Source organism: Populus nigra, chromosome 1 (genome assembly GCF_951802175.1).
Source record: "Populus nigra chromosome 1, ddPopNigr1.1, whole genome shotgun sequence".
Classification (NCBI taxonomy): Eukaryota; Viridiplantae; Streptophyta; class Magnoliopsida; order Malpighiales; family Salicaceae; genus Populus; species Populus nigra.
In genome coordinates, this window is record NC_084852.1 from 47871851 (window position 1) to 47993746 (window position 121896).

The window sequence follows — 121896 nt, forward strand, 5'->3', positions numbered from 1 at the left end:
AACACACTACCTAAGAGGTAAGGGCTCTAAGGCGCACTAAAAGGAGGTATGGTTAGAAAACACGCTACCTAAGGTGTGGTGGCTCGAAGACACATTAAAGAAGAGGCAGGGTTGGAAAACACACTACCTAAGAGGTAAGGGCTCTAAGGCGCACTAAAAGGAGGTATGGTTGGGAAACACTCTACCTAAGATGTGAGGGCTCGAAATCCCACTAAAAAGGAGGTAAGGTTGGAAAACACACTACCTAAGGTGTGAGGGCTCGAAGGCCCACTAAAAAGAGGCAGGGTTGGAAAACACACTACCTAAGGTGTTTGAAGGCTCTAAGGCGCACTCAAAAGGAACTAGGGCTCGAAAGCCCACTCGAAAGAGGAGGTAGGGTTAGAGGACACACTACCTAAGAGGTGAGGGCTCGAAAGCCCATTAAAAAGGGAGGTAGGGTTAACGAACACACTACCTAAAAAGTGAGGGCTCGAAAGCCCACTCAAAAAGCGGTGATTGTGAGACACTAATCTATCAAGATGAAGGTTATGCATCATGATCAATATGCATGTATACTTACCTGAGAAATGTAGGTCCCCTTTTCTTCATGGTGTCCTCCTTTCTTCATGGAGTTCTGATTTTCTCAAAAGTTTGAGTCTCTGATAGTAAGCTTCGATGGCTCTTTTCGCTCTTGCTTACTCGAGTCATATCTTGTGATTTTGACCTCTAGGAAGGACTGAATACCATCACACTTCTTTGTCCTCCACCCCTTTACCTCAAGGGTTGCCAATTTTGCCCGACATTTTTCCTAGGAAGGGAGTCATGGAGCCAACTCTGCCAGCTGTTTTTGATTGCCCCTAGTTTGATCATGCCCCCAAGTATTCAAATCAGGTTTGGGGATGAGGCTATGTGAAAGAAGGTTTGGCTATTTACAAAGAGTTGTTTTCATGCAGAATTTTTGGAATTTCAAAGTTATTCCAGACACAGAAATCATTTTGATGTTTGTTCAAAGCAAACTTATTCTGAAGAAATTCAAGTGATTCCTATGGAGAGGTTTTCAGAAGTGATGAAAACTTTTGGTTTTTGTTTTGATGAAAAATATGAAGTGACATTTGGTTTGTCACAAAAGGTTGAAATTTCAATTTGGGGGTTATTGAGAACCGTCTTTCGACGAAAATGTGAAGAACACAGGGTGACATCTGGTTGGTCATAAAAGGTTGAAATTTCAATTTAAGGGTTATTGAGAACCGTCTTTAAAGCATTCATTTTATTTGCATGAATAATGATTTTGCTTCGCATGAGAAAGCACTGCCTACCGATCCAGATTGCTTGCCTTTGATCAGAAAGGGCTTGATTAGGCACGTAACGTAGGCTTTGGCTCTTGGCTATGAAGAAAAGGATATTTGTAGGCTCAAAAGGTGTTTAAGGGATTTTAAGACTAAGGATCACAGGTGCTTATATCCCAAACTCTTTTGTTCATACATTTGTGGACCTTGGATTTGATTTGTAAAATGATCCACGGTGCCCCCCAGTGTTGGGCTTGGGCTCTTTCTCTTTGTTTTCTTCATTTGGTCTTGAGCATCATTGCATTTGCTTTTTTTTATGCTCAGAATTTTTTGATCCTTTGGATTTTTCTTAATGCCCCCCAGCTTTGTACGGGCACCTTTGATTGATTGAGAATTTGCTTTTATGCCCCCCAGTATTGTTCTGGCACTTTCAATCATTGAGGTTTTTCATGCCCCCAAGAGTTATTTGGGCATTTTCAATCATTATGGATTTTTTGGCACTTGCCTCCCAGTGTGGGGTGTGATCCTAGTCAAGGTTATTTCAAGAAAAATGTATAAGGCTCAAAAAGGGACTGCAAATGATATATTTCAGCCTTGTGAAAGGATTATCAAAGATGGCCTTTCTTCATCTCAAATGCATGCAATTAGGATCGGCAAGCCTTGCTTTCATGCGAGTATGTAGAGTGATTTCTCATTATTCATGCAACCAAAACTCAGCTTTAGAGTCACTTCGTGGTGTTTTTGTTTTTTTTGGGTTTTCTTGGTGTATGGTTACCTCTCTAAGGAATCACCCGAATTTCCAAAACTTGTTTGTTTGAACAAACACCAACATGATTTCTGTTTTTTGTACTAAACTTTGATTTCCCAAAAATTGTTGTGAAAACATGGGGTTATGCTTGTTGTTTTGGGAAAAAGGAGGAACACGCCCAAAGATTCTTGGCGCAATGGTTTCATGTTTAAATAGTATGTTCAAGGTGTTATTTGCACGAAACAACAAAAAATGAAGGCATGTCATGAACACAGGAAAAACACCTGATCTTATTAACAAGAAAGGCTCAGTGAACAGGGAAAGTCTTGTGGAATTTTGAGCCAAATTACCGACAAAAACTGGAATAGGTTAAAACAAAAATCAAGGAGTTTTTGTAGGCATGATCAAGCAGGAGTAGGTTTTTTTTTTGGGGAGAACAAAAACAGACTCCATTCTGCAATAGTGGTGCAATTCCCCTTCAAATTGTGTCAAGGCTTTTGATCAATTTTTTTAGGCAGAACAAGAACAGACTCCATTCTGCCACGGAGGTGCAATTCCCCTTCGGATTGTGTTTAGGCTCTTGATCATGTTTGCCCCCCAGTTTCTTTGGGCTGAGTTGTTGTTGGGGTTTGAACAAAGATGATAGGTCAGTTGGAAGGAACTTCCCTATGGTTATTTCTCAATATTTGCTCGAGTAAGCCAGAAGCGAGTCAAGCTTTTGTTCAGAGACTCCAACGTTTTTGAAAATGGGTGATGCGGCAAGCACACACTGTATCTCTAATGTTTTTTGCTCAAAATTGAGTGTTGCAGACTCATAGGGGACCCACCTTTTATTCTGATGCATGGATGAGAAAATGTATGAACATGCAATCTATATGATGAACTTGCCCTTCGAGGGGTGACATATGATCGTCACTTTTGTATGATGAAACAAGAATATTGATTCTTGCCCAAACTCTACAATGAAAATTTTCGGAGTGACGATCATTCCGTCACCCAAAAGTCTTGAATTCAAGATGTTTCAAGAAGGGTTCGCCCCAATGCAGATAAATGATAGCACATACAACTTAAGGACAGGTTCTATTGATTATGTGAACATGGGTAGGTTTTCTACCTGGTCTCAAAAGGGTCTATGAACCGCCTAGTGACCACCTCATGTGAAGGCAGTATAGGGGTTTACAAGGAATGGTCAGGGCACCCTGTGACCGCCATTACCAAGTAAACACTCGGCTCATAGTTGGATATTTCACAAATCTGAACCCCGACTGAAAGTCATGAGGCAGACTGCTACTCCCCACCTAACTTAGAGGTTGGTGTGTGCTTTCAAAATAAATACAGGTGATGCATGAAAGATTCTAAAAATGCATGGATAAAATAAAAAGGACATAAATGGCAAAATTTAAACACATCAAATACACAAAGCTTAGTCCGATGTTGTTAGAAACAGTACCTCCCCAGTGGAGTCGCCATTCTGTCGCACGTCGGAAAACACCCCGCGCGCGCGGCGTCGGCCCGTCCTGGCGATGGCGATTTTTTTTGCTCTCTGTTATTGGAATTGATTTTGTTTGGAGTCGCCACCTAGTATTTAATTGAGGGTTACTAGGAAACCCAAGTTGACTGGTCTTGTCAGAGATTCGTGGGTAAGGGACTGATTGTGGTTAGGGAAGGTATTAGCACCCCTAACGCACCCTACCTGAGGTAAGCTGCTTCGTGGCTTTGATGTGTTAAAGAAGTTTTAAAAATTTTGTCTTTTCATCGGATTTTAGAAATACAACTTCCGTACAAGTTTGTACTTCTACACCGTGATCCAATCAAAATATTAAATCCTTCTTTGTTCTTTTGCCGTCTCATCATGAAAGGATTCCTGAAATAAATACAAACATGCATTTTATATTTTTTTGTTTTTCTTTTTATAATTCAATAATATGATAAAAAAAAATACAAACACAAACACACATTTTTTATTATATTATATTTTTTCCTTTTTCTTTTTCTTTTTTCCTTTTTCTTCTTTTTTCTTTTTCTTCTTTTTTTTTTTACATCCACAATACAAATTACAATATTCAAAAATAAATAAAAATTACATCAAATAATTTCAAATTTACAAAATGGTCCTTAAAAACTCCAAAATTGCAAGGGAACCCTTCTGCACAGGAATTGGAGCGCATGAACAGCTGTGGCGCGTGTTCCAACGCGCCACCGCCACTGGCGGCGCGTGGTTTCACGCGCCGCCGCTGATGGAGACCAAAAATCAGTGGATCGGGAACGTCTTCTTCTTCCCTGTCTTCCTCCGCCGGCGGTGAGAGTCACCGTCACCTGCAACAGCAAGAAAAACACACACAAAGCAATCGGTTTTAGTTGTTCTTCATTTTCTGTTCTCGGGTTCTTCCCTTTTTTTTCAAATCTGTCCCGTTTCTCTGCCTCCTCTGCAGATCGATCGTCCTCTTCTTTTTTCGGTGGCAGATCCGTCGTGGAGGACCCGGCGTCGTGGATGAGGAGGCGGGTTGATTTGGCTTCGATGGAGGCCGGTCTGTGGGTTCTACTCCGTTGCTGTTGATGGTCGGTTGAAGGAAGAGCCTGGTGGCGAGGCTGGAGAGATCGGTTCGGTGAGGAGGAGCTGCTGCTGAAGAGAAGGCTTCGGTGCTGAAGGTTGAAGACGCCGGGGAAGACTGTTCAGAGGGAGAAGGAAGGAAAAATGGAGGTGGACGGCTGCGGGTCGACAGGAAAATGGAGAAATGGGGAATGGTTTGCAGCCGAGAGAAAAGATGAGAAGGAAAGGGAGAAGATGATGCTGCCGTGGCCGTCTAGGAGAAAAAATGGAGGCTTGTGCAGGGAAGGGAGTCCGGCTGGAAGAGAAGAAGGGAAAAATTCTGCAAAAACAAAGGAGGGAGGGGGGCGGCGGCTCCCCTTTGAAAAATGGGTTTGCAGGGTTAGGTTTTTTTTTAGGGTTTGTTCTCCCCTTTTTCTTTTTCAAAAATGCCCCCCCTTGTTCTGAGTTGTAGGCTGCTATTTATAGGCAGAGTATTTTTTCGGGCTTCAAAATTGGTCCCTCAAGTTTTGTGTTTGGCCCCTGATTTTAATCAATTACTTGGTAAAAATTAAATTGGGTCTTTGATTTTTCAATTTAGTCCAAATTAGGCTCCCAAACTTAATTTTCACCAATTAAGCCCTCCAATTAATTTTGACCCGCTTAAAGTATAATTAAGTCCTTGCACTTAATTAAGTCCTTGCACTTAATTAACTCCTTCAATTGGACCCGAATTAATTCTTGAACATAATTAAAATTCAATTTGGCCCATGATTAAATCAAATTGGCCCATTAAAAATTTAATTATGTCATTAGGCTTAATTTTTATGCAAATTCGTCCAATACTTATTTAATTTGACCTTTGAATTTGCATTTTTCTATTTTTGGGCATAACAGCGTACAATTGGGCCTTGAAATTCTTCCGAAAATTGCAGCTTGATTTTCGCCTATTTTTGCAGCCTTTATTTTATTTTTTTGATTTTGATTTTTTGATTTTTTTTTTTTTGATTTTTTTGGAAAAAAGAGAATTTTGAGGAATCACCCAAAATTGGGTGATGACATCAACGTTCATACATACAAATTTATACATATATAAATTTACAGAAATCACAACTTTGAAATAGAATTGATAACAATTAAAAAAGACCCGTTAAACAAGCTATTAATTATTTATTTCATCACAACACATTTAATTCGGTGTAATTCAAACAAAATTTCAACAATTTACAAACAAATATAATTTGACAAAATCTAAAACAAACTATAACAACTACAAAATTATACATTCATACTACAAGTTTCTTTGACAAATAACAATCAAACAAGTACATATGTTTACAAAATACATATACTAAAAAAACAATAAAATTCACATTTAAATATTAAAACAAAAAAGGATAGATTTATTTACAAAAAAAATGATAAAATCCACAAGAAATGAATATTGTGACCCCATACAAGGTATAAGAAACTTGAGTGCTTGTGTTGAGAATAGTGGAGAGTTGGGATGGGTGGTTGGCTACAGTTTGGGAGGGGAGAGGTGGGATGGGAAAGAAGAAGGAGGAGAAACAGAGGAAGAGAGTGTTGGCAAAGGGGGTGTATATAATGGTTTTTACCGATGGAATCCCCGACGGATAATTTCGTCGGTGATTCCATCGATGACAATGCCATGTCACTGTACGATATCTCAGTTTGAATCATTCGGTTATTTCGTCGGTAAAATCATCTAAAAAAACTCAACGTCACCACGTCGTTGCATCTCTCCAAACAAAATGTATAATCCGTCGGAGATACGGTCGGTATATACCGACGAAAATATTACGTCGGTATATACCGACCGTATCTCTGACGGAATTAGTCCGTCGGTATATACCGACAGATTTTGAGACTGAATTTTTTCCATTGGTTTTTGCTGGTTTTCTGGTAGTGATTACTGTAGAATTATTTTCACCTCTAAAAACTTAAGCAGTTATGTGGGATTTCAAAAATAGTTTTATGTTACTCTCTAATACATCATAAACATAGTTTTATGTTTTATGTCCACACTATTTTGTGCTTAATCTTTATTAAAAAAAAAAATAGAAGTGCTAAGATTTGAACTAGTGATTACATAGTTAATAAAATTTTGATACCTTATCAAAGAACGTTCATCTTAACTCAAAAAGTTAAGCTGTTAAGTGAGGTTCAAGAATGATTTTATATTATTCTCTAACACACCTCTCAAGTAAAAAGATCTTTGAGTTTAAAATTTGCACATGCCTATACTACATTGTGTTTAATTTTTATTAATTAGAATGGAGAAAATATAATTTAAACTTGTGATCACTTAATCAATAAAGCTTTAATATTTTATCAAATAATCATTTTAATTAAAAAATTTAAACTTTTAAATAAGATATTAGTATTAATTTTATATTACTCTTTAACCACTAGTAGTATTAATATGAACTTGCATTACAAAACATCGATTGCAATCATTAACTTTTGATCAAATTTCACATAAAATTAATAATCAATAACTTTAAATGTCCTTCTTTTTCCTAACCTTTTGGTCAAAGCTACCTTTCACCCTGTAAAGAAATCAAAAGGCTTGGACCCAGTTTAGTCCCTGACAAGGGTTGCAATTTATGTAAGAAAAATCTGCTTTCGAAGCTGTACTCAAGAAATTTATGGAAGTCTATTTTGTTCTGATGTGAAGATGAATATACTTTTAATTTGTCATAGCTAGATAGTTTGATTGGTTTTGCATGTTCAAAACCTTTTCTTTTTGCAATGAAAGGTACAGCAGCAATGTGCATTGATTGGTATTATGAGAGGAAGAGGGGTTTTGGAGGGTCGCTCAATTAGTCTTCCATGCCCACCCAGCTGAATGCTAACGATTAAAGAAGGAATTAAAGAGACAAGAGAAGAGTTTCTAAATTTATTTGAAATACATATCCAGTGTGTTTTAATAAACAATGGATCGATCATCATCAACAACCAAATCATGGCCATATATTCCACAATTGCCAGAGACACTTGTTCCCAGTGGCAACTTGATGGTGTCTGGTCCATGAAAGGAATTTCATTGCAAAGTTGACATGTCGACCATTTTTTATCATAATTCATTATATATCATCATAAAATTTTGTGCAAGAAGGCTTGGCATGATCGATCTATTTGCATATTTAGATAAGTTAATTTCAATCACAATTTGATTATATATATATATATATATATATATATATATATATATATATATATATATATATATATATGGTTTTCCTCTTCTTAATTGATATTTTTTTCAAAGTCTAAATTCATTAATGGAAAGTAGCCAAGCAGGATAGCCCATTATTTCATGCACCTTAAAATTAAAGAAATTATGGAGGGGAAAGTGGTCGTGTTTTTGGTACAACAAAGTGAGCCTAGTTACACTATATCAAACTAATTTAATGTACTCAATCTCAGTTGAAGAACCCTAAATTGTTTTTTCTTCGACTAAAGTTAGTGAAAGAGATGAACACTAGACTGGTCAATTGATCAACCAGGTTAATCATGGACCGAAGACATTCCCAAAATATATGGCAACACTTATCTAGAAACAAAACGAATCTAGTCATGTCCTCTGGTTCCTCGTTTCTTGTCCAATTTTTTTTTTCAAAATCTTCCAACACGTCCTACATGTTAATTGACTACCCTTTAATTGCTTTGCAATGAAAAGTATCCCTTCCCACTACATATTTATATATATATATATATATATTGATAACTCTTTACACTAGTTTTTTGTTCTTTGTGATTAGTCCTGCCCCATCTGTTAATTTTGTGAGAAAATATTCATTAGACTACAATTAATATGGGTTCAATCATGGCATCAAAATCTTTGTTTTTCTGGAGTCAAGCTTGCATTGCATGATGTGCAACAATGAGGGTTATTTATAAATAATTATATAGCTTAATTTGTTCTATGCGTGGAGGTCCTTCCACTAGCCAGTCCTATGGTCCATTCTCTCCACTAGTACGAAGATTAATTATTTAAGTACTAAACTCTGCTTTTCACTAGTGTTTGCTAGAACAAGCTTTCCAACCCAACCAAACCTCATTTATTATAATCCACTCATCTAATCCATAAATTTGTTGCCTTGCATAGATCCAAATTAATTAAAGTTTCTTTTAATCCCACCTAAAACTCTCTAATTATGTAGAGAAAAGGGAAGATGCACGGGAAAATGCCCTCGATGGGTGACATTAGTTAGTCCTTTAAGCAAAGCAAGCACACGTTTGTATTGGCTTTTGCAATTCTAATAGTACCGAAAAAGCCTATTTCCTTGACCAAAAAGCCTTCAATTATGGAACATGAACAGAGTCACTCGCACTCAAAAAGTTCAGTCAAAGATTCATTTCTTTGCTTCAACACACGCATGAATGAATCCCTAGCTATATGAGATCAACAGCACACTCTTTGCTATGCTTTACAGCTTTTCTTTGGGAGTTCCTGTCTTTAGATTTCAAAAAACCATGATACGAATAGAAAACGCATGAATGATGGGAAAAGAAAATGCACACACCTTTTCCAATCAAAATCATTGCTTGCTATTTGATATATAGTTCTCTTCCAGTGCTAATGCATTGTATAATATTGGAAAGTTTTTGATCTCGTAAGGAAATTGTTTAGTTAAGTTATACGCTTGTAGAGGGAAATTGAACCTTTAAAAACATAAAAGAAACAAATGGGCAAAAGGCAATTATGGCATTTTAATTAAGTTGGCCTCGATATTAAACAAATGGAAATCAAACCTTTAAAGGGAATTCCTCGATTTCATGCATGGCACCCGTTCAATAAATTCATTTCATCAAATTGTTTTTAATATATTCTATTTGATTAGATTTCTAAGATTTAGAGATCGAAAATAACTTATTTCATTAATTTTGATAATATTTTTTGAAAGAAAATTAAGGTAAACGTCTAATTCCAAAAAAGAATTGAAATCGTCACAAACCTCAAAAGACAAATTGAGTTTAAGTAGTTAACCCTTTTTTTTAAAATAATCCAAGACTTGTTAATTTAATAAAAAAAAACCCTAAAATCTTGCCACCTAGAAGCAAAACGTGTCGTATTATCTCATAATATTTATCCACGCCAATAATGCATGCAGGATGAATATTCTCCACTACGTAGTCTCCAATTAGAGAGAGTTTGCTAAAGTTTGCTATCAATTCCCAAGGTTCCGTATACCTATGATATTTTGTTGATGAAATATATGTTTTTATGCATCAAGGATAATAATTTCCCACTAATTTAATCCTTCTTCCATACAAAACCTATGCCTAATCCATGTGTGATAATCACACACATTAATCCAAACCAGAGTTTTTTAACTCAGCATAATGGTTGACTCGGTCCAAGACTTAAGTTATTGGTTTTGTCTGGAACACCTAGATCAATCCTAGTTTTTTTTATAAATCAAAATAATTTTTTTAAAAATAAATATTTAATAAGTTTCAATTCGATTTTTTACTAGGTAAACAAATCAATCTATCAATCATCTAGGTTTTCTACTTCTTTTATTTCTTTAAAACTCGATTCCATTCTAGCTCTAGGTTAACTAGATTCTAGATTGACCTACTGAATCGTTTTAAAACAACAATACAAACTCAGAAAAATTCAATTACCGAAAGATGTCACAGTCATTCTTTTAGGAGCATGATTTATCCAAGTAACCAATCGTCTTTAAGAAACAATTTAATGCTCAACCCAATTTAACCATCATTATCTTGCCCGTATCAAGCCAATAAAAGGCAGATAATTAGTGGCTTAATTGTTTGAGTAATATATATATATATATATATATATATATATATATATATATATATATATATATATATATATATATATATATAATGCTAGAGAAGAATGCACATAACTATCACCTCCTTCATTAACTTTTGGTTAGTGGCTTGAATGTTACCCCCATTAGTAGAAAGCTTCTTTTAAGGTAGAATTGGACATTTTTTACTATTGCATGAATGAGAGTGACATAGACAAGTAAATAGTAATAACTATATAATGAAGTAATTAAGTCAATTTAATTTATCTTATCTCGATATATATAAATTCATTTTAAAACAATTCTAAGAATATATTTATTTTATGTTCTTATTCTTTTCTCTTGAATTTGTAATGATAAATAGTATGTTGAAAATACAACCAACGTACTATATATTTTATAATCTATGGTCTTTGTTTTGAATTAATCAGCATGGCCAACTTTAACTTGGATGCAACTATGTGAGACAGCACCTTTACGAGAAGAAAACTTGGACAAAGACATGATCTGAAATTTTATTTATTGAAAAGTGTTTGTTGGATAATTGATTGATTGCCATATTCGACTCCTTGTGCAGGCAAATATTACTGTAATTAATCTTAATTACTAATTAGTGATGTACCAACGTGGATTAGTGACAGAGTACTGAGGTGATATTGCACCTGCTGGTGGAGGTGAAAAGACAATGCGACAGACTGAATCTCATCTGATCAAAACCCCCACTCATATTATAAGCTCAAAGAACTTGAAAGTGACTCTAACATGGCAAATAATTTAATGCTGAAGTCTTTTCAGAATTAATGGGCAAATAATGAACACCTACCCATTGAAAAAAAAAATTAAAATAATTTTAAAATATTAAAAAAAATATCTAAAACACAAAAATGAACAGGTAAACTTGGAATTTGATTCAAATTGGATTTCTAATGAAATGGAATACGACATAGATTCGGTGAAACATGATTAGCTCGATAGATTTTTTAATAATATAATTAACAGATTTAATTGTTTTAATAAAAGAAATAAATTTATGATCACCCGTAATTTAAATCGATGATCAAATAACCAAAGCCATATCCTCTTATGAGGCCTGATAACTATGTTCATGAGTGGCCATTCTATCTCTCCTTTGAAGAGATAGGCTACCCAGCTGTGTAACAAGCCCATTTCAGCACCAGATGAGGAACCCAGTTGCGAACAAGGCCTATTCAGTACCAGATCAGAGCCCAGTTTCGAACAAAGCCCATTTCGTACCAGATCAGAGCCCAGTTGTGGACAAAGCCCATTTTGTACCAGATCAGAAGCGGCGTGGTTTGTTTTCTAAATTGATGTTTTGACAAATGGAATCCCAGATAATTTATCGGATCGAAATCAGAGCATCAAATAAATTTTTCAGGCAGAATGTGCACATAGAAAAAAAAAATCTCTCTGTAAATAATCTCAGTTTTCTTAAGCATTTCTTAGTGTAATAACTCTGACAAAGAAAACTTTCGAACTCATAATCTCTCGAAAAGAAGAGATTAATATAAAATTGAGCTATAGTTTATTTACGGGTGAATTCTTATGTTAGGTACTCAAGTGGTGGTGGAATTAATATTATTTAATATTGTTTAAGCACATGATATATGGAGCCATTCATGTATATTAGATATTTTGTTTAAGCACATGAGATTTCTTATTTTTATATATATAAAAGATATTTTACAGGTATTAGTTATCTTAACTTATCAAGCATTAGATATAAGCTACGGGCGATTTTAACTAGAAAAAATAAATTAAATTATTTAAATCAAAAAATTAATTAATGGGCGATCTTAACTAGAAAAAATAAATTAAATTATTTAAATCAAAAAATTAATTAATGGGCGATCTTAACTAGAAAAAATAAATTAAATTATTTAAACCAAAAAATTAATTAATTATTCAATATATAAGCTTTATTCCTACACTACTTGGGTTTTTTGGGACCTCAGCGTAGGTTATTTCTGTTGCATTAATTTACAAGAATCAATCAAGGCAAAATGCATAACTTTTTCTTGATGGCTGCAGGCCGTAGCATTTGTATCTTTAAAGAATTCAGCTCTGTACAAGGACAGGAAAGCTTATGGATTTCAGTTTCTTGGATTGTTGTTTGGTATCCACAGCATTTGCACTCTAATTAATGTCTGTAAGTGCCCTGAAACTTGGAATATCCTATCGAGGGGGAATGTCAAAGAAAATTGATTCTGATGGAAGCAAATCTATTGGATTCATAATTGGCACCAGCTGAGTGTATATAAAGGGAAATCATCTGCATTTGTTAGCTAGTCACAGCTAATCAAGGCACCATATCAGCTCTTCATTTTTGCAACAGCTGAGTGGTTCCCAGAAATTGTCCAAGATGGCAAGGAAGTGCTCTACTACCATACATAGAAAGAAGAAATCGGTGTCGAAAGCTATTCGAAACACGGGTAGCTGTTGCTGCTACAGAAAATCAAAGAAATCTGATGACTTCGCGAAGGAGTTAGCTTCCATCGGTCTACAAATTCTCATTTGTCTCTCATCGTCTGGAAATCAATAGTCTGAACTTCTATGTTATTATACACTGACGCACATTTTCATATACTGGACCTTCAAGGTTCAGCTAAATAGATAGATTAATGGGCTCAGATGTTGAGGTTACCCGTCACTGTGCTCAATCTGCAAATAGACTGGCACTTTCTTGCTCTCAACTTCACGACGTTAGTGAAAAATTTCGTTAGTGATTTTAATTTATGCTTCAATGTTTTATACACGTGATATCATATCAAATAATTATTTTAATTTAAAAATTTGAAGTTATTAACTCAAATTTCGACAATGGTTTTATATTATGCAACTTTGTGATCAACTAGGCAGAATGAAAGGAACACTAAGTCATGCAGAATTAAAGGAACAAAAAAAACAGTACAAAAAAATTAAAAAAAAATCATGATAGGGCCACAAAACTAAGAGCCTGTTATGGATAAATAGTGTTTTTTTAAATTTTAATTTTTTTATTAAAAATTATTTATATATATACATTCAGATTATTTTAATGTGATAATATTAAAAATAATTTTTTTAAAATAAAAAAATATTTTTTTAATATATTTTTAAATAAAAAACACTTTAAACTATAATTACTACTATAATTCCAAACAAACCCTAAATCTTTGACTACAATCATTTTTTTTTTCTTTCTGATAAGCATCTCGTATACTTCAATCCAATTTTTTCGACAATTCCTTTTCGTAAAGATGTCTCAGTCGACATTGGCAAAGTTGTGGACGAAATTAAGAACTCATAACAATCCAAATTCGATCAGTCAATACATGTCTTAGCAACCACGAAATTGCCTGTTATATCATTGAAATTAGAGCCAGTTTTGTAACTACATGATCAGCTTAATTCTTTTATATATATATATATATATTCATAAATGTTTTTTTATGTATACGATTAGGATAGTACACTGTTAATTTCAACAAAATAATTTTGACACAACTTTTAGGCTGTACTTAAAAAACAATTAAAAATTTAATAAAAAAATAAAAATAAAACAGAACCCATTATCATTTATGCTAAAAAAAACTTATGTTTGGTACTTAAAGTTTTGATTTATGTGTTATTTAATTCCTCTTATTTTATAATTTTATATTTCAATTGCAATTTTTTTTTCCTTTCATGTTTTAGCCTCTGGACGTTGAGAATAGAGAGTGAGTTGTCAAAAAAAAATTCGAGAAGATAAAAATAATTGGATAATCACATTATTAAAAAAATGAATTTATTGGGCTGCTTAAAAATGAATTTATTGACGTTCACAAGTAGTTTTGAGATTTTTTAAAAAATAAAAATACATTAAAATGAGTTTTTTTAATATAAAAACTTGGACTCCAATTTTATTTATTCAGCGGATGACAAGTTGTCTAGCATACAAAGTGTCGCCCACTTATTAAAAAAAATTGAGTTGTTTCCTCTTTAAAAAAAAAACAGAAACCAAGCACACCTAAGTTTCAGTTTTATTTTTTAAATAGTAATAAATATTTTTATTGTTTTTGATAATTTTATTATGCTTCAAAAATATTATTATAATTTATCTTTAAATGTTTCCATCTACTATTAGAATTCATTTCTAGAATAAAGTAAATGAGAATGTATAAAAGAAAAATTACAACAGGGGTAAGTTATTTGCATGTATTTTATTTTTGGTTTTTACTTGGAAGATTAACTTTTCATTTTAGTATTTAATTAGTATTAACAACTCTCTCTTTTTATTTATCAATTAATATATATATTTTTATTTATTTCTTTTATGAAGCATAAATACATTTTTAAATTCCTCAATTAAAAGAATCTCATGACAGCACCTTAAAACACGTCAGTAATATCATCGTCTTGTAATTCTCTTGTGTTAGAAAATAACATGTACAGCAACAACATAAGTTGCCATCACTCTCGTCCCGGGCTGCAATAAGCTGTGCTGAGGTTATGTGGGCTGCTTTGTTTTTGTGGCCGAGAAATATAAAGTGAGGACTCCAAGTTAAGATAATTCTTAGGATAAATTAAAATCACATAAGTAATGTGAAATTATATAATTTAAATAATCAAAAACAAATCCGACAGAAAATACTATTTATGTTTAAAAATATATATGAAGTCGATATATGCAGCTACTATATATATATATATATATAGCAGGATATATAAAAGTATAAACATAGGGATAAAATTATTTGTCTCCTTCGACCCTCTCATGCATGTAGGATGTCTCAAGCTGGAAAAGCACTTCGGGAAACAAGGCTTCCATTTCATGTCTTTTTTTTCACTCGAGAATCATCATTATCATATATTTTATTCTTTTAACTCCTTGATGTGCGCTCGTTTCTTTATGTAGTGATGCTGTGTTCTAAATAATTGCGTTTAGCTTGGAAAAATATTTTTTAATATTTATTCAAGCCAAATATAATTTAAATAACGTAGATAAACGGATGTTAAATTTGGGACCTGTGAGTCTCATCAGCATGAATCACCATGGAAGAATAATATTCAAATTTAAGTTGACTTGAACACTTTAGAACTTTGAATTCCATGCATTTTGGTGGCTGCCTTGTCCAATAGCACATTGTCTTTATCTTCTGCATGTTTGGTAAGGTCTTGACCTGTATATATATCCTCTTTCTTAACAAATTCGGCCAAGTTTCCACACAGCTCAGAGAAGTGGAGTGTGGCTCCCATGTCTGCTTCTTGACCTTTGACTCTCCCTCTTTTCATCACCACCTCTAGTATTTCCCACAAATTAATTAAATTACAATGCACAAAATGAGAGCATTTACACTACAATTGCCAAGAAACTCCTTTGGCATTGAAGGCAAGGAGACATGATTTGGAAAGTTGGTATAAACGACACAAATTGTTACAAAAAAACGTTGAATTTTCCATGCTATTGTTGACAATTGTATTGTAAATAGATTTCTTTTGTTTATGGTTAGTTGATATATGAATTATAAAGGACACTATCATAAAATTATAAAATTGATAGATAAAAATATTGATAGTTTTTTATCGGTAAATTACAGTGAATTTTATTGATATAATAATTCCTTGTTTTATCCTTCAATAAACATCGATGAAAATATTTACTCGGTAAATACTAAGAAAATTAAAAATATATATATATATATACAATGACGTGTCATTTATATAAACAAAAATATTTACTCGGTATATACTAGCTTTGCAACCCCTTATTTTATCACAAATCAATCTTCCATCATAAATTCTGTCATCCCAACACTTAATTTATCAACATCTCTTTTCTTATTCAAATTTTATTGAGGATTCTCTATATCAAGTAAACAAAATTATTTATTTTTTGTTTGAACTCAATTTTTAAATGTTAATTTTTGCTGCATATTTTTTTAGTATATTTATTTTGTTTAAGCGTTTACTTGTTTTATAACTTTTTCCCATAGAAATTTGTTGTATGAATGTATTATTTATACATGTTAGGATTTGATTGAGATTTTGATAAATTATATTTATTTGTAAATTGATGAAATGTATTTTGAATTTATGATTTAGTTGTTTTGTAATGAAATAAATAATGGTTTATTTAACGAGTTTATTTTATATTTTACAATAATTTTTGTTTGACATGTTTTTTTGCCCTGTAAATACATCAATAATCTTATATTACCAACGACAGCCTCATCGACAGAACAAAAATGATCGAAGATAAGTTTCTCAATGAAATCTAATTAACCATTCATGAGCCTGTCGAACAGTAAAAGTCATGCCGATGGATATAATGTCTAACTACCAATAGAATATTATCTAAATACCAACAGAATATTCTTTAGTAAATTAAAAGATTATGGTAGTGGAAGTTTTCGCATACTAATAAATTCCTTTTCTCTGCGTGGAATATCAAAGAGTGCTGGTCAATATCTATATCTACACGAGATTAGAAATTTATGAAAAGTTTATTTCTCCTAACATAATTTAAGAAGTTTAATTATCATAATATATAATATAAATGGTTGTTAACAACCAAACCTACCTTCTCATCACTAGTTCTAAATGATTTTTTTTATATAAATAAAAAAAAACATGGATTAGGCAGGACGTAATGTTATTGGCTGTTAATTAATAATTGATGTATCATTTAATATAAGGTTTGACAAATGCGAAAGGGTGAGTAGCACTTAGAGGTCTCATGCAGCCGCCCGGTACCATTTTTGTGAGTGGAATTGATTTTGCTTCCGAGATCTATGATGGAATCATCATATTCATAGGGGTCTGCGTGCAAGTTATGGAGTTATGCTTTGGATACGAGGGATTTACATACTGATCACGATTTTTTGGGTTTATCGTGCCAACAAATTAAATTTTTTTCATCATCAACATAAATTTGATCCATGCTTGTAACAATTTCCCACAGTGTAGCAGGGGAGATTAATTTCTTCTATTATCAAAAAAAAAAGCAGGGGAGATTTCTTTATATTATGTACTGATACATGTGTGAGATAAATTCAAGTCCCACATGAAAATGGTTTGGTGGGTCACTCGTTGAAAAGTTTACTCAACTCTTCTTGGCCACTTCTTCGATAACAATATCTTTTCTACTTACTCTCTCTCAAAAACATATCAAAATTGCCTCGAACTTTCTCCATTCCCAACACCTCCCAAACCACTATATAAAGGATATAGCCAAGGGCGTCCAAAATGCTCACACACACACGCACTCAAGAAAAATACTTACACAGCTATAGTGGAAGTTGATTAATTAGCTTGTAACCATGGTCTATCAGAAGAAAATTGTGGAGGAGGTGTCTGGTTGGCTAAGAATCTTCGATGATGGCTGGGTGGACCGGACATGGACCGGACCACCTGAGGTCAAGTTCATGGCAGAGCCAGTGCCTCCCCATGAGGAATTCATAGAGGGTGTCGCCATACGTGATGTGACAATTGATGAAAACTCTGGCCTTAGTGTTAGGATTTATCTACCCCAACATGAACCTGATCACTATACAGATAATAGCGATAAGCTTCCTTTAATTGTCCATTTTCATGGGGGTGGTTTTTGCATTAGCCAAGCTGATTGGTACATGTATTATTACATATACTCTAGGCTTGCTAGGTCAGCTCCGGCAATTGTTGTCTCGGTCTACTTAAGGCTGGCCCCCGAGCATCGCCTCCCAGCTGCAATTGATGATGGGTTCTCTGCCCTAATGTGGCTACGTGCATTAGCACAAGGACAGGAGTCTTATGAGCCATGGCTTAATAATCATGGAGATTTCAACAGGGTTTTTCTAATTGGAGACAGCTCAGGGGGGAACTTGGTGCACCATGTGGCTGCACGTGCTGGTCAAGTGGATTTGAGTCCAATGAGACTTGCCGGAGGCATTCCGGTCCATCCGGGATTTGTCCGGTCAGAGAGGAGCAAGTCCGAGATGGAGCAACCAGAGTCACCTTTCTTAACCCTAGACATGGTGGACAGGTTCTTGAAGTTGGCATTGCCAAAAGGGTGCACCAAGGACCACCCTTTTACATGCCCCATGGGGCATGCAGCACCGCCACTGGACAGCCTTAATCTGCCACCGTTCTTGCTTTGCGTGGCGGAGGCCGACTTGATCAGGGACACCGAGATGGAGTACTATGAGGCCATGAAGAAAGCTAACAAGGATGTGGAGTTGCTAATTAATCCTGGAGTGGGTCACAGTTTTTATCTTAACAAGATTGCTGTTGACATGGATCCACATACTGCAGCTCAAACTACTGGCCTTTTGGAAGGGATAGTAGAGTTCATCAAGAAGCACTGAAATTAATATTATGTAGCTCATTTAGTTTATAATTATATGTTTAAATAAGTGATCATGCAGAGTTGGGATTCTACAGATCATTTTCTCCCATGTCCCTTGTTATTCAATGCTGTTTCTATTCGCTTCTTCTATGTAATGGACAATATTGATGTAAGTAACATATTGAATTATAAAGAGATCAGCTTCAATTTCAAAAATGAATTAAATTACATATAACCAGTCAGAGGCCCTTGCTTTGCTTGATTTCTCGAGAATTTTAACAACAATATCATTAGAGATAATTGCATCATATGGATTTGTAGTGTTTGTTGTCGATAATGTCTCTAATTTGACGTGATATTCTTTTTTTCTCCTTTGATTAAGTTTGCTATAACACCTACTATTATAACTGTTGTACAATATATATATATATATATATATATATATATATATATATATATAAGATTATTTTCAATATTCTCTAATGTAATGTTATGATGTTATTGAGAAAGTGTTTAATTAAAATCAATGCTAAATATTCCATGTGTTAATGCTTGTTTGATGACATTTATTACTTTGTGTTTTTAATCTTTCGTTCATTGTTAACTTATTATATAAAATTTATAAATTATTGACATGTGAAATAAAAAATAAATAAAAAAGACTCCATGTTTCATTATACAAAAACACATGTCATTATAGATTGCTATAATTAAATTATGATTTTTTTTCTTCTCACAAAAAACTATTACAATAGTTAATACGAGTAGAACAATCTTTTTACAAGAATCTTAATTGATTATTATTAGGTTCGTTAGGATATATAGGTCTCTTTTAATTTTTTTAGCACAAAAAAATTACTAAATCAATCTTAAAAGCAAGATTTAATTAGCTGAAATACATAGATATTTTTGTATTTTTATTTTTAAAAAATATAATAAAATTAATAAAATACCCTCATAAACAAATTTCTTTAACTGGCATTCAGAGGCTAATTACTATTTTTTTTCATGATCTTTTATTAAGAGTGATGATTTGTTAATTTAAAAATATAAAAATTATTTAAGAAAATAATTAATACATGCCATGCACGCATAACTCACAAACACCGATTTGCAGGATAGCGTTGTTAATTTAAAAACCCATCTCACATTGTAATTTTCTTTACATATAACATAACATGATTAATTAATAATTAAATTCATTGTCTACTAGTTATATGATTTATATTAATTTTTAAGATACTCTTATTCAATCAAAAAAAAAAAATTAAAACTTATATAGATTCATACTATATTATATTTAATTTTTTTTATTAATTAAAATGAAGAAAGTAACATTCAAAACCTGTACATTATCACTTAACCAAAATAATTTTGATATTATATCAAAAAAATAATCTCAATAAAAAAACTTATATGATTATATAATTCCTTCATAATATAATTTATTCTTCAAATATAATTTATATTATTGCATTATAAAATGATATATAACTGACTCCAATTATTACAATGACATGTGAATTGACCCAAAAATCCAAACTGTACCTAGCAACTATGTGAGAGATGACACTAACTGGCAAGCTTTCGACTGCAAATTTTTTAGTAGCAGCTTGGCTGGATCGATCCAAGTGGAGTATGAAAGCAAAATAATTAAAAGGATGCGTAACGTGTGAAGCGTGGGTGTTGTTCTTTTCAGACCTCAACATGCATGTATAAACTACACAACTTTTCGATGGAGCAAGCAAATTTCACATGGAAATTGACTAGAAAACTCCAAGTCAAATGCAGACATTGAAGAAGAGTGTCGTGGCTCTTGCCATGAATCGTGTATTTTAGTCATGGTGAGAGGCAAAGACAGCCTTGGAGGGTATATATGTGAGTCAGGTTTTAATCGAGATGCGTGTAAACTGATTCGAACAACCATATTAAATTTAGGAAAAAAAATTACTTGTTTAGTTTGTTCTTCCGCTCCATTTGATCTTGAAGTGATAAACGGGCCTCTTTCGCAGTGATGGCGTGAGTACTTGTGTTCTTGGCGAGATCTTCAGTCGTTCTTCTATCAACAGATCATTAATTGAGCTTAAGAATAGGGATATAACCCAGCTCATTTCATGACAGACTGATCAACACTCGAGTTACGGACTAGGGGCGTTAATTTCTAAATCTATCTAGTTTTTCTTACAATTCTTATCTAAATAACATCTTTATAGATAAATTAATCATATATATATATATAAAAGAAAATATGGTATTGTTTAATTTTATCCATGCCAACGTGATTATAACAAATCTGAGAAAGTTAAAAAAAAGTAAAATAATAGCAGATAGGAGGCTCTATAATTATATTCAACAATCTGTATGAATATGAAAGCTATGAGCGCGTTTGTTTTTAAGGTATTTTTTATGATTATAGTTTTAAAAAAATAAATTTAAAAAAGTGTAGTTATGTATGGTTAGTTGAATTTAGATACTTGTTTGGTAAAAATTATGGTTAGAATTTATGTGTAGCAAAAAACATATATAAAATGTTTGGTTATAGTTGCTTTTCAAAAGTGTTTTTTACTTGGAAATGTATCAAAATATTTTTTTTATTTTTAAAAAATTATTCTTGATATTAGCGCATCAAAATAATCTGAAAATAAAAAAAAATAATTTGAATAAGGAAAAAAATAAAATAAAATTCAAATTTTGAAAAAATTGTTTTTGAAATGAAAAATTAAACAAACAGAGTTTTACGAAACTCAGTTAAAAAAACACGTAAAAACTGCTTCATAAAACTTGTGTTTCAAACTCAATTTTTGGATGGGCTCCATAATATAAAACACAGTGTGATACATTACCAAATACTAAATTGTATTTTTTGCATCGCAAACATAAAAATAAATGCAAAACGAACACAATATAATTCAAAGGCAGAGAAAAAAAAAAGTAAGGGGAGTCAAATTAAAAAAAATATTTTAAAAAGATTAAAATTTTAATTATTTTACAAAAAAAAAAAAAGAGGTTAGAAAAAATTTTCTTATAAGAACCCAAGCCCCTACCAACCTCCCCTGCCTCCGCCACTAATTGTGATTAATGGTTCAAATTAATTATATTAGTATGTACCAAAAATTAAGACAATACTGTAGTACGTGGCGCATAGATCGATAGATATTGGAGGGAAGCACAACAGAGCGATAAGGGGTATTATTAAAAATTACTAGCACTCCTAGAGCAGCTAGGCTCAACTATAAATATACATTATCTAACTCTAACTTGACAGACAATGAAATAAAAGCTTTTTGTTCTTGTAGATATATACAGTATATTTTTTAACCCTAACACGTGTTTTTTCTTGTTTTCTCTCTTATACAGTATTCATTATTATATATTGCTGCAAGTTTTGAGAGTTCATGTTTTAAACAGGGCTCCTTCTAATTAATTTTTTTTCAGTTAGAGTGTTTTTAGTTTAATTACTTCAGTTATGGATTTGAAAAATTAAAATACAGTCAATATATTTTTTAAAAAGTGGATATTATAATTCTTTTTAATGTTTTATTATTTTATTTTAATTTCATGATTTAAACTGTAAATTTATTGAGATATACTAGGTTGGCTCGACTTTGATTATCAAAGTTATAAGTTCATTATGCTAACTTTAGTTGACCAGGACTAATATTTCATGTTATTTTTTTTTATCTCATTTTGTTATTTTATATTTAATGTGCTGTGAATTAAAATTGTATTATTTATTTTTTTCAAAAAATATTTTCTATATATTATTCTGATCATTTTTAAAAAAAAAATTGATCTATTTATTCCTGTTTTTTTTCATGTAATTAAATGAAAATCAATTACGTCAGTCCTCCTTGCACCCATATGTGGTAGTTTTTAATTCTCTTTTTAATATATACAAGTCTTTATGGTTTTTAATTATTTGTGACTCTGAACTTTAAATCTATAACTTTAGGTATTTAAAATGTTCAAAACATTTCGATAAAGATGCTTTCATAAATATTAATCCAATCATTAAGATGACATTAGTTCAAATGAGGGTGAAACTAACAATCAACTTGATTAGATGATTAATTATAAGTTTATAGATATTGTAATAACACATATATAAATCTTAAAATAGTAGAAAATCTTAATGAGTAGACTTGAAAAACAAAAGGATTTAAACTAAAATAACCAATATCTCACACATTTAGATATTTTAATCGAGTCTAATAGATTTAATTAGTTTAATAAAAAAAATTGTTTCCCATATATATTATCTTCAATTGTAAAATTACATGGGATATTGAAAGAAAGTAATTTTATATCAATTTGGATATAGATCATTTATTTAATCTGATTTTTTTAAAAAAATAATAATAATCTTGATACTCAAAACCTGATAGAGGACATTTCTACAATTAAAAAAGAAATTAAGAAATATTTTAATTAACAAACAATTAGAGATTCACTATGGCTGTTATAATGTGATGTGCTGATGATGCTTAATTAACAATTAGTGCACAGTAATTTTAACATGTCGTAATTAAGAGTATGAAAATCAAGGACCACCTGGATTAGTAACGAGCACAAATTTTAGGAGCCGCTGTCCAGCAACAATCCCAGGAGCAAGATTAAAGACATTTGATTCAAGGTGAAAGAATCTCCACATAAGAAATGTGTTCTTAGCACCACGCAAATAAACCCAAAATCAAGAACTCCGGATCCCATTAAAAAATTATACAAGACGTAAACCTTGATGGGTGTGTTGATATTATAACACTAATCCTCAGCTCGGGCTAAAAAAAAAATTGAAGGCAGAAGCTAAAGCTAGGAATAATTAAGCTTGAAAAATTGAAGTGGAAGAACACCTTTTCATGGCAGCATCACCTGGCATGGAAGGCCAAGGGCACAACCTCAGCCAAAGGAGTAGTGACAGGCGTGGGACCCTTCGATGGAGCTGGAGAATTCCTACACAATGGACAAGTAGCACTCATCTTAAGCCATCCATCAATACAATCAGCATGGAAACAGTGATGACAATCTGGAATACACCGTATGGTATCCTTGGGCTGGTAATCGGACAAGCATATGGAGCACGGACCTTCATTGGGTTTGGGTAGTCGCCGGCTTTCGCCCAACACCATCTTCGTATACGAGTCTATAATGGGCTCAGCAAGACCCACCACCACCGTCATTGGCTCTATTGGATTGCCGGCAGTGAAGTGCCGGTCATGCCCATAGATGTTGCTGCTGTCACTACCACCGCCATTATTATTGCTGCCATTGCCATTACCATTACCTTTAATCCTTGTGCAAGCATAAGAAGTGAGCATTATAGTAGAAATGAGGACGAGAATGCCAATGGCAATGGCGATACCATAACCAAGGCCACTGCCCGCAGCGGCCGACGCTGACACTGGTGGAGCAACTGTGGACATGAGGGACTGAAAGAAAGAGATAGAACAAGAAGTGGAAAAAAGCGTTGGATTTGAAAAGAAGGGTGATAAGAAGGGCCACCGGGTCCGCGGGAAAACAATTAATAGAATGGGAACTTTGGAGTTAATGTTCAGCGACTACTGCATTAAAGAAAAGTTTAAAAAAGCAGGCCAACATTTATGATAGTCATTTGAATTCTTTTTTGATTCTTTTGTAATTGTTAATTGATCAAGACTCAAGATCGAATAAGTTATATTCTCGAGGTTCTTGTGCTTATTTTGGAGTCCCTTTTTTGTGACGATCCAAAGTTTGTGTCCTTTCGACTTTCTAGGTAACACATGAAACAAATATATATATATATATATATGTATATATAGCATGATTGAAGAAGATGGCCTTGAAAAATGAAGGCTAGATCTTGAGAAGTATTTGCATGTTATTGACAAGCTAAGCTATACATCTCGTGGTAGTGTTTTTAAATAAGTAAAAAAAAAAAGTATGAGATTTAGGCTATTAACTTGATTGGATTTAATAAAAGAGAGTAATCTAATAATATGATTAACAAAAAATAATGACACAGATGAATTGAACAAAACAGTATTTGACAATAATTAACTATATAAAAAAATTAGTTGCAGATATCATACCTAGAAAAAAAAAAGTTCATCAAAAACTTTCTGTCTTTCCTTCACAAACATTGATCCACTATCAAAAGAGCTTGTTAAGACATTTTAAATATCGTTAGGAAAGTTTACATGACGATACTAAAAAAAAATACAAGTGTTGCTAGAGCAACGATCCAGAAAGCAAACCAAATAAAACTTCAAAAAATAAACATTTCATGTCTATATTCAATTAATTAATTCTATTTAATTTAACAAATAAAAAAACAAAGATAATCCAATTAAACAAAAAAAAAAGATATAGATAGCATATAAAAATATAATGAAGCCTTTCTCCAATTACTCCAATTAAATGATCGTTTAAAGATGAAATTTAAAGAACATAAATTAAAAAAAAAATAAAAACACAATTAAATCAAACTTGGATAAATTTTTTATAATTAAGTTAATCTTTCAAGCCTATAACCAGTGAAATGCTAGACCCGAGCTGAATTAAACCCAGTTTTTACAAGAACAAGTAAATCAAAACAACTTAATTTTGGTGCAGTGGGTCCCCCTACGTATAGTAAAGGAGGAAGAAGTGATTGGTTTGGTCCTCTAACCTGGTCCATGTAAGAATTTCTGGTGCAGGAATGGTAGAACGGAACCAGAACTGGAACCCAGTAAACAGACCAAAGAGCAACCATGCAGAAGCTTTAAGGTTATCATAATATTAAATTAAAATATTCCATCAACTAATCCAAATCTTACAAAATAATGAACCCAATTCACACACACACACACACACACACACACACACACACTTACAAACACCAGTAAATATGAACATATCAGTTTGATGGTGAATACAGAAAATATAGGTAGCACATCTATTAACATATGATATGGATAGCATGATTTTATTTTTTGTTGCTGCAAAAAATACCGTAATGCTATTTGCTTGTTTATGTTCATGCTATACATATTGAGCATGCCTCGTTGTTAATAGCTTTTTCTTTGTTTTCTGAGTATATATGTCAGCAGCGTGGAAGAAAAAAAAATTGTGTTTCTCCAGTTCAAGAAACTGAACTAGTTTAATTAGCCAAAGAAACACTGCTCACACTTGTAGTGGAAGGCTCAGGTTCATACTGAGATTGAACCTGTATTGCAGAAACTTCTGGTGCGGATTGAATCTGTTTCTTGGAAAAATCTGGTGTGGAGCTTTCTGCATGTATGGATTCTGTTAGGCTTGGCACTGCAGCTTGGATAATTTCTGCTGGCTTAAATTTGTTGATGTAGTAACTGAGAGATGGCCATGGCCCATTATATTCGGCTGTTGTTATGTCAGATGGGCTCTTACCAACAAGAAGATGAAGAAATGAACTAATTGCACTTTCTGCTACATAAACTGCAGGCTGGAAATATTAGAAGTTATTAGATTAATACAACTCCACACCAGAAAGAAGCGTGGTGAGGAAAATCAAAATGAAATAGAGAGAGATGATGGGCAGAGACCATAACAACTTATTATGAAGAGAAACTGATAATAGTCTTCCTCATACGAAACAATGAGCAATCCAGAATCAAGAATCCTGCCCCTGGGACATTTACTGATGCATGCAAACAACAGCACGAATATCCTTCACTCGCCATCCGCCATATGGATGTAAATCCACCAAAAACAATGAAAAAGAAATACTGCAGTGCACTCTATTCTGTTCTTGGGAACATAGACACAGAAACTTTACTCTTCACTCCAGTTGCTACATCACACAGAAGGACAATTGAATGCAATGCAGTTTTACAATCACTCTCAATTCACTAAAATTAAGGCGAATTCCTTAATTGATAGCATATACAAACTACAGAAGTATCCTTGACAGCTACAAAGCACGGAAGATGTATTTCGAGCACATTATAGTATCAATGATGGCTTTGGGATTGGTTTTTGGCATGAACCAACCCCTATCTCCTGCCACATCTAGAGACAGTATGTTTCATTGAAAATCCATATTTAACTATTATGAAACATAAGGAGAACCTCCTTTGAGAGGAAGCGAGAGGTAACTAATATCAGGACTTCTGGACTATAGTACAAGCAACACAACTCAGAGGATGGGCAATCCTTGATTCCCAGCTAAACTTTTCCATGGATATTTATCAGCTCTCAAATATAACAAAATCACAACAGTGGATCGCTTCAAGGATGAAAACTGATTCATTTGAAACAACTGTTGATACATATTACATAGAGTTAATTCATCACCGCTGGAACATTACCATTTTCATAGCTAATTGAGGCACACTTATGGTTTCAACCTTTGGATTATTCAGGTTTCATTAGAATTGAGCCTTGACAATTACTATGGTTAACAGGCAATGCGTTTAATATGCTATGTCAAGAGCAGCAGCAGCTGCTCTGGGTGTTTCTTTTCTGTATACAGTAACAAACTTGAAAGAAGACAGATTATAGGAAAACATGAAGATAACTAGCCTCAACAGAATAGATATCTGTCTGCCCCGCAGTATCTTTCTCAACATACCCTGTCCAACCACGAGTCCGCTGTGGGACTGTCCCGACGACTTTGGTTTTCTCCCCAGCCAACCACTCCAAACTCACCATCCCAACCTACTTCACAACAAGCAAGACATCATTTCTCTTTCATATAGCAATGCTGTACGATTACAAGCCTTAATGCACAAATACATCTTAGGGCTATAAGCCTATAACTGTTAATCAGCCATTCCAAAAATATAAAAAATAAAATAAACCAGCTAGACTCTCTTTTCAACTAAATTATAAAATCAATAAATAAAGTAAATTATTTGAAGAAATTAACAAAACTATAATCTCCAAAGATAGGATTTTACAATCAAATAATGCGTGCACAACTTAAGCTTTGAATTTTTTTTCCATTACAAAGTCATTACAAGAAGAGAAAAGGAATCCTTTTATCTTGGCTTTAGTATCTTGCCACCGATTTTCAATCAACAAACCATAAAAAATTCCACATCCCAAGATCCTGAAGTCCGTCCAAGTGAGATTTTTCCCCTTTTCTTGCGTTATGAAATCATATAATTCAAGAAGAGCAAACAAACAAAAAGTCTCCAGACATGACAATATACACAATCTAACTTCTTGACATAGCCTATAGACTCTTGAGTTACCAAGACTGAGTTAGCATAAGAATATAAGATAAGATAACCAACAACAGTTATAATTCTCGTGAACTGACCTCTTTTTCTGGGGCACATTCTTCTGTATTACAGTCAGAGTCATCAGAGGAAGCTCTGATAGTGAAAAGCTTCAAGTTTCTCTTACTTCCACGTGTATTTCTTGAAAAGTCTTTTCGAAGTGAGTGTGCAAGTGTTTGCTGATAACATTGCCTGTGAGGCACAAGTTATTTCCTTTTTACCAAATTGAAGGATACCAGGGGTCAGCAGATATGACCTCAAAAAGAACAACAGTCGAGTTGGTACTCGGTGCTCAAGAACTTGTGGCTCTCGGGGTCTTGAAGGGGTTTCAGGGCTGGAGTTGAGTGAGAGAAATGAGAGATTTTAGTGGGGGTGTAAGAGATGTTCATGGGGATGGGTCTTTTGTGGTGGACTTTGATTGGTTACCTGGAACATGTTCTTTCGGGGGTTGGATTCTCTAAAGAAGCATACGCTAAGATTTGTTTTTTGGGCTATTGGTTAATGGCTTGAGTTGAAAAACAAAGGCATTCCTTTTGCTAAAATCCCATAAACCAGATACTCATACGTTAATAGATAGTTATTAAACCTGATTTAGAGGGTGATTCGCAGTGTGATAGTGATTGTTTTTCAATTAAATTTTTATGCTGAAATATATGTCAGTGATTTTTTTTATTTTTTAAAAATTATATTTGACATTAGCACATCAAAACGATCCAAAACAAATAAATCATATTAAATTTTAGTAAAAATAAATAAATAAATCTAGTTGGTCAATTTAATGACCGATTCTGAGTTTCAGTTGAAGCAATGATTAAATTTAATTTAACTTAATAAGTTAATCCAATAATTTATTTCGAGTTTCATTTCAAAACATTTTGAATATTAATTCAGCTAAATTTAAATGATTTAGGATTGACCATTGTTTTATTGATATAAACAATTTCAAGTGACACACGATGAGATCAATCATATCATGACAAATAGAAGGTTAAGATTTTGGAGACAATATCAGATTTTTTTTCTTAGTATATAATAATCCAAGTTTGGATGATTTACTTAACTGAGAAAAGATTTAGCATGTAAGAAATAGAATTTATCCTAAAATACTAAAATAATAATAATAATAATAATAAAGAAAATCGACACCTGCAATGCCACTGAGAGGACACTTCAGGGCAAGGCTCTGCATGCTAATGCTAAGCGACCTAAACGAAGACATGAAGATTTTCCATGCATTTTGTCATCCCTAAAGATTAATCAATGATGGAATTGCTTTATTTTACCCTATTCCATCCCTCCACTGCAACCTCCCTCTCCATGGCTGTCCATTTCCTTGAGCTGGTACAATCAGATGCTGTAGGAAGTAGCAAGAAAGACTATTTCCTTGTCAAACTGAACTGTTTCTTCAACTTCTTGAACAGACCAGATTGTTTCGAGGGTGTCGTGTTTAAATTTCCTGTGCCTGCCAAAAAAACTCTCGTAAATGCAGATACAAATGCCCGTGATGCCAGCCATGAGAGGCGTGAGCGTTAATCGTTGATGTAAGATGAGGAAATAAACGAACCTTTCCACTGATATTACCTTGCTACGCATAATCATTGCTTCTATTTTGCAGAAAAGGGACTTTTTGAGAGGATGAGGCAGAGCCACAATTTTCCTTGTCTTCAACTTTCTTGATCTCTTCTTGGGCCTTCCCCCAAATCACTGCATAAAATCCTATGGCTATTATAGCAGCTCCAATCACACTGTAATGGCACAAAAGATAGATGATTTTAAACTAAGCAACCCAGCTAATCATAAATATAATCCAAGATCAAAAGGGCCTCACATTCCAAGATCCAGAGCATCCCCAAAGCAGATGACACTTGCTGCAGCTGCGATGACAATCCCCAAGGGTGCAAATATAGCAACAAACACAGGACCTGTCTTGTGTAGACACCATGCTGTAACACCAATTTCGAATGCATTCAGCATTGCCCAAGATTCCCTGCTTGTTAAAAATGTTAACTCGCTGGTTGCATATTGTAACAATATTAAGCTAAGATTTGAAGTCTAAAGAAGCTGGAATCCAAGATGGGTTTTCTTTACATACCGAGAAGAGAACAGCAATCAATCTTATATTAGAGTTTAAGCTCCAAGCAGAGGGGTCCCTTTCCATGACCACAGAAACTATTGAAGACAATATGGTCGAAAAGAAGAAGTGAAAAAAGACCACAATCAACTTTGCTGAGTACTTTTTAAGGATCAATGCCTGGAACATGAAATATATATGAGAAATTAGAGTTTATTGATTTTTTTCTTGAACTTTTAACAGGCTTCTTTTATCTTCATTGGGGTTTGTTAACTTTCACCTGTACTATAAGCCATGAAGAAGCCGTGGCACAGTCAACTGCCATGAGCAATCCTCCAAGGACCCAATTTGACTGTTGCAAGAGAACCTGATGAGATGACCTTGCAACAGAGGGTAGTGCCTTCAGAAGTAGGGGACCCTTGTAGCAAGTAACAATAAATGCCCCTCCAATTGATACTATGGTTCCCATAGATTTAGCTAGGGTGCTGTAACTTTTCCAGTCAACATTTTCCATCCTGAAACAACCCAGCAAAAGCATTTTAGCCCTATCCTTTACAGTGCTTGACCCAGAGTATAGCGTGGTTAAAATTAGAGTTCTGAAGCACTAAAATTATACATGAGTTGTTGAAAAATTACGAGAAAACTCTAGTTATTTTATTAAAAGTCTAAATAATAATGTTCTTTTCAAAATAAACTTTATACTCCTATTCATTTATATTAATATTAAAATCCTATATAATAAATGATTCCTACTAAAACCCTTTATAAAAAGGGATTCCTAATTAATAGAATCTATTTAGTATTATAATTCATAAATAATAAAACATTAATCAACTTAAAATCCTAATCTAAATACAAAAAAAAAATCAAATACAACTAGGAAAATAAATGCAATCTTACACAATAACTTCCGAGCCTTATTTGAAATCCTTTCTTGATTTTTTATCATCATAAAATTTTAATCCAATAAAAAACAAGGTCTTCAAAATCTTTTTTCATAATTTTAACTCAATTCAACAGTTATATTAAAGTTATGTTTGATTTACCAAACTGTAGTTTGAACTCTTATTAAACTTTTCAAAACCTGAAAATTTTAATTATTAATGAAATAATGTGATAAATATATTTTTATGTCAATAATATGGAAAACATTTCCCCACGTCATTCCCCTCTACTTTCAAAAAACTCATCCTTAAATTATCTATCAAGAATTAAACTCTTCCATTTTAAATGAATAAATATTTCAAATATAGCATTGTATCCAACATTTTCACAAAGTAGCTTGTGTTGGTTAACTTTAAATTTTAATTTTCACAAAGTAGCTTGTATTGGTGAACTTCAAATTTTAATTTATGATATATGCATGCTAAAGAAAAATCCATATTTAATTTTATATCTTCTGATTCTATGAAATCCACTTGTAATTCCTTCATATATTTTCTTTTTTCCAACTTGATCGCATCATCATTTATAATTTCCAATACTTCAACCTTTGAATATAAAAACACATCAAAATAATCTTTGAAAATACTTTTAGGATAATTGTTAAAAATTATCATGTCTTTTGCGTCTTTGTTCGTAACATTTTTATCCATGACTAAAAATTATCATTTGCCATTAGCTTTTCCAACTTAACGTCAAAAGACTATGAAATTTTACTTTCACAAAACTCCTCCATGTTTTTCCTCCTTGCTTTTTGAGAAGATTGATCATAAAGTAAATAATAATAATTTATTTATTTATCTATCTAATATTAAATATTTTCATAATCATCTTATATAAACTCTAAAATTAATTATTGTCTCAAATCTTACTAAAATAAAATTAAAAATATATCAATATGAGCTCTAAAGTCTAGAGATTCAAACCACCATTTTCTAGCACCACAAGAAAGTTTGTATATAATAAGTCCTATTTTTTTGTGACAAGAAACCTTGTTAAAATAAAAGTTAGTTTTCAACTTTATCAACCACTTAATAATTTTTTTTTTCAAAAATCTCTCATTATAGAAAAGAATCTCATCAAATTCAGGAATAAATCTACGCTTTGACGTGCCTCAAGGTAAGTCTCCAAGCAAATTCTTCTCTTCTTCACAATTTTTATTTGTGTTACTCATTAGGCAAGCTAAATCTGTTATGTTTGCACCAAACAATCTAGTCTCTTCTCCACAGCATACCAATGGACGTGGCGAATAATGTGGTTAAAGCTAGGGCTCTAAAGCCCTAAAGTTATTAAAAATAGTATGTTCAGAATCTTCTATTAAAATCTTAGCTCGAGATTATACTATATCTTTAACTCTTATTGAACTTTTCATAACCTGGCAATCTTAATCATTAAATAATACAGTGAACATTTATTATGCATGGAAAAAATCTCCTCACGTCAGTACTGCTTATTTAATTCACAAATCTTTGAGAAAGATTTTGAGCTGAAAAACAGAAGGAAAACAATCAAGTAAACCAGCAAAGAAGTACATATAACCTGAAAATAATGGCAAGTATGAAGGTAAGACCAGGGACAAGGTTGAGCATAGCAGTGCCAAGTGTAGGAGAGCTGAGGTTAATGCCAGCATAACAAAAGTTCTGTCCCAAGCAACTGCGAAAAACTAGGGCAGATCAAACCCAGAAAAAGAAAACGCAAGAAAGCTACAGAGTCAGAGGTCAATTCTAAAGAGAAGTGCAAACCCAAAAAGACCAAGCAAGAAGAATCCAGAGACAATTGACAGGGTGAGTGGAGGCCTCTCTGGTGATCTGCCAAATAAAAGAGAAGAATAACAGAGTTATGTCAGATGTACATGATTCCTTCACGGCGTGGGTGCTGAGAGATGGGGAAGAGAACATGTGAAAGAGAAAAGAAGAAGGGAGGAGGATGAGGCAGGCAATGGCATTAGAGTAGAGGACAAAGACGAAACTACTCATGCCATTTGACATGGCTGCTTTGCCTAATATCATCCGCCCAGCTTGTGCACACTCTGCCATTACCATCCCCACAATTGGCAGGACTGCAACTTTCCTCGCCATCTTCACTCTCTTTGTTTCTTAATTATCTGTTCTGTTGCGAGATTCAAAGTTGAAAATTCAGACCCTGAAACTAGCACGAAACACTATTACGGGTATTATGTAGTTGGTTTTGGTTGGTGGGAGCGTTATTTACTTCTATTTGAATCTTTGGCTAGTTGCTTCTACCGTGACCATAGTTATTAGAGCCCGACGACAGGAGGCGACATGACAAGAATCGGGTCACTTCGGTTGAACCATTCTTTCTTATTTTTTTTTAAATATCTAAAATAATATTGCTTTTTTTAATAAAAAAAATATATTCTAGGTTTTGGTTGTTGGCAGCGTTATTTACTTCTATTAATTGAATCTCTGATAGTTGCTTCTACCGTGACCATAGTTATTAGATGCTCAACTAGGAGTTGACCGGACTTAGGCTATGGTCTCTTGGGTTGAACCAATTCTTTTTTAAAAAAATAATCTGAACAGATTTTTTTTAAAAATAAAATTTAGATTTTTCTAGTCATCTAAGCTCCCGCTTAACCCCAAATCAATATATTAACACATCGGGCTAATCAATGTATTATAGCTTATCAAATTCAATCTGGGGTTTGACTTGACTAAAAGGTTGGATTCTAGATCAACTCAGAAAAATATTTAAAAAACAATTAAGGTTTTAATATCTCACCTTAAAAAATTAAAAAATAATTTATGTAAAAGTATGTTATACATGTTATAAATAATAAAATTTAAAAGATTTTTTATCCAACGCTGAAAATATATTATCTTTTTCCGTTTAAAATGAAGTATTTAAACTAAAACGGTTTTTTATTCCACATTAAAAAAATATAATTTTTTTATGAACATAGAATATATATATTGATGGGCTTATAATTTTACATTAGAAAAATAAAAATTTCTTCTAATGTTTATATAATGAAATTTGATATGAGTTGGTAACCAATAAGAAAAGAATAGCAGGCTCGCACGTATAAGATAAATTAGTAATTTTGCATGTCAGACCCTAAAACCATAATAACCTCATAAAAAGTAAGTTAAAATAAATTATGAAACTCAATATCCAATAAATTCAATATTAAATTATGAAATTAAAAAAAAACATTTGAAAAAAAGGACAAAAAAATTACTTGTTAAATAATGAAATTGAAAAAAAAATCATTTAAAAAAGAAAAAAAATGACTCGAGTTGACTCAGGTTAACCTATTAAACCATAACCTGGATCATAAGATCAAGATAACCCAATAGAAAAAAAATTTAAACAAATTATGAAGTTAAATTCTCAATTAACTCAATGTTGAAAAAAATTTAAAAAAAAATCAATTAAAAAAAAAACATAACAAGCAACTCAAGTCAACATGGGTTGACTAGTCACATCCATGACTTGATTCATGAGTTATGAGACAGATATAATCTTATAGAAAGAAAACCAAAACAAATCATGAAGTCTAATTCTTAATCAATCCAATGTTAAAAGATGAATTTGAGAGAAAAAACTAAAAAAATATAAGAAAAAAAAAACTCAAGTCAATTAAGTCAACATATTAAGCCTAGATTCAGGTAATGAAATTAGAATATATCATAAAAGTAAATTGAAAAAAATTATAAAGTTTAATCTTCAATAAATTTAATGTTGAAAAATATAATTTAAATTAAAAAATATATTATTACAATAAATAGTATTTTAGGAGGAGAATCCCCTCCTCTTTTGATTTTTTTTAATTGTTAATTACTGCAGCAGTTGAACATTTTATTCACGGGATTAATTATGATATTCTTGAAAAAAATTCTCCTCGTGATTTTGAGATAACATTCCGAGGTAAGTAAACTATAATTTTGAATCATTTTCAGCATACTAATATTAAAAAAAAATATTTTTTTAAAAAAATATTTTTTAAATATATTTTAAAATAAAAAACAATCACAATTGCAAAGAACATGAATAAAACAAACCATTCTATAGTTATCATAAAAATGATTCAAAACAAAACTTCGGAATTGTGCTTTTTCTTATTTTATTATTACCCATGCGTGAACTAGAGGAAACCACGAATCAATTGTTCATTCACTGCAATAATGTTTATATAGAGGAAGTGATCTTCCTGCCATCCACTGCCGGGCTTCTGCTGGCTAGAAGATGGGTTTGTCTCGGATGAGGGCAGGAGAGGTGTATTTGAGACATCGCGCCTGTTTCTATAATATCACCTTGGCCATTCCTGGAAGTTTTCGTACACCGACGACTGCCTCTCATTTTTCTGAAACCACCTTAGTCCACAGCCATTTTACGTTTTCTTTTGTATCAAAGCAACTCCACTGCAAGTCTAGGAAATCAGGGTATTTCTGTTCGGACCAAAAGAAATTAAAGGCTAGGACATGGATCTCATTTTAGCATATCCAGCCATCCGGGAAAGAAACCAGAGCTCTCAAACCAAGACCCAAATCACACCTCCTTACTACCTTGAAGATAAAAAAAGGATGGTGCCGTGCAGCTGTCGGGGCAAAGTCTTGATTGATTGCAGGCAGTGTCAAGACATAATCAGTTTCCTGGTCCAGCAACTGGGGTGGAGTTAGGTGTTCAATTACACTCCTTCACTGACAGAAAGAATAAATACAACCATTCTCTCCTGATCCAACATACCATACCACCATATTTGACAACATAGTAGAAGTACCGATCAAAGATGAAAATATTCTTAAGATGACACACCAAAAGACTATAACACAATCTAGAGTTGTCAGTTCCTGTACACAACTAAATGTATGTGATACAATACAGAGCGAGTAGCAATTAGATACTATAATTACCATCAGTCAAAGCTACATCAGGGGTGGTTCCTGAAGAACCCAATAAAGCAGGCTTCCTTAAACAGTACTGTTCAAACCTCTGCCTTGCGTATTCCATGTAGTCAAAGTCAATTTCGTTGACATGTTCCTGTAAAATTAAAAACAGTTTCGGAGGATATCAGCGGTGAATATACAGAATGCATGTGTACAATTCCCAGAATTTCTGAATGGCATGCACTGTATGCAGCATAAGCAATGCGGTTAAAACTAAAATCTAATTCCTGTACATAGATCAGAAAGCATACCGATATTATCCCCCATAATCCCCAAAAAAGATGGCTCGCAAGCTTATACTTCTCAACATTTTCGAGCAGCTGCTCCAATTCAATGTCACTAGGTAGACCACCTACATCAAAAACCAATGGTTTGACAAACCAATGATAATAAAACAATTTTTAATTTGAGGTTTTCAGATGAGTTTCAGTTGACACGCAATGCTCAGTCATGACTGCTTGATTTTATACAAATGAATCAACTTTTGACCTCCACTAAGAGTGAGAAATTAAGAATTCAATAAATCATTAATGAAATATTCTTAGGAGATGTAGAGTTTCTTGATATACGACATGCAAATGCAATTTCAGTTCTCATTGATGAAGATTACCAAGCAATAACAGATTTATTTTCTGAACTTGTTTAGAACGACATTTTCAACAACTAATCTATTTGTATCTCACATGACATCCCTGAAGTTAAAAAAGCTAACAGTGGGAGAACAAAAAAAATTGGTAATCATGGTAAAAGATTAATACCTGAGGAACTCAGATATAAGTGAAGAAATCTTTGACGCTCCTCCAAACCTATTGTCAGGCTCAGAGATCAAGAAAATGCCTTGACAATAAAGGAAAATGAAAGCAAAGAAACATTAAGGACATTAGTGTAAGGTCACGCACCAGGGTATTTACTATAGTCCAAAATATGGGGTGTATCTGTATGATAGTCAGCAGTCATCTCACAGAAGTGGTTTGCTATATCAAAAGCAATAGGGTTGTAACTTGCATACTCATAGTCCTGGGAGGATAACATATATTATAATTTCTATATTATCTCAATCTATATATATATATAAAAAACTTTATTAATAGACTAGAAAAAATGTAAAAGGGATGATAACATCTTGAATCAGCTAATAATTACGTACAACCATTGATGTCCCAGTGCAACAAAGAACAAGTTAAGCCCAAGTCAACTTCCATCCATAAACAGTCTTAAATACATGATGACTTCACAATTCACAAACTTTTGATCTATCATCCAGAAGTTGGAGGAAGAAGGATAACCTAAGCATCTAGGTCATTTGAAATCTCTTTAAATTCATTTTACTACGCATTAAGAAGATTAAGTTTGCAATGCATTAAAAAAAGAAAGTCACACTTTAGCACATAGAAAGCACACAGAGAAAGCATCAAGAACAGCTACAGGATCAAAGGATAGGAATAATACACATCAAAACCAGAAATCTACAGCCAAAGGGAAAAGTAAGAATACCCAAAAGATCTTATTCTTTATATAGAATGCCATCAGGTAACATATTCATAAAATGCTTTATCTATCAAATAAAAAGAGAACTCACAATTATAGTTATTGATCTTGTCTCTTCATCAATCATTATGTTGCCATATTGTAAATCATTATGGCAAAACCCTATACTTTGATCTCCTGAGAGTTCCTTTTCAATTAAGGAAATTTCATCCTCAATGGAATCCAAGCGAAAGTCTTTAGCTTCTTCTGGAGTACACAAACTCTTAGCTGTTTTGAGCCAATATCTGAAGAAACAACAGAGAAAATAACTAATTGCAGCTATTAAAAGCAAAGAATATATAAAGAGGGTGACATATGCAACCTTCATTTTCCTTTATAACAAAAAAGGAGTTAGAAAAGAAAATAAAAGAAAACAACCGCAATCTGTGCCACAGAGAGATATCCTTTGGACCTGGCATCTCAAGACCATGAAACTCCTTCATTTTAGCTGCTATAAGAGCAGATATATCTGGATCATGCAGATCAGAGGCTGATAGTGTCTGAAATTCATATGGAAATGTAGGAAATGTTTGGTTAAGGAGGGGAAAAGTTATGATCGAACACATTAACTTCTGATTTATAGAAATTAGAAAGAAAAGGCAAACTATGGTTTATTAACCAGCACTTGTTCCTCCTGTTTTTCCTGGTAGAAGATACACGATTTCAATAATTAATTTAACATGTCTGTATTTGAGCAGTAGACACCAACACAATACTTTCCAAACATTAGAAATATTAGAAGTGCAAATTGAAGTTGAATAAACTATCAAAAAACACTAATAATAAAATTGAAGTTGTATTAGATTCCTTTAAGACCGATCATTTGATTAACTCAACTGCCAATCTCTTAAATCAAGACAATTTTATAAAACAACATGCATTCAAGATTCATGGTAGCAAAGATACAGAAAGAGGTGAACGTCAAAGTACCCGTGCATGGATGAACTCTTCAATCCGTCCATTTGAGAACCGCCCAAGTAAACGAGGTCCCTGCCCTTGCTTCGACATGAACTCAAACGTAAGAATCTCAGTGTCTCGATCAAAAAACACCTCCACTCCTTCACCATAGATCCTGACTACAACCTTACGCGACATATTCTGTGTCTTTGTAGGCCACTTTATTTGGAAAACCTCATTGGTCATTGCACCCTTTAAAGGGATCACCTGCAATGAATTTGCATCATCAATATCTTCCCACTTGGATGCCAACGATTTCAACATCTCCTTTGCCTCTCCTGGTATCCTATATTCTTTATTGTTTACAGGATTTTCTACAGGACCCATTGCCAAAAATCTCCACACAAAAGACCCTAACTAAATAAAAACCACTCCAGCAAACCAAATTTATTACGGGAAAACGTCTGATCTGAAAACACAAAGAAAGAAACAACCCAAATTACCAAGGGCAATTAACTTCCTTTTCAAGACCCATGCTCATGAAATCATCCCCACCAGACATATAATGTATAAAACATTATTAACATAAAAAAAAAAAAAAAAAAAAAAAACAACAGAAGAGGATAAACTTTTCAATCAGACTTCTCTTTACACATGCACGAGCCAACAGCACACGAATTCAAGAAAATTTGTGCAGGAATTCAAGAAACAAAAAAAAAAGATGGCAATAATTCATAACAAGCAAAATTGGAAGATCCTATCTTAAATTCAAGAATATTGATCCAAATTAAACTGTAAAAACCAAATTGAGAAGGCATAAAAAATGATGTTTTTTCAAGTCAAACGTTACTTTGAAGCGCGGCATGACCTCCTAGACAAACGCACTTACTCTCTGTTGATGCACAAGCTGCAGACTAGAAAAACAAATACAAAATTCCATGTTTAAGCCTATAAACAATTATAATTACCAGGCTTTCAACAGATTATATTCTCTTCTTTACAACCAGAAAATCAATGTTTCAATCAACCTGTCTTTAAAATCATTAATCAATCAATTAAACCCTCTTTTCATTAATCTAATCGCTGCTACACCATACTATAATTCGTGCAAAGATTGTTTAACAGATAATTAAAAAAATAGCAAATCAACTAAAACAGAATTCACCTTTTAATCGATTATTTTTCTTTCTATGGTAGGTTGTTGCATACGAACTGTAGACAATCGCAGTGGAGAGAACCGGAGAGGAAGAAAAATGATGTGTTTCGTGCTCTAATATTTCAGTTATAAATAAATCAGTAGAATTGAGCAGAATTGCGGAAGAATTACAGGGGAGGGAGGGATAATGGTTTATAAAATATAAAAAGAAAATGTTTAAGGGAAGATTGAATTTGAGCCATTGGATTATTTCGAGTCCCGAGAGTTCAACCAGGGGACCGTTTTGGATTCTACTTTTTTTTATATCAAGAATATTTTTTAAGGTTTTTTTTTATATATACATTATATAAATAATAATAATATATTATTTTAATATATATTTAATTAAAAAATATTTTTAAATTGTACAGTGCATTAACTAATATTTTTACATATTTATTATAAACGAGATGTTCTATATTAGCTTAGCTTTAATTAACATTTTTACATATTTATTGTAAACAGTTTTTTATATCTATTTTTTCTATATAAATATTATTTTTTGTTTTAAAAAATATCCAATCCGACAGCACAGGAGGCTAGAATACTCTAAAACATACATGTTTAGCTAAAGGCAACCGACGTTGAAATAATTAATATCACTAACATGCCATGACCCTAACTCAAACGGCATTCCTGTCACATGATTAGTCAATTTTTATTTTTATTTTTATTTATAGATTTTAATAAATAAAAATAATTTTATAAACAAAATAATTCTAGAAATATATTAGACCTAAAAGGTAATCAGCCAATCTTAAAATAGCATAAATCTAACAACTATATCAAATCTAAAAAATTTTAACTTAATAGTCAATCAAGTCTAAGATATTATTAATCTAGCAAACAAGTTAGGCTCAAAACATTTGAATTTAATCATTACCAAATTCTAAGACTATATGTTTGATTTTAGAGGATCTTTTAAATTAAAAGTATTAAAGGTATAATAAATTGTCATGTTTCTCATTCTAAAATAATTATGTGAATAATTCATATCTGATGTAATGATTTTTCTATATTCATAGGTGTATACAATATTTTTTTTAAGTGACATACTAATTATTTCATTAATGATATGTAAGGGATATTTGTTTCTCATTAATGTTATTGAAAGTAGAGGACTTTCTCTTGTTTTTTTTTTTTTATCAAAACGACAAGGTTCAAGGGCTATAAATAACCCTAGAACCATTAAGGTAAGAGTTCATAACTTTTTATTTTTTAAGATAAACTTATATAAATTTCAAATTATTCATTATTTTAAAACTCAAAATAAACATTTTTTTTTCTTAAATTTAAAGCTATTTTAGATTATTTATTATCTTTCTCGTAAATATACCAATTTTATACCCTTTTAAATCCTCTAATTAAAAATATTTTTGTAAATACTTAAACTTTTATTATGAACCTAGAATTTCTTAGTCTAAAAAGAAAAAATCCAGATATATAAATATATTAATTAACCACAGTACGTATATCTTAAACACTAAATAACAAATATCTGGGACATCAACACCACCTTACTGTATTCTGTACATTAACTCGGAAATTCTACAGCAACCTCTGGCACAACTTCATCAAGCAACACAGATAATAAGAGTCTAAAGATTATCTCACTATTTAATATAGTTCTTAAACTTTTGATCGTAGCTCAATTGAGAATTACTATCGACTAGGACGAGGTAATATACGTATCGATGTAATAAATCTAGTAGTGGGTCATGAATTGAACATCAATTCTTTATACATTGATTCAAATCAGAAAATTAAGATCATATGATCATCAGTTAGTCTAAAGTTGCTTTGAGACATGCCTGCCTGCATGCATGCCCCATTAATCCATAGTCTCTGCAAGAGTTAGCACAGTTTTAACACATACAGTTAATTTAATTGGAGTGCGATCGACTCTATGCTTTTCTTCCATTGTTCTTCACATTTACTCTCATGAAATGATGAACAGTTAATGTGTTACGTACAATCAAGTTTTACATGGTTGTTTCTGCCTTTTTTCAAAGGGCATGACAAGATCTCTACTGGGATTTCACGTCCCCTCGACCCTAAAATTAAGTCCCTAGCTAAAAGTATTAATTAATGTAACAAAAAGAAAAAAAGAAAAAATTCCCTGAAAATAATCACCCAAATTAAACAAAGTGATCAGCCCTTCCTCCCCCAGAAACCAGGACACCCTCCAATCCAATAGCAGAAGATTTTGTCTTGCCCTTAATTCTCTTGCTCTCGAACTTTTCCCATAACCTATAACTTACCAATTCATTTGCACCAAAAGATCAACTCTGTAAACCTTCAGCAGAAGGATCAGAAGCTATTAATCTCAATCGTTAGAATTAGTCCACAAACATTGCCTTACCTTTCTGATCAAATCCTGACGAAGAATAAGCTTAGTTCTGGTCCATTGTTTCCATCAGGATTCAACATATAATAGGTCTCTGAGTCTTTGGACCCTGCCACACGTTCAAAGAATGCTCGCATGTACGTTAATTCTCCATCTGCAGGCTGATCTGCTCCATCTCCTGTAGGTATTACACCAGCTCCCATTGAGACAACACGCAAGGTTTGCATTACATTTAAATCTTCATCGGTTGGCTCTCTCTTGACCGCATAACCACACTTTCTACCATTACAAAACAATGTCCATATCGGCTCGTCCTCAATCTTCGTCTTATCATTTGCCTTCTTCTCGCATTCCAAGGCAATCCTAACAAGCCCCACTCCCATATCTTGAAGGAGTTTTCCTGTGGGAATTGTGAGTTCAAGCAATAAAATAGGTAGGGACCCGGGGCTTTCTTGGATGGCAAGACTAACCCTAGCTTTCCGATGCCCAAACAGGGTTCCGGTCATGCGGGTCCCACCAACGTGCCCGTCATGGAGGCGGTTTCCGTGGAGCGAGACGGGGATCTTGCATGCTGGAGTGATGATAGGGAATGACCGGAAAACAGCCCGGACACGGCGGAATATCTTATTGTGCTTTGATGAACCTTTCTTGCCATTTGGTTGATGGAGGGACATAGCAGGCTGGATTGGAGACATTGGGTTCGTCATTCCAGAAGACGGGGAGGTTGGGGGAGATGGAAAGGTCGATGGCGACCGGGACCGAGTCTGTACCGGCGTGAGAGGATATGGTGGGGTTGATGGCGGGGTTGGCATGATGGAGGCTTGTAAGTCCTTGGTGGGCTTAATTTGGTGGGCTTAGTGGTGGTGGCGGTGGTGCATATATAAGAAGAATAGAGTTGAGGCATGCACGTTCAACTAATTAAGGTGGTTTGTTCTTGATTTTCTAAATATTTCTGTAAGGAAGAGTTGAGACTTTCTTCAGTTTTTGTTCTTATATTACAATTGATTTATGGTTAAGAATTTCTAGTTCTGTAATTACCCTAAAGATAGTTTGATAGTTGTAGTTCTTGGATCGACTGCTGGCAAAGATCTGATGCTCTCTTGAAGCCATTGAATAAATAGGCTAATTAATCTGGTATTTCTTTTAGCTGAACAACTTGAAAACTTTGCTACTTTTGCCAGCGAAATTATCAATATATTTGTTAATTTATTACATATTATAATTGAATGATGAATTGGTAAAACTTTTACTTGTTTGTTGATTTTACCAAATATATCTCTAATTCTACCCTAATTTAAAATAAATAAAAAAGAAGTTAATTACATCCATGTTAGAGGTTATATAGTTGCCAATTTCGAGGAAGAACTCGAAAAAAAATTAGGATTATAGTTTCTCGATAAATTTAGATAAATTATTTTTATTAAAAAAATATTATTTTATTTTTTCTAAAATAAATTATTATCATTAACATTGTCATGATCAAGTATAAATTCACATTTTTTCAAGCTACTAAATGTGACTAAATCAATTTTTTTATTCAATTTAAAATTTAATTTAATTTGGATTTCAAATCTTAAAATTTTTAAATCAAATATCGGAAGTCTTGAAGATTTAAATATTTACCAAAAAAAAAATGTTTTGAACTGGACAGTGTTATCTTGAAGATTTTGTTGCTTATGCATAAACACTTGGCATGCTTAATTTATTAAGGATTTTTAAACTTTTATCTATTAATCTTGCGCAGTCGCAGACATGTAGGGCATAAAAAAGCAGTGATTGGCATGAAAATATAGGGATCATTATATATCCACTATAAATGTTGTTAATATTCGGGAAATTTAACCATTTAGGTGGTGTGGTTTAGTGATAAAAACTTGAAATCAAGAGATTTATTTTTTCTATGATTTCAGGTTCGAACCTTGTGGTTGCTCATATGATGGTCACTAAAGGTTTATATGATCGTTAACTTTAGGATTCGTGGGATTAGTTGAAATGCGCACAAAACACCTACATTAAACTAAAAGAAATATTCAGGGAAATTTTGCATTGAAGCATTGGATAAATTAAAATAAATAAAGAAATAGAGTAAAAAAGAAATTCACCAAAAAAAAGAAGTCAATTCCGTGTTGCTTTCTATCATCTATACAGTTACCCTCAGGGTTCTTGTTTTTATTTTAATTATTTTTGGTTTAGCTGACCTTATGGATGACAATTGAATTAATAAATTCACCAAAAACAGAAGTCAAAATAAATTTAAAATGTAAAAAGAAAAAAGAAAGACAATTTCCTTGAGGGAAAAAGCTTTTGAAATGTCTATTCTTTTCGTATTGTTTTCCTGAGTCAAGGAAAACAAAAAGGAGGATTCCGGCCGTGAACAAATCAATGTCCTTTCTTTAAAAAATCTTGAATTCGATCTCATTGAAAGCCAATAAAGCTTTGATTTAAGTTGAAGACAAATGGATATTTACAGCATGCAGTGAAGAAGACGGGCAAGTCTCAAACACATGGATCAGTAATTTGCTGGACTGAGAGTAAACAAGAACAACAAATGCATTAGCTTGTATGTCACTGCTTACTGAATCCATCTGTATATGCACCTACCAAAACTGAGCTGAGTGGATGCAGCAAGTTATCCGACCTAGCACCTAACCATGCATACTAATTATACATAAATCCCTGGTATATACATATGAGATAAGCACTTCAAGAGGATCTTTCAATCTTTTTTTAGAGGAGTACAATACTTATTCAAGGATTGTTGGCTTCGTCCTACTTTTGAAAAACATTACTATAAACTTAGAAAATCTTCTCTCAGGATTTCTTCACATATGCTTGCCTGGATTTGCTCTTATCTGTCGATATCCATGACCAAGGATTGGGACCTCAGCATCACCTCGGAAACTTGGATAGGAAGGGAGATCGTGGACTTGAGGCTCATTCCAGCGGCAATTTAGGGGTTTTGTTTCTCTGGAAATTCCTTGCTTGGAATTTACTGGTGCTGAGACAGGAAAATCTCGCATGTTTAGGTCCATCTTACAGAACATGAGATTTGCAATGGCTCTGTCAATGGCGTTGGTCTCCATTTCGATTGTCGTCTTTCCACCAGACCTGAACATGAAGCTCACTTTCTTATCAAGATAGCTCGATTACCAATGCATTATACAAGGACATATGCAGTGAAGTCAATGGAACTCAACAGATGCTTGATCACCCAAATACCACTGATGTGATGCATTTGTTTTTGTTTGCAGAGATTTACATGGGAGTTGTCACTTTATGTAATTACTTCCAGATGCTATTAATGTTGAATCCTAATTGATATGAGAGCAACATGAAAGTAGTATATGTGAAGATAGATAATGTCAACCATTTACCAAAAAAGTTCAGGGTACGCTTACCGGTTAACAGATGATACATATATAACAAAATCTCAGGATCAGTTGGAGACTAACAGAGATAAGAGCTCTGGTCATCAACCCATTTCCAGATATACTTCTATTTTGACTGTCAGTACTTGACAGCAATCAGTTTAGGAGAACAACCTTAAAATATTAAGGCCTTAAATTATAATGAGATAAGCATTCTAATTAAAAAAAAAAAAAAGTGGGATAAGCATAGAAAGATTATAAGCATTAGGCAAATATTGTGCAAGTACCCCATTTTCTCATCTTCACCGGTACCCGGTGTTTCCATGGACACGTCTCCATTTTGGTCCTGTTTTATTGGATGTTGCTTTGAATTGCTGGCTAGCCGGTACAAGGCATCACGAAAGCAAATTCTAGTCTTATCATTTAACTGAAAAGAAAAAAAAAATCATTAGGATTTGGTTTTGCTTGTTAAAAAAAGGGGGCTCTTAGGATGTTGTGTTATACCTGGGCCATAACCATTTCTAGCTCCTGTAGCGCAGATTGTTGAAGAGATGTTTCCTCGTCAACAAGTCCAATCATACTATCATGCTCAGAAGGGACCAAGACATTAACCAGCGATGCCTTGAAAAAACATAACCATGATTAGTTGAACTTGCAAGTCTCACAAACTAAAAATCTTCATTGGAACCAATAGGCATCTGTCCTTGCATTTCTCTCTACTCTCTTGCTATTCGTCACAGGCAGTATGTGTATATAGATGAAAGCAGAATGCTAACTAAGATCTACTGTTGTGCAAAAAAGGGACAACCGACATATAAGGTTATTAATTTTCCAGACTACACCAGAAAAAGTTTTTAGAAATTCAACCCACTGTTCAATGGCATGGGTGTTTGGAGTCGATGTAGGCTAAGCATGTTTTGAGAAAAGAGTTTCTTGAAGGAAATATAAGCCAAGTGTATAAATATAGCTAGTACCATTATAGGAGCAAACAATACATGATGAAACAAATGTTGACTCATACAAAAAATTGATGAAATAAAATTTCCAAAAGAATATAGAAAGCATGCTATGGTCATAACCAATGAGTATTTATATCACAATTAGCTGAGATAATGGCAGGCCTAAGACACTGAGGCCTTGACTGCCCCATTCTCATCTAATGGGCATAATTTGCAGGTGATTGTGTCTAATTTTCATGTCTGGAGACACACTGGTGTGACAACAAACAACAAAATCTAGGTCAGGTCTAAACAAGGCTGGAGCCTAATTCCACGTGCATGTGGTTTCTTTGATGATGTTTCGACCAAATATGTCCATGATAGGTGCATGAAATTAGACTCCACCCTTGTGGATTTAAACGCACCCTATGTTCATAATACAACAAACAAATTTTCCACAGAATGTATCCCAGCAACAAGCAGAGCTGAATTCTCTGTGTTGCCAAAGACTAGAGTAAAAGAAGTCATTCTCCTTGAATGATTAAAATGGATATCTTCATAAGCAAGAAATGAACGAACCTAGTCAATATTATTGTTAAGATAGGCGAAGGAAACGGGAAAAAAAAAACCAATATTTTTTCTAAACCCAAATCAAGGAGCTCATACAGAACTATGGATTAAATTGTGCTAGGTCCACAGAGAATAAAAAAATGTGCATATGCATGTACACCTACAAAAATAAAACCCTCTCTTCATCCAAGAAACAAGTACAGGCAACAGGGCTAGGGTCTTTAAAGCTTATCAAAGATTTAGTATGAACCATGAATTTCATTATAGGAAATTTGTGAAAAAGATATGGTCAATCATTGAATTAAAGGTAATAAAGAGATGGAAAATCTCACCTTTACCGGTGCCAAATCCTTTTGGTCTGAGTTGCATGGATTGAAGTGTGAAGCAGCAACTTCACCTTCCTCCCAACTTAATGATGGAGAAAATGCATGTGTTTTGAGATACTTTGAGCTTCCCATGCCATGTGCATCATTCGAGATACTTTGCAAATCTGACATTGTGTCTGTGAAGCGATTGTCAGCAGATACCATGCCACATTCTGCTTCGGCAGAAAAGCAAAATGAGCTGTTAAGATTTTCATTCCTGGGTAGATCCTCGAGAAAGGAACTCCTGCAACAAATGGAAATGAGAAAAGATTAATAAGATTAACAAGGAAGCATCATATTTGATAGAAATAACAACCACATGTAGGGAGATGTTGGGCACCCCATGGATATTGAATGGCTCTATTATGTCACATGTAGCGCTGCAGGCACAAGAGATTGCCATATAATGAAGGTGGCACAAAGATAGGTGCCATCACCGCAAATACTGGTATAATCCATTTGTAGGAACCAAGAATTCTACCCATTTTGTCATGATGGATAGTAGTGTTTTAGCGCACACAACTAAGGGAGCATTCGATTTCCATGGGGTGTCCGAGCATGCTGCTAATCAATATGACAAGCTACAGCACATTTGATACTACATGATTTCTTAAAGGCATTAAATTAATCCCAGAAGTTACGCTTGTACAGGAAAAATTCATCCAGTTGTTCGATTTCTGAAAGATCATCAAGCTGGTAATCTGGCTGGTCACATGAAAGAGCAGTCTGGGGAAGTGACTCTTCAGATAATCTTCCACTGATGCTTGAACCACTAGACTGATCTTTACCATTGTAGAAACTTTCAACTTCTTTACTCAAAATTTCACCATTGAATTTGAGTTCCTCCCCAGTCAATTTTGAATCCATAAGAAAGCGTTTGTTAGAAAACTCATGACTTTCTGATGCATCTGCACACCATTTCGACCAACTCTCTGGTGATGGAAGCCTATCATATACTTCTCGATCCTCTGGAACCACAAAATCATCAATACCACTTCCAGAATACCACTCCATGAGATTTTATCTGCAGAAAAAGAAAAGAAAACAATCCCCATTTGTCAAAAAAGGTACCATAAAGATAAAAAAAAAATCTAATAAAAGTTGAAAAGCCAAGCAATACAAACAGTTCATATCTTATTCAATATCAAAGAGTACACCTAATTTTATTACTAAATCCAAGATTTTGAACAAAATCACAATTGCGAAGAACTTGTTTTATCATACAATACAAGCCTGAATCTTTAACTTCATCAGTTAAGTGGAGCTGCAGGTCCTACCTTAAAACTAGAAATAAGCAAGTGAACTGCAATTAATGATTTTGATTATTCGAGTTCCTTTCACTTCCCACCAACCAAAAACTTAAAAACCGATAGAATATCAACACATAGACAAAGTATCATAATTTATCAACCAAACAGAACAACCAAGACCACATAGCATAAAAATCAACCCAAAGACCTCAAAAAAAAAAATCATAACCCACCAACAAATTGAAGAGGCTGTAAGAAATGAAGAGGCTTAAAGTAATTATACTAAAGAATTCAAACTTCAAATCATGAGTAAGAATCATATAAATAAAATCAACAAAACAAAGAGAAAAATTATGAAAATCAAACAAAGTAATCACACACAAACACATATTCATCATAACATACATGCATATCTCACAAGCCAAAGACTAAAAATTTGACACTATAAACCGAACTAAATATACACAATAAGCATCAAAAGAAGAAGAAAAAAACCTTGAGATTGTTGGGTGGTGGGTTTCGATTAAGAGAATGACCAAGACCCAGTTGCTAATATAGAGAAATGAAGCAGCCCAGATGATAAGAACAGCAAAGAAACGATAAAAAATACAAACTTTGATGGAGGTTTTTGTTGCCTTGGAAAAAGATTAGTGCTTTTCGCTAGATGTAAAACAGAGGCGGCCCTGTTTTCCTTTGCAGCACCTTATAGTAATATAGTTTGCAGAGTAGGGAGAGAGAAAGTGAAGCTAACTTGTGTAGAGAGAGAAAGTGAGTAGTGGCTGAAAACTTAAGTTGAGATTTGTGGCTGAGAACCTCCATCAAAATCTTTACTCTCATTGGTCCACGTATCAGAATCTGGACCCACCAAATTAGAAATCATGGTCCTGGTGTTCTGCTTGTGATGCGTCCAAGTAAAGTAATCCCCTTTGAAGACTTTTCCTATCTCGAGCAAAAATAGTTAAATACCCTTCTTTTTTAATAAGAGGCCAAAGCTCTCTACCTGCAATGGTGGTCGTGGCTAGCTTGGTCTTTTGCGTGGATAGTTTCCAGGGACCCCACGTATCGCTTCCCTGATGGGTTTTTGGGGGGGCACGTGGCAACATGCAATGTCTTTGATCTTGACACGTTGCATAGAGCATGGATCTAGTACAGTGTTGTTGGTGTCAAGGATGGGTGAGTTGCCTTTAGTACAAGAAGACGAGAGCCACAGAGTTTCTGCAGTTTGTGTGGTACGGAGGTAAGACAAACTCCGGGGACTTGTATGATGATGATGATGCAGATTGTCCCAGGTTGTTGTAAGAAAATTGGGATTGGACCGAAACGGCACCGACTAATATTAATTTTGTGGTGTCCAGGTGAAATGTTCCTCCAAAACCTGATGTTCATTTTTATTGTGCTGCGTTTGAGCATTTAGCCTTGTCACTACCACTTTGTGATGCTATTCATTGCTGGATTCTTGAAATTTATTTCTCCAATATAGTAATTAGGGTTCGTGTTTTATTGCTCAATATTAGAGTAATTCTTTTCGTGACCATAAATTTAAAAATACTGTTTTTCTTTAAAAAATATTAGACTAGTGTTCATACAAGTTTTATTCTATAAATATACAAAATAAAAGTTTATGGCAAACATGATTTCAACACAGATATAATAATAAAATTTTAATATGCATACTAACTATATATTTAAATTTAAAATTGATATCATATCAAAAGTTATAGTATGCATACTAATAATATAAAATAAATATGTTTGAATTAAAACTAGAAATGATATTTTTTTATTGAAGCATTTTAAAATAATAAAAATTTTATTATTGTCAAAGATGAAACATTTGTTCTAAGGGTTCATTACTCCTCACTTTGTGCAAGTAGAATGTTTGTAATGATCTTCTTAATATTCTAACAACATCACCTTAATTTAGATGCACTTCTAAATAAGGTTTTTGAATTGAAGTAAATACTCCATGATCTTTCAATAAAGTGAACCTAAGTTCTGGATCTGGAAAGAAAACCTATGCGTAAAATGAGAACAAAAACACTAAAATTGAGGTGAGGAAAAATGTGTAAAATTTGAAAATATTATGTGAAACTCTTCTTCCACCCCCTATTTATAGTAGATTTTAAAATCGAAAAAGTTAAGAAATTAATTATGATAAGAACTAGAATAATTTCCACCATTATTAATTTTGATTAACCACCATAAATCTAGAACTAAACCTGAATTTTTTAGCTATAAATCTAAAGTTTCTTAGCTGAAAAAATTGTTCAAGTTTGTGAAAAATGCTTCTAGAATAGACCATTTAGGTTCTTACATTCATAGAAATCTTTTAACAAAGTGAATCTAAACTCTAGATTTTGAAGAGAAATCAAGGCTTAAAGTGAAAGAAAGACATTAAAACTAAGGTGAGGAAGAATGTGTAACATCTAAAAAAATATCCTTGCATAAAACTCTTCTTTCATCATCCTTTTTTATAGTGGATTTTAGATGTTATAAATTAAAGAATTAAATCTAGTAACAATTACAATTAATTCGTATTATTATCAACTTTGATTAACCATCATAAATTTAGGATTAAACCTGAATATTTTGACCATAAATCTGAATTTTCTTGAGAGATTAATACTGCTTAGGACCAATCACCCAATAAGCATAGGACCAACCGCCCAAATGCCCTGGGTGCTAGCATGCTCGACACACATGTTGAGCTCAAGGCCAACACCCTTTATGGGCTCGGGCATGTGCCTGAGCCTAACTACCATGTTGTCTGGGTCTATTTTTCACCCATAACATGCTCAGGCAACCGTATGAGCCCAACACTCTCTTGTGATATTTTTTACTAATTTAATATGTTATCTTATTAATATTTGTATAAGAGATATTTATCTCTCATTAATGCATGTGTAAATTGTACTATTAAGGTAAAATTACACTTCATCATCTTCTCTCCACAAAAGAACAAGGTTCGTTGACTATAAATATCTCATGAATCCTTCAAGATTAAAGTTTATAATTTCTTTATTCTCAATATTTTTTACATATATATTTTTAGTGTCTATCCCTTTAAAATATCATTATACTCTCTCTCTCTACAAAGATATTTAAGCATCTAAAAGTCTTTATATCTACCAAAGACAACCCTTTATAAGTTTCAACTTCTAACCTACCTCAGCTTACCATGTACCAATCACCTATTATCGTTACTTTAGCTTACTAAGCATCAGCTATCAACCACTTTAACTATAAAAAAATAAATTAAATTACTAAAACTAAGAAATTAATCGATTATACAACATATAAACCTTATCCCTGAAGTACCTAGATTCTTAAGGATATCATCAAGAATTATGCATGATATCAATCCAATCGTCTTCAGACCTCTCCAGTCCACATGAATATAAAGGCTTGAGATCGGTGACATTGCTAGACTTGTCTTTTTCCGGAAAAATGCAGCAAATTCCGAGTTTAATAAATTGTCCACAAACAAAACCATATCAAAGTCTAAAGAAAAACACATGGATAAACACTATATCCTCCTGCATTCCTTATAGTCCACTCAAAAATCAAAATCAAAACAACATGGGATGTTTAAGTTGATATTGCTTGCCTTTTGTCCTCGCCATGAAAATGCATGCGATTTTGAGCTAGACAATTAGTCGTCATAAATTGTTATCACGTCCAAAATTAAAGAAGAAAGACATCAATCTCACACAAAAAATCACCAGCATGATGTTGCTTTGAGTTTCGTATCTATAAATGGACTAGCTCTGAATCTTCTACCTCACTGAATTTGGTATTGGTCAAAGCATTTAGCTTAATTGATAGCCACATCTTTTCTCTATTGCAACATATATATAATTAAATTTTAATTCGAATCTCCCTTTTTCTATGATTATTACTTGATTTCATGCATACAGGTCCTTGTAAATTGGGATACCAATGGAAACATTCTGGGGATCAATAGTAAAGAAAAATCAGAGAGAGAGAGAGAGAGAGAGAGAGAGAGAGAGAGAACATTGCATGATTTCAAAGCATATAACAATGAACTATACTCAAAATTGTACTCTCCATAAAGGAAAGGAAGAGCGTTTTTGAGTTCAAATCCTTCACTTATTATTATTCAAAGAATCAACGAAGTTAATTTCAGAATCCTGCCTTAACATTTAGAACCCTTGAGCAATCTCCAAACAAAACATCTTTCATGGAAATAAAGCTTGGACTAAAAAAGATAGCTTCAAAGTAGGATAGATAATTTTCTTGATTTCTTGTAATTGGTCTACATGCTTGATGAGGTCCAATTAAAACCCCACAAGAATCATCTTTTTTCTATAGTTGATGAATAGATTGGAGGATGGGAAAACTGGATTTGAGCAGCACAAACATGTGCAAAGCAAGTTTTCTTATTAGACTCGGGAGCTTCTAAGTAGTAAAAGAGGAATGAAGTTTTAGATGTTGTATTTATGTTATTAGACTAACGTAAATCATTCCTGGAGCTTCCCCTAACAATTTAATTTTTTAAATTTAGATAATTATTTAATTAATAATCAAACAAACACAGTTTGAGTCTCATTATCTAGTTTCAAACCACAGACAGCGGGATCCCAGTTCATGTCCAGATACCCTATTTTTCGTGTTAAATCGCTTAAGAGAAGTTCCCCTAACAAATAATACCTCTACAGGCATTAAAAAATCAATTTTTATTTGATGAATTCACTCGGGAAAATCTAAGGACAGGACCAATAGCATTTTGGATGCCACATTAGAATTTCTAATTTGGCTATTTCCCTTTTCTTTTTGTAAAGGAAAGAAAGCTTTGTAAGAATAAAAGAGAATTGTTGCAGCTGAGCTAATCAGACTAAACAAAACTGATGGGGCAATAGGGGTCTGAACTACTGCTAAGTGTAATGATGATTCAACGTAAATACAAAGCCCACTGTATTTAGATCAGAGTCTATTGGTACTTTCTTCTGCAAAAGCAACTTAGACACCCAGTATTGCGGGAGTGAAAACCCGCTCCATGATCAGCCAACTGCTTCTAAATCTACCTCTGCATCTGTCTCTCCATCTATCATCCCTGCCTCTGCTTCAGCGTCTGCTTCTAACTGGCCTGCCTCTTGACCACCATCCGTGTCGGAGCCTTGCTTTTGATGTTCATCTGGTGTTGGAGTGCCGCTTTGTGAAATACTGCCATTTGTGGCTGTGACATCAGTGTCCATTGGTGCAGCAGAGGCTTCAAGATCAATTCTAATTCCTTCACCATCAATCTCGCTTGCAGGTGTTGATATCTAGCAAAAGACACTTGCTTAAAGACCAGAAAACAGTGTCCTAACACATTTGTAGAGATTACCAATACATAAAGCCCCTAGCATCCTCTAATGTACCACATCTCAAGAGTTGAGATTTACTGGCAGCCATCTTTTACATTCTGAACATCTCAGATTTCACTCGTGAATTTTTAAACTGCAAAATGCAGTAAAAATCGATGTTTGAGACTGCCTGTAATTCTCTGTATTATTTGAGCTTTCGACAGTCCTAGTTTGTTCCAAAAACCTCATCTCATGTCATCAAAGAGTAGGCCAAGTGCCAGAATCTGATTAATAAGATTCCCTTGCAACATGAGACACCCTATTGTGGCAGAAAGCAACGTGCTGAAATTTAGAACAGTCAACCCATTTCTGTCAATCATCACATGTTTGATGCCCATGCATAATTTATGAAATAATTTAGTTTTATCAGATGAAAAATATTGAGTGGGTCCAGTTTCCAAAAAGTTAGCCTATTGCAGGTTATAAATAGGAATCTATAATTTCATTAGGAAGCTGCAATTTTTTAGACAGACAGACACTCAAGCTTCAAGCAGTTAAAACAATCTATTTGCAACCCCAACAACTCAAATCAATTCTCTCAAATGATTGCAAGCCAAAAAAACCTTTTATTTCTATTAAGATAAACTAGTTCAAATAAATTGTTACAAATTCACATTTCCATATGGAACTAGAGAGCTTATGTTAAAGACAGATACCTGATTATCTTCCACTTGATGTAAAGCACCCTTTGGCTCATCCTTTTTGGCACGTTTAGACCTGTCATTAGGTTTAGCTTGGTATTTGGACCGGACATCTGGTGGCAAGAGTTCTAAAGGAACAACTCCTTCAATACCATGGTCAGTAAACTGCAACAAAATTCACATAGATTCTGTTAGCCAATAGATTTGATGAAAAAAAAAATACATTAGAAACATTGGTTGCAATCATACTCGAGAGAAACCATCCAAATCCTGCCGAGCAGAGAAACGAAGACCTTTCCAGCAATAAACCTGGGAAAACAGAAGTAATTAAAATTTTTGCGGCCAGTAATCCACACTACCCGTCACAACAATTCAACTTGCAGCAACACAGTTTACCTTTAAAAGGAGCTAAAATGAGCAGTGAAGTGTGTGCTTATTGCTAGCAGATCACACTAAGTTCCTACTTTGACATAAAATTCAACACATCACAACTTGGGCAAGTATAAGAATTTTGGGTCATCCATGACTTTATCCCATCATTCCCATCCATATCTCAAAAAATAGATATCATATGATTTATTAACATGACTAACCTTGGAGCCACATGCAACTCAATTGACCATAAAGCTCAGAGCAGATGTGGATGATCCAATGTTTATACAGATTCCATGCACATGTATTAACTTTTATTAAGCTGGATGATTGATACCAACAAAACAGCTCTTCACTAAATTATTGGAGCATTTATACTCGAGTCCATGTATTCACTTTTAAAGGGAAACTAAAAAGATGTGTTAGTCACAAGACCATGAGTGTCCTAATTGTCAGGCGCAACAGGCAAGACACCAATCATGATACCACTCCTTGGATCCTTTAGCAGCACAGGCAAATGTCCCTCCAAGATATGAATTAACTGACCATAATCAAATAAGGTTCAAGTCAAAATACCGCAAATCTTTTATCCCTCCCTCCCTCTTTTCATTTTTCAATCCATGATGGACCTCTCTAGCTACCCATTATTGTCTTCTAGTTTAGGTGGTCAGTATTCCTCAAAGAACATCCCTTTAACATCCTAATACCCTTATTTATATCCCATTATGCAATTTATATTTTGTCTTTCATGCTCCCCAGAATTTATAGAATAGTTTACTTTTCAATCGTTTCCATATCAGACTTCTACACCAATTCCCTTAATCTTCAAGAAAATTATTTTTTCAGCCCCAAGAGCAATATATTCCAAAATTAATTACCACGTTACAAGTGATATCAGATAGTAACATTTAATATTATTACTTGTAGCTAACCACAATAATAGAAAAAGTAAAACAACTCAGTACCACCATAAATATGGAATAAAAAGTTCTGTTTTATCCAAAGAAAAAAAAATGATGTTCTAACATCAATTCTATGAGCTAAAACATACCCGGTTATTCTTGTGGTGATATTCAGCATCTATTCCAGCTGATGGATCCATCTATAAACTCAGTAAAGAAACAAACTTATTCAGATAGCTGACATGTCAAAATCTGTATAAAAGAAAAGTAAAAATAAATATCAGGTTATTAATTTAACTTGGAAAGGCATATTAGGGTGCTTACATCTTCTGCCAATGGTTTCCAGTAATCTGTGATAGCAGGAGTTCGAACACGTTGAGGATCAGTCAATGCATTCTGGAGAAGTTAAAAAAAAAAACCTGTATTAAGTTGATGAGCTAGAAGTATTAAACAAGCACAATATCAAATAACATCACAAAAGAACAAGAGGAAAGAAAAACTATAAATTATTTGGGCAATCACACCATTATGAGCTTTTTGGCATTTTGACCACAAATATCCATATAATTTATCATGCCATAAATTAAAAAATTCAGTAATGCAATATACCGAGAACACAATGCAATGAGTTTTGCTGTTGAATGAAACATGACAGGACAAGGAGACGGTCATATGACAAATCATTTGCATATTGTAAACATCAACTCAAACAGTGAACAAAACCAACCGGATTCTGATCTGCCCACTTCCACAATTGAGAGAGTTCTTTATTTCCTAGCCTCCACCTTGGCCTACTGGGGGATTAAGAAGAGCACACATGTTTCAGAATAATAGATGAAAACTTTGAACAGAAATGTAAAACAACCATCAGGGGTGAAGAAGTATACAATGGGGAAAAAAATTACAGGAGTCCTAAATTTGATTTTCAAATAATGAGTTGGAGGGCCATCAATGTAATTGATGCCATTGCAGGGCTCCATGTGTTTCACTGTGCACACATTTCCCCTCATTTTCTTGGTCAAAAGACAAACTTCTGGTTGAGATTATGAGTAGGCAATTATAAAACTACATTTCCACTGTTTTTTCTTTAAAAAAAAAACATTGTAATCCGCAAAAGAAAGCTAGGTGTAAATAAGTAGGATTAGAGGTGTTTACAACTTTATCAACCATAAAAAATTTCAATGTAGACCACTGCAAAATGACTTTCATATTGAACCACATATCAGAGCTTGTGAATTCATATTAGCTGTTTAGTTTTCAAAGTTATAAGCTTTAGCTAATTATTTCATTAGTGATGCAGATGCGGCTTTATAACCAATTAAATGTATCCAATAAAAAATAGCCCATGCATAAACACTTGAATATTCTGAAGGGCAGCAGAATGCTAATCAAGTGGCTTGCTATCCTATTGTCTTCAGCTAGGGGTGAGCAAAAAAACCGAAAAACCAATTAAACCGAGAAAACTGGAAAAAAAACCGAAAAAACCAAACCGTGAAAAAAAACCGATTAAACCGATTAAAATTTTAAAAAAAAACCAACTGGTTTAGTTCTGGTTCGGTTTTATAAGCGTGAAACAGAAAAAACCGAACCGAACCCAAACCGGAAAAAAACCGAGTCAAACTAGTTTGAACCGGTTTTTGTCCTAAAAAAACAAACCGAAACCGGTTGGTTTGAACCGGTTTCGTTTCATTTTGGTTTGGTTTTTTATAAAAAAAAATTCGGTTTGGTTACTTTTTTTTGATAAAAACCGAACCGAACCGAAAATGATCGCCCCTATCTTCAGCATCCTTCTTAGAGCACATTCCTAAAAGTATATAGTGTCAAGCATGAAAGGAAAAATGAAGCAGCCAACTTGCATACCGTTTTTTACCTCCATCTTGGACTGTTTTATTCTCTATTGGCTGTTTTTCAAATGGAGGGCAACCATCACGTTTCCACCACAACTAAAAGAATGAAAACTGTTATTATTCTAAACAAAGGTCATCTCACAACATAAGCTACAGATATGCATATCTGATATCTATAAAGGGAGAGAGACATAATAAGCATATTCTTACCCAATTCTTTTCACGTTCTAGTATATGCTCAACCATGTGAAGAAAATCTTTCCCTTTAGGTGGAGTCATTTCAAGTAATTTTTTAACATGCTCCTCGCGAGATCTTATTTCTTCTTTCTGGAACAAGCAGAACGAAGACAGTCATAACAATCATGTCATTCTATCCATCCCATATATGCATTATTCACAAGTAAAAAATAATACATAATTCTAGTCAAGTAGACAAGAATACAAATGATATAACATTGTATAAGGAGGGTGGAGTTCTTGATGAAGCAGTTCCTTTTCTCTCAAAGGGAAAATAAAGAGCACAAGGAGAAGAGGGACAGAAAGCAGGATGATCTTATATACAGACTGCAGAACAATGCAGGTTCTTCGGAGCACATGGTGCAGTAGTGTTGTGCACCAATTATGTACGAGTAAAGAGCAGAAAGAATCAGCAAGAGGTTTGTGAGGAGAACCGGGCATTCTTAATGCAAGAGAATGCATGTGGCAGGAACATGCCTATATTGCAAGCACATAAAGTTGAAATCGAGCAGGTCTCTGCCTCAAAGCTTGTGTCACCAATCTGTTTCAATTGAAGGCATCAACCCAAGTTTTCTTAAGATGTGCCAAGCCATTCTCTTATTTCATATATTTTATTGCTACTATTACCTTAGGAGTTTTCTTCAAGCACAGCTTGTGCACTTTTATATAACAAATTTGGAGTCCCCTCTCTTCTTTCTCTCTTTCTTTAAATTATTAATCATAAATGAGAATGAGACACGCGCTCCTCTCTTTATATGCCATGCGAAGGTAATGTCACTCTCAATTTTGTTCTTACAAACATGAAGTGCATGGAAAAGTTTGCTTGCAAACCACCTGTTACCTCGCCATGGAAGCATTCTCGCTTTTATTGTGATTAGTAGAATGTAAATGCTCAGCTTGATTAGTTATGTTAATTATGCTATTTAACTATCACGGTAAGATTGTCATTTCACGTTCTCATTATCATCCTTGATGTGTAATCAAGAGTTACTCAGATTGTTGTTATGGTTGCACTAATCATGCTCTTTGTTTGGTTTTGAATTATCAAAGCAATGTGGATTTCAAAGTGCATATTGTCTGTAAAGAAATATACAAGCAGGAATTTAATGTTGGTAATATGTTTTTGTTTCCCTTAAAAAAGGTTCCTAAAAGGGAACAATGGATAGAGAAAAACATTCATATTTCACCTGAGTCTCCCTAATTACCCATTTTATCAAGTACATGCACAATGCAATGCCTTTGCACGTCTAGAATCTGCCACATGTAAGCTTTAATAACTTCACAAAAGCAAAGATAAAGAAAAAATGGATACTTTCCAGAATTTCATCCTTGCCAAACAGTTCAAACATATGCTATGAGAAGAGTAACACATGCATGAAGCCCTCAATGTTTCAACTTTTTTGGGACGTAGATGCTAGAAATCTCAAGAGAATTTGATGAAATGCAACAGCATCAAACTCATGCTTTCAGAATGTTCTGGAAACCTAATATTCAAACAAGTGCATATATCAGAACTTCAATGATGAAAATAAATAGTGGACAAAACACAAGCATGAATCAATCTTGCATGCGCGAGCACACAAACATCCAATTCACGTGCATGTGTGCAAATAATTTGCATATTGTTGTATAACTTCCAAAATCAATAATGAAACAGCACTAACCATGCTTTCAGATGTTAAATCTTTGTCATTCTTTCCAGGAGCCTGCAAAAAAAAAAAAAAGAGTTCATCAATTAGTGAAGAATACAAGTGTAGAAAAAGAAGACAACAGATTAAATAAAGAAATGAGAAGCACACAAAAGGCTTTAATTAGATAATCCAGCAGTAATTACCTTAAGGTAGTCAAACAGTATGAGACACTGCACAAGAACATGGCGGCGAAAACTTGGATCTTTTAACTGGAAAATTAAATAAAAAAAAGTGATAAGCTAAACATTAGATCAGGATGTTCTTTATAAATTGTTCAGCAGCGGTTTCCAACACCAGTCACCTCTAAACCCATCAGTTTACTGCTTGTGAGATACTTTATGTTAAATGCTGCTGCCTCTTCCTCCAAATTGTTAGCATCTCCTTCTTCCTCACTCAAAGGCTGAGCTTCGAAGGTATTCAAGACAACCTATTTATTTCAAAAATTAAAAAATCTTCATTGTAAAGGTAATAAATTTGGTAGAATAAAAGACAAAACATAAAACTCATTGAAAGATAAAAGTCACCATCAAACTCGATGAGAATTTTTGCCACTTGATAGGAGAAAGAGTAAGAGAAGGGTCACAGAAGTACTCCTGAAAATACAAGCAGACAAATTCATCAGAGTAATTAGATCAAGTAGCAGTGAAACAGAAGAAAACATCACTTAGAGAGAAAGGAAAACAGCTATCAAACTCCTAATGATAAAATAAAATAGGTCATCCCTTTAGGGGCACCAAAATCCTAATAGTTCTAAGCAAGAGAAAAAAAGGAAAGTCAAATAAGAAAAGCAGACCGAACATAGTAGAGAACTCTTGATTAATTTTCTAATTTCCTCAATAAACCACAAATCTTAAAAGTATTAAGATTCCTACATAAGAAAATTCTTAAATAGACAAGATTTATAAGAAAAAATAAGATATACAGAATAAAAGTTCAAATTAAAATAATTTAAAATTTTATGTTTTCCTTGCATATTTTATTTCTTTTCCCCATAAGAAGGAGCTAAATGCATGATTGTGTTTCCTCTTTGAATCAATTATCATGGATAAGTAGTTTCTCACATAAATACCCCCAGATTTTGTAATAGAGTTTTTGACAGAGTATGTTAAGCATGTGTTTTGGTAAAAGAGAATGCAATCCTTTTCTAAACTAACAACGATTGTAGAGGCAAGGTCTACCTGTAAACTCCACAAGGTTTTATAGAAGTTGAAGTCAAGAGAAATGGCTGCAAAAAAGGGACAAAGAGTAGCACATACAATCCCACAATAAAGTTAGAGGTAACGGACAGTACAAGTCAATACAAAGTTCACTGAAGTTTTCTGTAGCTAAGATGTACCAGCTGGTGGCTCTTTCTCATATTTAGTCTCATTTGATGTGTTGAAAACTCCTTTAATGTTTACAGCTGCAGCCATTAAGCAAACCAAAGTAACATATTAATCCAACGAAAGCAATCTCTATCAAAATACAAGAGCTGAAAATAAATACATACCTGAGCGCTCAGATAGTGGAAAAAAGTGTGCCAGAAACATAAGAATTCGTCCACAAAACACGACATCATTTGCCTGTAAAGTTAATATGTTAGAATCAAACATTAAGGAGACAGTAGGTAGTGGCCCCTATCAAATTTTCCTTTAACCGAAAAAAAAAAGAAAGAAAAAGGGAGAAGGGAAAACAATTAAAAGAAGAATTTATAATTGTATTATTTTAATTCAGACAAAGGCAAATCTGACTTTGTTGTTCAAATTGCTATGGATGAGCATTCTTCTGTTTGCTTCATTATGAAATTCCAACCTACAAAGATCATCTAAAATAACTTAACCCCACCAAGAATAAAGAACTGAATCAAGAGCTAAATCCACATTTAACGTTACCTGAAAATCACTGTTGGACACATTCTTTTAAGTGAAATAAAGAGAACAGTTGTAAATCTTCATCCAAGATTCATAATAAACAGCTTTTACTCTCTAACGTGATCAGGCCAAACCAATACAAATTCTTTTGTTGGTATAAGTTTGCATGCATGAATTATGCTTATGTATGCATTATATATATATTGATGGACCAAACTACCTTTGAAAGGCGACGGAGAAGTTGATTGCATGTTCTCAACATTACAAGTTTTCCACGAGCAAAAAGTTCTTGCTAAATGCAAAACGACCATCAAAACAAACACAACTGTTAGTCGCGATAGAATATGCGGGACTGGTGTTGGAGAGTCTAGTCAATATCATGGCATGGATAAGAAGATAAACAAAAATTTGGAACAATTTGAAAGCATATACCTTTCCAAGTATATCTTGCTTACTCTCTATGTAACCAAAAATATCCTTGCAATTTCTCATTGTAGACATTTCTGTCAAATCTTCCAACAACTGGAATATCATACCACCCTCAATATGTTCTCTCTCACATAGATATAGAACAACATCTGGCAGCACCAAAAAGAAGTTTGAACTTTGAAATGTAATAATGAGATAATAAGATATGTGCAAAAGATAAACAACTTGGTGCTGCCACAAGAATCAGAGACCCAATAAAAAGTAATGAAACATCTACATCATTGGTTCAAGCTCTATTCAAGTCCACCAAAAGAAGTCCTTCAGATTGATTAAAATATACAATTATAAATAAAAAGACTAAGCCATCACCAGGTAGGATACTTGGTCACTCGCTACAGAAATCATTTACAAATTCAGACAACTTCTAGGAGTCTCGTCCCGGAGAAAGAATAGTTTGCTAAAGTGGGAGTTTCTAAAACATTTGTACTTCAGGAGTCTATAGCTTGCATCAATCCTTTCACAATCCAAGCAATAGTTAGAGAACTGAATGAGACAAGTCAAATTAACTCAAAGTTGATCTGAACATCACAAAGATGACAGTTTTAAGGATTTGCAAAACTCTTTCAAGCTCCATCATCGAAACCTAGTGTGGGAGCAATTTTGTACAAGTTTTGTTTACCAAATTACATTTTAAAATCATTAAATTTCTATAAAGAAAAGACAAAAATTTCTATCAATCAGCACTCCGATAGCTTCATACATTTGTATACTGTGTAGACATGTGTTCAGCTATGTAACTACTCTTGTTTGGTTTGGCTGTTCAAAGACAATCCAAAATGAAACACCAAATTTGTAAGCCAACTGGACATAGATCAATTTTTGCCTTAGACCCATTCCTGAATAAAGTACAGCGAATTCCACAATTTCTTACAAGTCTAAGAGGGAAAAAACTGATAAGAGAAAAAAACCTCTTGCGGAACTAAGCAATTCTATTTTGCATGAATTCTCTCAGTCAACTAAACCAGAGCAAGCCAACACAATAAGAAGGCTCTCACAAAAACAATTTTCAGGTATTTATGTAATATTCTGCATCCAAAGGGGAATGTTCAATCCTCCCAGATGAAAAAGATTTCCTACTACTGAAAAAAGTGAGACCAGAAAGGCAATGAAATCACATACTTTTTATTAATATCCATCTTCCACGACTTTGGTCCTTGTAAAATACTTTACCAAATTAAGAACAACATAATTCAGAATCTCGGGCATGCCCGTGCACACTCACACATAGAGGGACTAAATAACAATTAGCTTGACATGTACCTAGTAAACGAGGAATTTGACCCTGAGAGTTTTCTTCATCATCAATTGACTTCCCAGACAACATAATTTCCTCCCCCGACTGTGCAGCAGAAGACTGCAGCAGAAACAAAGGCAAAATCTCTCAGCTCAACAAACAGAAACAAGCAACAAGAAAAGAAAATCACAATTATGCCTATATCTGTATATAAAAGAACATACCACAAGCTCCTGAAGCAACGTCCGCAGCATATTCTCCAACAATTGATTCTCATCTTGCACCAATTTAGTTTGCTTCTAAAATCATCATTCAATTAAGAATTAATACGCATTCACGCGTCAAAACCAAAAACAAAAAGATTCCAAATTTATTAGTCTATCCATATTGAAATAAATAAAAAGATTGATAAATCACCTGAGGTTTAATAAATTCTTGAACAGTCTTAAGAGCAAAAGTTTCAACTGGCCCAGGCTGCAATATAGCCTTGCTGAATTCTTCCTAAGAAGCATAAAAATAAAACCACCATAAATCATCATTCAAATAGAAAACAAAAAGGAAACGACAGTATAATATTTATTAAAAATCAACAAGAGTGAGTAAAGTCCTCAGAAATTTTGAAATTTTGAAAACCTGTAACTAAAATTAACGACTAAAATCACAATTAGGTTACCGATTATTCTCTATTTGACCATTTAAATTGCGATCAAAAGTTGATTAAATTTCAAAAAAATATGAAACTGAAACCCTAACAAAAATGTCAAAAACTACACCACAAAGAAATTAAAAATGCAGAGATTTAATGACAGGAAAAAGAAGAAGAAATCGTTACCATGTTGAAGAGTTTAACTACACTGAAAGCCTAAAAATCACGAACCGCACTGTACTGGCAAGTGATTTTGGTGCGGTGAGTGCAGTTGAAGGAAAGAGAGGGAAGCAGCTGTGTCAAGGGAGCAGCAGCCCAAGAAGAAAGAAGATCGAACTCTTGACTCCGTACAAAGACAGGCCAGCTAGTTGGTCTTGGGCTTTGTCTTGGTACTGGGCTTTGTCTTGGTCTTGGTCTTGGTCTTGGTATTGGGCTTGGTCTTGTAAATGTCATAGAAGACTAGCCCGTATTGTTGTTTTCTCTCTTACATTAGGATTTTTATATTTTCCGAGTCACAAACGGAAGCCAAGATCCCTATATATATTCACTCAGCCAGCCTTGCAATTCTCAATCCAAAAACTTCCATCGATTCCTTTTCCGTGTTCTGTAGTCTCTGGTCATCAGCGATCTCTCTTCTCCCAAGCCCTTTTGCTGCACAAACATGGCTCGTTATGTGATTTTTCCGATGGCCATCTTTCTTGCTTTTTGTATGCTGTCATGCATAGCACTGCAACAACCATGCGCAACCTACAAATTTTCGAACAACAAACAGTTCTCTTCTTGCAGCGATTTGCCTGTTTTGAGTTCCTCTCTTCACTGGAACTACCATCCATCATCCAACAGAGTTGATGTTGCCTTCAGGCATACTGGTGTGACTGATCGCAGATGGATTGCTTGGGCTATCAATCCAACTTCAGGAGGGATGATTGGTTCGCAAGCGATCGTTTCTTTTCCGAGAACGGATGGAGGACTTGCAGTTTATACTTCGCCGATAACAAGTTATGGAACTCGATTGGAACAAGGAAATCTTAGCTTTCCTGTCTTGGACTTGTCTGCTACTAATCAGAACAATGAGATGATAATCTATGCAAGCTTAGAGCTCCATGGAAACATCAGTACAGTCAATCATCTCTGGCAAGTAGGTCCAATGTCTGAAAACACTCCAATGATGCATAGTGTTGCTCCATCCAGTCCCAATGTTAAATCCATGGGGAGTTTGGACTTCCTTTCCGGAAGGATTACAACGACAAGAAGTTCTTCAAGCACACTGAGAAATATCCATGGAATATTGAACACGGTAAGCTGGGGTATTCTAATGCCTATTGGGGCCGTCATTGCAAGATACTTGAAAAGGTTCGAATCTGCAGACCCTTTATGGTTCTACTTGCATGTCAGTTGTCAACTGCTGGCCTATATTCTTGGTGGTCTAGCTGGATTTGGGAGTGGGATATTTCTTGGCGCAAGGTCTCATGGAATTGAACATAGCTCTCACAAAATCATCGGCATTGTCCTCTTCTGCCTTGCAACAGCACAGGTGTTTGGTGGTCTGGTCAGACCTAACAAAGACAGCAAGTATCGCCCCTTCTTCAACTGGTTTCACTTGCTTGCGGGTTGCTCAACACTTATCCTAGGCATATTCAACATATACAAAGGATTTGACATATTGCACGCTGCAAAATTTTGGAGGCTGGCCTACAGTGGTGTAATACTAACTTTGCTATTGGCCACGCTACTTTTGGAAATATGCACAAGGTGGTGCATGCCAGTCGCTAAGCGTTCTATGTCGAATACCGTGGACAAAAACACATCCACTGTCGTTGCAGTAGCTGCAATGGAGGTTTAGATTTGGGATGCGCAATGCTGCATTGGGACTTGCGATTAATTGAAAGAGAAACTTGTCTGCAGCTGGTCAAGGTGCACCACAGGTGGAGGAGGTTTTGATGGAAAATATTTGATGCACAGCTCATTTTTATATTGAATAATTATTAATAATAATTGAACCCCTTTATACTGATTCTATTGAGCTTGGAATCACTATATGTTTTTTCCAACTCTGCTATCCCATGCTGTCCTGATCTTCTATGTAGGACATCTTCATCAATTTCCTGATCTTCTATGCAGAAAATCTTCATCAATGTGATCTTCTGATCTTTATCATTTGAAATACAAAAATTTACATTTTTGAAATACAAAAATAATCGTGCTCTAATTTCTCATATTGTGATGCAGTTCTCTAGTCCAGCAAGAATAGTTGTTCTTCGTTCAAATTGAAAATTTACAAGGCCGTGTGATACCAGGATAAAAACACTATTTCTCCCCACGTCTCTCTCCAAATTTTTTCTTGTCATGCTTGATCCATACTTTCTCCTTGTGCTGTTGATTTGAAAATTTGTTCCACTTTGCTCAGTACTAACGAAACTGTTTATCCTGTTCGCTACAAGGATGTCCCCAAAATTACGCCAGAGACAAAAATAACCATAAAACACATTTGGTTAGAAACGTAAATATAAAATAAATTTATATATGATTTTTGTACCAGTTTAATTCAGCAAAGGTGAGCATATTTTCAAATCAACATGTTCCATCGAACATTGATATATATATATATATATAGCATAAAACTTCAAAAGAAAAGGAAAGAAAATGTTTTCCCACACAACATACAAAGAACAAAAAATTGAGACAATGAATACGCCCAAAATCATCATCTCTCCAAAATTTTGTAAGCGTTAATTTGCATTGGCACTATTTGGCGTTGCCATGAAAACAATTAACATCTCAAGCACTCAAACAATGTAAGAAAGACACTAACTCCATCAGATGATCTTTGCTAGAGTCATATGTATCGGTCAAATTCTAGCAAGTGACACATCATTAAAAAGGCAAGATTGATGTCAATTTTCCTCTTACTTTGGAACTATACAAGCACCTGAAAGCAATATCAGATCGATGCATCTAAAAGGATCCAGAATGTCGATTAATCATAGGTTCCATCACTCAGATTTATCTCTATTCCCTGAAGTTGCTGGCGCAAACTGTTTGAATACGGGAGAGTATTTGTGGTGCCGGATGAACATGATCAGAAGAAAAGAATTGGCAGCCAGAAACACTAAGCCTGCCAACCAAAGCTGGAGGAAAACATTTTTCCCCTTAAATTCAAGTAAATAACCCCACAACAACCAATGGGTCTGAGCTCCCATCCATAGAAGTACACAACTTAAGCCTTCCCACTTCAGCTTCATTTTGCTCCATGGCAGTATTAGAGGCAACAAGCAAAAAAACCATACAAAGTACTGTGCGGTAATTACCTGTCAACCAACATAAATGTGACTTAAATCAAATATGGAACCGTATTTTTTTTTCTTTAAATACTAATAAAAACATGATTCTAAGAAAATTTGATGAGTGTTGTTGTCACCAGAAACTTGATTTACCCCACAGAGAGGGCCATGAAGATAAACAGATAAATAAACGGAAAGCTTGTTCGACAAACAATTAAAAGAAACGAAGCGTGCAAATCATGTGTTCTGGTACTGGTACTTAATGGATGATAAACATAGCAAATGGAAGTTCAGTAAAGTTGCAATAAGTGACTGAAACGAACCTTATTGAATGCCACAAAAGCCACTGTCTGCAAGAAAAGGCAGAACGGAAGGTCTTGAGCAAAGCGAATAATAAGAACCAGCTGCACTATCAATTGGGGCAAAAAGGAGATGAGCTTCTCCACCACTGAAAATTCATGTTCAACATGGAGATATATGTGATAGAAATAGATGGAAAAATTATGTCTTGGATCTGTACGAGTGAGATGGTACAGCAACGCCTCATTTAAAAACTCCCATCTGTATAAATAGAAGAAAAGACCAGTACATAGCATGAAAACAGATCCCGAGACCATTGCAAACATAATTCTCCCTCTTGTAAATATGGTTTTCAATGCAGTCCATACACCATATACTTCAGATACTTCTTTGCGACCGTGAGACGCATTATCTTGACTAGATTTCCAATTCACAAGACATGGCTTCTGACCAGATTGGAAGGAATGCGGATCAAGAACCAGAACTATAGGGAGAGCATAGATTATGGGATAAATCCTGAAATGGACAACCAATCCATACCAAAATGCAGCTTGGACAACATTACCTGCACGACAGAAAATAGCACGGTATCAAGAGAATTGGATATCTAGATGTGCTTGCACCGTGCAAATACCAATCACGGAAAATATCACGAAACATTGCCTCCCCCTCCCTTATGTGCAGGAAAAAAAGAAATGGAGAGGAGCCAACTACCCTAACAATCTAATTTTTCTATATGCCAACATTAAAGCATTTATATCTTAAGACTCTAGGGGGGGAAGCTGGGTAAAGAATGGTCATGTTAGCAGTTGACAAAAAATGAGAAGTTAGCACTTCAGAGTGAGCAGAGCACACCCTAAAACACTACAAAGAATCTAGCAAAACAGACAACATATCACTATCAATTGGCATGTTCTTTAGCATCTATATGTGTACGTTAAAGCATTTATATCTTAAAAAACCTTCACTTCTGAAAAAATAAGAGCTGGGTAAAGAATCGTCGTGTTAGCTGTTGAAAAAGGAAAAGTTAGCACTTCAGAGTGAGCAGAGCACTCCCTAAAAAGAATCTAGCAAACCAAACCACATATCACTATTATTTGGCATTTTGTTTAGTTTTCGTAACCTATTGCCCCTAATCTCTCCAATAGTAGTTAGAACAATCAAGCCATCAAAAGTAGGCGACAAGGAGTTGTCTCTCACATTTCATACCTCAAATTGAATCACAATTTCACGAAACAGATTGATAGATGGACGCTAGTTGAATTGAACCCACTTAGAAGTATCAGCTACATTATCCATTTTTCAACAAGAATACATAGAAAGAAGTAGAAATATACCATTGATAAGACAGATAATGATCCATAAAATCATGGCACACACGATAGGCTCGCAGTTCCCACGGGTTCCAATGGTGAAGGTAAATGGATTCAGCAGCCATACCATTACAGAATACAAACACATATCCTCAGGGACCTCACGTTTCTTCAAAATGTACTGAATAAATGACCCCACAAATAAATCTGTAAAATCAAATAACATAAAGCTATAATTTAAAAAGAACCCAGCGTTTAAAACCAAAATCCAAGCTAGAAAAACAAGCGAGATCATTTCAAAGTTCGAATCTTTTGCATAAAACTATTAACTAAAACGAACCCAGCTTTCGAAACCAAAATCCAATCAAGAAAACCACGGTAAACCAATTCAAAGTTTGAAACTTTTTCACTTTACCTGCAGCAGAGAAGATGAATTTGCCCCAAGAACGATGAATAAAAGAATTGGGTGTCAATAAAAAGGCAAGCAAAGGTGAGTATCTATAGGTAGTTCTTTTATAAGGAGATTCACCATTAGCCATTAATGAAGCAGCATCAGAAAATACAAGGTAATCTACATCTGTGTACCTAACTTCCATGTGGGTATCTTGCCACTCTCCGTACACAATTAGAATAACACGAAAAATGGCTGAGAGGAGAAGCAGGGTACGGATTTTTAGCCATTTCATTGCTGAAATAGAAGACAAGAAAGATGATCTATAGGGTCAGATGGAAAATATAGAAGTTGAGTGGTAAGAAATGGTGTACGCTGTCACTGAAGGTAGCAGGAGAGGTCTATAACATTGGGTGGTGTGTGGATCTTGAAAGCCTGTTTAGTGTTTAGGACTCGCTAAAGGTCATGTGTCACTACACTAACACAATTCTCAACGGAAGCGCATGTTTGTTTTTATATTTTAAAATTATTTTAAAAAAATCGAATTTTTTTAATTATTTTCGTTAAAAAAATTTTTGCTTTTTCATGTTGTTTTGGTATATTAATGTTAAGAAAAAATTTTAGAAAGTATTATTTCAATATTTTTTAAATTTTTTATTTTTTAATTTGATTTTTAAAATTTTTTTTTGATTTAATTATAATTAAAAACCTATTAATTTTAATTTATTATGATAGGGTGGGATTGAAAGAAGATGGACCAAAATGAAATGAGCGCAAAACATAAATAGCGTGCTATAAGTTTTGAAAAAATCATCTTTATCCTCAAACTTCAAAAATAATGTGAATTATACAATTCCGGTACCTTAATAATTTTTAGATTTAATTGTAAATCCCGATTAAAAAACATCGGTAACATTACCGGGGAATGGTAATAAGTCTATAAAGAAAATAAATGGTAAAAATATAAAATAAATATATTTAAGATAAGAAAATTATCTTGAGAATTGAGTAAAATAATTGATATGATTTATGCAATAATAAAATAAAAAAATTTGAATTTTTTATGAAAAATCACAAATCAATTAGTTTTATGTTGTAGCATATAACTTTCAATTTGGTCGTCAGATTTAGTTGAATTTTTGTGTGGAAACTTCTAAAATATTTTTTAATTTAGGTTAAAATTTCAGAATTTTTGGAGTTTGATAAGATTTTTTTTCAAAATAAGTATAGTAAATGAATAAAAAAATAGCGCAAATGAGTGTCCGGAAATTTCTTCAAGGATCAAATTGAAAATTGACCCAAAATAACCCTCCATATAAGCTGCCAGCAGTGTAAACAAAAAAAATAAAATAAATGTGGGAGTTTTTCACTGTTTATCCTCTTCCTCTTGTACATTATCATGGATGGACTATGCAAAAAATTTTATCTTTTTAATTTGATCCTCAAACTTCTTTTTTTGATGATTTAGTTATAATTAAAAAACAATTGATTTTGATTTATCATGAAAGGATGGGATTAAAAAAAGATGGACAAAAAAAAAGATGCAAAACATGGATGGCATGTCATAAGTTTTTAAAAATTTATTTTAGCCCTCTATATAAGCTGCCAGCACTGCAAACAAAAAAAATTATTAATTAAATTAATGTTGTATGGAAAATATGATGAATTAAATTTAAATTGGAGGAATTCATTTTAATTAGAAAATGATGAGATTGGAGAAGAAATTGAAGTATTACAGTACCAAAGTAAAAGAAAGAAGGAAAGCTTGGGGACTAGATAAACTAATGTATGGTAAGTAAGGACTAAAGTGCAATTAATGAAAATTTGCAATATAAAACCCTATTCTTAGGGGTGATCATTTTCGGTTCAGTTCGGTTTTTATTAAAAAAAGTAACCAAACCGAATTTTTTTTGGAAAAAAACCGAAACCGAGTCAAACTGACTGGTTTCGGTTCAGTTTTTTAGGGCAAAAATCGGTTCAAACCGGTTTGGCTTGGTTTTTCAGGTTTTGGCTCTGTTTTCTTGGTTTTGGCTCGGTTTTTTCCAGTTTTGGCTATGTTTTTCTCGGTTTTTTTTGTTTGACTCGGTTTTTCCGGTTTGGCTTTGTTTTTTTCGGTTCTGTTTCGGTTTGGTTTTTTTGGTTTGTTGCTTATAAAACCAAAACCAAACCGAACCGGCCGGTTTTTTCAAAATTTTAATTGGTTTAATCTGGTTTTTTCAATTCGAATTTTTCGGTTATTTTTTCCGGTTTTTTTTATTTTCCGGTTTTTTTGCTCACCCCTACCCATTCTTCATGGGTGGCAGGTGGGGATTAAAAAGAAAGGGAGGGTTGTTCTTGAAACTTCTCCACTTTTCTTCACTGATTCTTGGAAAATCCCATGTGTAAGCGTAAGCTAGGGTGATTAAAATCATCCTAGAGTAAATTACACTAGTTAGTAGAGATATTTAAGAGTTTTTCAAGGCTTTAAAAGCAAGAACAGAGGGTAGATAAAAGAAGAAGAAGGGGGATTAATAGTGGTTTTCCACCTTAAATTTGCTATTAATCCTTTGTTATTTGATAAGAGAGGTTGAGGCTCTAGACAGCAGTATAGAGTTACTAGTCGAGCATCACCACTAAATAGATGCATGACACCTTGTCATATAGAGATTAATTGAAAGCATGTGTTAATTTTAATTAGAAATTCTATATTTTATATTCTGATGTCAACATATGAAATAATGCTCAGTAGCTAGGTTGATGAACTGGTGTTCCTATTGATGGACTAGTGTTTGATATTTTAGGTGGAAAGGTTAACGTCTATGTTGAGAAAATAATGCCTAATAATTGGGTGGATGAGTTAGTGTCCCTGATGAGGAACTAGTGCCCTAATTAGATGGAAGGGTTAATGTCCTTATTGAGAGACTAGTGCCTGGTATTTGGGTAGATGAGTTAGCATCCCCAATAAGGTTGTAGTATCCGAGTGCGAAGGCTAAAATAAAATTAATTTAATGATTATGGATATGTAAAATATTAATGATTCATTATAAAATATATAGAAGAAATATTCTCATATGGGTGTAGTGAAATGATGTATTGCATTTCTTGATGATTATATTAATGGGATGTCAATTTTATTTTCAAAACTCTCATAATAGAGTAGATCATGTTTGAATGATAGACACTTTATGTATGTTTATGTTGATTAATATGTATTATGGGATGAACGAATGATGTAAAAAATGTTGAATGAATCATTTTGCTTGTAGAACAAAATTTTTACATGTAATTAATATGAATGCTATACTTAAAAAATATTTTTTTTTTGTACTAAATTAAGTAATAGCATTCTATAATGTTTGCTCATATGACTTATAATGTTAGAGTGATAAAAAAACCTTAAATTTTCATATTTAATTGAGAAATTGTCGCAAATAAAATAATAGGGATGCTAGATTAATTTTGGTAAACAAAATTATTTTTGTCATTTTTTCAGTCTACAATTGAGAGAGGAGAGAGAGGTCGTTGTATTTCAGTGGTAAAAAGACAAATATATCGCTGGCATCAAATTAGATCACCAAAACAAATGATATTTATGTCAAGTTGTTCTATTTGATGAGGAAAGTTCGTGTTGTATTTTTTTTACCTTAAAAAATCATAAAAAAACATATATGAGCTCTGTTGATTTATGGTTTTAGGTTGATTTTGATTTCGGGATGTTTTTTTTTGGGCTTTTTAAGGTCATTAATAGGTTTACCATGGTTCCTAAGGTGTTTTACAAGTGTTTTTGGTAAAAAAAAATATTGAAAAACGGGTTTTTGGGTAAAAAAACTTAAACTCTAATTTTTTAGTCACCATAATGGTTAAAATATAGGCAAATTAGACAATTTATCATCTGATTTTTAAAAAAAACTAGGGGACGACATGTTATCTGCTTTTGTTGGAAAAAAAAAGGCCCAATTGCGCAGACCTGCCAATGATGAGTAGTAAAAATGTAATTTGACTCAAAATAATTTTTTCAGGTGATTTTTTTTATAAATACTGAAACGACAACATATTGGATTGATCTGGGTTAACCTTCCAATCCACATGTCGGATCACGAGACAATGATAACTTTATAAAAAGTAAGTCAAAACAAATTATAAAGCATAATTTCAAATAAATCTAATATTACATAATGAAATTGAAAAGAAATCAATTAAAAAAAGAAAAAAATAACTCGAGTCAACTTGAATTAACCTGTCAACCCTGCGACCCGGGTAATGAGACCGGGATCATCTAATAACACTGCTAGCCAACTCGGGTTATCTCGCTAAACTTGTGATCCAGGTCATAAGACAAAGATAAACTTATAGAAAACAAACCAAAACAAATCACCAAGCTTAATTTCCAATCAGTCCATTGTTGAATGATGGATCCGAGAAAAAAAAATCATCTAGGAAAAAGAAAAATAACTTGAGTCAACTAAGTTAACCTGTCAAATATGTAGTCTGACTTATGAAATTGAGATAATTTTATAAAAAAAATTAAAAGAAATATAAAACTCAATTCTAAAAAATATAATGTAGAAATATAAAATTTAAATTAAAAAAACAACAAAAAAACATAAAAAAACACGAAAAGAATGAAAAAAGAACAACATCTCAATGGATAACTAGATGTCATGCTCGCGCGATGCCGCGGGCTTGAGGCATATTTGTGCGTCATCATGCATTTGTGGAAAAAATAAAAAAAAATTACATGAATAAAAACTGTCACAATCCACAATGTTTTCAAGGAAAAAACTACAAAGCTAAATTCTTAATCAGTATAAAATGAACAAAGACATTTTTTGAAAAAGTCATAAAAAAATGAAAGGAAAAAAAATCATGCAGGGAAACATTGTAGCAATCTATAGTGTTTTATGAGGAAATCTACAGTTGTAATTCTCAACCAGCTCAATATTAAAAATAATAAAATCGATAAAGACAATTTAAAAAAAATATATATATATATATATAAAATCATGCGGGGGAACACTGTAGCAATCCACAATGTTTTAAAGGAAAAAACTACGAAGCTAAATTCTCAACCAACTCAATATGAAAAAAATAAAATCAGTAAATACAATTCTAGAAAAAAAAACAAAAAAAATCATAAAAAAAACCATGTGGGGAAACACTGTAAAAATCCACAGTGTTTTAAAGAAAAAAAACTACAAAACTAAATTTTCAACCAGCTCCATATTAAAAAAATAAAATCAACAAAAATAATTTTGAAAAAAAACATAAAAAATTAAAAAAAAAAGACAATTTTGGGAAAAAAAGCAAAAAAAATGGAAAAATTAGGGCATATTTGTGCATTGTCATGGATTTATGGAAAAAATAAAAAAAATTATATGAAGAAAAACTGTTGCAATCCACAATGTTTTCAAGGAAAAAACTACAAAGCTAAATTCTTAACCAGACTAATATTTAAAAAATAAAATGAACAAAAAAATTTTTGGAAAAAATCATAACAAAAAAAACGAAAGGAAAAAAAACTATGTAGGGAAACACTGTAGCGATCTATAGTGTTTCATGAGAAAATATACAGTTGTAATTTTCAACCAGCTCAATATTAAAAATAATAAAATTGATAAAGATAATTTTGAAAAAAATCATAATAAAAAAATCATGCGGGGGAACACTGTAGCAATCCACAATGTTTTAAAGGAAAAAACTACGAAATTAAATTCTCAACCAGCTCAATATGAAAAAAATAAAATCGACAAAGATAATTCTGGAAAAAAAATAAAAAAAATCATAAAAAAATAAAAAAAACCATGTGGGGAAACACTGTAGCAATCCATTGTATTTTAAAGAAATAAACTACAAAACTAAATTTTCAAATAGCTCCATATTAAAAAAAACAAAATCAACAAAAATAATTCTGAAAGAAAAACACAAAAAATTGAAAAAAAGAAGAAGACGATTTTGGAAAAAAAAACAAAAACAAATGGAAAAAATGGAAATAAAAACATATGGGGAAAGTTAAAGCTGAATTCTTAACCAGCTCATTATTAAAAAAAAATTTGACAAAGATAATTTTGGAAAAAACCATGTGGAGAAACACTGTAGCAAAACAAAAACCATGTGGGGAAACACTGTAACAATTCACAGTGTTTTAAAGAAAAAAACTACGAAGCTGTGATTGCTACAGTGTTTCCTCACGTGATTTAGCCTTATTTGTAATCACTTGTAATTGTAATTATCAAACAACTCAATATTAAAAAAAATAAAATTGACAAAGATAATTTGAAAAAAATTATAAGAAAAAAAACCATGTAGGGAAATACTGTAGCAATCCACAATGTTTTGTGAGGAAAGCTACAGTGTTTTTCCCACATGATTAAGCTTTATTACAAAGTTAAATTCTAACTAACTCAATATTAAAAAATATAAAATCGACGAAGATAATTTTAAAAAAAATATTACAAAAAAAAACACAAAAGAAACTGAAAAAAACCATGTGAGGAAAAACTGTATCAATCCATAGTGTTTTGTGAGGAAAAACTTGTATTTTCTTGTAATTACAATTCTTAACCAGTTTAATATTTAAAAAAATAAAATTGACAAAGACAATTTTAGAAAAAAACATAACAAAATAGAAAAAAACCATGTGGGAAAAAACACTGTAGCAATCCATAGTAATCTGCGAGGAAAGTTACAGTGCTTTCTTCACATATTGTAACTGTAATTTTTAACAGCTCAATATTAAAAAATAAAATAAAAAAGATAATTTTGGAGAAAATTATAAAAAAAAACCATGTGAAGAAACATTGTAGCAATCAACAATATTTTAAAGAAAAAAAATTACAAAACTAAATTTTTAATCAACTCAATATTAAAAAAAATCGACAAATATAATTTTGAAAAAAAATAGAAAAATTATGTGGGAAAACACCGCAACAATCTACAGTATTTTAAAGAAAAAAAATTACAAAACAAAATTTTTAACCAGCTCAATATTTAAAAAGTAAAATAAAAAAAATAATTTTGGGAAAAAAACAAAAGTAAAGTGAAAAAAAGAGGAATGTATTGTTGATTACTGTTGTAATCCACAATGCATTTGGGAGTGGGGAAATCTGAATTCTCAACCAGCTCAATATTAAAAAAAATTCGACAAAGATAATTTTGAAAAAAACATGTGAGGAAACACTGTAGCAAAACAAAAACTATGTAGGGAAATATTGTAACAATTAACAGTGTTTTAAAGAACAAACTATGAAACAAAATCGACAAAGACCATTTTTTTTAAAAAAAAACAATTCATAAAAAAAGCTATGTAGAAAAATATTATAATAATTCATAATGTTTTAAAGAAAATAACTATAGAATTAAATTTTCAATCAGTTCCATATTAAAAAATAATTGAAAAGGATAATTTAAAAAAAACACAAAAAAAATACAAAAAGAGAAGACAATCTTGAAAAAAAAACATGTAAAGCCCAAAAAAAACAAAAAAAAATATGAGAAAAAAAAGAAAAAAACAACAAAAAAGACATACAAAACAAAAAATCAAAAAAATCATATAATTTTAAAAAATCTATAATATTTTCCGGTACTTTTTAAAGTATCGTTAATGTTGTACGAGGAGGTAAAGTCAAAAGTCAAAACCTCTCATTTGTTAGTTGTTTTTTTAATTGTTAATGTTAAGTGTTAATTTGAATAGTTAATGTTAATGTTAATGTTAATATTAATGTTAATGATATGTTTAACCATTCAATTTCGGTTTTTATTTCTATCTCCAAAAATAAATAAATACATTGATATCAATTTTAACCTCGGTGGTTTTACCAAAAAAAAAAAAAACCACAAAGGCTTTAATATTTAAAATAACAATTAATAACAATTAAAAAAAAAAACAGAAGGAGAGATCACAGTGCCATCTCACTAACCTACTGGCACAAAACGACAAGCAGAACAAAAACAAAAGCCTTAAAATGGCCCCACCAGCTACAAGCCACACGGGTGGGCCGTTCACAATTCCCCAAAAATAAAAATAAAAACCCTAACAGGCAACTCTATCTTCCATTAACTCCGTTACCCTACCGTAACGGCGAATCTTCACCTCGAAGCGAATCTCGTAACGGTGGGAAAATTTTGGCGGTAAAACAACCTAACTATCATAACGTGTCAAGTCCCCATTGGTTCTCCATGTATGTATATCACCATGTCATGTATGTATGTCAAAAAGCCTTGTTAGATTTTCCCGCGCTAGTGATAGAAAGAGAAAGGGAGATAGAGAGAGAGCCTGACTGATAAGGGTTTCCCCAAGAAGAGGTCTCTCAGAGAGAGAGAGAGAGAGAGAAACAGAGAGATATAGAGAGAGAAAGAAGGAGGGAAATTTTTAATTTTTAATTTTTAGGGTTTCACGAGTTAAACAAAGTCTTGTGGTTTTTTGAATTCGATCTGGTAAAAACGGTGGCTTTTTTTCCTTGTGGAATTGAAAGGTAGAAGGTTTTGTTGTTGGATCTGCAGATCAGTGAGATTTGAAAGATCTGGAGATAAGTATTGTAAGTTTTCTTTTATCTTGTTTAAATTTGATTTTCTTTTGGGTTAATATATGTTTTTTTGTGCGTGCTTAATTGTTTGGTTAAATTGAATTTGATCTAAATTGGGTTTTCTTGACATTATTTAAAAGTTGTTTTTTTTTCTTAAAAATTTTCTTGATTTGTTTTTGGGTTAAAGGGAGCTGGAATAGTAGTTACTAAATGCTACTAATCATGTTTTAGAAGTTAATTTTTGTTTTTTTGAAATTTGGGGTGTAAGTTGGAACTGATTTGGAATTGAATTATTGGGTTTGGTAGATTTCTAGTTGATTTGTTGCGTTGACTAAGGAATTAGCTAAATATCGGATCTATTCAGTTCAGTTTTTATTGAATGGAAAAGGAGCTAAGTTTTTTATAATCAAGTGTAGTGTTTGTGTTAATTAGGGTTTTGAATGAGTCCAGCTGCTCTGAAGAATATGGAAGAAAACAAAACTACAGTTATGACAACCAGTCATTCAAGTAATGATGGAGGGGAAACTGTGAAAGGGTATAGTGATGCGGTTGAAGTTCGATTTTCTGACTTTTGCAAGGTATAAGATCCTTAGCATGCTTTTTTTTTCGAGTGTGTCATATTTGTTTTTAGTTATTTATTCACTTAAGTTTGTTGATTTGGAATTTAAAATGGGATCTGATGGCAGAGTGGATTAGCATTGGATGAGAACACTTGTACACAGGCTATTAAGCTTTTCAAAGACACGAAACATCTTTTGATGACAAATGTTTCATCTATTGGGAATGGCACGGTACATATTTTATATTCTCATTTATATTATTTATGTATTTTTGCTGTTGTTTTTCATGATAAAAGGCTGAAGATCTAATTGGTTTCAAATTTGATGTGTTAGTCGGAAGAAGCAGAGAGGTTTTGGTTTGCATTTGTTTCGTACTCTGTTAAGAGGTTGAGTGAGAAGAATAGAGATGATGCACAGCAGAAGTCTGATGATCCTGGGCTTACTTTATGCCAAATATTGAGATTAGCAAAGCTGAAGTGCGTTACTTTTTTAATCCATCTGAATTTAAGTAGCTTTTCATTCTGAATTTTTCTAATTTTAATCATCTTGATTAATATCTTGCAGCATCGTGGACTTCTTTAAAGAGCTACCCCATTTTATTGTCAAGGCTGGTCCAATCTTAAGCAATATATATGGTGCAGACTGGGAGAACAGACTTGAGGTATTGATATGGTTGAGATTAACATTCCCTTTTATTTGTATTGTCTTGTGTATTTATCTAAGACAGAATTCATTGTTTTATGTTTGTTTCTCTGTTTGTTTCTCTTCTACCAGGCAAAGGAGTTGCAAGCCAATTTTGTGCACTTGAGCATTTTAAGCAGGTGGCTGTTGTTCCAATTGCATTTACTACTGTGTTTGCTGGTTTATAGATCTATCTTGTTTGTGGATTGTAGTGCAGGAACTATTTGGTTAAAAAAATAGTACAGGAACTATGTTTACAGGAAACTTGCCGTATTTGCTGGTTTATTTTGCTTTCCTTCTGATATCTCTAGGATAATAGTACCTTTGCCCTGTTTGTTTTTGCATTTCAAAAGCACTTCTGAAAAAAATTGATTTTTTTTCTTTGCTTTAAATTAATATTTTTTTAGTGTTTTCAGATTCTTTTGATGTGCTGATGTCAAAAATAATTTTTTAAAAATAAAAAAAATATTTTATAAAAAAATAATCATTTCGAGCGAAAAGCACTTTGAAAAGCAACCGCTACCTCACTCCCCAACATCCCATGAAGCTGCTTTTTTTATTGCAATTTTGCTTCTTCATATCGCTATTGAATCTGAATAGCATTATATCTTTTTTTCATGGTACAAGGCACTACAAGCGCGCATGCAGGGAACTTTTCTTGACAAGTGATGCAAGTTCTGATAAACAGCCAGCAATATCCAATGAAGCAACACATGTATCAGACCACCATCGTTTTGGGTGGTTGCTGTTTCTGGCTCTCCGGGTACATGCATTCAGCCGTTTTAAAGATCTGGTCACTTGCACAAATGGTCTGGTTTCTGTACTGGTGAGTTATGTTACTATACTTCATCAACAAATACTAGATTGCTAGCTTGATTAAAATCAAGAGGCACAAGCATTACTTTTTTTTTTTGAGAAAAAAAAATTGTGTTGCTCCTTTATAGTTTATACAATACAAGAGAAGAATTGTTAGAAATGTTGGGAATAATAATCCTTTTGTCTTTTGTCTGTTAAAAGGAATAATGGAAAGAAACACTGCAAATGAAATAATACATACAAAATGTTTCCGGTTTTGTTAGTCATGTCTTGTATTTAGTGCTTCATTACATGAATCTGTTCCAGTAGTAACTTTTAAGACTTGAACATTTTTTTGTCTTCTTTTATAAGATCATGAAGTATTTCATATCAATTAACATTTTCCTTCAATTTCACAAATATTCATCAGGCTGTTCTGATTATACATGTTCCAGTTCGCTTCAGAAATTTTAGTTTCAATGACTCTCAATGGTTTGGTAATGATCTGGCTCTTCTGTCAGTTTTGGTAGATCTTCTCCTCAATTTCTGGGAGAAACTATATTTGAAACTTGTTGATTGGAGTCCTGTTCTTTTTATGTGTTTTTCAGTTAGGAAAGGAGACAAAGGTGTTGATTTGCTCGCTTCACTCTGCAATAAATATGACACCTCAGAAGAAGTGTTGAGGAAATCGATGGAAACTACCAATAATTTAATAGCCAATATCTTGAAGAAGAAGCCCCATTCGGCCTCTGAGTATAAAAATGAAAACCTAGTGAATATCAACCCAGGTGTGTTTGAAATGATTCCATCTAGATTGTGACAACTCCCACTCTCCCCCTCTCCCCTGAAAATCTTGTTGTCTTGGATACAGATCTATATCATCACAACTCTCTCTCTCTCTCCCCCCCCTCTGAGATTCAAGTTCTCTTGGATGCAGATGGTTTGATCTATTATGAAGATTTGATGGAGGAATCATCCCTGCAATCCAGTTTGAATATTCTAGAGAAGGATTATGATGATGCAATTCGTAACAAGGCTGAACTGGACGAGAGGGTGTTTATTAACGAGGAGGACAGCTTACTTGGTTCAGGGAGCGTATCTGCAGGTTCCTTGAATATAACTGGTGCCAAGGTGAATTTTGATGCAGAATGCATATATGAACACATATTGTTAAAATAATTTATGATATTCCCCTGTTCTGTCAAAATTTGATCTCATAGGATCATCTATATGTTTGTGTAGAGAAAATTTGATTTAATATCCTCACCAACAAAGACAATCACAAGTCCACTATCTCCTCATCGTTCTCCTGCATCTCATGCAAATGGAATTCCTGGTAGTGCAAACTCGAAGATGGCAGCCACACCTGTAAGCACTGCAATGACAACTGCAAAGTGGCTTCGGACCATCATTTCCCCACTTCCATCAAAACCCTCAGCACAGTTGGAGCGCTTCCTGGTGTCATGTGATAAGGATGTAACTAATGATGTCATTCGTAGAGCACAAATAATATTGGAGGCTATATTTCCAAGTAGTTCTCTTGGAGAACGCTGTGTGAATGGAAGTCTGCAAAGTACAAACCTAATGGACAACATATGGGCAGAACAAAGAAGATTGGAGGCACTCAAGTTATATTACAGGGTTTTGGAATCAATGTGCACAGCAGAGGCCCAAATACTGCATGCAACTAACTTGACCTCTTTATTAACTAATGAGAGGTTCCATAGATGCATGCTAGCGTGTTCTGCTGAGCTAGTTGTGGCAACTTATAAGACAGTGACAATGTTGTTTCCTGCAGTTTTGGAGAGAACAGGCATTACAGCTTTTGATCTTAGCAAGGTGATAGAGAGTTTCATTAGGCATGAGGAGTCCCTCCCACGGGAGTTGAGACGGCATTTGAATTCCTTGGAAGAGCGACTTTTGGATAGCATGGTGTGGGAAAAAGGATCCTCACTCTACAATTCTTTGACAGTTGCAAGACCGGCTCTTTCTGCAGAGATAAATCGACTTGGATCATTAGCAGAACCAATGCCATCATTGGATGCAATTGCCATGCATATTAATTTTTCATCTGGATGCTTGCCTCCTGTGCAAAAGCACGAGACTTCTCCAGGATCAGGTGAAGTCTTCTCATCTTTTTTCTTTTACTGGGAGAGTTTTAGAAATATCACTTATACATGGGTCGTGTATCAATTTTTCAGGTCAGAATGGAGATCTCAGGTCTCCAAAGAGACCTTGCACAGACTTCCGAAGTGTGTTGGTAGAGCGAAATTCCTTCACATCACCAGTGAAAGACCGCCTATTGGGTAATCTTAAATCAAAGCTACCACCTCCTCCTTTGCAGTCTGCCTTTGCCAGGTAAGGTTTGGTAGTTTTAGGGGATACAAAGTGGTATATATGCAGTCTATCTGTGTTTTCTATTTTCCAATTTTGAGTTCTGTGCCTTTCTAATTGTTACAGTCCAACACGTCCAAACCCTGGAGGAGGAGGGGAAACATGTGCAGAAACTGGGATCAATGTTTTTTTTACGAAGGTAGTAGACACTGTTTTAATTTGTAATTTTCATTGTTTGACCTGCTTGAAAAAATAAGATAAGTTTTTAGGTTCCAAATGTGTATAATTTTGAATTTGCTGGCCCTTCTTTCTGTTCATTTGTTATGAAGAGCTGTGTAGGGAGGTGTCTTTAGAGCCACTATTCTAGGAAGCCATGTGAAGAAGTATTCTCGGTCAGTTATTTAGCATGTCTTTATCCTCAGAACTGTCACACTTGCAATTTCCAATGTGTGATTGATAGGGTACAGGCACAGCAGAGAAGAAATTAGGGAAAGATTGATGATAAAAAGAAGGGAATAGAGAGAGATAGAGAGAGAGAGAGAGAGAGAGAGAGAGAGGGAGAGGGAGAGAGAAAGGAGTTGTATTATTTCACTTTAATGAATTCAACAAACTGTACCAGAACATGTACTCTAATACATTGGTATTAACTCCGTCAAAAAGTTGCTAGTTCACTAAAAATGTGCTAACAAATAGTACATGCTACTCCAAATTTACTGTCTTTCTCTTCCTTCTACATGGCTATCAGATTTACCTCCAGTAGTCACCACTGATTAATGTGAATTCATATCTTGATCAATTTTGACTTTTACCTGCAACATTCAATGAATTTAAGGTTTATAACAAAGCTGGGATTAGCTGATCTCCTTGTTGTTTATGGCCAAGCCATGTTTCAAGAGCTGAAAACTTGGTTCAAAACAGCATCTAGGAACCTTGAACTCAGCTGGATTGGCTATTTCATAGATTGTGAAGGCATCTCATGGCTTCAAACTCAAATTAGAGTAGTTCAACTTACTTTTTTCCTTGGGACATTTTCACATATTTTAATTTTTTGATTGATGTATATCCAGTATAAAGTTTAAATTAATGGATATGCCAAAGTGATGATTGCCATTAACCTTAACCTCTTTTGTTAAGGGTGTTGATGACATTTGTTGGATATTAAGGTCGTGGTTACTATTGCCCCTATGTTAGGATTGTTAAGTTCCACTCTAGTGCCTTCAAGGTGTAAATTACTAATATATTGCTCTGAAGTAGTTCTTCTTGATGGCCATTTTGCCACTTGGCATCACTTTGGAATTTGATTACAATAATTCTGTTGCTTTATTATCTCTCTAGGTTGTCACTCTTACATGTTGCATATTTCTTGTCCTTCCTAGATTAATAAGTTGGCTGCTGTCAGAATTAATGGTATGATTGAAAAGCTACAACCGTCTCAGCAGCATATTAGAGAAAATGTCTATCGTCTTTTTCAACTTATACTAAGCCACCAGACATCTCTCTTCTTCAACCGTCATATTGACCAGATCATTCTTTGCTGTTTCTATGGAGTTGCAAAGGTTTGCTGCTAGTAACTCATGAGAGTTTGTTGCCTGCCATGTAATTGTCCATTTATTTCTACTTCTCTTACCCCATCATGTTTTTGCCTGCAGATTTCTAAATTGAATCTGACCTTCAGGGAAATTATATACAATTATAGGAGGCAGCCACATTGTAAAACACTAGTTTTCCGCAGTGTGTTTGTGGATTGGTCATCTGCACGCCATAATGGGGTATGTTGACTTTTCTCCACTCTTGTTGTAGTAATGTATTGTGGGGATGTTTAATCATTTGAATTGTCTGAAAACAGAGAACGGGGCAGGATCATGTGGATATTATTACATTTTACAATGAAATTTTTATCCCGGCTGCAAAGCCTTTACTGGTGGATGTTGGTTCTGCTGGAACAACTGTGAAAGCTAGTAATGTTCCTGAAGTTGGTAATAATAAAGATGGTATAGTTTTTTTTTTTAAGAACTTTTCTGTATCTATAGTTGCAGTTCTTTGCATTTGCAGTTAAGCCATTGCTTAACATGCCTCTCTTTTCTCTCCTGCCCAACAAGGTCAATGTCCTGCATCACCTAAAGTATCACCTTTTCCAAGTCTCCCTGATATGTCTCCTAAGAAAGTATCGTCAGCGCATAATGTGTATGTCTCTCCATTGCGGTCATCCAAGGTACTTCTCAATTTTCCAACCATTTCAATTCTACTTTTGTCTCTATCTCCTTGCTAAAGGATTACCCAACATTGCATATGAGACCAGCCTGTCAGTACAAATGAAGCAAGCACGTGGGGAAAGTTTGATGACTCCCTATTAATTTTTCCACCGACTTGGAAGTTCTATGGCCTATGTGAAGCTTGCTTTCTTGAATGTCAAGACAGACAAATATTGAACTTTGATAATTCCCTGTTCCCTTTGCATCCATGTAATCTGTATTTTTTTTTTCCACTGACTCTAGATGGATGCTTTAATCTCAAATAGCTCAAAAAGCTATTATGCTTGTGTTGGAGAGAGCACCCATGCTTACCAGAGCCCTTCAAAAGACCTAAATGCTATCAATAACCGCCTGAACGGGTATGCTTTCCTTATTGCAACAACGTTTACAATACGAGATTATTTCTTCTTTGTTCTATTTAACCGATGCTTTTATATCATCCTCATCAGTAACCGGAAGGCCAGAGGAACCCTCAACTTGGATAATGATGTTGGGTTGGTTAGTGATTCTATGGTGGCCAACAGCCTCGGCCTTCAAAATGGGAATTGTGCATCTACACCGGGTGCAGCTTTGAAATCTGAGCAGTCTGACTCCTAATTCAAACCGTGGCATACTTTGTACATCCTAGTTCTCCATCCATTTCTTCGTATGCTTATTTATACTTAGAAGTTTGTGACTCGGGGCAATGTACGAGCAGCGAGTTGTATAATGCATGCCATCACCCCCATGTCTTTTGTATGTTTGTTAGCGCACCCAGTTATTGAATAGAATAGGTTCCAACTAATCTAATAAAATTTACTATTTTTGCTGCTGCTTGTATAACCTCAGGTTGATTTCGTAATGTTCTGATAGAAAGATCTCTCTCTGCCGGATGTAGCCTTTCTGAACTGTGCAGTTACTGTAAACACTGACTTCCTTCAACGGTTCTTGTTTTATTTCATTTTCTTCTAATGGTAATAGGGAAATATTATTCATGAAAGCTAGCCATTTAGAGGGTGGCTAGGAAAGAAAAACAAAGTGAGTTCAAGTAAAGCAGTAGCTTAGGATAAGGTAAAGAAGAAATTTACAATAGCGAACAATCTATCTAAGAACATCAGCTATCATGACGAACATGGTCGGATCATTTGCGAATTTATTCTGTTTCTCTTCGCAAATCATTACCTACGTAATTAGCTGATTTCCAATCCAGCTGTATTTGATTATAGGCATTGTTTAGGAACGCGGTTCAACCTGTGTTTTTAAAATAATTATTTTTTTTTGCTAAAATTTAATATGGTTTGTATGTTTTGGATCATTTTGATATGCTGATGTCAAAAATAATTTTTAAAAAATAAAAAAAATATCATTGGCATGTATTTTGACACGAAAAGTTATTTGAAAAGCACCCACAACCACACTACCAAATAAGCTCTAAAAATTAGGTATTTCCTAACCATTAAAAAAAAACTTTGTCCATAGTTTCCAAGGCAAAGTAGTTGAACAAGATCCGTTGATTCTATCTCAGCTGTACAAAACGGTCATGATGAAGGTTGTCAAAACTATTTTTTTAACATGATACGAAATATACGATATAAACTCGGATCGTAAAATCGTAAAATAACAAGAAAAATAATTTAACTAATTATATATTGACAATTTCAGTCAAGTAGTAGATAATAATATAACACAATTAAAATAAAAGTGAAATAAACAATACAAATGTCCAAACACCTTAAAATACATAATTCATATAAAAATTCATACATGGTTTAGATAACTTAAAAATACAAAAAGAAAAAAAAATAAGATTGAACAATTATGTTTTATTGATAGAGCTTCAGACATTTTCTATAGGACAAGTCTTGAAATACACTGCGGACAACTAGTGAGATGATATAACATTCTAAGGTATATCACCAACTTCAAAAAAAAAAATTAACAGAAACCAATACAGTGAACTCGTGACAACGAGAACAAAAACGTATAAAATAACATTAATTTAATCTCATGCCACCTTACCTTCCACTTTTTTATGTTAGTAACAAGTCCTAGAAATGATGTCCAAATATCCCACCAAGCAAGATATGTATTTCAAGTTCTCTCTGAGTCTTTGTTGTCTCCTTTTATAGTTAACAAATGGTTAGTCTAAAACACAGTATTTCTCTCTATATAAGTATTTCTATCTCTTATTTTACTCCTTTGATTCCTCACCATCTACCTCTGTCTTCCCATGGTTTCGATCCTGCAATCATGCCTTCCCGGTCTAAAATACAGTATAAGGTTTTCTCATACCCAAGATCCTCTAATGCTGGTGTTAGTCTACTAAGATTAAAAATTTGAGATTTGGGCAACGGAGAAAGGGGAGACTAGGGAGTGAGGACTATGTAGTAGAGTGTCAGGGGACTCGAACAGGGAGACAGTAAATTTTTTAATTTTTGCGGGTTAAAACTCGAAATCGATCAAACTCAATCAAAATCGGTCAAACTCATAAAATCGATTTGATTTTACCGATTTTAATCGAGTTTTACAGTAGTCTTTTATTTTCTCTTACATCTTCTCCCATTCATAAATCTTAGGCTTGCCATGCCTCTTGCGAGATCGCTTCAACTGATCCTACCACTCAGAGAACTGAATCCTGAGTTTTTGAACTTAACAATTACGGGGCAGAACCTGCTCCTATATGAACAATCCTCCATCCTCATCCACCATGAACATGTCCTCCTTTGCGAACTTTAACCATGATGATTCAACAATACATAATAATGAATGTTTTTTAATTTTAAAAAATCCAAGATAGCCTCAAATATTTTACCAACAAAAACTTTTCTATATCAATTTTATCCTCATATTCTTTATTTAATTAAGAGCTTCCATCTATTTTAAGGCTTTCCATCTGTTTCGTGACTTTCCATCCTTATCGCATCTAAATTGTACTTTTTCCTCCTTTTTCTTTGTAAGAAATGAAATCATTTGCAGAGAACCTAACCTTTTTTCATTAAATAATCAAAGCAGAAGTTGCAATTAAGAGAGCAAAATATATATTCCGGAGATAAAATTGGGTGCAACATTAATAGTACTATTCAAATAATATGGGGGTATATTTTGATGCATGCCAAAAAACAAAATAGATATCTAAAAGTTCTTGGATTTATTTATTTAATTATTGAATCAATCTGTTATAGAGATAAAAATGCTAAAAAATATGGTTACAAAATAGAGGAAATTGATTAAGAATCGTTTTCTACAAGGGACCAAACTGTAATAAAAAATAAAAAAAATATACGAAAGCACACCCAAACCCGCTAACCACCTTCGAACCCTAACAGAATCTATCCATTGCAAATTCGGAAACAGAGTTTTCTTCGCACAGAAGCTATATATCCTTTAGCCTGCTTACCATTTGTAATATCATTCGCTCCCTAGATTAATCTAACCTCCCTGCAAGTTTACTACTGTAAGTATTCTTCTCTACTTCTCAATCTCTTCTTGTTAGATTTCTCAATAACTATTCACATGCTATAATTCCCATGTCAAGTTTTAGAAACTAACCATTGAGATTCATGCATGCCACTATACAACATATTCTTCCGATCTTATGATCTGTCGACAAACATGAAACTATTCAGGTTGAAGTAGCTAGCCATAGCTTAGACAATAGCACCGATCATAGACATATGATTAGGAGCTTAATTTGGTACGTATTAGAAGGGTTACATTGATCACTAAGGTTACACATGAAGGCTTAGGAAAGTAGGGTCGAAATAATTTTGACGGGACAGATGCGAAAATATTGTTGCTTCAAAGTTTTATAAAAGAAATCATATCTTGCCCTAGTTTTGGATAAAAACATGTTGCCCTATTCTTGGATGAATAGATATGTTGTGTAATAAATAGAAGCTTTGAATATTATTTCAAAACAGAACTTGAAGAGTAATGAAAAGAAATCTTATACATGATCTTGAAATGATTAAATTTATCATTGCAGTGATTGCTGGGATAGTATATAAACATGAAGAACTCACAGACTGTGCCTGCGATGAGGGCCGAGAAAAGAAAAAGATTTCAAGACTTGGTGGAAGAAGAAGAAGAATACGTGGGGCTTGCTTTCCCTCCTTTCGATGAAGAAGATCTCATGGCTGCTGAAGCTTCCTACTTTGACTTGTCTGAAGAATTGTTTTTCAGTAGTGTCCACGATGATCGTAAAAGTAAGCCATACATGTCTACCTAGCTTCCTGGTGTGCTTGATTTTTTATAATGGTTTTCGTTTCAACTAATTTGATTTGACTCGTTTTGATCAGGTGCGGAAAGAGTCGAAGGATCTTCAGGAAACCTCAGTGCAGTACAGATCAAGCAGAAGAGGCATGGTAAAGGCAAGGACATGAAGGTTTTAGAGGAGGTGTACAGGCACAAGGACATTAATGCTTGTAAAGATACAAATACCGAAACAAAAGCTAAAATCATCGAGTCTAAGAAGACATCGACAAAAGCTGCAATCGGTGATGGAGTCTCCCAAGAGGAGAAGATTAATTTGGCCAAAAGGAAATTTCACGAAAGATACGAGCAAATTGCGAAGGGTTGGTGACTTTTAAATTTCCCACATCTTTATTTTAGTTTCCTTACATGCAATGCACCTTGTTTTTGTACTGTAAGATCTCAATATATATTATTCTCATGTTTTTGCTTTCCTTGCGATCACAGAGAAAAAGAGGAAACAGATTCAAGTTCTTAGCATATCAGAATTGCCTCAAGTTCCTCGAGAGAAATGCAGACCTGTTAAGTATCGCAGTGGTTTTACACCCAAGTTCAAGAGTTTTGCTGGTTGCCACTAGCCTGCTACAAGTCGCAGCAAGAAGCAAACAACAGCAAAGACAAATCGACTCAGGAAATGGAAGGGTGTCACCTGATCAGAAACGAAAAGATGCAACTATTTGAGATTTCTTGATTTCTTGTATAGGGATTTAGAGTAATTTCTTCATTATTAGGATTTAGATTTTCCCATATAATTATTTTTTTATGTTCGTTTGTTTAATATTGCACGATATTGTACCTTTCTCATTTTATCAATAAAAAATCAGCAGTATTTTCTTCACATGGTATTAGAGGTAGCTAGGTTTTCTTCCTATTAAAAAAAAAATGCAAAATTAAATAAAGTTCTAAATTGAAGAAAAAAATAAAAATATCTAAACTAAACTAGAAAATAAAATAAAATAAAATAAAAAAATGCTCTTGCATCAATTTGCTATTTTTTTTAGTTATTAAGAAGCATAAATGTCCCAAAACCCAAATTATTGATTATTAGAGAGATTTCAGTGATAATTTGAAGAAAACGATTCATTAAGACATCAAAATATAGTATGGGTATATAATTGACATGAGAATCAATTTGGGTGCAAAGTTAATATCATTCAAATACTATGGGGGTATATTTTGATGTTTGCAAAAAAAAATAAAAAAAACCTAGCTATCTAAATGTTTTTGGAATTTTTTATTTATTAAAGTAATCTATTATAAACATAAAGACAATAAAAAAAATAAAAATATAGAGATAGAGACGCTAATGATATAGACAAAACTCAAAATTAAGGCATAGATGAAATTGTTTGGTATTGTAGTAATGATTGTTTTTTAAAATATTTTTTTGTTTATAGATGTATCAAAATAATATATTTTAAAATCTTTTTTATATGAATACGTCAAAACGATCTAAAAAACATAAAAAAATTATTTTAAAACAAATAATTTTTTTTTAATTTTTTTTTAAAAATACTTTTAAAACACAAAAACAAACGAGTTTTTAGAAGTTTTTCCAACAAATTCAGAAACTGAGTTCTTTCTACAAAAGCTATCCTTTTACCCTACTTACTGCTTGGTATACTTGCTTTTCCTTCTATTATCATTCGCTGCTTCCTAGATTAATTTTTATCTGCGTCCAGATTTATTGCAAGTATTCTTCTTTATCCACTAATCCCTATTTTTGGATCAGTGATACGTTGTTCATATGGAAGCTTTGATTTATTTCCAAAACAGAACTTACTAGAGTATTTGAAAAGAGATCTTATGTGTGATCTGACATGATTAGTTTTCTCATTGCTGTAATTGTTGGGATAATATATAAACATGAAGAATTCACAGACTGTGTCTACATTAATGGGGGCTGAGAAAGAGAATATTTTCAAGACTTTGTAGAGGAGGAGGAGGAGGAGGAGGAGGAAGAAGACGCGGGGCTTGCTTGCCCACCTTTCGATGAAGAAGATTTCATGGCTGCTAAAGCTTCCTATTCCGACTTGTCTGAAGTGTTTTTCAGTTGAAGAAGTGTATTCCGACTTGTCCGATTTGGCTGGAGTTTTAAAATCATTAAAAGTCTATGGGATACAAAGTTCATGGCTTAACGAAGTCATGAACTTGGGGATAAGATAAACCTCTATCTGTACTCAATGACTGCAATCTCTGGTTTTGTTTTATTTTGACTGCCAAATCTTGGCTCTGTGGTATCTTCTGTCGCCCGTCTGGGTTGCTCTGTGCCACCTTCTTAGGCCTTATTCTTCTGCTTATAAAAAAAAAAAACAAGGTGATTGATTCTTGGAAGGAATCATGGTGAATCTTGTCATCTAAGCTGGTCATTTTACGGAGTCCTGTGAGAAACAGAACAGGCATGTTTTAGGCAAGAATCAAATAAGGGAAGGCGTCTGATGAGCAATGCCTTCCCCTTAAGCAGCTGGTACTGTCAGAATATTTCCTGACAGACCCAAGGTTCTGACAGATGAAAGCCTCCCCAGACATGAAAAATTGTTGTCATTTAAGTTTATAGCAATGACCTCGATCCGGTTCTCTCAACTTTGATGATGAGACTTCCCAACTTACAACAACATACACCATCCATTTATCAGTACAAAGTTTACAGCACGTGCATCGACATTTTGAAATATAAGAATAGAGGATACACGAAACCTTGATTCTCAGAGCAACCAACTAAACTATTCTAAAAAATAAGTCGACACTCTTCCATTCTTTGAAAGGCAGAATCAAGGATGCATTGAGATACAAATCCCCTAATGTCAAATCCTTTGCAAATTTGATGCGGACGAGAGTGAAAGATAAGGGATTTTTATTAGAAGTTAAAATCCCGAAGAACTAATAATAACATTATAATTATGAAAAGACTCTCAAAATATTTAATTTTATTTTTTTATATTTCTATTTATCAAAATACAATCTTTTATATAGGAAAAAAAACTAGAAAAGCATTATAATAAAAAATACGAGAATAAAAATAGAAAGAAATAAAATTAACTAAGAAAAATATTTGTTTTTCTAAAAAAGTTCTTACATCAATTTCTCTGGGTTAAAAAAAACTTGTTCCCAAGTTTGGTCTTCAGTTAGAAATTATCTTTCATGAAGAATACTTTTTTTATGTGTGAGCCACCCTATAGAGGGTCCTTAATATCTTTATACAAACCTCCTCATTATAGGTTCTTAATGTAACGCCTTTCTGCTTTATTGTGAATTTATAACACAATACCTCTGTAGAGGTTATTTCATCATAGATCTCATTTTTAGGGTTTCGAATGACAGCAATTCATATGAATGGAAATAACACATTGATTTCTAAATGTTTTTTTCTCTAGGAAACCTCCTCATTTTCTTTTACATAATCTCATCATGTTTTATAACCTTTTCTAGCTATGGTTGTTATAAAGAATATTTGCTAGCAAATAATCATCAATAATCATTGTATTTTGATACCAATTTATACAGATATGAGATAAGGAAAAGGGATTTTTTGTAGCCATGGTTGATTGATCCACGCTTTGATCTCCAAGAGACCAATCATCTCTTCCTTCAAACAACCATGACAATGTCACCACTTGTTAACCAAAGCTGAAGTCACCGCCAACATCCACACCCATTTTTGCCTCATTTTTATTGCACTACGGCACTTCTTGCTGTCGTATCTCTTTGATATTTGCCTTTTGTTAACTGTCATTGATTTTTTTTTTATCTCGGAGAGTTGGAATTATTCGAGGAGCCTTTGACTCGGTCAATTTAATTATCTTCTTTTCCGGCAACACTCGTTTACCAAAGCCAACGAAACCAACAACCAAGTACTGGTCATAATAACAAACTCTATGTCCGAAATATCCTTAACTTCGACTATAACATAGATGCCTTGACATGAGATCCCTCCATGCTCTAAATATTACGTAGAAGCACGCATTATGCCATATCTAAAGTTTAGGATAACCAGCATGCATCCCCTTTTTTTACTACAAATGCATACACTGATATAAAACTCAACGGTGAAAGTAAACTCTTAGAATGTGTCTGGGAACGCGGTGCCAACCGCGTTCCCAAAAAATTTAATTTTTTTTTGTTAAAATTTAATATGATTTATACGTTTTGGATCGTTTTGATGTGCTGATATCAAAAATGATTTTTAAAAAATAAAAAAAAATCATTGGCATGTATTTTAGCATAAAAAGTTATTTGAAAAGCAACCATTATGATACTGTCAAACACATTCTTAGTGTAAACTCGGTGTTTCATGGATTTACATCTGGCTTGGTCAAGTCATTAGGTCAACCTCACCGACCTGGGCGAAACAAAGGTTGCCCTTTTATACCAGGGACACGATTCTAATCAATTATTTGAGGTTGCCCTTTTATACCAGGGATACGATTCTGATCAATTATTGGAGACACCTTCATCACTTAAATTGTATTTTCTTCCTTGGTAGAAAATAAAGAAAATAAATTGGTACCTCCCAATTTTATTTTGGATGAGGGAATTAGTTTCAACCACGGTTTTAGAAATCTAGGATAAATAGCAATTTATTCATTGAGAATAAATTTTGCAGGATGTAGTTCTTACTGGGAAAAAGAAAACAAAAATTGTAGCATGATTTGAAGCATAATGAAAAAAAGAAATGAGCACCTTTCCTGTTTCCTCGTTCGTTTCCGTTCCATTCAAAATGTCTTATGCTTGATTGCTAGAATGATAGTACTTATTCAACGGACCCATTTTAACCATCAAAACCCCAAAGAAATTCTCGAAAACAAGTAAAAAAAATGAGTCAGAAATTGGGGCAAGCAACTCTATCCACTCTCATTAGAAATGCATAGGAAACCGAATTGTCCCTATCTCACAGGTTATTTATCATAAAGATAACTTAGCATGTCCATGCATGTCAAATGCATCATCCTAACTACCCATCCAACATTTGTTCTCCAGTCATCATGAAAGTCAGCTTTACAAATTGTAGCTCCCCTACCACTTCAATGTTTTCCCAAACTCTCCAAGAATTAAGCCAACTATTTAAATTTTGTTCACTAGGAGACAACAGCTACCTTCCTTTCCATCTCTTTTTTTTACCTTCCTTTCCATCTCTTTTTTTTTTTTTGTCATTTTTTTCTACATAGTACATCCTGATAGGACTATAGGATGCGGAGAGGAAACCTAAACAGGTTTTCCATAATCTTAGTCAAGGAGATGCCCATTCAAAGTAATGACAGCGGGCACCTCTAGTGGCAGTCCAGTTGCCACAACCAAAGAACAGGCTACCTTGCTTCGGTCCAGGCTTTCGAACCATTCCTTTGCTGCTCTTCACACCACAGAAACAGAAGGGGTGATATGGGAAAACAGGAATATGAATTTCCTTAAGCTTATGAGGTTGGTGTGGTGCAAGGGACAGGTTCTCAGCGGACTGCTTGCATGACAATGAACTGTCAGTTGTGTGCCACATCAGTGAGTTGGTGATAGAGAATCTGATGCCCCGGCGCATAAGTAGAGCAAGCAGACGAGCGGTATTTTTGGCATCATCCAGCCCACAGTGAGCACGGCCCTGCCAGTGTAGGCCTGCCGTCTCAACAGCCTCCTTCAGACATCTTGCACCACCAAATATGTCACGGAAAGGAACTTTTAAGTTGATCCATCTGGCAAATGTAAAAAAAAAAAATTGAAATCATGTTAAGAGGGACTTTCAACATGTCTGCCAAAAAATAAATGCAACAGAGTTCCAGTTTATTCACAATGAAAAATAGCTTGTGCAGAAGATTAATACATTTATAATGGAAAGGTTTTTAATCAAAAGGCTAATATATGATCATTTACCGGTTAAAATAAGGAGGCTTCCTGATCTTCTTGAATCGGCACTCAGATTCCAACATCACCCGACAATCCCAGTTCGACCATGTCACCACGGCAAATTTGGTGTTTTTTATCCCTTTATTCTCAAGCCATTTATCATGCCTAAGGAGTGCCTCACTAAGAGTAACACCTCTGTCCACCTGGAACCACACAGAAATACAAGAATAAGATAGAGGTTAAATGAAGTTCATCAAAAAAGTTAAGCAAGAGAGATTAACATAAAGCTAATTCTAAGAAACTAGTTGAGGTAGGAAAACGTTAAAAAGTATGGCCAGCATGCAGAAAAGCAAAGAAATGATTCATATTGCAAAACCTAAGAAAAAAAGGACAGCACTTGCCACTAACTTCTACCAATCCACAAGGTCCCTTCATTCCTTGTGTGCTTCATTGCTCTTTTCAAGCACAATAAAATGCTTCAATATCCATTTGGGACAAAAAAGAAGACTTCTATGAGCCTAAAAGTACTAGTGGTTATATCGCATTGTCATAGAACATTCTTTTTTGACAACATTCCAACTTGGGACAATTGTGTCAGTCCATATCCAACTTTCATTCTATGCCAAGCCCAGTGAAACCAACCGCTGACAATGTTGATACCACAGATTGCTTTGTGTTTGACATGGAATCAATAACCAAATGGAAGTTACACCTGAGAAATTTTATATTACTCCTGGAATAACCAGCAATACTTACTCCATGAAGAGAGCGGTAGATACAAGGAAGAGATAGAAAGCAGAGGGAGTACGTAAAAAAATGTTCATGCATGTGGAAATAAAAAAATCATCTTTGAAGGGTCCCAAAGCAATTTTTCTATCTCTCCATTATGTTTATCTCTCTCTTCATGAAGTATTGGTAATTACTCCTAAAGTAAACTAAAAAATTTCGTTGCACACTATTTATGCTTTTAAAGGGAAAGTCAGTCTGCCAAACCTAGTACAAGGTAAATTGAACACCAATGACAACATTCCAAGAAATACGTACTTATTACTCTTTTCTAAACGGTAAGGAATTCCAAGCTAACCTGGATTTGCTGGATACCAGTCAGATCCTTGCAGAAATCACTCAGGAGCTGATTGCAAGTTGGCCGCACATATGTCTGAAAACAAGCTTCTAGTTGACCAGTTACACTGCTCACGATGACAGATGGAAACTCAATTATCTCTTGTGGATGAGGATTTCTTTCCTTGTCGCAAGTAGCCTCAAAATCTATGACCACAAAATATTGAAAATCTTGGAACTGGATCTCAAATGGATGACCTTGAGAAAACATACTGAAAGGAGCATGCTGAAATCGAGTCTCCGGAGGAAAGGGATAAAACTGGCTCTCAAAACAATTCATTTGGTGCTGCTGCATCTTTTGAGAGTCTGGATAAAAGGTCGGCCATGAGCCAAAATCATGATGGTAGGCAGGTTTGTTGTGAAATTCACTTGGAAGTTCAAGAAACTCACTGCTTAGTGAGTGAACTGGTTCAACAACATCCCTGCCTGGGTGAGCACCAATTTCTTCTTTAAACTCAGGAAACCCTTCAAAGGAATTCCCACAAGGGAATCCCTTGATTTGGAGGCATTTTAAGGAGGCCTCACAGCTCCTTTGCATAGTTTCTGGTAAGAAGAAATGAAACAGAACACTTGAGAAAATTTAATTTTGATAATCTGGTATCATCAACCATATTTAACTATCCTGATAAACAGTAAAACAAGCAAGAGCTGCCAAGTGCGTAAATCCTGGGAAAGGCTCCGAGTAATAAGGTGGCACATCATATGCAAATAAATAAGGCCCCAAAAGGGGACTACATAAAAAAGAAAAAAAGAATACAAAAAAAAATGCTGCTACATGGATAGGGAACTGCATATATTCCTTGCATAGTAAAGCAAAGCCTTTGTAGATAATCTGCACCTTCATATCTAGTGATGTGATGACACAACATGTATATGTTGAAAAAAAGCTAGGATTCTCAAGCTCTAAGATTACAACCATAAACATAGTAGAAAAATAGAGAAAATCTCTGATATTTTAATAAAAGTTTAAATAGTCTGAATATTCTAACAAAAATAAACTAGATATTCCTAATTATGCCAGCTCTAGACCTAGAATCCTTATAGGAAAAGTATTCCAAATTAAAATTCATCTATCTAGTAGAATCTATATACAATAGAATTCCTAAATAGTAAAACACTAATTAAATTAAAAGTCATAATCTAAATAAGAAAAAGAATCCAAATACAATAGGGTAAATAAAGACAATCTTGCACAGTAACTTCCGGATCTTATTTGAAGGACTTTCCAATCTCCGATCATCATGAAATTTTAACCCCATAGGAAACAAGGCTTTTAGAATCTCCTTTCAAAATTTCAATTTGACCCAACGATCGAATTAATAGTTGTGCTTGATTTAGAAAACCATGTCTTGGACTTTCCTAAACTCCTCAAAACCTAAAAATCTTAACCATTAATAAAATAATACAATAAACATTATTATGCCAAGAATACTAAAGAAATTTCCCCACGTCAGTCCACTCTATTTCCGAAAAACTCGCCCTTGAGTTATCTGTCAATAATTGCACTATTCCACTCCAAAGAAACAAATACTTTGAATATAGCATTGTAGCTAACATATTCATAAAGTAGCATGTATGTGACCTATGAACTTCAAAATTTAATTCATGATGTGTACATGCTAAAGAAAAAATAATATTTAATGTTAAATTTTATGTTCCTATGAAGTCCACTTACCTCAAACTTGACCTCCTCATCATCTAAGACTTCCTATATTTCAACTTTGTATATAAAGAAACTTCAAAATAATCTTTCATAATATGAGAATTGTTAGAAATTACCATGTCCTCTATGTTTTTGTTTGAAAGATCTTCATTCTTGACTAAAAGATCATTGTTAGCCACTATCTTATCAAACTTAAGGTCAACAGACTGAAACTGTTTGTCAACACCCTTTTTGGTCATGTTATCTTCAACATAATTAGATAACTTAGATTTTTTTTCTCACCAAACTACTCCACATTGAACATAAAGCAAATAATGCTTATCTATCCAATATAAAATCTCCTCATAATCTTGTATAAACTCCAAAATTAATGATCATCTCAAATCTTTCTATTAATGGAGTTAAAGGCTTACCAGTACAAGTTCAATATTCTAGAACTTCAAACCACCATTTTCTGGCACAACAAGAAAATTTGTCTACTACAAGCCATACTTTTTTATAATAAAGAATCTTGTTGAAATAAAAGTAGGCTTCTAACTCTGTTAACTAATTAATAAATCTTTTCTTTGAAAATCTTTCATTATAAAAAGGAATCTCATTGAATTTAGGAATATATCTATGTTCAACCTGCCTCAAGGTAAGTCTCTAGGCAAATTTCTCTCCTCTTCACGATCCTTGTTTGCATTTCCATCAGCTAAAGGACCTGTTCTTTAGACAGTGCTACCACATTTTGCGATAGTCCTACCACAACCTGCTCTAACTGATTATGTGCCACCTTTTGTGCCCACACAGTGCCCCAGATGACCTCCATTCCTACATTGCGGGGTAGCTTGTTACCATCTCCATCCATCAGATAGGCCAATCTGCTCTGATACGAATTTAAGCAGTGCATAGCGTGGATAGAAATTAGGGTTCCCAAGCCCCAAGGTTATAACCATAAACACTGTAGAGAAATGGAGAAAATCTCTGATATTTTATTGAAAATTTATCTAATTTGAATGTTCTATCACAAATAAACTACACATCCTTATTTATACTAGTTTTGAAACTAGAATCCTTATAAGAAAAGGATTCTAAATTAAAACTTAACTAATTAATAGAATCCATCTAGCATTATGATTATTAAATACTAGAATACTAATTAAATTAAAAGTTCTAATCTAAATAGGAAAAAGAATCCAAATACAACAAGATAAATAAAGATAATCTCGCACAATAACTTCCGAGCCTTATTTGAAGGCCTTCCCGATCTCCGATCATCATGAAATTTTAACCCAAAAGGAAACATGGCCTTCAGAATCTTCTGTCAAAATTTCAACTCAATCCAATAGTTAGATTAAAAGTTATGCTTGATTTACCAACTGCATATTGGACTCTTCTTAAGCTCTTCAAAACCTAAAAATCTTAACCATTAATGAAATGGTACAATAAACATTATTATGACAAGAATGTTGAAAAAAATGTCTCACATCACATGAGCATTTACAACTGCCTTTTCCTTTCTTCTGATATAACCAAAAACTTTACAAGAGGACACTAAGGGAATGAAATCCAACCACAAACTAAGAACTCTGGTTACAAGAAATTGATCTGCCAAATCTATAATGAAAGAAACATCTTCAATAAATGGCTTTTTAGACCAAAAGTGCAGAGTTAAATCCTAAAAATAAGTCAAAAGCAACTCTTCCCCTCAAAAGCCTTCCTTGTACATCCCCTCTACTTTAGCCAAAAACAAGAAGAGTTTAGAATTTTTTTTCTCTTATTCGTATACAATTTTATAGCCCATCAAGTGAACACCTCACAATCTTCAGCATTCCAAGTAAAAGATACATCCCATGACACCCATCCCGAAGCAAAAATCCACATAATAGATAACCAAAGCCTACTTAACCCTAGGCAACAAAAAAACAAGATCTAGAAATAGCTCCTTTTAAATGGTATGACATCAATTAGCTCATCATTCAAACCACAAGAATGCATCTAGATACCAAAGCACAATTATATGAATTTAAAACACCTAGGTCTTTCCCTTCTACCAAACATAAATCACATACAAAGTGCAATTTTAGACATGCTACAACTAGTTGCTTGGCCAAGTTGTTTCTTACAAACAAATCATTTTGTGTAGGTACACAGATTTCAAATCCAACTTTCTGGTATAAGATCAAGACAAGTGATTTTCCAACTGGCAGATGGAGACATACAGGCTTCAAGGTCTCAAGTGGTCTCAATTGTTTATCTCTCATGAAATGAAAAATTGGCTGGAGAGGAAGAGGTGAAACAAACTGTTGTGAAGATGGCAAAAGAGAAGGCCCCTTGTTTGGCAAGTTTTACCGAGATTATTGGAAAACTATCATGGATGAACAAATTAAGGTTTTTAATGGATTTTATTTGAATAAGGTTGCATGAAGGAGAACAAACTTATGTTCATTACACTAATTCCCAAGATATCCTATTGTCAAGGGTTTTGGGCTTTTCAGTTTACTAATGTGCCTGTGTAAAATTTTAACTTAGGAGCCAACAAAATCTGCAAGGTATACACATTCTGCTCATGCTTCTGTAGTTGGGAACTAAATTGGATGTACTTTAGCTAGTCAGCGGATGACATTAGAAGGAGAAGTAAGCAGGCATAGTTGTAGAATTGGGTTTTGAGAAGGCCATGATCAGGTAAATTGATACTTTCTTGATGATTCTTTTGAGGGTGATCAGTGGAGGGACTAGATTATGAGAGTTCTGTCCTCAAGTGTTATTGATTATTGTGAAAGATGAGCCTTCAATCTCATGTTATTCAATGCTATTCTACAAAAAACAAATGGTAAAACTTAGATCCAACCTGGATGTCATTTAAAATCCTCATCAGGGTCAATTTATTAAGGGGATTGAAGATCCTGCTCAATCAGACCATCTCATCAAAAGAATTTATATTTTAAGTACTTTAGAATGACAAGTGTTTTTGGAGAAGATAAATTAACATAACGTTTTCTTCTCTAAAAATACACATTGAACCAAATTCCTCGTGGCTAAAACAACAAATAGTTTCACTAAACTTTTATATTTTCTATATAGTTATAATCACAAGACACCTGTTATGGCAGCATTTATACCAAAATTACATGCAACTCTGCGCCGATTGTACACACCTAAAGCAACATGTGACAGGATCAAGATTAAATTGGTACAGGACCATGCCAGGACCAGGATCAAAACTCTTCAATTCAACAATCACCAAACCATTTTCTGAACCTAGGCTCTAGATGTGGAAACCTACATTGTGCATCCACTCAACAAGTAATAAAGTTCAAGTCACACAAATGCACAGAACACCACCACTTGAGTGTTTAATTCGAGTCTCAAATTCCTCATACGCCTGCAATTTCACACAATTCCTCACTGACATCCAAATCTCCCCAAAGCATAAAATCACATATCCTCCACTCTACTAGAATTTCTAAGCATTCGGGTAGCAATCACTCCACCAGCAACCAAATCAAAAACTGAACCCTCAAACTCCAACCATATCCCTCAGCAACACCACAACACATTCACCAACCTTGTTATGCCTCAAAGCTAAACTACACAGCAGTGATCTTTACCATTCAATTCTCCATTATAAACAAAACCCATTATAGAGAATCAATCAAAAAATATTATTGCATCAAAAAAATAAGATTACACAAACGCACATATAATTGAACTAACACTCAAAATAGATTAAAAAAAAATCAAAATTCAGAAAAAAAGAAAACCCAGAAGAGAAAACACGACAAAACAGAGCATAAACATACCTTTACTTTCAAGGGCCATCATGATCTTGTGTATAATTAAGATCCACCAGCACGTACATCAGATCTTCCTCTGTTTAGCCCACCTATACACACCAATCACAGAGATTAATTACTTACAGGTATAAATATACGGCTCGGCTCTTAATACACCAGATATTTCACTTTTAGTATCAGCATCGAGAGAAATCCAAGAGAGAGGAGGAGAAGATACCTGGTGTGATTGGAAGATGCAAGAGACAGGGAAGGAGGTTACGCAGCTTATGCTTATAAGATACTCTATTTTTTTTTATATAATATAGTATAATTATATTAGTGATATGTATTTTATTTTTAACATAAAAAATTACTTTTTCCGAATAATTAATCAATGACTGTGGTCCACTTTCTTAAATCAGTTTGTTTTCATATTGCAAATTTTAAAAATATTATAAAAAAAATAATTTATATTGCTTTGGATTTAAATGATTTGCTTAAAATTTAATTAAAAAAATACATTTAAATTTAATAATAAAAAATTAAGATTCTGTGAAAATCTTATTGAGAATAAATTTTGAAGGAAAATAAAATACTAGTATGCATGCAATTAGGTTGCTGCTTGGTTAAAAAAAACTTATTAGTGTTTTTAAGCACTTAAAGGGGAAGTGTTTTTTTAGAAAGTTGTGGACGCAAGGAAGAGACAAAAAAGAGTAAAAAATAAATTAATTGCTCGAGTTATTAAGAATATTAAGAATATGTTTGGAAATATGAGTTAATTTATATTTTTTAAAATTTTAATTTTTTTGTTAAAAATAATTTTTTTAATATATTTTGAATCGTTTTGATGCGTTGATTTCAAAAATAATTTTTTTAAAATAAAAAAAATATTATTTAAATACATTTCGGTATGAAAAATATTTTGAAAAACAACCACAACCACATTCCCAAACAGGCTCTTATGTTACGTGGGTTATTCAGTAAATTCAAATCGTTATTGTTTGGAGATTTTTTTAAAAAAAAATCATATTGTTTTGAATTTTTAAAAAGTCTAATCAAATTTTAATTAAATTGATTAAGCTAGGAGTTAATTTATTAGTTAAATCATATTTAATAAAGTTAACTTTCACTTATTTAATTTGAAAATAAACTTAGATTGAGTCATTAGATTTACTTAACACGTGTAGGGTTTCAACATTATTTTTTTTGCGTTTGAAATTGCGTTTAAATATGTTTAAAATATATGTTGATGTAAAAAAAAAATAAATAAAAAAATTATTTAATACATTTTAAGAGAAAAAATAATGCACCATAATACCAAATATACTTTAAAGCCAATCTGGAAACGCGGGCCAACTCGCGTAAAAAAAGTTTATTTTTTTTACTAAAAAATATGTTTTTATATATTTTTGATCGTTTTAATGCATTAATCTCAAAAATAATTTTTAAAAAATAAAAAAAATTATTTTAATGCATTTCAACATAAAAAACATTTTGAAAAACAACCACAACTACACTTTCAAACATGCTCTAAATTGGTCTAAGGCGTAGTTCTTATGTTACGTGGGTTATTCAATAAATTCAAATCGATATTGTTTGGAGATTGTTTTTAAAAAAATTATATTATTTTGAATTTTTAAAAAGTCTAATTAAATTTTAACTAAATTGACTGAATTAAAGGTTAATTTATTAGGTAAATCATGTTAACCAAGTCAACTTTCACTTATTTAATTTGAAAATAAACTCAGATCATGTCATTAGATTTACTAAACATGTCAGGTGAGGTTTAAGCATTATTTATTTTGTGTTTGAAATTGCGTTTAAATATGTTTAAAAAATATGTTGATATAAAAATAAAAAAAAAAATTAATACATTTTAAGAGAAGAAAAATTATATTTTTAAAAATAATACATCATAATACCAAATATGTTTTGGAGCCCATTTGAAAACGTGGCCCAACCGCGTTGTTTTACTAAAAAATAATTTTTTACATGTATTTTATTGTTTTGATGCATTGATTTCAAAAATAATTTTTTAAAAATAAAAAAATATTATTTTGATGTATTTTAACATGAAAATTACTTTAAAAAACTATAACTATATTTTCAAGATGCATGTTGAGTTTTATTATTTCAATTAATGTTGGGGAGTTCAAGATATATTTTTTTATTTGTGAAGCTTGCATGGCAACAGGAGAAGAAGAAGAGGAGAGAGAGAGAGAGAAAAAATAGGAGTAGAAGGGTTGGTTCTTTCTTTCTTTTTCGTGGACTTGCACTGGACAGGGTTTCAGGTTTGATGCGAGAACTGTGCAAGTGGTATAACTGAGAGCTTGGAATTGTGATCATGGAAGATTTTTGTTTTTGCAGTTGGATGGATATTTTTGTGTTGTTTTGATGGGCCCTACGAAGATTGTTTTTTTCTTGCACGGATTGGTTTTTTTTTTTTTTTGAAGTTTTATTCTGGATATATTAAAAAAAAAATCCAATCATTTAGTTACTGCCCTTTATAGTTAAATACACACGGTATAGATTATGAAGATTAATTGATGATTAATTGATGATCAATGAAATTATTTATAATATATTTTGAAGATTGCTGGTGTATTTAAACATTTACAATGAACATTAATTAATTTCATGAATTATTAAATAAAATATTATTTTGATAAAACCGGATTAATCCAATCATGTTTTTAGTGATTTTAGTGACTCGACAAGGTTAGCGTAAAAGAATTAAAATTGGAACTTTAATGATTTAATAAAAATAATTAATTTAAATTGACTCGTTGACTCAGCCAGACTTCGAATACCCTTCTGGACAAAAGAAAACTACAGTGGGACTTTTCTCCCAATCGGACCGGGTTTTCCTAGATCCAGTTTTAAGTCCAGGCTCGTCTGATTTTTCAGCTCCGAGGCTGTAAAGCCCGTGGATCGCTCGATCCAAACAGATCGGGAATCACGTCGTTGATCCATGACTCAAAGGACGCGGTTTTAAATCCAGTAGAAAAAGGCCCATAACACACCAACCCGTTTTGTATTACCGTTGCAGCCGTAAAACAATCAAACCCCGCCTGTCTTCTCTCTTCTAAAACCCTAAACCTGTAAAACCCTACGCAGTCTCTCTCTCTCTCTCTCACCCCGTAGCAACAGAGAAAAACTTTCAGTTCCAATGGAGAAGAAGGGTGGAGAATTCAAGGAGCTGGAAGAGCTCGTGAGGCACCACATAGATTCCTTTGATTACATGGTGGATAGAGGATTGGAAATCATGTTAGATAACATCAAGCCTGTCAGAATTTATGATCCTCACACTGATACCAGTCTCTCACATATCCTTTTAGTATTTTCAGTTCTTTTCTATCAGATTTTCTGTTAAGAAAAACAGATTTTTGTGTTTTTTGTTAGAAATTGATCATTTTCTTGACTATTATCTTACTATACTTGAGTAACCCTCGAATAAATGCTCCAATAAAGGACGTTCGTTCAAGGACAAATCGTAAGAGGCTACTTCCTTTTGAAGTAAGATTTTTTACCTCCCCTTTACTGTGTCTGTATATTTTAAGTAAATTTACGTGTTGATGGAGTGACTTTTGTTTTTTGAAACAGTGTCGACAGGCTAAGGTTTCGTATACTGGGAAGTTTGAGGCGGATGTTTGCTTTCAGTATGATGGTAGACCAGTTATCAGAGAAAAGTATAATTTTGGGCAGTTTCCTATAATGTTGAAGGTTGGTGATTTCCTTGTTTCGTGAAGTTGCTGTCTTCATGATTTAGATATATACTGCCTTATGTGATTGGACGTAAGTGTTTGTGATTAGTGAGGGTTAAATTTGGTGTGAGATTAATAAAAAAGAGGTCATTTGGGGTGTTAAAAGGAGATTTGTATATGGTTGTGGACCCCTTTGAAATGTAATTGATCTGAGACACTTCATGACTATGAGGCCAACAAGAGTTATAGCCTGACAAAGTGTATTGTTTGCATAATCTTGTTCAAGTTCTCATATGCTTAGCTGGCCAGGGTGCTTTACTATGTATGTGACCTTTAAAACTTGGGCTTTGGAATTCTGGAATTTTATGGTTCAAAGTTCTCATGGATTCAAGTTTAACTTTTTTAAAAGTTTTTCTTTTCTGGAAGACTTCTTCATGGACAAGTGTTGGGGTTTGGATGCTCTTACCAAACTGTAATTTATACTCGCTTCTTTTATTGGGTTGCTGTTTGGGGGCAGTTAGCGTGGTTCAGAACTCAGTGTCTTAATTGAGGATGGAGATTTCATTGATTGCTCTTTTGATAGATAAATAGAAATCTGGATTTAGAGGCCTTGATTTGATAAGTAAATATTTGGAAAGTTATTCACACAAAAGTCTACCTGGTTCAATTACCAGGTGAATATGAAGACGAATTGTCAACAAATATGATTTGTATCCAACAATTGGTGTCCATGTCAGAACTTGTCCCATGTTTTGTTGTCTACTTATTATAGGTTTATTAAGTTTAATGATGAATATATTTCAATGCAAACAGCTGAAGACACTACGTTTATTTTTTCTTTCATTCATTCTTTCGAAATAATTGTTTTTCTGGATTTGACATAAATGTAATGGTTAGAAATAAAAGTGCTGGATATCCCTGGTCTATGAACCTGTTTTGCAGTTGGAAACCACTAGATCAATTTAATAATCTTCTGTATTTAAATTAGAAGCTTCACCTTGCTCTACTCTGTTGACAGGAGATCAGCATTTCAAGTTTATGTGATGTCATGAATCTGTATATTTTTCTGTGTGTTAATTCTGCACTGCATTACTTCTTGCTTGAACTTCTTTTTTCCTTGAGTATCCTTTTATGCATTTTTGCTTTTGTTTTACATGTTGCATTGGTCGTTTGCTACATGTGGATCTTGGAACATTGTGATTCTCTCTTGAAGTCACGTTGCTGTGATCTGTAGCAATTTTTGTTTCTAGTGATATAACACAAAGCTTGCCATTCTGTAGAATTAGCATTAACTGGGTGGAAATTTGCTTAACATAAAAGTTTATATGCAAGAAACCTGTCGGAATTATGAATTGTTATTTTCTCAATTGATTGCTGCACCTAATGCATTATATTCACTGATCTTTTTTTCACTTTTGGCTAGTTCAATATTCATGTCTTGAAGTTTATCCTATGCAGTCAAAGCTTTGTTACTTGCGAAGTGCTGATCCCCAACAGCTTGTTTCCTTAAAAGAAGAGGCGTCAGAAGTGGGTGGGTAAGTTGTCAGATTGGTTGTGTATTTTTGTGATATGTTTGTTTGACACTGACATTGCAAATCAATATAATGAGGTCTACTCTCTCTTAACAAACTTTTCCCTGTTACAAGAAAGCTTGTCTAAAACGTACTTGAAACACTGGCATTGAAGTTAGTCCCATTTTGAAGCACCATAGGAACTTCCCCTAATGAAGGAAACACGCAATATTATAGCACCTCCTATCTTGTAGTAGGCTATTTCTTGTATCCTTTTCATATTCACAGTTACAGGAAAGCATGTATAAATTGTTTTCGATATGTGTGTTTTGAACAAGTCAAGTATCTAGATGGAAACAGATTAACTCTTCTGTATTCCCAATATTGCTAGTTATAGATGATACATACTATGTTAGATAAAAGATCTTTGCCATTTAGGTTCTCAAAACAAAGGTAAAGATTGTTTAGCCTGCAGATTTTATAGAAGGTTCATGTAAAATTTGATACATCGGGATTTTAATTAATACATCAAGGACCTGTTTTACAGAAAACACCCCAATTCAACCAACCGGGGTTTGTCCACTGCTATAGTATGGGATCGCATGTATAAACTATAAATAGATTGTGAAGACAAAATGAGCAGACTTTTCCAAGTATAATTATGGACACTGTCTATTTTGGAGATGGAGAAGGTCTTTGCCTATTTAAATGCTTAATTTTTGGCATGACAAACCTTACAATGCTCCTATCCTCTTACAATCACCATGCAATTATAAATATTATAAAAGGTCAATCCTATTCAAATGCATATTCTTTGGCATCGCAAACTATGCCGTGTTCAGATTTTGCTTATTGTATGATTGTTCTATCTTTTACATTTATCATGTTATGATGATCTGAGGTTGTAAATTTCCTTAAGAACAGCTATGCATATTTTTGTCATTTTGAACCATTTGAAATTAACACCTGCTTTTTTTATTTTTGTATGTCATATAGTTACTTCATTTTGAATGGGATTGAGAGAGTTTTTCGATGTCTAATTATGCCGAAGCAGAACTATGTAAGTGGGACCTTTCATTTTTTTATGTTGTGATAACCAAGTAAGCAATCATTAGCTCTTCCATATAGTTGCCTGGTTGATGTTTTGATTTATGATTAATTACGGTTAAGATTGCATTGAGACTAGAGTTATGATGTTGACTACATCACAACATTTTCATGCTTTCAAATGCTTATATGGGTGTAGGAAGAAAGAAACAGCATTTTTTTTTATACTTATAGATGCCATATAACTGAATTCGTTTTTATATTCCAGCCAATGAGTATGACGCGAGGTTCATATCGTGAACGAAGGGAAGGACATACAGATAAAGCAGTTGTTATAAGGTCCTTTTTCGTGACTTCATTATTCCAGTGTTATTGTTAATTCCTTGTACTTCTTATTGGTTTTGCAATGTTTTTCTGAGTAGTTGAACCTATTATCATAGAGTTATGCAAAAGTCACAACATTGTTTGAAGACTTAGGTAATTAATTTTTTATCAACTTAAGTTAAAGGTGGAATGCTTAAGTTGCTTGGTAGTCATTACATTTTCCTCTAGTTCCTGGGTTTCATCTAAGTTGGATGTTATTTTCCCCTTGGTGAAGCTTTTAAGGGCCAAACAATTCTTTCTTTAACCAGTTATGCACCACGCACCCTCTACCCATCCAACAGTCTTTCTGATATCTGAATGAACAGCTTTTGGGCATTCAGCAATAACCATTTTTTCCCTTGCCTCAACTGCTTAATGAGAAGTACTTAATTGAGAAAACAGTTAGTATCTCATTGTTCTTATTTCTTAACACTTATTGCACAAAAGCTTCGATTGTTCAAATCCTTGGGTGATGTTTCTGCCCATTTGTGTATTTTAGTTTAAATACTATAGATTGAAATTATTTGGGTTCCCTAGCTCCTTATAATCTCAAATTGGCACAAAACTTTATGTGGCAACTTCCGAGGTTGTGCTATTGGCTATACTAGTTTATGAAGCAAGCTCTTATGATCATATGCTGAAGGCTTGTTAACAATACCAAGTCTGCTGTCAGCCCCCACACCTCCTATTTGTTAGGAAGTAAAAGTCACCTGGACTGCATGTTTCAACAAATCCAACATAAGTACCAAAAAGATATGCAATGCGTGATTATAATTAATGGCAAACGATTAATGTAGTTTCATATGATTAATTCATTCTGCATTGGTCACTTGTTAACTTTCCAAGGGATATTACTCTTTACTTGATAATTGTCTACCTCATTGTGTGGTAGTTGCTTATGACACTTAAAGTGTTCATCATAACTAGAGGTGTTACTTGCCCCCGGGCTTTCTATACAAATTGTTGTGACATGAACTCAGAAATTGTTTTCCTTCAATTCTGCACTAGTTCAAGCTAGCTGGTTTATCTCCTCCTCAAGGCTGCCTGTTGCACAACAAGAAGTTATAACTCCTATTTCCCAGTTTCATTCTGGGGTAAATGTAAGAAGTGCAGGGTGGATCATGTATGAATGTTTGATCCTAAAGCTACCTTCCAATCTATCAGTTGATCTGTCTTAAAATACCATGTAACTTCCAATTAGCTGTCCCAAATATGCCATTGTATTGGTTGTCTGGTAGTTCTCTTATTACCTGTATTTATAAGTTCATTATGTTTGTTACTGCCTTGTCTTATAACATGTCTAGACCAAATGTCTTCCAAATATGGATCTGTGTTCCATCTGTCGGTAGGAGAAGTTTGTCTGGAAAAGCTCTGCGCCTATTACTTTGTCAGTTTCCTGTGGTCTCCAAAAAATATTGCTTGTAAAATAATGGTTTGTTATCTGCAATTTCTTGTTGACAGAATGTAAAGTTTGTTGTTGTTATTGTTTCATCTTCGAAAATATGTTTGCTTTGGCTATGCTATATTATTCTTACTTGGGCAGTTGTTGATTCCCATTCCAGGTGTGTAAGAGAATATCAATCTTCATTAACAGATCACTCTTCAGTAACAGTTAGACTATATTATCTTCGCAATGGAAGTGCCAGAGTTGGATTTTGGTAAGCCACATCAATGTTTGTTTCTATGTAAACAAGATTTTTGGGTTGCAAGTATGGAAACAGATTTGAATTATATGTTTAATTTTGTTTTTGCAGGGTAAGAGGAAGGGAGTACTTGCTTCCTGTTGGCATTGTGTTGAAGGTATTGCGTTGCATACTAATCCTTTCAAAAATTTGCCATGCCTTTTGCTTATGTTGGATCTTCACCTATGTAAAGGAAAAACTACTTCATTAGATAATATAACCTTCCATTCTTTTGTTGAAGGTATTGCGTTGCATACTAATCCTTTCAAAAATTTGCCATGCCTTTTGCTTATGTTGGATCTTCACCTATGTAAAGGAAAAACTACTTCATTAGATAATATAACCTTCCATTCTTTTGCTGGATTCTTTTGCTCCAGTTATTTTTCTAGCTTACAATTATGGCTAAATGTTTTGGCCTGTCTTGCAGAATATTATGATTGACATCAAAATCAATGTGCTTTCATGCATGATGATAGAAACTTTACACTCTGCTACATATTTTGATACGCACACTCTTTTGTTTTTCTACTTCTGTTGATATTTTCAAATTCTTGGATTAACTGTTTAAGTGTCTCTTTTTTTATTATCCACAACATAGGTTTTATGAGATGGGGACATTTTATATAAGCAACATTTGAATTGTTATATTGGACATAAGGAAATTCTAGGGAGATACGCCCCTTGCTCTTTCTGAAACATAAAAAAGAGGAAAAAAGAACAGAGATAGGAATTATGTCTCAGTCGCCTGGGATTTTAAATTAGTAGCTGATATAACTGTCCAAAAAATCTGAGGAGATAATGAAAATTCAGAAATAATATTATTTAGCGTGGTATTGCAGTGAACTTAATTTCCAGCTCATGTGCTTGGTGTAGAATAGGTTTTCCACTTACAAAGATTTCAGTGGTCATACTATCTAATGGACATTGTGATGCCTTTTCCATAATGTGCTTATTTTTGGCCTCAAACTCTTGTCAACAGGCCCTTGTTGAGACCACAGACCGGGAAATTTATGAGAATCTGACAAGTTACTACGATGAGAAATATGAGGAGGTAAAAGGAGCTGTTGGCTCTCAGCTTCTAGGTGAAAGGGCAAAAATTATTCTCGATGAAGTTCGGGTTGCGTCTCTTTTCACTCAGGATGACTGTCTGCAGCATATTGGTACTCACAATTGTATTAGTATTAGCATTACTGTAGTTCAATGGGTGAACAAATTTTGATTGTACTCATCATGCAGGGGAGCACTTTCAACCTGTTGTGGATGAGATGGAAAACAAAACTCCATATACTGTAAGTTAAATTAAATTGACCTCAACTCCAATCTGCAAAAAAGGAAAATATTTTGTAACAATCTCTGATATTAGTTTATGAGAATTTATCTCTTTTAAGTTAATGTGCCTGTTTATGTTAATTATTTCACTCATTCTATTTTCTGTGCAGGTGGCCCATGCTGTTTTGAAAGATTACGTGTTTGTTCATCTTCCTAATTTTCACGACAAATCCAGTCTGCTGATGTGAGCTACAATCTCTCCCTCTCTCTTCATTTAATACGTGCCCTATAAATTTTAGCAATGTTGCTACCTTTCTCTGCTTGTAAACTTAGATTTTCTTTCTTTGGTTCATTGTTCAACTTCCAATTATGTTTGTGTTTAACTTCATTTCTTTAGCTTTATGTTGCAGAAACTTTTCTCTTTTGTCGATCAGACTTCTGCACCAGACAACCCAGATTCCTTGCAAAATCAGGACATCTTACTTCCTGGGCACCTGATGACCATTTATCTCAAGGTATAAAATTTAAATTGGAATTTGTAGAAATAAATGTTTGGCATGTAGTACAGTTTTTGGTTTCATAGCTTAAACTAATAGGAGCAAAAAATGTAATAGCTAAGTGAAATTGAGCCCGGCTAGGAGCGAAGAAGCAGAGAGGTAGAAGAGAAATGATTTGGGCTTGAGCAGTAGAAAAAGATCAAGCATTAAAACATCTGACTGAAAGTATGTCCCTAAATTATAATGGAGAAAAAGGATCAAACTGAAGCTAGTTGAGTTCAGCTGGAAACCAGAAGTAGCTAACATGCATCGACTATGAATGAGGTTCTTGTTTTTTAACTGAATCTTAAGAGGAGGCTCAAGTTTTTAACCATGTTGAGGATGACAAGCTTTTAACCAAGCTGATTCTGTTTGAGCTCTATGTTTTGTTGTTTATTACCCTTTTTATATATTGTTGTGAAATTGAAATGCCATGGTTTTTTATTTAACGTCAATTTATTATATTGTTGTATAGCTATCATTACCTGATTTGAAACTTGCATGAACTATATGGAAAAATAAATTGGTGTTATGTTGTTGCTCATCGAATAGTACAAATCTGGAAGTGGGAGGTATTTAAGTATGAATATTTTAACAATAGTGTTTGACAATCAGCGTTTCTAATAAATAAATAAGCCTCACAGGTTGTGGGGTGTCATTAAATTTTCTTCACATAGAAAGTATTCTAAAATGTGTTTTTATTTTCTAGCTCTCTTTAATGAAATCCTAAATTGACAGAAGTAATACCTTTCTTTGGTTGTAGGAGAAACTAGAAGACTGGTTGCGTAAGGCGAAATCACTTGTTCAAGATGAGCTAACAAAAAATAACACTTTTAATTTCTTGGCAGGTATCTCAGCTTCTTGTCTTCTGCTTAGATAATGGCTCTTGAGTCCCATAATTTGATCATTATTTTATGTGAAGTACATATAATATTTGCATCTTTTGGATTATCTTTTTAGTTTTCCCTTCCAAGTTCATCTCCATTTACAACTCATCTTCTATGTAATGGAAAAGGGATTTCATGATAAATTTTTGAGACTTGTGATTATAGTGCCTGCTGTCACTACTAGCAGGGTTGCAAATTTGCAAGTAAAGATAGTACCTCAGCTGTTTTGGGCTTCCTTTTTTTTGTATTAAAACTTTGGTTCTTAAAGGCAAGACATGGACCAAACTTATGGGCTTGTAGCTCATAAAATTATAACAGGAATAAGCAAACTGATCTCCTAACCAGTTCGTAATGTAAATTTGCAGCCACACATGATGAATCTATGAATTTTAAATAATCCAATTGTATCCATTTAAGTCATTGGCACTGAGTTCATGTGACTGTGCACAACTAATTGGATAACATTTTGCCCATCTTGTTGAACGTATTTTGATGTACAGACTTAAATATATTGTTGAGGGAATAAAAGTTCTTATATCAATGTTGTTCGTTCTGTTGCTTGAGAGATTGCAGTAGGAGATGTTAGGAAGGTCATGGATAAAAATTCCCCGGTAACAGTCAGTACAGCTGTGGAGTCTATGTTGAGATCTGGAAGACTGGCAACGCAAACAGGTCTTGATTTGCAGCAGGTATGAATTCACTGTCAATGACCCATTTCTTATCATTTAAAACTTCCAAATGTGCATTCCACAATGAGGATGCAGTTACATGGAACCCAGTTATGTATTCACCCAGTGACTTCATTAGAATAGATATGGAATTGTGTTACATGGTTTAGTTATGGTTCTAGTGATGAGATGATTGTTTTAACTTTTCTCATGATTGATCTTTACAAATGAATTTGTCTTCTCTTTCTATTGTTTTCGATGGGATCATTTTGCTCATTTTCTTGTGTTTCTCTCTCTGTTATTTGCGCTAAAGTTGGATTATTGTTCTTCATTAGAGGGCTGGTTACACTGTTCAAGCAGAGAGGCTCAATTATCTGCGCTTTCTTTCTTTTTTCCGTGCTGTACATCGAGGAGCTTCCTTTGCTGGTGGTCGCACAACAAGTGTGCGGAAATTGCTTCCTGAGTATGTGTTTTGATTGCCAATTATCTGGCAACTTACATGGATTTCATAGTGTAAGTTCAATATTTACTTATCTGTTTGTTTGTTTGATTTTGTGTACAGATCATGGGGTTTTCTTTGCCCAGTCCACACACCTGATGGGGAGCCATGTGGGTTGCTGAACCACATGACTTGTTCTTGTCGTAAGTCAACATTCTACCATATGTTTTATTTTTAATGGATTTGTCTACTTTTATTAAATGTTCAATAAAATGTGAAGCAAATGGTATCATTTTCAGAATTTCAGTTTTTTAATATCTCCATCGGGAAATGTTTTTTTTTTACTGAAGCTTGTGATAGCAAAGGTGATTTCAGTTAAGGTGTTCAACAGTTGCTGCATCTGAGTTACCTGGATTCCTTTGTCTATAATTATTGTGACCAGATCATTATAGGCCTTTTTTTGTCGTTAAAATATTTTTATTGCTTGAAAGAACAAGGGAATCTGACCAATTTGTGTTCATGCCTTGCATTTAAGGACATTTTAGTTGCTACTAGCTGGAGATTCGTTTTATTGTGTTGATTAAGAACATCTCCCATAACTAATTTATGATCTTATTTATCAGATTTCCATCTAATTTGCTTTTCTCATGTATGTTTGTCAGGTGTTACATCATATTTTGATTCGCAAGGAGTTGTTAAAGATTTTTTTGATATAAGAAAATCTATCCTTGGTGTTTTGACCAGTCTTGGAATGATTGCTTCATTGCCAAAGCTTGTTCAAGCTGGCCCTCCTAAATCTCTTTCTGTTCTTTTGGATGGTCGTGTCATTGGCTCTCTTCCTTCCAGTGAAATAGAGAAAGTTGTTGCTCATTTGCGAAGATTAAAAGTGTCAGCGACTTCAGCGGTTTGTTTATACTGAATTTTTCTACTGGTTTTTGCCCAAGATTTCTTCCTCTACTCTCATTTACAAGAAAACATATTGCAGATTCCTGATGATATGGAAGTTGGATATGTTCCTTTGAGCATTGGTGGTGCATATCCAGGTTTATACATCTCCACATATCCTTCCAGATTTATTCGCCCTGTTAGAAATATTTCTATCCCTTGTGAGGAACGTCAAGATATTGAACTTATTGGACCATTTGAACAGGTGAGCACAGAATTTAGTTTTCTGTCAGATTAATAGCTTCTGCTGACAAAGTTTTGAATTGTTGGGGGGAGTGAACTGTTCTTCTAGTAGCAGTTAGAAATAATAGCCGACTTGTTCATCAATGTCATGTTAGGTTTTTATGGAAATAAAATGTCCAGATGGTGGAAATGGTGGAAGAAGTAATGCCTTTCCTGCAACTCATGAAGAAATTCACCCAACAAATATGCTCAGTGTGGTTGCTAATCTAACACCTTGGTCAGATCATAATCAAAGTCCACGAAATATGTACCAGTGTCAGGTTTCTGCTTGCCTTTTATTTATACTAGTCCAGTATGTATAGTTTAACAACATTTTATTACTGTCTTGTGTACTTTATCTTTAACATTTCAGTTCTTTTAATGCTTATTGTAGATGGCTAAACAAACAATGGCTTTCTCTTTACAATCTCTCCGCTTCCGTGCTGATCAGAAGATTTACCATCTTCAGGTATGATTCACGTTCTTTTCTCTTTTTCCTTATTTATCAATGACTTCATTGGGGAAAGCTAGCTTGTTTATATTTTATCTTTATGATAAAAAAGAAAATTTATATTAAGTGAGGCGGAATATAAAATGACAAAAAAGGAAAGAAGTTGTCTGCCAAAATGGAAAAGGCAAAACCGTTGATTCTTGATAATTTTAAATTCCTCCTTAAATAGCACTGCATTATATTGGCACTTATATCATCTAACTACTCTCTAGCTTAAGAAGCTGGACCAATTATTATAATTCCATAACAGCGTCCTGAATTCAAGTTGATTCTTGATAATTTTAAATTCCTCCTTAAATAGCACTGCATTATATTGGCACAACCATTGACTTTTGCCTCATTCTGCCTTCCATATCCACAAGAGTGCCTCAGCAGCAAGTCCTGCTGCTGTATTAGTGATAGCCTCTGTTCACTACATATTGCAAAAAAGGTATTCAATATGCTCCAATCTGCAAAAGATTTTTAGAAAAGTTACTCTCATGTCTGTACTTCTGAAAAGCTTATGATGTAGTCTTTATCGAGAATTGAATTGATCATAAGCTGGGTGGTGGTCTAGGGTTAGAAGTCTGACCTAAAATAAATTTCTTATACAAACCTTCCCCTGGCTTTTGGCTCAAGTGCTGGCAGCCTTTCGTTACATTGTTGTGCTAGGAAAGTTTGTCATTGTAAATGATATGATGGTTCCATTAATTGAATTTCATATCGTGTGTATTTGTTCTTCTTACTAGCTTATGGTGTTGTAATGGAAATACTTTTGGTATATGCAGACTCCTCAAACTCCCATTGTACGTACAGGAGCGTACACGAAATATAGCATCGATGAGCATCCAACAGGGACAAATGCTATTGTTGCAGTGCTTGCATATACAGGGTAGATTATTAGACAAAGTACAATTTAATCAATCTAGCGTATGGAAATTCCAATTGCATTTCTATTTCTTTGCCATTTTTAGTCCAAATGCTCTATGTTATGCAGATATGATATGGAGGATGCCATGATCTTGAACAAGTCCTCTGTAGATCGTGGCATGTTTCATGGACAAATATACCAGGTTTGATACCATGACGAATAAGTCATCACCCTTTTATGCTCTGGTTTATATGCATTTCTTGCTACTTAAGCTACTTCATTAATTGATTTTATTTTTGTTTTATGTGGTATTTTTATGTTAATCTGTGTTTTTCTCTTGTTCGACCACCATTATCATCCAGCATGGTACTGAGGGCCACAGGATCTCATTTTAATAATTGCAATATACTTTAGGTATATTATAATATATTGCTTTCTAGGAACTTGTTCTAGAAGGGAAAACACTATCCCAGGAATGTAGGACGTCATATTAGACAGCTTTATAATGAACTAGTCAAATGGGCTTTGCTCCGCCATAAGCAGTCTACTTCATTATTTGTAAGAGCGGATGCTGTAATGTTAGTAATAATTGTAAATCATTGTTAAGCTAGTTTGCTTTACTGTGTCCACTAATTAGGTTTTCTCTCTTTTAATGCTCCAGATATGTAAAATTGTTTGTTTATATGAAATGGTGCTATTTCAGTTTGTTGAGCTTAAGAATTTGCAATCTATTTATTTCTCTAGAAACTTACTGGAAACTCATAGCTGTAAAAACAATCCAAGTGGAATAAAAGGATGAGCTGTTTTTAGCATCTTTGCTCAATTGTGATTCATTCCATGTGTGTGTGTGTGTGTATTTGCTTGGATCAGCTGGCTGGAGCTTGATGGTCACTACTGGAACTAGTAGGCTAAAAATATTTCAAAATTTATAACAACGTTTTACTTTTGTGCCTGAACATGGACAAAGATCAACAGGCTTGTGTCATGTGAACAGACGTTGAAATAAAATTTTATAAGCAATATAATTGAAAACGCTGACCATCTTAAAAATAATATATTCAAACAAACAGCTTTGTGTCACTCTAACTACGCTTTACCTGATGAAGATAGGGATGCAGCTTTGTATCATCTAAAACAACCATGTTCCATTAAGAAAAAACATTGAATGTCAATGTGAAGTCCAAAGTGCCGCTGTGTTATGAACGAGCTCAATTGAGCTGCAAATCAACCCACACTTTAGTCATTTTTAACACTTTAGATTATTCTACACCTGTGGTCATTATGCATTTTCATGTGAAGTGCAGCATTTGATAGAGAAAAGCATGCTTTGATGTGTAAGAAAAACACTTTTTCAATGTGAATGTGCATGAGGAGAGTTATTATATCCTTTCCTATTATAAATTTCAATGAATAGTCAAAGTTAATGCTTATCTGGACGACATTATTCTATCTTGTATCTTGTGTTCACTATATCAATGGGTTTTTTTGACAGACAGAAACAATCGATTTATCCGATGAGGGCAGCAGGTCAGATCGATCCCACAGAAGATTTAGGAGGAGTAACACTGATAGGTCATCGCATTCCTTGATTGATTCAGATGGACTTCCATATGTTGGTCAGGTTGGCCCCTTATATTCTAACCCCCCCCCCCCCCCTCCTTCCACTGCGGGTGTGTGTCTCTTTGTTATCTTTTCTGTATTTTATAATGACCATCTCCCTGATTGGCATTCAGATAATAAATCCGAATGAGCCATATTGTAGCATTTATAATGACATAACGAATACATCAAAACCCAAGTATCGAAAAGGTTCAGAGCCTGCTATTGTTGACTATGTCGCTGTTGATACGAAAAGCAAGAAGCACCTTCAGAAGGTATGTGTATATCCTTTCATCTGGGCCATATTTGTCTGTGATATAGGTTGAGAGAGAAGCATATTGATCCCTATAAATGGTAGAAACTCCGCAGATGTTTGGGTGATCATTTTGTTTGCAGATGCATAACTAAAATTGAATAGACAGTTATCTGATATTTAATATTTTTTATGCATGCCAACAGAAACTATAATGGGTGTAAAAGAACAGTTGTGGGCACCATTGTCGTGAGTGCATTAACAACTGTTAGTCATTATAAGAATTCACACATTTTAACAATATTACTACTCAAGTATAATAATTCAACCTTAATTCAGTTAATATTAACAATACTCATGCTAAACATCAACAATTTAAAAAATATAGAGTTAGAGTTGGTGGCTTTGTAAAAGAATGAAATATCACTGTTATAATTTATAAAGCTCATTATAGTCCAACCAACCCGTATTATTATTTCCAAGCACAAGGTCCATATCACAAGAAACTATATAAAAAATATCCGTAAATGAACTTCACTTGACAATGAACAATTCTCCTCTCTCTCTCTCTCTCTCTTTGTTGCCAGAGACTCAGAAGCACAACACCACTACACAAGTCTCTAGGAGCAAACTAATACAATTTAATTAATAGCTTTCCATTCCTCTCTCCAAGACTTTTAATCGCCTTTCCCTTTTCTTTCTTTCTCTCCTCCTCTGTCATGTATGCAAAATCCAGAACAACAATTATTCTCTTCAGCTCCTCTTTTCTTACAACGGCGTTATTGGTGAATAACAGCTGTTACCATTATATAACAATGTTATTGCTGTTATTGGTGTGAAACAGCATTATAGCATGTTTCACGGTGAAAAACAATAATAGCAGCGACTGATTCTGTTAAATAATGGTCATTATGCTATGTAGTGTTTGCTATGTAAAACTATGGATGAGTGAAAGGAAAAGGATATAAATGAGGAAAGGTTAAGAATGACCTTTGTCCTACAAGTTAGAAAATGAACTGGAGCAGTTTCACTCTTCCATGTCTTTGTATATGTGCTAAGAAGAGGAAGGAAAGAGTTTTGTCCTGAAAGATTTTGAAGTTTAGCACCTTAACATCTTTAGGATATCCAAACTGATTGTCCTGACATAAGATTACAGCTTGGAAAATTGACACTTTTAGGGTCTAGATAAAGAAGGGATTTAGGCTTTTTAACTTGTACTAATGTTGAGTGTATGGATGTTTGATGGAGTAGTTGCTGGGCTTCTGGGAAAATACATATACCTTCTTTTTTTTCCTTTGTTTGCCAATTATGGAAGGATGTCTTATTCTTTGTTTAATACATTTTCCCTTAATGAAGTATTTATTTTCTAATTAAAAAAAAGAGTAAAAGAGGTTTCATCAAATACAAGGAAACTTTAACAGAGGGTAATGGAAATCTGAGTTCAGCTCATTTGAATTTGTTCATGGACAATTTTCCTTTAAATACTAGAGGGAATACGAGGTGCATGCTGTTATCAAGTGTATCATTATCTGTTTGTGGGGTGTCACACTGTCTCCGAGTTATGTGTTCGAAGGAATTCTTTCAATTAGCTCAAGACATGTAGGTAAGATATTAGTAGTGGCCTAATGAATTCCATTTAAGGATTATATCAAAGGATCGGCCCTTGGTCACTAGGAAGGTATGTTTTTGTGAATACGATGTTTGTCAGAAAAATATTGTTTGTTTTGACATATGGTATACTCTGTCTGCTTAAATTACAACACTGCCTCTTAAGTCTGTCTCAGTCAATTGTGTTTGGTCTCATTCGATTTTATCTGCTATCTGTGGGAAGCATAACCGATCACCCTACTTCTAATATAATATGCTGAATAATTTCTTCCCCTTTAAGTAAGCTATAAGAGGTTGAGGGCTTTAGCTGTAATCGACTCGACTGATATGGAGAGAGGGATGGGGCATTTCTGCTGTGTAACAAAATTACAAAATACAATAGGTGCCACCAAAGTAAAGAACAGCTACTTTATAATGCTAGTTGGTGTCCAATTCTGCCTCTCCTCTTAGTAGCGCATGTGTTTATTTAAGGCCTTAGGAAATCTCTCTGCAGATGCATGCCTATACTAGCTGAGAGGTTCAATATTCACCTATACACTTGAGATTAAATTAGATAGCACTTTTATACTGCTGCAACTATGTATGTTCTTGGCTTATATTTCCTCTCCTCTTCTTGATCAGGTGAATATTCGTTTTCGTCATCCTAGAAACCCTATCATTGGTGATAAGTTTAGCAGTAGGCATGGACAGAAGGGTGTTTGCTCCCAGTTATGGCCAGATATTGATATGCCATTTTCTGGAGTTACTGGGATGCGTCCTGATCTGATTATCAATCCCCATGCTTTTCCTTCAAGAATGACAATTGCAATGCTTTTGGAATCCCTTGCTGCCAAGGTAAAAATAATACCGAAACCTTTACTGGAAGTGTTGCAAATTTTCAGTTATCGCAAACTCTAGTTTGATAATGCTCAAAAGTAAAGCCACCCTGTGACTCAAAGACTCATCTGCTGATGATATTCTGGATATGAAAAGGATACTGTGAGGATATGCTATCTAGAATTATGTTTTCCATTGGTATAAAGTCCAAACTTTTTCTGTTACTTCTTTTCCCTTTTAATAAAAACAGAAGAATTATTTGTGAATTTGAAAAATAGATTAGCATATGGATGGTTGGCAACTGTTTGGAAAAGATAAAAAAAACAAATGATTGATGGTTGCTTAATATTTCTGGTCTCAGGGAGGTAGCTTAAATGGAAACTTTGTAGATGCTACACCATTTGCTAGTACAGTGAGGGCATCTAATGCAGGAGAGGCCAAATCAGAACCTGAATCACTTGTTGATGAACTTGGCAAGATGCTAAAATCTAAGGGCTTTAATCATCATGGCGTGGAGGTTTTGTACAGTGGGGTTTATGGAACAGAACTCACATGTGAAATTTTTATTGGGCCTGTTTATTATCAGCGCCTTCGCCACATGGTTTCAGACAAATTTCAGGTTAGATCTTATTTCAGATTTTCTTCTTGGATGGTAGTCTAGATAGATACAAATGCAATGTACTTGGTTTCCTATGAATCAATTTTCTTGCTTGGCATTCATCATGAATGATTTGGCTCATGTACTTCTTTGTAACACTATTTGCTTGGTTTTCACCTACCGACTTACAAGCTAAAAAAGTGATAAGAAAATCCATGTTTGGAATCATGCATTTAGATAGATATACTTCCTGTTTTGATATATTCAAATGTTCACCATTTTAATGTATGGGTTCGTTTTTTTTGTTGTCGTGGCCTATCTTTTTTTCATTCATATCATTTGTGTTCTGTGCCATAAATTCTGTACTCTATCTAGCTTAGAAGAGTTGGTCAAAGCACTTGACCAGTTGTTTACCTGGAATTCCTTGAACCATGCAGGGCTGTCAATGGATCTGGTTATAACCTGATTTGGTCTTGAATCAGATTCGAATCTATTGAACAGGATAATTAACTGATTTGATAGTGAATTCTGATTAAATGTATCTGTAACTGTTTTATGCTTTCCTTCTGGAAGCAGGATTTTACTTGGTTTTATGCTTTTGTTTTGGCTTAATTTACTTCATAAATTATGATTTTTCTAAATTTCTCAAATCTTATGATTTTCCAATTGTTATGCAGGTCCGGTCGACTGGTCCAGTCGACCAGATTACCAGACAGCCTATTAAGGGAAGAAAGCGTGGTGGAGGTATTCGTTTTGGAGAAATGGAACGAGATTCAATGCTTGCCCACGGAGCTGCATACTTGTTGCATGATAGGCTCCATACTTGCTCTGATTATCACATTGCTGATGTATGTTCTATATGTGGGAGCATTCTAACGACACATTACCAACCACAGAGGCGAATAGTGCGTGATATTGGTGGATTACCTCCTGTGAAGGCTCCCAAAAAAGTGGTATGCCATGCATGCCAAACAAGCAAAGGGATAGAAACTGTTGCAATGCCTTATGTCTTTAGATATTTAGCTGCCGAATTAGCAGCTATGAACATAAAAATGACCCTCCACTTGAATGATGGAGCATGACACCTTTTGCAGTTCGAACAGCGCATTTATCTACACGACCAAGTGTTGGCACAATTTCGGCCTCCCTCGGGTCCAAGCTGTTGACAGGAACCAGGTACATGGCTTTGTGCAATTCATGATGGATGAGGAATTCGAACAGCTGCTATATCTTGAATTAGAAAGGTATGAATGGCGTCCTTGTACATGTATTCATACTTCCATTGACAAGTTTTTTCTTCTCTTCACAAGTATATTTAATCGTGGTGATCTCATCATCCATTCTGTTGTCATATTTTGTGATTTGAAACTCGTAATTATGAAAAGATTGTTTCCTTCTCCTCAAGCAACTGTTTATTTTCTTCATTTCCCCACCCTACCGCAATTTACAAGGATTGGAATTGCTACTACTTTCTGTTCCTAACCTAGCAATGGTTACCATATTTTCTGGGATGAGTGGTGCTGGAGAATTTAGCTGCTGAGTTATGTTGAAACAACCATGACAGTTGAAAAATGATAACCCTTTGAAATTAATGTTCATTGGTTTTATCTAGGTGATAAAATTGTTACTTTTTTAAAAAAAAAAAAAAAGAAAGAAAGAAGCCCTATTGTAGTGCCAAAATAGTCCAAGAAGAGAGCAATAAACAATTTACTATAAATGTTTTGCATAAAATTATTTAATAATATGATGCCACGTGCTCTTCTTGTTGCCAAGGTGGGTCTGTAGTATTTTCATAATTGTTAATTCCTGTTGGGAAATTGATTCTAATTTTTGGATGCATTGAATCTGGAACCATT

General features: G+C 33.8%; 13 protein-coding genes across 26 annotated transcripts; 4 read left to right on the plus strand and 9 right to left on the minus strand.

Moving 5' to 3' along the window:
• Positions 1-17522: 17522 nt before the first annotated feature.
• On the plus strand, positions 17523-18868 carry LOC133699744 (carboxylesterase 15-like). Its single transcript, XM_062123168.1, has one exon. The coding sequence runs from the start codon at positions 17649-17651 to the stop codon at positions 18669-18671; it is 1023 nt and encodes a 340-aa protein (XP_061979152.1). The 5' UTR covers positions 17523-17648; the 3' UTR covers positions 18672-18868.
• A 4394-nt stretch (positions 18869-23262) lies between these two features.
• LOC133692400 (putative RING-H2 finger protein ATL69) lies at positions 23263-24153 on the minus strand. Its single transcript, XM_062113304.1, has one exon. It carries the CDS (start codon positions 24070-24072, stop codon positions 23518-23520), a length of 555 nt encoding a protein of 184 aa, XP_061969288.1. The 5' UTR covers positions 24073-24153; the 3' UTR covers positions 23263-23517.
• A 1203-nt stretch (positions 24154-25356) lies between these two features.
• LOC133698434 (protein MAINTENANCE OF PSII UNDER HIGH LIGHT 1-like) lies at positions 25357-28364 on the minus strand. 6 transcript variants are annotated; one of them, XR_009843145.1, is made up of 3 exons: positions 27909-28364; positions 26188-27301; positions 25357-26080 (listed from the first exon to the last, which is right to left on the minus strand). XR_009843145.1 is itself a non-coding variant. In XM_062121351.1 (3 exons), exons 1-3 carry the CDS (start codon positions 27925-27927, stop codon positions 25767-25769), a joined length of 429 nt encoding a protein of 142 aa, XP_061977335.1. In that variant the 5' UTR covers positions 27928-28353; the 3' UTR covers positions 25357-25766. The 6 variants fall into 6 exon arrangements, 2 of the variants coding, with proteins under 2 accessions (XP_061977335.1, XP_061977343.1); XR_009843142.1 differs by having other exon boundaries at positions 25357-26087; XR_009843146.1 differs by having other exon boundaries at positions 25357-26435; positions 27216-27304; positions 27909-28363.
• A 652-nt stretch (positions 28365-29016) lies between these two features.
• LOC133682582 (WAT1-related protein At3g28050-like) lies at positions 29017-33063 on the minus strand. The gene is made up of 7 exons (XM_062105985.1): positions 32623-33063; positions 32420-32553; positions 30219-30453; positions 29956-30118; positions 29696-29810; positions 29432-29612; positions 29017-29329 (listed from the first exon to the last, which is right to left on the minus strand). Exons 1-6 carry the CDS (start codon positions 32956-32958, stop codon positions 29453-29455), a joined length of 1143 nt encoding a protein of 380 aa, XP_061961969.1. The 5' UTR covers positions 32959-33063; the 3' UTR covers positions 29017-29329; positions 29432-29452.
• A 2558-nt stretch (positions 33064-35621) lies between these two features.
• LOC133688435 (probable choline kinase 2) lies at positions 35622-39626 on the minus strand. 2 transcript variants are annotated; one of them, XM_062107920.1, is made up of 8 exons: positions 39380-39626; positions 38248-38683; positions 37696-37817; positions 37370-37562; positions 36690-36807; positions 36549-36596; positions 36042-36142; positions 35622-35884 (listed from the first exon to the last, which is right to left on the minus strand). In XM_062107920.1, the coding sequence occupies exons 2-8, from the start codon at positions 38599-38601 to the stop codon at positions 35741-35743; spliced, it is 1080 nt and encodes a 359-aa protein (XP_061963904.1). In that variant the 5' UTR covers positions 38602-38683; positions 39380-39626; the 3' UTR covers positions 35622-35740. The 2 variants fall into 2 exon arrangements, with proteins under 2 accessions (XP_061963904.1, XP_061963911.1); XM_062107927.1 differs by having other exon boundaries at positions 38248-38481; positions 39380-39625.
• A 1763-nt stretch (positions 39627-41389) lies between these two features.
• Positions 41390-42581, minus strand: LOC133690081 (protein MIZU-KUSSEI 1-like). Its single transcript, XM_062110247.1, has one exon. The coding sequence runs from the start codon at positions 42566-42568 to the stop codon at positions 41780-41782; it is 789 nt and encodes a 262-aa protein (XP_061966231.1). The 5' UTR covers positions 42569-42581; the 3' UTR covers positions 41390-41779.
• A 1707-nt stretch (positions 42582-44288) lies between these two features.
• On the minus strand, positions 44289-48986 carry LOC133681097 (protein LNK3). Its single transcript, XM_062104194.1, has 6 exons — positions 48743-48986; positions 47647-48021; positions 46965-47241; positions 45629-45745; positions 45412-45551; positions 44289-44864 (listed from the first exon to the last, which is right to left on the minus strand). Exons 2-6 carry the CDS (start codon positions 48009-48011, stop codon positions 44579-44581), a joined length of 1185 nt encoding a protein of 394 aa, XP_061960178.1. The 5' UTR covers positions 48012-48021; positions 48743-48986; the 3' UTR covers positions 44289-44578.
• A 3939-nt stretch (positions 48987-52925) lies between these two features.
• LOC133681098 (THO complex subunit 1-like) lies at positions 52926-63846 on the minus strand. Its single transcript, XM_062104196.1, has 21 exons — positions 63709-63846; positions 63294-63377; positions 63101-63175; positions 62903-62996; positions 61586-61731; positions 61374-61445; positions 60793-60865; positions 60640-60705; positions 60482-60528; positions 59828-59896; positions 59605-59730; positions 59447-59512; positions 59277-59318; positions 57586-57702; positions 57389-57471; positions 56256-56322; positions 55853-55924; positions 55678-55728; positions 54504-54563; positions 54270-54419; positions 52926-53532 (listed from the first exon to the last, which is right to left on the minus strand). Exons 1-21 carry the CDS (start codon positions 63709-63711, stop codon positions 53269-53271), a joined length of 1827 nt encoding a protein of 608 aa, XP_061960180.1. The 5' UTR covers positions 63712-63846; the 3' UTR covers positions 52926-53268.
• Positions 63847-64183: 337 nt separating this feature from the next.
• Positions 64184-65365, plus strand: LOC133682590 (cytochrome b561 and DOMON domain-containing protein At5g47530-like). Its single transcript, XM_062105998.1, has one exon. The coding sequence runs from the start codon at positions 64184-64186 to the stop codon at positions 65363-65365; it is 1182 nt and encodes a 393-aa protein (XP_061961982.1).
• Positions 65366-66212: 847 nt separating this feature from the next.
• On the minus strand, positions 66213-69277 carry LOC133684101 (GPI mannosyltransferase 1). 2 transcript variants are annotated; one of them, XM_062106815.1, is made up of 4 exons: positions 68832-69276; positions 68441-68623; positions 67127-67668; positions 66213-66830 (listed from the first exon to the last, which is right to left on the minus strand). In XM_062106815.1, the coding sequence occupies exons 1-4, from the start codon at positions 69100-69102 to the stop codon at positions 66516-66518; spliced, it is 1311 nt and encodes a 436-aa protein (XP_061962799.1). In that variant the 5' UTR covers positions 69103-69276; the 3' UTR covers positions 66213-66515. The 2 variants fall into 2 exon arrangements, with proteins under 2 accessions (XP_061962799.1, XP_061962800.1); XM_062106816.1 differs by lacking the exon at positions 68441-68623 and having other exon boundaries at positions 68832-69277.
• Positions 69278-76993: 7716 nt separating this feature from the next.
• On the plus strand, positions 76994-84739 carry LOC133681100 (retinoblastoma-related protein). Of its 6 annotated transcripts, none has more exons than XM_062104199.1 (19): positions 76994-77320; positions 77725-77886; positions 77995-78099; positions 78202-78344; positions 78433-78529; positions 78643-78689; positions 79177-79375; positions 79775-79841; positions 79953-80132; positions 80216-80475; positions 80587-81463; positions 81546-81702; positions 81805-81877; positions 83055-83234; positions 83328-83447; positions 83525-83669; positions 83778-83890; positions 84174-84289; positions 84380-84739. In XM_062104199.1, exons 2-19 carry the CDS (start codon positions 77749-77751, stop codon positions 84525-84527), a joined length of 3165 nt encoding a protein of 1054 aa, XP_061960183.1. In that variant the 5' UTR covers positions 76994-77320; positions 77725-77748; the 3' UTR covers positions 84528-84739. The 6 variants fall into 6 exon arrangements, with proteins under 6 accessions (XP_061960183.1, XP_061960182.1, XP_061960184.1 ...); XM_062104198.1 differs by having other exon boundaries at positions 77741-77886; XM_062104200.1 differs by having other exon boundaries at positions 77741-77886; positions 83525-83654.
• An 8247-nt stretch (positions 84740-92986) lies between these two features.
• On the minus strand, positions 92987-100883 carry LOC133681104 (uncharacterized). Of its 2 annotated transcripts, XM_062104207.1 has the most exons (6): positions 100771-100883; positions 100560-100642; positions 95502-95654; positions 95074-95417; positions 94017-94192; positions 92987-93838 (listed from the first exon to the last, which is right to left on the minus strand). In XM_062104207.1, exons 2-6 carry the CDS (start codon positions 100579-100581, stop codon positions 93388-93390), a joined length of 1146 nt encoding a protein of 381 aa, XP_061960191.1. In that variant the 5' UTR covers positions 100582-100642; positions 100771-100883; the 3' UTR covers positions 92987-93387. The 2 variants fall into 2 exon arrangements, with proteins under 2 accessions (XP_061960191.1, XP_061960190.1); XM_062104206.1 differs by having other exon boundaries at positions 95074-95654.
• Positions 100884-103569: 2686 nt separating this feature from the next.
• Positions 103570-121444, plus strand: LOC133681106 (DNA-directed RNA polymerase I subunit 2). Its single transcript, XM_062104210.1, has 27 exons — positions 103570-103858; positions 103966-104048; positions 104136-104255; positions 105695-105771; positions 106744-106807; positions 107063-107133; positions 108720-108815; positions 108912-108957; positions 109819-109999; positions 110076-110128; positions 110279-110352; positions 110506-110623; positions 111408-111492; positions 112105-112220; positions 112535-112662; positions 112762-112841; positions 113301-113542; positions 113624-113788; positions 113922-114086; positions 114200-114274; positions 115084-115187; positions 115293-115368; positions 116659-116787; positions 116900-117040; positions 119248-119460; positions 119804-120061; positions 120718-121444. Exons 1-27 carry the CDS (start codon positions 103702-103704, stop codon positions 121120-121122), a joined length of 3522 nt encoding a protein of 1173 aa, XP_061960194.1. The 5' UTR covers positions 103570-103701; the 3' UTR covers positions 121123-121444.
• Positions 121445-121896: the final 452 nt, after the last annotated feature.

What these genes read in the sequence shown, in the direction of transcription:
- LOC133682590 (XM_062105998.1), top strand. Translation starts at nt 64,184, where the DNA reads ATGGCTCGTTATGTGATTTTTCCGATGGCCATCTTTCTTGCTTTTTGT.
- LOC133698434 (XM_062121351.1), bottom strand. An exon ending in CGGACTCGTGGTTGGACAGG is followed by an intron (nt 26,088 to 27,215) that starts GTATGTTGAGAA and finishes TAATATTTCCAG; the next exon opens with CCTGCAGTTTATGTAGCAGA.
- LOC133684101 (XM_062106815.1), bottom strand. Translation starts at nt 69,102, where the DNA reads ATGAAATGGCTAAAAATCCGTACCCTGCTTCTCCTCTCAGCCATTTTT. An exon ending in ATTCATCTTCTCTGCTGCAG is followed by an intron (nt 68,624 to 68,831) that starts GTAAAGTGAAAA and finishes TTGATTTTACAG; the next exon opens with ATTTATTTGTGGGGTCATTT. An exon ending in CTTTTGTGGCATTCAATAAG is followed by an intron (nt 66,831 to 67,126) that starts GTTCGTTTCAGT and finishes GTTGGTTGACAG; the next exon opens with GTAATTACCGCACAGTACTT.
- LOC133682582 (XM_062105985.1), bottom strand. Translation starts at nt 32,958, where the DNA reads ATGGCGAGGAAAGTTGCAGTCCTGCCAATTGTGGGGATGGTAATGGCA. An exon ending in CTTCATGGCTTATAGTACAG is followed by an intron (nt 30,119 to 30,218) that starts GTGAAAGTTAAC and finishes TTCATGTTCCAG; the next exon opens with GCATTGATCCTTAAAAAGTA. An exon ending in TGCTGTTCTCTTCTCGGTAT is followed by an intron (nt 29,811 to 29,955) that starts GTAAAGAAAACC and finishes TTGGTGTTACAG; the next exon opens with CATGGTGTCTACACAAGACA.
- LOC133688435 (XM_062107920.1), bottom strand. Translation starts at nt 38,601, where the DNA reads ATGGGTCCTGTAGAAAATCCTGTAAACAATAAAGAATATAGGATACCA. An exon ending in TCTCTGTGGCACAGATTGCG is followed by an intron (nt 37,563 to 37,695) that starts GTTGTTTTCTTT and finishes TTGTTTCTTCAG; the next exon opens with ATATTGGCTCAAAACAGCTA. An exon ending in CTTATATCTGAGTTCCTCAG is followed by an intron (nt 36,143 to 36,548) that starts GTATTAATCTTT and finishes TTTTTGATGTAG; the next exon opens with GTGGTCTACCTAGTGACATT.
- LOC133681100 (XM_062104199.1), top strand. Translation starts at nt 77,749, where the DNA reads ATGAGTCCAGCTGCTCTGAAGAATATGGAAGAAAACAAAACTACAGTT. An exon ending in TCAATGTTTTTTTTACGAAG is followed by an intron (nt 81,878 to 83,054) that starts GTAGTAGACACT and finishes TGTCCTTCCTAG; the next exon opens with ATTAATAAGTTGGCTGCTGT. An exon ending in ATCAATAACCGCCTGAACGG is followed by an intron (nt 84,290 to 84,379) that starts GTATGCTTTCCT and finishes CATCCTCATCAG; the next exon opens with TAACCGGAAGGCCAGAGGAA.
- LOC133681104 (XM_062104206.1), bottom strand. Translation starts at nt 100,581, where the DNA reads ATGATGGCCCTTGAAAGTAAAG. An exon ending in GATGGCCCTTGAAAGTAAAG is followed by an intron (nt 95,655 to 100,559) that starts GTATGTTTATGC and finishes TCTTCTTACCAG; the next exon opens with AAACTATGCAAAGGAGCTGT. An exon ending in AAGCCTCCTTATTTTAACCG is followed by an intron (nt 93,839 to 94,016) that starts GTAAATGATCAT and finishes TACATTTGCCAG; the next exon opens with ATGGATCAACTTAAAAGTTC.
- LOC133692400 (XM_062113304.1), bottom strand. Translation starts at nt 24,072, where the DNA reads ATGTCCACAGTTGCTCCACCAGTGTCAGCGTCGGCCGCTGCGGGCAGT.
- LOC133681098 (XM_062104196.1), bottom strand. An exon ending in TCCACTATCTGAGCGCTCAG is followed by an intron (nt 60,706 to 60,792) that starts GTATGTATTTAT and finishes TAATGGCTGCAG; the next exon opens with CTGTAAACATTAAAGGAGTT. An exon ending in ATTTGGATGGTTTCTCTCGA is followed by an intron (nt 54,420 to 54,503) that starts GTATGATTGCAA and finishes ATTTTGTTGCAG; the next exon opens with TTTACTGACCATGGTATTGA.
- LOC133681106 (XM_062104210.1), top strand. Translation starts at nt 103,702, where the DNA reads ATGGAGAAGAAGGGTGGAGAATTCAAGGAGCTGGAAGAGCTCGTGAGG. An exon ending in TGATGACCATTTATCTCAAG is followed by an intron (nt 110,624 to 111,407) that starts GTATAAAATTTA and finishes CTTTGGTTGTAG; the next exon opens with GAGAAACTAGAAGACTGGTT. An exon ending in CAGGTCTTGATTTGCAGCAG is followed by an intron (nt 112,221 to 112,534) that starts GTATGAATTCAC and finishes GTTCTTCATTAG; the next exon opens with AGGGCTGGTTACACTGTTCA.
- LOC133681097 (XM_062104194.1), bottom strand. Translation starts at nt 48,011, where the DNA reads ATGGAGTGGTATTCTGGAAGTGGTATTGATGATTTTGTGGTTCCAGAG. An exon ending in CAACTGGATGAATTTTTCCT is followed by an intron (nt 47,242 to 47,646) that starts GTACAAGCGTAA and finishes CATTTGTTGCAG; the next exon opens with GAGTTCCTTTCTCGAGGATC. An exon ending in GGTGAAGATGAGAAAATGGG is followed by an intron (nt 44,865 to 45,411) that starts GTACTTGCACAA and finishes CTTCATGTTCAG; the next exon opens with GTCTGGTGGAAAGACGACAA.
- LOC133690081 (XM_062110247.1), bottom strand. Translation starts at nt 42,568, where the DNA reads ATGCCAACCCCGCCATCAACCCCACCATATCCTCTCACGCCGGTACAG.
- LOC133699744 (XM_062123168.1), top strand. Translation starts at nt 17,649, where the DNA reads ATGGTCTATCAGAAGAAAATTGTGGAGGAGGTGTCTGGTTGGCTAAGA.